This window comes from Micropterus salmoides, unplaced genomic scaffold, assembly GCF_014851395.1.
Source record: "Micropterus salmoides isolate LMB-PRFRI ecotype aquatic unplaced genomic scaffold, ASM1485139v1 Ms_hic_scaffold_14, whole genome shotgun sequence".
Taxonomy (NCBI): domain Eukaryota; kingdom Metazoa; phylum Chordata; class Actinopteri; order Centrarchiformes; family Centrarchidae; genus Micropterus; species Micropterus salmoides.
The window spans coordinates 1,832,813-1,976,991 of record NW_024040485.1 but is presented as its reverse complement, the minus strand read 5'-3'; the positions used below and the strand labels follow the sequence as shown (position 1 = coordinate 1,976,991).

The following is a 144,179-nucleotide window of genomic DNA, read 5'->3' as shown; positions in this document are numbered from 1 at the left end:
ACACACGCACACATACCACAGAGAACAGTGTGTCCTCCACTGGGATATCTAAAAGTAGATACCGTTAGTTGTCTCTCAAGTCCAGACCTGGCCGACTTGAATCACTGACTTGTTTTGATGAAACGAGGTAGGTGTGAAAGGGTCTTTAAATACCAGTATTGAATTGAATTGAACTGAATTTAATTTTGAATTGAATTCTTTAATTCGAACATGCAAGAGAAAGTATATATAAAAATAAAATAAAACAATGTTTAAAAACATAGGAGAAAAAACCAACAGATGAGCAGCGAACAAAGTACCCTTCTTTCCTGTGTCAACATACATATGTGCGAAAAGGAGTAGGAAGAAGTAAAACTTATGTACTCCTACCCCTTCTTTTTTACATTCCTTCAATATTTTTATTAATATTTATATTTATTATTATTATTATATATACTCCTCAAGGTCTTTATGCCCAAATGTTTTGATATGTTTGTTACACATTTTTCATGTAAATCCATTAATTAAATTATTGTTTAACAATAGTGCCTTTTAAAGCCATATCATTTTACTGGGAACAAGTGATTACATTCAAAGTGCACTAGATCAGTTCTGCAACTTTTTGAATGTACCTGGGTTGAATCAAATTCAGGCTTTTATATTATGTATGGGTCAGGCTGCTCCTAAGAGAAAGGACAGCAGAAACATCACAAGTGAAATATTTTTAAAAACTAAAAAGGGAAAAATGGTAATGTATAAATCTGTATTTAAAAAATTTAATTTACAGCTCCATTATTCTTATCATTCTTTTCTAAACGCAAGGCAGAATTTTTTTCCCTCATCACTTTATAAATTGCCTGTTTATGATAGACATAAACATGCACATAGTGTCCTTGATGTCACCCATAGGTTTGTGAAGAGTAGTTAGTCAGATGTGGCACCAAGACAAATATTGGAAATTTACAGTATATCCCAAATCCAAATTAGCAGGAGTGTGTGGACCTGGAGTGTAGTACTAAATAAAGCATTACATGTGTTGCGTTTAGGCATAAATAGAGTATCTTATCCCATTATAAACCTCAGATCTTGTTTTGCTGGATCATAATCAGATTGTAGGCTTATACAGAAAACAAAGACCACTGATCCTCTTTGCATCATTGGCAGGTCTGCATATGGTTTGTATGTACTGTATGGATTTATCTTTAAATTTGAACAGAGGGCACAGAAAAAATCACCGTTACTAGTCTGTGTTACAGTGGGAAGGCGGTGTCTTTGATATTGCATGGCTGAAAAGAGCTAGCTAAAATTGCATGGGTAGAAGAGCTAGCTAGCAAGTGGTGTATTGATCAAATTATTGTGGTGCCTTTTTACCAGAGAAAAGTTTTCTGTTTTTAAGGTAGGGGTAGGTGAGGCGAGTGATGAGAGGTGAACAGCAGCTTCATTAAACTTTATCTGCTGCGTCCTGCAGATAAGAGATCTGTAAATATTAACAAATATATGCTGTTGTTGTGATGTTAGCTATGGCAGTAGGAGAGTTGTGAGTATCGTAGTCTGGAGCTGCTGTGCTAGCTCTGGGACCATCCCGTCCTCTCTGCATGTCAGCATGCTAACCCACAACTTAGCTAATGTTAGTAACATTACTTGTAGTGCTATATTACATTAATAAGGTAGACAATGAAGGGTGAATGTGAGCACTGACCATCACAACCAGCCGTTAATACAACACACTACACAAATAATCACAGGTAACTGCTCTTTATTGTACAGTAATATACAATAGGATTTATTTACTTTAGCGCAGATCAATGATCGACTTCTTCAACCAATAAACCCATATCATCTGTTCTAAGCCCAATAAAACCAAGGCTGTAGGCATGAAGTGAACATTGGGGGGCGTAATAGAACTGATTCCTCCTATGTTTTGCTTCAGACAGATGAAATGGGGCTTTGAGGTTTTATTCATAGTTTTCAGTCATGTGACATGCGTGGTGACCTGGAAGGCAAAACAACAGACCAACACTGCGACTCCCCCTTAGAGACGCCGCAAAATCAGGCAAATTTTATTTGTATCACCTTTCAACTTAAGAAAAAAAAAGATATGAACAAACCAAACTCCGATCCATATAACGTTACAGCATCTGCTGCTAATGCTAAATTCCTGCTGCCGCTTGACTGTGGTAATGTTTACTTTTACCTTCTGGGGAATCCCTCACCTGACACAGCCCGGGTTTGTCTCCTCTACGATTAGTAAATCCGAAAGCACAACAACCATCCAGCAATTTGGCAACGCAAAAGTAACAAACTCAAAGTAACAGCACTTGCATATTGGTTGGCAGGCAGCGGAAAATAACGTCTTTTTTTGCCACCAAGAGAGCGTTTTCCTTGAAATGTGACGTCACGTGAAAACTATGAATACAGCAGAGCCCGGTATCATCAGAGAAGAGTGCCCACTGCAGTGGTGGTCTACCAATGCAGGGGCTCTTCTACAGCTATCAGCCCTGGCTCACAAACATCTGGCCACCCCTGCTGCTGCTGTCTCTTGTGAGAGACTTTTCTCACTTGCAGGCAACATAGTTTGAAAGAAGAGGACTTTGAGAATGTAAAAAGCTAGCTTGTCTCAGCAACTGGCTGAAAGAGAAGTAGGAGATATTGTGAGGCAGATGGGTTTGTAACTCGGGTTTGTAACTGTTAAGTTCCACTCCATGATGATAAATTAAACTGTTATGGCCACTGAGATTTTTGCTTGGTTGGGTTTATTTGTTGTACAAAATATTGAAGAAATAAGAGGAATCGATATCAGTGGGACTGTTTTTATTTTTTATTTTAAGATGGTCTATGTTCACAGTTTTTGGATATATATGGCCAAGAAAAATACTTATTTAGTAGGATGAGTAACGTGTTAACGGTCATAAATAAGTGTGGTAATGTAGGTGATTGGTGCACATGCATAGTCACGAGTGTACATGTGTCACCGGGGTGACGTGTGTGTATGTGCGTGCGCGTGAGAGAGAGAGATTGGAGCTGCGTATGGTCACGCCCCCTCGTTAGTGGTGAATGGCTACCGGTGTGGGAAGTCTGGGGGGCAGGTGCTCCTTTATAAGGAGACGAGAGAAACCCGGAAGAGGGAGAACACGGGAGCAGGGAAGAGTAGAGCCGACTGCAGGACGGCAGCTGCACCCAAGGCGGCAAGCTAGAGAGACGCGCTGGTCACCACGCACGACATGAGGCGGAGAGTCGACGGAGACGAGACCGGGACCGAGGTGGACGTCGGAAGCGAGTCAACCACACTGCCGAGCAACCCTTTGGGTAGACGCAACGACCCGGAGTCAAGACGAGACGCCTCAGAGTAACTGGAGTGAGGAGTGACCTTTGTGGAAGTGCGTGGGGGAAGACGCCATCAGAGACACGAGGAGGGGTCGGAATTTGTTCTGGTTGCGATTATCTACTGTCCCTAGTGAATAAGCTGCCACTTTTTAGTTGGGTTTTATTATTTTTAGCATTTGGAGGAAAAAGCCAGTACGCTGTTGATTCTGGTCCTAATTTTAAAGCCCAATTTTTATGTATACCATGATGTCACGCCACGAAGACCAGTAGTTTTGCTTGGGTGTGTGGTTTGGGGTTTTGATTTATGCTTTGCTTGCATTTTTGAGTTTTAGTTGTTTACTTGCATGCACATTTCTGTTTGAAGTTTTATATATGACTAATTAACCCTAGCGGAATTGTGGGGAACTTTGTGACTGCCAAGCATCCTGTCACCTAGGTTACTGCTGACGAGCAGCAAGAGCAGAGGAAGGGAGTTGGATTTTAAAGACCAACTACTGAGGAAGGGATTTTTGTGCTTTATTGTTTTCAATTTTTTTTTAATAAAGACACTGGCATTGGTTTTATAAACTGTACTGGTCTGAGCCTCGTGTTGTTTCGGTGCAGCCCGTTCCCCAGCAGAACCTTACCCAAATTAAGTTTTAATTGTTTCTTTTAACTAGCCGACCCGCAAGCGAACAGCGGCGCGGCGGCGGTGACACTTGGCGTTGTCGGCAGGATCTGCTTTGGTTGAGCTAGCTGCTACTGTTCAACATGCTTGGTGACCAACCAGTACCGGGACCGGCCGCAGTGACCCAAGTCCCCACAATGCCTTTTGTAATGGGGATGCCATGGCTGCGGTGACACATGCATGGTCACATGACCTGCAGCTAATCAGGAAGTGATAAAAGGCTTGCTAGTCTCAGGGGAGAGTCTTATGAGTGTCCCGTCCTCCATGGAGGGAACTGGAGAAAATTGATGGTAATGCCTGTCAGCATTGCAAGCTGTATGGTTTAGTATTGAATGGCCTCAGCTAATGCTATTCTTCTTTTGTTTTCACTCATGTGACCGCATGTGTGTGGCTGATGCTTGCTATGCTAATAGCATTTTCTTAACCTGTATCTAACAGCACCTGTAGTTTGTCCTCTTTTTGAGCAAAGTATAGTAAGTAGTAAGTAAGTTATTTGTATGTTTCAGACTACAGCTGACGTGGCCACACATCAGCTGCTGTGGATGTAGGGATCCAGAAATACTTGTAAATGACATAAATGTGTCCATCTGTGTATCGTAATGAGTTTTAGCCCTGTGATATTTATGTTTTTTCATCCTTAGCACTGGAATTCTCCCTCTTTCCAGCTGCATTACTGTGCTACTACTTTGTGTAACCCTGCATAGTAGGCTTATGTTTTATTATTCTGTTAATTACGTGCAAGGCAATGTAATTTTGGAATTTGCAACTGATGTCTGTTTGGTTTTTTTGTTTAAATACAGGTTGCTCTCCTCTCTCTGTATATCCACAGCTTGACTCTGTACAAGGCTGGGTCCGTGTCGGCACACCCTTTCTGTGGTGAGACTGCAATAGGTGACATTCTGTAGTGGTGTGTATACTCAACTTTGACACTTCATGGTATATTGTAGTGAATAGTTTAAGATGTTAAGTGGATAGTGCATGTACTACTTGGTGTTGGGTCTGCTGTCTCCCTCTTCGTCGCTGATCGGGGTGGTGTATACGACCTGACCTTCCTACCCTGAGGAGAGTAACACTGTTTTCCCCAACCAATTTAGTATCAGGCTAATTTTACTTCTGCAATTGGTATTTTAATTAGGATTTTAACAATATACTTGGTAATAAAATTTGCTTACTTTTGTACAATGTATGCCTCTTTGTAATTGTTCCCGTTCGGGGTAAATCAAAGTTCACGACACGCAACCTTATATACCAAGAGTTTTAAAGGGTTCCTCCTGCCCTTACCAGGAGGTGGCGTTGTCAGGTCCAAAAAGGTATTCTTTCAACTCTATTAGGCACCACATAAGCAATGTGATTTCATTCACAAAGAACATTGTTTACACTGTAATGGAAACTTGCATTCACATGGAATCAGTTGTTCAATGTCTTAATCAATGTGTAATGTTTTCTCAACTTGTTATAGGCAACTTTTAAAACCGTGACAATATACTGTGTACATAAATCGTGTCATCTTTAAATCATATTTGTGATTGAAAGGAACTGGTCAGTTATGTTTACTGTCACATACTGAGACTGGTTAAAGATACTACTCTGTATCAAAGGCAGTTGTTATAACTACAGAGTAACTGTTCACCAAATAAACATCTTAAAGACTTCATCTGTCTTGACAAGATTTTTGTCAAACCAAATACAAGATTAAAACGTCATCATGAAAAAGGATCGGATGAGCAACTTTTTTTTGCTTCTTGTATTAAAATGTTCTGCGTAGGATGGTACTGGTAAGACCAGTTTTCTAACAAGAACTAACCTAAAACCTTGAAGATAAGTTTAAGAAGCCTAGACCTTTGACTTTTGTCTGTGACTGAAGCCCTAAGGTCAGCTAAAGCTGCAGCTCAGTACTCGGCAGGGCTGGATTGATAATCTGGCATACCGGGCCGACGCACCTTTGGGGCCAGTGTAACTAAATGATTTAACTGTTTGGTTTTTTTGTTTTAATAAAACGGGCCAACGTCGCTGCAAAGTAGTGAGAATAACATGACACACCTGACTGCGATACAGACACCTGTCGCTCTTTGCTGTCTCTGTCCCCCTCACTCAGAGACACTTTGCTCTGTTTGACTGTCTCTTTGCTCCAGGATGCTTAATTCCCTCTGAAGTGGCTGTGAGCTGCACTTTTTTTCAGAGGTACTCAAGTGAACATGTGTGTGGTGATTTCTGTCTGATCGCAAGTGTTTTCAGTTTCGGTTTTCTACCTCTGAAGAGCAGTGAGCTCGTCTCATCCAGTACAGTCCCAGACGGTCTAAAGGGGGTAGCAGCCTACCAGCAGAGCTGAGACAAAGAATGATTTAGTAAATGAAGGAGATTGCATAGCATTGGGGTGAGTGTAGAAAAAGTTTTATAGCTTCCTAAATTAACCACACCAAATATTTGTTTTAAGGACAACATACACTGAGTTTGTGTACTTCAACGAGATGATTAATTCAATTCAATTCAATTTTATTTATATAGCGCCAAATCACAACAACAGTTATCTCACAGCGCTTTTCATAAAAGAGCAGGTCTAGACCGTACTCTGTGATGATATTTACAGAAGCCCAACAGTTCCCACCAAGAGCAAGCACTAGGCGACAGAGGCAAGGAAAAACTTCCTTTTAAGAGGCAGAAACCTCGAGCAGAACCATGGCTCAGGGTGGGCGGCCATCTGCCTCGACCGGTTGGGGTGAGAGAGAGAGAGAGAGAGAGAAGAGAGAGAGAGAGAGAGAGAGAGAGAGAGAGAGAGAGAGAGAGAGAGAGAGAGAGAGAGAGGGATGTAAGGAGAGAGAGAGGGGAGGGAGGCAGCCTACACAATATACACACAGAGGTACAGACAGCGAAGGTAATGTTGCTAAACTAAATGAAAAATGGTACAGATATTTATAATAGTGTTAATGGTAACCATCGTAATGTTAATGATTATAATAACAATAAGACTAGCAACAATAGTCGTTGCAGTAGAGGGTGTCGAGCAGGAACACGGGGGCAGCAGGCGACCCGCAGCCACAGATCCAGACTCCACAGCTCCAGAGCCAGAAAACCTGCAGGAAGTGATAGGAGGAGAGGAGAGGGACGAGAAAGCACAAGACTACCAGAAAGGGGAGAAGTTGTGTTAGTAACATGCAATAATGGGATAAGGTTGCATACAGAGGGAGAGAAAGTAGAGGAGAGAGGAGCTCAGTGCATCATGGGAAATCCCCCGGCAGTCTAGGCCTATAGCAGCATAACTAAGGGATGGTTCAGGACTACCTGAGCCAGCCCTAACTATAAGCTTTATCAAAGAGGAAAGTCTTAAGCCTACTCTTAAATGTGGAGATGGTGTCTGCCTCCTGAACCCAAACTGGAACCTGGTTCCACAGGAGAGGAGCTTGATAGCTGAACGCTCTGGCTCCTAGTCTACTTTTGGAGACTCTAGGAACCACAAGTAACCCTGCATTCTGGGAGCGCAGTGCTCTGGTGGGGTAGTAAGGTACTATGAGCTCTTTAAGATAAGATGGTGCCTGACCATTAAGAGCTTTGTAGGTAAGAAGAATGATTTTAAATTCTATTCTGGATTTTACTGGAAGCCAATGCAAAGAAGCTAAAACAGGAGAAATGTGATCTCTTTTCCTGGTTCCTGTCAGAACACGTGCTGCAGCATTCTGGATCAGCTGAAGAGTCTTAATGGACTTTTTCGAGCAGCCTGATAATAAGGAATTGCAGTAATCCAGCCTAGAAGTAACAAATGCATGGACTAGTTTTTCTGCATCATTTTTAGACAGGATGTTCCTGATTTTCGCAATATTACGTAGGTGAAAAAAGGCGGTCCTTGAAATTTGCTTAATGTGGGACTTAAACGACATGTCCTGATCAAAGATAACTCCAAGATTCCTCACAGTGGTGCTGGAGGCCAAGGCGATGCCATCCAGGGAAACTATATCTTTAGATAATGCGTCACGGAGGTGCTTAGGCCCCAGAACAATAACTTCAGTTTTATCTGAGTTTAACATAAGAAAATTACAGCTCATCCAGGTTTTAACATCCTGAAGGCACATTTGAAGTTTAGCTAACTGATGAGTTTCATCTGGCTTGATCGATAGATATAACTGAGTATCATCTGCATAACAATGAAAGCTTATGGAATGTTTCCTGATAATATTGCCTAAAGGAAGCATATATAAAGTGAAGAGGATTGGTCCAAGGACAGATCCTTGAGGAACTCCATGAGTAACTTTGGCGTGCATGGAGGACTCATCGTTAACATGTACAAACTGAAATCGATCTGATAAATAGGACTTAAACCAGCTTAGAGCGGTTCCTTTAATGCCAATGAAATATTCCAGTCTCTGCAATAGGATCTGATGGTCAATGGTATCAAATGCAGCACTAAGATCTAATAAAACCAGTACAGAGACAAGTCCTTTGTCTGATGCAATAAGGAGGTCATTAGTAATTTTCACCAGTGCTGTCTCTGTGCTATGATGAGCTCTAAATCCTGACTGAAAATCCTCAAATAAACTATTGCTCTGTAGAAAGTCACACAGCTGTTTAGCAACTGCTTTCTCCAGAACCTTAGAGAGAAATGGAAGGTTAGATATAGGTCTATAGTTTGATAAAACATCCGGATCAAGTTTGGGCTTTTTCAGAAGAGGTTTAATTACAGCTACTTTAAAGTACTGTGGTACATAGCCTGTTGATAAAGATAGATTGATCATATCTAGTATAGAGGTGCTGACTAAGGGTAAAACATCTTTAAGCAGCCTAGTCGGGATGGGGTCTAAGAGGCAGGTTGATGGTTTAGATGAAGAAATTATTGAAGTTAGTTGGTAAAGATTGAGGGAAGCAAAACAGTCTAAACATGTATCTGGTTCTACAGCTGTTTCTAAGGTTCCTGAGTTAGAGATAAGTCGGTGCCAGTTGAGGGCAGGTCTTGGTGAATTTTGTCTCTAATAGCTAGAATTTTATCATTAAAGAAGCTCATGAAGTCGTAACTACTGAGAGCTATGGGAATACTTGGCTCAATAGAGCTGTGACTCTCTGTCAGCCTGGCTACAGTGCTGAAAAGAAACCTGGGGTTGTTCCTATTTTCCTCTATTAATGACGAGTAGTACGCTGCTCTGGCATTACGGAGGGCCTTCCTATAAGTTTTAAGACTATCTTGCCAAATTAAACGAGAATTTTCCACTTTGGTGGAACGCCAATTCCTCTCAAGTTTCCGTGATATTTGCTTTAATTTGCGAGTTTCAGTATTATACCATGGAGCTAACCGTCTTTGTTTTAGTATTTTCTTTTTTAGAGGGGCTACAGAGTCGAGTGTCATTCGCAGCGAGCCAGCAGCACTATCAACAAGATGATCGATTTGGGAGGGACTGAAATTAGCATAGGAGTCCTCCGTTACTTTGTGACTAGATAATGTATTTAGAGCTGATGGAATCGCATCCTTAAATTTAGCTATAGCACTATCAGACAGACATCTTGTATAGAAATTTTTGCCCAATGGCGAGTAGTTCAGCAATACAAACTCAAAAGTTATCAAACAGTGGTCGGATAAAGAGGGATTCTGTGGGAACACCACTAAATGTTCAATTTCAATACCATACACCAAAACAAGGTCAAGGGTGTGGTTAAAACAGTGAGTCGGTTCATGAACACTCTGAGAGAAGCCGATGGAATCTAACAAAGAGATAAACGCAGTACTGAAGCTGTCATTCTCAACATCTACATGAATATTAAAATCCCCTACAATAATAACTTTGTCCGTTTTAAGGACTAAAGTTGACAAAAACTCTGCAAATTCAGATAAGAATTCAGAATACGGGCCAGGTGCTCGGTACACTATAACAAAAAGAATTGGTTGCAGTGATTTCCAACTTGGGTGCGAAAGACTAAGAACAAGACTTTCAAATGAGTTATAGTTTAGTTTAGGTTTAGAGCTGATTAATAGGCTAGAGTCGAAGATAGCTGCAACTCCACCTCCTCGGCCTGTGCCTCGAGGAATGTGAGTATTAATATGACTGGGAGGGGTGGATTCATTTAGGCTAACATATTCTCCATCACCCAGCCAGGTTTCAGTAAGACCAAATAAATCAATATCATAATCTGATATTAGTTCATTTACTAGTACACCTTTAGAAGAGAGAGATCTGATGTTTAAGAGTCCACATTTAACTCTCCTATTGTTTGCACTATTGCTCTTGTGGTTTTAATTTTTATAAGGTTTTTATGCACAGCTCCTCTTCTGTTTACCTTTTTAAATAATTTCGATGGTCGGGGGACAGACACCGTCACTATAGGTTTTCACTAAGTAACTCCTGAAATGGAGGAGCAGAGAAGTGTGTTAGACTGCGACTCTGCGTAGGGTTTTGGGTGGGTAACTGCTGAAAAAGAAGGGCAGAGAAGTGTGTTAAACTGCGACTCTGCCTCCTGGTCTCAACTCTGGGTTGTCATGGATTTGGTCCACTAATAAACTTGGCCAGATTTCTAGAAATGAGAGCTGCTCCTTCCCAAGTGGGATGGATGCCGTCTCTCCGGATCAGACCAGGTCTTCCCCAGAAAGTCTGCCAATGATCAACAAAGCCCACATCGTTTGCTGGACACCACCTCGACAACCAGCGGCGGAATGACGACATGCGGCTATACATGTCATCACTGGTCAGATTTGGCAGGGGTCCAGAGAAAACTACGGTGTCCGACATTGTTTTTGCATATGTACACACCGACTCAACATTAATCTTAGTGACCTCCGATTGGCGTAACCGGGAGTCATTACCGCCGACGTGAATAACAATCTTACTGTATTTACGTTTATCCTTAGCCAGCAGTTTCAAATAAGACTCAATGTCGCCCGCTCTGGCCCCAGGGATGCACTTAACTATGGCCGCTGGCTTCGCTAAATTCACGTTTCTCAAAATGGAGCTGCCAATGATCAGAGTTGGTTTCTCAGCGGGTGTGTCGCTGAGTGGGGAAAATCTGTTAGAAACGTGAACAGGTTGATGATGCCCCGTGGACTTTGAATGCTTACTATTCCTCCTTCGGACAGTCACCCAGCCCCCCTTTCCTGGCTGCTCAGGATCCCGGGGACGGCTACCAGAGGCTAACTCAGGCCGTTCCGCACCGACTACCGGGGACTGGCTAGCTACAGTAGCTAAAGACTGATCTACCAGGGTGCGGAGCCGGACTTCTAACTCACTGAGCCTCGCCTCCATGTCTATAAATAAACTACACTTATTACACGTACCATTACCGCTAAAGGAGGCAGAGGAGTAACTAAACATCTGACACACCGAGCAGGAGAAAGTAGGAGAGAGAGAGGGAGAAGGAGAAGCCATCGCTAGCTGCTAAGCTAAAGTCGCTAACGGCTAAGCTAAAGTACTGTAGCGTCAGTTACCAAAACTTTAGAACAACTATGAGATTGAACAGCAGTCACTAAAAGATGGAAAGAACTGTGAGTGCTTAGGCAAAATTACTGTAAAGAATAAGTGTTTAGCGAACAGTTGGCCGCTGTAATCAAACAAATGTAACTGTTATTTAGCGAGAGCAGCACAACACGGTACCAACACACAAGCACCGGAAACGGAAATGAGTCGACACGCTTACCGCAATACGTCAGCACGTCATCAACCCAGCAAGAATTACTTTGATTACTGTTAATGTCCAACGAAGGTTGAGGTCAAGGACAACTGGACTTGGTTGAACCGCCACCACTTATCCCCCACTTATAATGCTGTCCTTTCATCACTTCCCAGGAAACTAAACAAAGATTTCCTCTTGGCCTCAGATCGTTCAGTCTTGGCCCTGGGTGGCTGTAGCAACCATGACGACTGTCGTTACCACAGCCAGGAGCACTAACAAACCAGAGGTATCGACGATCCTAGCTAACGATCCCACAGAGGTTAAATAGCTTAGTTCCCTTTTGAAGGGAACTTGCGATGCGTCATCAACGCTTTGGGAACGCCCCCGGCGTGAATGCGTCTGAAGCATCTATGTCAACTAGTCCAATGGAAAGAATGATCATCACGGGCGGGTGACGTCATGACCAGGAAGAGAAAAGCGCATCCGGTGCAGACCGGCATTAGCTTCTGTTGCCTCAGCAAGCGATCTGTGTCATTGTTTTGGAAAGCGAAACTATGGCGAAACAATTATACAAACCCTGTGCCTCTCCCTGCCCGCGTTATTTAACGGGTGGGGACACACACGAGTTTGTGTAGTTTGTTTGGGAGCGGAGCATGCGATATCAGCCTTCGAGGGGGCTGATTGTCAGCATTGTGAGATGTTGAGCAGGTGTATCCACCCAACAGAGAATCGAGTTTTTACAGCCGTTATTTCATTGTTCCAAAAAAGGATGGATGGTTGCGTCCCATTTTAGATCTTCGTCTGTTGAACAGTTCGGTACAGAAACTCAAGTTCAAGATGCTAACACTCAAAGAGATTGTGACACAAATCAGATCCGAGGACTGGTTTGTCACAATAGATCTGAAAGATGCTTACTTCCATGTCTCCATCCTCCCTCAGCACAGGAGGTTCCTGAGGTTTTGTTTTGGGGGCAAAGAATACCAGTATTGGGTACTTCCTTTCGGTCTAGTTTTATCACCCCGCACATTCATGAAGTGCGTAGATGCAGCCTTGGCCCCACTCAGGCTGCAGGGCATACGCATTCTGAATTAAATAGACGACTGGCTGATTCTAGCGGAGTCAGAACAGTTAACGGTTCGGCATCGAGATGTCGTCCTCGCTCATATGCAAATGTTGGGGTTGAGGCTAAATGCCAAGAAGAGTGTGCTTTCTCCAGTACAGAGAACCACTTTTCTTGGTGTGGTATGGGATTCAGTCATGATGCAAGCCGTCCTGTCGCCCGCTCGTGTAGCTACTATCCTTGCAGCCACAAAAGAGCTAAAGCTAGGCCAGTCACGCACTGTGAAACAGTTCGAGAGACTGTTAGACCACTTGGCAGCAGCATCCAATGTGATACCTGCTGTACATGAGACCTTTGCAGTGTTGGCTCAGGACCAGAGGGTTCTCTGCGAGGGGAAACCCACTCCGTATGATCAAGATCACGCGGCGGTTTCTCCTTGCCTTGGTGATATGGAGGAAACACTGGTTCCTGTCCCAGGGTCCGGTGTTGGGAGCTCTTTGCCATCGAGTTGCTATCTCAACAGATGCTTCCCTCACAGGCTGGGGAGCGGTAACGGAAGGCCGCAGGCTCAGGGTCTGTGGAGGAGTCATCACCTCACTTGGCACATAAATTTCCTGGAGATGATGGCTGTCTTCAATGCGTTGAGACATTTCCTCCCGGACTTGAGAGGCCATCATGTGCTTGTCCGGACAGACAACACGTCGGTGGTCTCTTACCTGAACCATCAGGGAGGTCTGCGTTCGCGTCCACTTTGCAGACTGGCGCACCAGATCCTCCTGTGGTCCTTCGGGAAATCATCATCATCATCTAGTTCCCTCTCTCAGGGAACTATGGTTACAGTCGTAACCTGAGACGTTTCCCTACCAGTCAGTCAGAACTGAAGAAGTCTCTTGGATGAGGGACGAAACGTCTTCTAGTATCTTCAACCAAGTCCAGTTGCCCTTGACCTCAACCTTTGTTGGATAACTATGACCTGAATGACTGAGAACCTTCACAGACATTACTGTTAATGGCATTGTTTTTTAACCAAAGATTTATGAATGTGATTCATCATCACTGCTGCTGCTTTAAATTAAAGAGATGAACTGCCTTTGGATTAAAGGTTTTGTAATTGTTGTAATAATTGTGCAAAGTGAGAGTGTGATTTGAAAATTACATGGTTGAAAATAAGAAGGCAGCCTTCTGGTATAGAGAGAGATATCTAATCCAGTGGAATATAGGCGGAGCTTTTTGCTAAAAAAAAAAAAAAGGATTGGATTTGAGGCTCTGTAGAAACAGGAGCATAATTAAATTACTATCACAGAGCCTGAGTTTGGCAGACAGGAGAGAGATGTGGAAGGCTGAGAGTAATCAAGTGAGGCATAACAAAGAAGGGAATTTGAGGGGAGGCTTTGGCAGATCTGTGGAGACTGGCGGATAGTGACCAGTGAAAAAGGCAAAAAGAGAAGAAAAGCTCAGTGGAGATCTCCACAAAAGCTCACAGCAGAAGTTAAAGTATAGTAAAGTGAGTACACCCTTCACATTTTTGTAAATATTTGATTATATCTTTTCATGTGACAACACTGAAGAAATGATACTTTGCAACAATGTAAAGTATAACAGTGTAAATTTGCTGTCCCCTCAAAATAACACATCACACAGCCATTAATGTCTAAACCGCTGGCAACAAAAATAAGTACACCCCTAAGTAAAAATGTCCTAATTGGGCTCGAAGTGTTAATATATTGTGTGGCCACCATTATTTTCCAGCACTGCCTTAACCCTCTTGTGCATGGAGTTCACCAGAGCTTCACAGGTTGCTGCTGGAGTCCTTTTCCACTCCTCCATGACGACATGAACCAAATAAGTTTATCTTGGTCTCATCAGACCACAGGAGATGGTTCCAGTAATCCATGTCCTTAGTCTGCTTGTCTTCAGCGAACTGTTTGCGGGCTTTCTTGTGCATCATCTTTAGAAGAGGTTTCCTTTTGGGACGACAGCCAATTTGATGTAGTGTGCGGCGTATGGTCTGAGCACTGACAGGCTGACCCCCCACCCCTTCAACCTCTGCAGCAATGCTGGCAGCACTCATACATCTCTTTCCCAAAGACACCCTCTGGATATGACGCTGAGCACGTGCACTCAACTTCTTTGGTCGACCATGGCGAGGGCTGTTCTGAGTGAAACCTGTCCTGTTGAACCGCTGTATGATCTTGGTGACTGTGCTGCAGCTCAGTTTCTGGGTCTTGGCAATCTTCTTATAGCCTAGGCCAGGGGTGCCCAACCTTTTTTAACCCAAGATCTACTTTTCAAGTAGCCAACCTCCCGAGATCTACCAGTCCAGTGTCAACATTGCAAATCCACACACATCGTTTCCAGCCTGCAGTAACTAACCTCACAACTAGGGATGGGGATCGTTAATTTTTATTGATTTTGATACCCTTATTGAGACTGCTTAACGATCCGATTCTTTATCGATACCACTATTGATACTTTACTATTATTTAGTGATGGTTATTTGGTAAGACCAGACCCAACATGCAGGCATGAGGTAGGCCTGCACGGTATGAGGAAAATATTCAATGTGCAATAACGTTATATATTGAGATGACATATTACTTGCGATAAATAAACATTGTTAAAATATTAACTGCCTGGTTGTTTTTAATTTAATATTTTAAATACAGCTAAATGTTGTTTCTAGAGCAGTAACATTCATGTTTACAACAGCAAAGTAACTCAATAACTTTATTATCTGACATCACAAGTAGTGAGTGGCGTTTAGAAAGAATAACATCAGTCTGTATCAGTCCCTCCTCCTCTCTCCTGGCTGCAGGTAATGTTACCAGGTAGAAGGAGGAGCGGCTGGTTTGTCTCAGCCAGCAGTTGAGTTTTTAAGACTACAGACCAGTCTGTTCTCCAGACAGACAGCTTTCTATTTAGCTTGTTTTTAACATTTGGCTAATGCCAAGCTAGCGTTAGTTGTGCTTGTATAAAACAGGATGAGATAGTGAGGACAGAGATGATTTAATTAACCATTTCTACATGTTTAACGTTACCTTACAGATTGATAAAGTATTGTCTTTTTACTTGCGAAGGTTTTATTGCACGTACTTACAGTAACGAGCTTAGCTGTCATCAAGAATCGTTACATTAGTTTGGAGCTAACTTAGCTTAACCATAACCGTATTGCACCGCGACGGTGCAGCCTCTCACTCTGCTGCTGCTATGTGTGTGTGTGTGTGTGTGTGTGTGTGTGTATGTAGGAGCCCACAGAGAGCAGGCAGAGACTGCAGCCTGAGGATTTTCTTATCCATTGCGTTTTAAAATAAATTAGATTTGACGCTCGAGACTTAACGTTACATCATTGGATCCGCAAGTCTCGATAGCAGTATCGATAAGCTCGAACCATATTGATTTTCGGGTTTTGAGAGATTTTGGAACTGGGTCCTTTTGGAACCGGATCTCAATCCCCCATCCCTACTCACAACACTATTTCTTGTTGTCACACAACTACTAGACAACAGATGTTGATCTGGCTTTGATTTCAATGTCATTTTGCAATGTCAGAATCTCATCCTAAAGAGCAGAGCTTTCCAAGTCGAAAATTGATGACTTTGGCGGCAATGTCACCAACATGGATAACTCATATAGCTGGCTACAGGCTTGATGGATGCAAAGTCAGTAAAACGCCTCTCAAACTCTGCTGAGATGCTCTGAACATGCTCCTCATAACGTGCACTGGTGCTGTATCACACCTTTACCTTGACACTGTAGTTCTGCTTGCATGTGAGGGAAGTTGCGCAGGTTACCACGCTTGCATCATGTTGACTACATCTTTATCCTTACCCTGCAGCTCTAAATTCAATTCATTGAGCTCGCCAGTGAGATCAGTGGGTAAAGACAAATCTAAAAGCCACTGGTGGTCCTCTAACTTTGTATGGTAATCCACATGTTTTGAAAGCTTCAGGAAGTCCTTGATTTCAGGCAATAGCTCTGTGAATCTGGCCAAAAATTTACCTCTGCTTAACCACCTGACATCCGTGTGAAGCAGCAGGTCTGTGTGCTCAGCATCATTCTCCTCTAAGTGAGCACGGAAAAGCCTTCTCTGCAAACTCCTGGCCTGAACTGAACACACAATCTTCATCGCAATATCCATCACTTCTTTCATATTTAAAGTTTTTCCACACAACACTTGCTGGTGAATTATACAATGATAATTCAGGATATCCGGGAAAGATTAATTTCTTTGCACAGTGCAATGAACCCACTGGTGCGGCCCATCATAGCAGGCGCCCCATCTGTTGTGATGGAGATCAGCTTGTAGAGCGGCAGTTTTGTCTCGCTAACAAATCCCATGAAAGCATTAAAAATATCCTCACCTCTGGTGTGTCCTTTTAATGGCAAAATTGTGAGTAGCTCTTCCTTGGCGCTCATGTCTCCAAAATCCATCCTGATGAAAACACACACTTGTGCCACATCCACCATATCAGTCAACTCGTCAAATTGGAGGGAAAAGCACTCACATGCGTCAATATCCTCCTTCAGTTGCTCCTCTACATCCACAGCCATTCTCTCAAATCGCGTTGTTGTAGTATTGCGGGAGAGTTGCACTTTTTTAATGGCCTTCATGATCTCTGTTTTATTTTTAAAGTCGTCAAAAAGGCTATCCGCTGCCTCGAGAAAGGCTTCCTTCACCAAATTGGCGTCATTGAATGGCTTCTTGTATTTAGCAAGGACGTGACTGACGCGATAGGAAGCAATAGTTGCAGCCTTACTCTGGGTCTTCGGTTTGGTGAAGATTGACTGCCGCGCTGTAAGCTGTGCTTTCAAATCCCGCACTTTTGTGGCACGTAAAGGCGTTTTTGCAGGGAAATCCCTCTCGGAGCTCCCGTGTACTGTTTTAAAATGCTGCTCCGGATTTCCTTTCTTTGCGCCACCGTTGCATTGCAGATCAAACAAACAGGCTTTGAATGAGAATAAACAAAAAAAATAATCTTTCTCCCATTCAGGGTGAAAATGGTAGGTCTTGGCTTGTTTCCCCTCAGCCATGTTAACGTTTAGGAGCATGTAACTTAGCGCTAGCTTCTAGCTACTGTTGACAGGTGTCAACCTCCTGTCATGCATGTCACGTGCGACCGTAGGTTAAATGTGACCTACTTTTTTCTTTTTCTCTTTTTTAAAATACTTTTTTGTGGACGTGTTGGCAAGGACTCATGATATAGGCTGTAGTGTACATTTAATACAAAATAGTCTAACACACACACACACATTAAAAAACAACTTTTATATGTTTCATTTTTTTCTACACCCCTCGCGGTCGACTTGGAATCAGTCTGACTGGTTGGGCACTCCTGGCCTAGGCCATCTATATGTAGAACAATTCTTTTTTTCAGATCCTCAGAGAGTTCTTTTGCCATGAGTTGCCATGTTGAACTTCCAGTGACCAGTATGAGGGAGTGTGAGAGCGATAACAACAAATTTAACACACCTGCTCCACATTCACACCTGAGACCTTGTAACACTAATGAGTCACATGACACCGGGGAGGGAAAATGGCTAATTGGGCCCAATTTGGACATTTCATTCACTTAGGGGTGAACTCAATTTTGTTGCCAGCGGTTTAGTCGTTAATGGCTGTGTGATGTGTTATTATGAGTGGACAGCAAATTTACAATGTTATAAAAATTGTACACTAACTACTTTGTTGTGTACTTTCTTCAGTTTTGTCACATAAAAAGATATAATCAAATATTTACAAAAATGTGAGGGGTTGTGACGGAAAGGCAAGAGCAGTCACTCCACCCGGATTCGAACCTGGGTTTACAGGATACCAAACATGCAACTTGACCACAACACTCTGGCTCGTTGGTATGGCAATCACAGCGCATACTCAACCGTAGTGAAGGTGGTCCGTCACACTGCCCCTTCGAGAGACGCCCCATTGCGCTTCACGCATACAGGCGTCCGTCACAACTCCCACCAATTGTACCTCTTCCATCTCAGGGTGCCCCCACCCACTAGTGCTTCACCCATCTCTGGGGTCCCTCACACACACAGTGGTCTACCAACCCTGGGGGTCCCTTGTACGCATCACACACTGGGTATGCCTCCGACAACTTCATGGCAAGCCATATGTGGTGGAAAGTCAAGAGCTGTCACCCCACCCGGATTCGAATCCGGGTTTACAGGGTACCAAACATGCAACTTGACCGCAACGCCAAAGAGCCAGGCTCGTTGGTATGGCAGTCACAGCGCATACTCAACCGTAGTAACGGTGGTCCGTCACAGGGGTGTACTCACTTTTTTTGAGATACTGTATATAAATACTAAATACATTTTTAACAGGTAATTAGTAATTGTACCATTTTTATAGTACATTTTTAAAGTAACCCTCCCAACACTGGGGACAGAAAAGGGCTCAGAAAAGAAAGATGGAGAAAATGTATTGAAGATGTTTAAACAAAAGGGAAAAGAGGCAAAAGAGAAAGAACAGGGCAAGAAGCAGGCTCCCCACCTCCATAATTCCTACAACTCCCAGTAATGAAAAAATTATTCATAGCAGGGCCACCCCGCTGAGAGTGCAAGGAGCGGAGACAGTCAACTCGAGCCAAAGTCTCCACGAGGGACCAATAGTGCCTGAAAGCACCCGAGCTCCACAAGAAACACATCAGATAACGTCCCTTCGAGGGAACTCGAACTGCGTCGGTGATGACAGTATGGGTACGAGCATACCCACTATGCCACGCCGAAGCCTCCGCCTGCCCCCCCAGCGTGCAGTAACCCGTAGGCACGACTAAGAGGAGAGCACACGGGTGCCGGGTGCAGAAGGAAGGTCCAGACTGTAAAACCGGATGAAAGTGTGAGGAGTGGGCCAGCCAGCTGCCTCACACAAATCCCGGAGCAAAGCCCCTGCGAGGAGGGCCCTAGAGGCCGCCATGCCTCGAGTAGAGTGCGCCCTTACGGCCATAGGTGAAAGTCACCCACGCACCTGATAGGCCAGGGAAATAGTCTGAATGATCCAGTTGCTGATCGTGTGTTTGGAAGCGGGGAGCCCAGCCTTGGGGGACCCGAAACACACCAGCAACTGGTCTGCTTTCCTCCACCGGGAGGACCTCAGAGTGTAAATACTCAGCGCTCTGACAGGGCAGAGCAGATGAAGTCTCCCGTCCTCTGCCGTCACATGAGGTGGGGGATGAAACGCCTGCAGCACCGTACCAACCTGGACGGAACCTTAGGGACATAGCCCGGACAGGGGTGCAGGATGGCTCTGACCTTCCCTGGGGCAAACTCCAGGCATCGAGGAGAAACTGAAAGTGCCTGGAGATCCCCCACCCTCCTCAGAGAGGTGATAGCGAGGAGAAAGGCCATGTTAAGGGTCAGGTGCTTGGCCTCAGCCGACTGCAGGGGTTCGAAGGGGGCCTCAGCCAGCGCTTCGAGAACCACTGCCAGGTCCCAAGTGGGAACCCTGGAACGAGTCACGGGTCTCATCCTCCGGGCTCCACGGAGGAAGCGCACGACCAGTGGAAGCCTCCCCAGAGGCCCATCCCTCAGAGGGGCGTGGAACGCTGCCATGGCAGCCACATACACCTTGAGTGTGGACGGGGAAAGGCCAGCAGAGAAACGGTCCTGGAGGAACTCCACTACCATAGTCACCGGGCAGGTAACTGGGTCCACCGCCCATTCTCTACACCAGGTGGCAAACACATTCCACTTCAGGCTGTATGTCTTTCTCGTGGACGGGGCTCTGGAGCTGAGCAGTGTCTCGACTGTTCCCGCCATCAGGCCCGCCTCAAGGAACTGGGCCCCCTCAGGGGCCAGACCCACAGTCCCGGCCCGCCGCCATGTACGCCTTGCCCACCAGAGCAGATGTCACGCGACATGGCTTGGTGGGAAGCGCCGGCTCTATAAGGGACGACGCAAGACTGGGCGAGAGAAAGCTGGCCAAAGCATCCTCAACCCGGGGCATCGTCCCATAGCCAAAACCCTTAACCCCTGCGACGTCGCTGTAAACCCGGAGCGGGGGAGTAGTCAATTCAATTCAATTCAGTTTTATTTATATAGCGCCAAATCACAACAACAGTTATCTCACAGCACTTTTCAAAAAAGAGCGGGTCTAGACCGTACTCTATGATGTTATTTACAGAAGCCCAACAGTTCCCACCAAGAGCAAGCACTAGGCGACAGAGGCAAGGAAAAACTTCCTTTTAAGAGGCAGAAACCTCGAGCAGAACCATGGCTCAGGGTGGGCGGCCATCTGCCTCGACCGGAGAGCGAGAGAGAGAGAGAGAGAGAAAGAGAGAGAGAGAGAAGGCAGCCTACATAATATACACACAGAGGTACAGACAGTAAAGGTGATGTAGCTATAGACTAAATGAAAAATGGTACAGATATTTATAGTAGTGTTAACGGTAACAGTCGTAATGTTAATGATTATAATAACAATAGGACTAGAAACAATAGTCGTTGCAGCAGAGGGTGTCGAGCAGGAACACGGGGGCAGCAGGTGACCCGCAGCCACAGATCCAGACTCCACAGCTCCAGAGCCAGAAAACCTGCAGGAAGTGATAGGAGGAGAGAGGGACGAGAAAGCACAAGACTACCGGAAAGGGGAGAAGTTGTGTTAGTAACATGCAATAATGGGATGAGGTTGCATACAGAGGGAGAGAAAGTAGAGGAGAGAGGAGCTCACTGCATCATAGGAAATCCCCCGGCAGTCTAGGCCTATAGCAGCATAACTAAGGCATGGTTCAGGACTCACCTGAGCCAGCCCTAACTATAAGCTTTATCAAAGAGGAAAGTCTTAAGCCTACTCTTAAATGTGGAGATGGTGTCTGCCTCCTGAACCCAAACTGGAACCTGGTTCCACAGGAGAGGAGCTTGATAGCTGAACGCTCTGGCTCCCATTCTACTTTTGGAGACTCTAGGAACCACAAGTAACCCTGCATTCTGGGAGCGCAGTGCTCTGGTGGGGTAGTAAGGTACTATGAGCTCTTTAAGATAAGATGGTGCCTGACCATTAAGAGCTTTGTAGGTAAGAAGAATGATTTTAAATTCTATTCTGGATTTTACTGGAAGCCAATGCAAAGAAGCTAAAACAGGAGAAATGTGATCTCTTTTCCTGGTTCCTGTCAGAACACGTGCTGCAGCATTCTGGATCAGCTGAAGAGTCTTAATGGACTTTTTCGAGCAGCCTGATAATAAGGAATTGCAGTAATCCAGCCTAGAAGTAACAAATGCATGGACTAGTTTTTCTGCATCATTTTTAGACAGGATGTTCCTGATTTTCGCAATATTACGTAGGTGGAAAAAGGCGGTCCTTGAAATTTGCTTAATGTGAGACTTAAACGACATGTCCTGATCAAAGATAACTCCAAGATTCCTCACAGTGGTGCTGGAGGCCAGGGCGATGCCATCCAGGGAAACTATATCTTTAGATAATGCGTCACGGAGGTGCTTAGGCCCCAGAGCAATAACTGAGTTTAACATTATTGATCGATAGATATAACTGAGTATCATCTGCATAACAATGAAAGCTTATGGAATATTTCCTGATAATATTGCCTAAGGGAAGCATATATAAAGTGAAGAGGATTGGTCCGAGGACAGATCCTTGAGGAACTCCATGACTAACTTTGGCATGCATGGAGGACTCATCGTTAACATGTACAAACTGAAATCGATCTGATAAATAGGACTTAAACCAGCTTAGAGCGGTTCCTTTAATGCCAATGAAATGTTCCAGTCTCTGCAATAGGACCAGATGGTCAATGGTATCAAATGCAGCACTAAGATCTAATAAAACCAGTACAGAGACAAGTCCTTTGTCTGATGCAATAAGGAGGTCGTTAGTAATTTTCACCAGTGCTGTCTCTGTGCTATGATGAGCTCTAAATCCTGACTGAAAATCCTCAAATAAATTATTGCTCTGTAGAAAGTCACACAGCTGTTTAGCAACTGCTTTCTCCAGAACCTTAGAGAGAAATGGAAGGTTAGATATAGGTCTATAGTTGGCTAAAACATCCGGATCAAGTTTGGGCTTTTTCAGAAGAGGTTTAATTACAGCTACTTTAAAGTACTGTGGTACATAGCCAGTTGATAAAGATAGATTGATCATATCTAGTATAGAGGTGCTGACTAAGGGTAAAACATCTTTAAGCAACCTAGTCGGGATGGGGTCCAAGAGGCAGGTTGATGGTTTAGATGAAGAAATTATTGAAGTTAGTTGGTAAAGATTGAGTGAAGCAAAACAGTCTAAACATGTATCTGGTTCTACAGCTGTTTCTAAGGTTCCTGAGTTAAGAGATAAGTCGGTGCCAGTTGAGGGCAGGTCTTGGTGAATTTTGTTTCTAATAGCTAGAATTTTATCATTAAAGAAGCTCATGAAGTCGTAACTACTGAGAGCTATGGGAATACTTGGCTCAATAGAGCTGTGACCCTCTGTCAGCCTGGCTACAGTGCTGAAAAGAAACTTGGGGTTGTTCCTATTTTCCTCTATTAATGACGAGTAGTACGCTGCTCTAGCATTACGGAGGGCCTTCCTATAAGTTTTAAGACTATCTTGCTAAATTAAACGAGAATTTTCCACTTTGGTGGAACGCCAATTCCTCTCAAGTTCCGCGATATTTGCTTTAATTTGCGAGTTTCAGTATTATACCATGGAGCTAACCGTCTTTTTTTAGTATTTTCTTTTTTAGAGGGGCTACAGAGTCCAGTGTCATTCGCAGCGAGCCTGCAGCACTATCAACAAGATGATCGATTTGGGAGGGACTGAAATTAGCATAGGAGTCCTCCGTTACTTTGTGACTAGATAATGTATTTAGAGCTGATGGAATCGCATCCTTAAATTTAGCTACAGCACTATCAGACAGACATCTTGTATAGAAATTTTTGCCCAATGGCGTGTAGTTCAGCAATACAAACTCAAAAGTTATCAAACAGTGGTCGGATAAAGAGGGATTCTGTGGGAACACCACTAAATGTTCAATTTCAATACCATACACCAAAACAAGGTCGAGGGTGTGGTTAAAACAGTGAGTCGGTTCATGAACACTCTGAGAGAAGCCAATGGAATCTAACAGAGAGATAAACGCAGTACTAAAGCTGTCATTCTCAACGTCCACATGAATATTAAAATCCCCTACAATAATAACTTTGTCCGTTTTAAGGACTAAAGTTGACAAAAACTCTGCAAATTCAGATAAGAATTCAGAATACGGGCCAGGTGCTCGGTACACTATAACGAAGAGAATTGGTTGCAGTGATTTCCAACTTGGGTGCGAAAGACTAAGAACAAGACTTTCAAATGAGTTATAGTTTGGTTTAGGTTTAGAGCTGATTAATAGGCTAGATAGCTGCAACTCCACCTCCTCGGCCTGTGCCTCAAGGAATGAGGGGTGGATTCATTTAGGCTAACATATTCTCCATCACCCAGCCAGGTTTCAGTAAGACAAAATAAATCAATATCATAATCTGATATTAGTTCATTTACTAGTACACCTTTAGAAGAGAGAGATCTGATGTTTAAGAGCCCACATTTAACTCTCCTATTCGTTTGCACTATTGCTCTTGTGGTTTTAATTTTTATGAGGTTTTCTTCTGTTTACCTTTTTAAATAATTTCAATGGTCGGGGGACAGACACCGTCACTATAGGATTGTCACTAAGTAACTCCTGAAATGGAGGAGCAGAGAAGTGTGTTAGACTGCGACTCTGCGTAGGGTTTTGGGTGGGTAACTGCTGAAAAAGAAGGGCAGAGAAGAGTGTTAAACTGCGACTCTGCCTCCTGGTCTCAACTCTGGGTTGTCATGGATTTGGTCCACTAATAAACTTGGCCAGATTTCTAGAAATGAGAGCTGCTCCTTCCCAAGTGGGATGGATGCCGTCTCTCCGGATCAGACCAGGTCTTCCCCAGAAAGTCTGCCAATACTTACCAATGATCAACAAAGCCTACATCGTTTACTGGACACCACCTCGACAACCAGCGGCGGAATGACGACATGCGGCTATACATGTCATCACTGGTCAGATTTGGCAGGGGTCCAGAGAAAACTACGGTGTCCGACATTGTTTTTGCATATGTACACACCGACTCAACATTAATTTTAGTGACCTCCGATTGGCGTAACCGGGAGTCATTACCGCCGACGTGAATAACAATCTTACTGTATTTACGTTTATCCTTAGCCAGCAGTTTCAAATAAGACCAGTCAGACGTGCTGAGAAGGGCTTGCCCCAGGATTTGCACAACTCGTCATGCAAATCCGGGAAAAAAGGCAGAGACCGGCGTGGAGGCGGCGCGCAAGAAGCACTCATCCAGCTTACTCGCAGCATGTGTGTCTGGCACAGCCTGCGGCCAATCGAGCTGGAGCTTGCCCACTGCCCGTGTCACCACCTCGAAGAGCAAGTCATAGCTGGGCGCTGACTGATGACGTTGCTCCGGCTCCCGGAAGTCTTCCTCTTCCATAATGCTGAGCACATCCAGCTCCTCAGAATCGGACAGCCGTAGCCTCTCCGGGCTCACACCTCGAACGGGAGAAGCTGAGTAGCGGGCTCCCGAACGGGGAAGAGGGGAGTCGGAGCCAGCAGACGAGGAACAAAAGCCTTGGCAGTCCCGATGCCCTCAGAGATGTCGCGCTGGGAGCCCCATGACCACGCCGCCGCGCTGCCTCAGCGACCGCCAGGCCTGAGCCACAGGGAGAGCGCATCCGGCTGTCTTCGGAAAAGAGAGCCGCACGGGACCTCAGCACCCTCAGGGGCAGGGCCTCACAATGGCCGCAAGCAGCCCCCTCAAGAGCTGCCTGGGCACGCGGCATCCCCAGACAAGACACACACAGGGCATGAGTGTCCCCAGCCGTCATGTAGCGCGGGCATGGAAAAATACACTGCCTGAACTGCTCACCAGCCATGTCCTCTGCCAGACTTCCTTCCAGGTAAGAAAACTTCCTCTCGTGGTCTTTGTAGCCTTAAACATGTGCCTGCACCAATAGCTAATGTGTTTGGTGTGCTGGTGTGCTTATATACGCCAATAGGATTGTAGTAGTTTCATTCATGATTTCAGCCCTGCCACGCCCAGAGGCGTTCCCATAGTGTCGTCACCGATGCAGTTCGAGTTCCCTCGAAGGGGAACCAAAGTTCTCAGTGAGACTGAATGCATCCGAGCATGCTTCAGAGTGCCCCACAGGGAAACAGCACTGCTTCTTCCCACAGAGGAACTTCTCCCCTGGTTAACCAAGGTCTGAACCCAAGTTCATGTTTTGATACACTTTGATACATTTGGTTAGTTTTGGTTTCACATTACAATTATGTGAGCGCACTAAAGAACATTACATGACATACTTGCATCATGTCTTCATCATCTATGTGGGCTAAATCTCCCTGTACTTGACATTGATTGATTTGTAAACAGATGTGCATTTGACGTCAGCATGTTGTCAGTTCTGCGGGTAGATGCAAGTCTTTGACACTATATTGTTATTATGGGATTACTATTGCAGCACCAACTTGAGGCTAGTTCAGATTTGCCAAATGATAGTCCTTGTTGTGTGAACATCATATTATCACCACCTGCAGGAAACGAGGAGAAGACTGCAAGCAATCTTTTGAGGCCTGGCACCTCCGTTTGGGGAGAGACCAAAGAGGTGAGCGGCAATTTGCTTCCATAATGGCCATCTGTTTCAAAAGATGAGCTGTGTTATGCGAAAAACCCCTGACTGCAGTGTGCAGTTCGGGGGGGTGCTCAGCGTGGGCAGTGTAAAACTTTTAACCCCGCCCACAATGAGCCCTTGCTCCTTCTGAGTAGCCCCAAAAAGGTGGATGCAATTGACAACAGGAATTTTTAAGTATTTGCCTCTTTTGTGGAGCCATGTGTCAAACCTTGTGTTAATAGTGTTATGTTGTTTTCGTAAAGATGATGTAGAAGTCACCCACGTGATCTCATCTATTTACTGGAGCTGGCATAACCTAATGTAAAAAGCATATTCACCTTGTCTCTCTGTATGGTAGGCTATTGGCTAGGGTCTGTCTCCATTATTATGAGAAAAGTAAAAGCATTATAAATCAGAATGGCTAATAACTATAAATATAACATTTTATAGAAATGAACAATGACCCATATTTCACAAAATAAATGCATTGTAAGACTGCATATGAAACTGGTGAGACTAGGAATTACATTAAACAATAATTTAACTTTATGGAAAATTTACCATCAAGCCTCTTCGAACCTCTTTTTTCAAAATCACTGTCTGGGCTGTTCTGTTAATGTCAGGATTGTGGATGTGGTTGAGAAGGTTGGACCCAAACGCAGGACACAGAGCAGGTTCAGTTCAGAAAGTTTTATTAACAATGGGCGAGCACACTTACTGGCAGAGTGGCTAAAAAACAGAGTCCAAATAAAACAAGGTAATCCAACAGAAATCCAAAATCCACAGAGACAGGGTGACACGATGAGCAAGGCAGGCAAAAACACTACAACACGAGACAGAGCATCTACACGCTACAACAATGACCGGACAGGGAATGAACAGAAACACCAAACATTGATACACAGGGACTAATGAGCAGGTTACCGGGATCAGGGCTAACGAGACAGAGAGACAGCAGGGGAAAGGCAGAGAGGCAGGCACAGACAGTAAAGGGGAACAGAGAGGTAGACAGGCAGAGAGACAGCAGGGGGAAACAGAGAGACAGGCAGGCAGAGTGATAACTTGGGGAACAGACTGAACTGGTAACCACAGAGCAGACATGGGGCAAAAAATAACAACCAACAGAGAAGTACACAGACCAGGAGTAACACTAAGACATGAAACCAAAACCCGGAGAAACCATAATCAAAACACAGTAACTAGACACAAGAGAACAGACAGGACTGAAACCCAAAACACAGACTAAATGACAGATACAGAAAAGACTGAAAGTAACAAAACTGACTGAAACTAACTAAACAGAACAGAGCAGACACGCCCACAGTGTGACAGTTAATCCATCCTCAGCTATTGTTTCAACTCACATCGGGTTTGCAGTTCATTATACACTAACAATGGAGGTTTTTATATTTGACATTAACTCGCACATTCTGGGATTATGTTCAGTTATGTGGCGATCCAGTCATTATTTAAGCAATAGCTCACAGCAGGCCGTGGTAACTGTTAAATGGTTACAACCAGAGGTGTTAGCCTATTACGTCAGGCTGACAGCACCTCCTGGTTGCAAGCTACCTTTCTGGGCGGAAACCGCTAATACACACTGTACATTGTAAAGTCCCAGAAACTGTAATAAATGCAATGAAAAGGAAACAAAGTTGTGAACATTAGCCATAAATCGGGAGACTTAACCGGGGGATGGCAATTAAAAACATGAGTTTCCCGTGAAAATCGTTAATGTTAGCAGTTATGAACTAACTGGAGCTAACGTTGTATTATTTATAGTTTCTTCTTCTGCGCATGCGGGTTTCTTGGACGGGGTCAAACGTTGAGCACCGCCCCGAACTGCACACTGCAGTAAGGGGTACGTCTTATGCAGACCTTCTATCTATTTAGTGAAAATGGTTATGATTCATGTATATTCTCAGATGCTGACAAATACATGAAGACTTAAAGCATTTTTACATGCAATGAGGACAGTTAAAGCTAGGGGTAAGTAATGTTAGAAACCATTCAGACCTCCCTCTGAAACTACTCCCACAAAACAAATTTTCATGCATAGTGAAAAGGCAGAGTGTGAACAGGTAGGTGGGTAGATGGGTCAGTCCTGTGACAGTCACAGAACGTTTTTTTTTTATGCTTGTTTGTAGAAAAAAATACTGTAATAAATTGCCTACCCTAGTTTCAATGGGCAACTACTTACGTGCATTAAGGAGGGCTCGCTTAATAGACATTATGGACAGAAGGAACCATTACAGCAAGCAAAAATTGTTGCAATGTATGAGCACCTGAAAACATGTGAATATTTATACCTGTGTGTCTTTGAACATCTCAGGGAAGCAGCTCTGCACCTTGTTCCATCCATGCCTTGAAGAATGAATGGCCATGCATTTTTGAGGGAATCTGTGTGTGCATTTCTGAACACAGTGTTTGTATATGTGTGGTACTGGGGGTTAGCGAGTGTGACATATTCTCATATCTTTACACCACAGCCCCATCAAAGATTAACAATAAGAAAAATTCTGAAGCACTAATGGAGGTACGCGGTGTACTCATCACATGGTAAAGATATAGCTGTCATCACTAATGTCGAAACTGGGTTACCACACACACGTTCTGAATGTTGGACTGAAATGATTTATGTCCTCTGTGCCCTCTATTGGTCATTTAAATAAAAGATAACATTTTATTTAAGAAATATAAGACTGTAAGCACAATGTCAACTAAAAATAGAAAGTTGCTCTGGCTCAGGAGGAAGAGTAGGTTCCACACTGATCTGAAGATTGGTGGTTTGATCCCCCAGATCTGTTTCTGATGAGCAGTTGGCACCTTAGCCTCTGCTAACAGTGTATGATTATGGGTCAAAGTGACTTAATGTAAAACCTTTAAGTAGTCAGAAGACTAGAAAGACACTATACCGAACATTTACTTTCTTTTCAATGAGAACAAAGGACAGTGCATTCGTTCCCTCCAACCTGCACAATTGAAACACTGCATGGCAAAGACTGCATTGGAACGGGGGTTACGTAATGTAACCCGGATTCGGTGGGTTTACCCCTGCGCGGCAACTGAGAAAAGTTGTCTATGCCAGAGGGCGCACCGCATACTCACAAGGAGAATCACTCAGCCAAAACACAGTACTGAGTGAGTCAGAGAGAGATGGGAGACATCCCGCAGGTAGAAATGGACGAAAGTGCATGGAGATGACCAGGAGGCTGCCGTGCAGATGTCGTCCACTGTCATCCCCCCGTGCAACGCCACTGAGGAGGAGACGCCTCTCGTGGAGGAGACGCCTCTCGTGGAGTGTGCCTTGAAGCTGTCCGGGGGAGACTCACCGGCAGACACGTAAGCCAGGGAAATGGCATCACAAAGCCAGTGAGACAGGCGCTGCGCCAACAGGGGAAGTCCCTTGGACCACTCCCTGTAGTGCACAAACAGACGCTGCGAACTGCGCCAGGCGGCCGTGCGCGCCACATAACAGGACAGCGCTCGCACCGGGCAGAGGAGGTGGGACGTGCCGTCCTCCACCGACCCAAGGGGGGAGGAAAGAAGCCCGAGAGGGTGATGACCCGCGACCGAAAGGAGCTCGTAATGCTTTTAGGCATGAACGCCGGGGTAGGAATCAGCCCTGAGTCCTGAAACACGACGGGGCGACAGAGAGGTCAGCCAGATCGCTGACCCTCTTATCCGATGTCAGAGCCAGGAGCAAGGCGACCTTTACCAAAAGGAACCTCAGGTCCGCCGTCTCCAAAGGCTCAAACGGGTCTTGGGTCAACACACGTAAAACCAGCGCCAAATCCCACTGTGGGTCTACAGGCCGCGTCACTGGCCTGCGCCTCTACACACCCCTAAGGAAACACTTCACCAGGGGATGGGAGAACACAGTCCTGTCCCCAAAGCCCTCATGACAGGACAAGATAGCGACAGCGTAGGTTTGAGCGTGAGCAACTGGAGGGACGAAGGCACCGCTGGGGGCAGACAGGTGACCGGGTCCATCCCCTGGTCCAGACACCAGCGTTGGAAAGCCGACCACTTAGAGGACTAAGAGGACTGAGTGGAGGCGGCTCTCGATCCTTGGATGGTGCGAACCACCTCACGGGAGAGACCCAAGTCCTCCAGCTGTCGCTTCTCGTCGGCCAGACCCAAAGAGGCTGGCCACGGAGCGGGTAATTCCTGATCGCACAGAGCACAGTCTCCACAATCCCGGCGAAGGAGGGAGGGGGGGGGACGCGAACTGCAGCCTGTGATCCCAGCGGATCAGGCTGTCCATCCATCTGTTCATCAAGCAGGAAGCGAGCCACTCCGAGTAGCACTCTGAAAGCGGTCGGACCTGCTGATGAGGCGCCCTGGTGGCCATGAAGGGAAGTTGTCTTAGACCCCATCCCGACTAGGCTGCTTAAAGAAGTTTTACCCTTAGTTAGCACTTCTATACTAGATATGATCAATCTAGCTTTATCAACTGGCTATGTACCACAGTACTTTAAAGTAGCTGTAATTAAACCTCTTCTGAAAAAGCCCAAACTTGATCCGGATGTTTTAGCCAACTATAGACCTATATCTAACCTTCCATTTCTCTCTAAGGTCCTGGAGAAAGCAGTTGCTAAACAGCTGTGTGACTTTCTACAGAGTAATAGTTTATTTGAGGATTTTCAGTCAGGATTTAGAGTTGATCATAGCACAGAGACAGCACTGGTGAAAATTACTAACGACCTCCTTATTGCATCAAACAAAGGACTTGTCTCTGTACTGGTTTTATTAGATCTTAGTGCTGCATTTGATACCATTGACCATCTGGTCCTATTGCAGAGACTGGAACATTTCATTGGCCTTAAAGGAACCGCTCTAAGCTGGTTTAAGTCCTATTTATCAGATCGATTTCAGTTTGTACATGTTAACGATGAGTCCTCCATGCACGCCAAAGTTAGTCATGGAGTTCCTCAAGGATCTGTCCTCGGACCAATAATCCTCTTCACTTTATATATGCTTCCCTTAGGCAATATTATCAGGAAATATTCCATAAACTTTCATTGTTATGCAGATGATACACAGTTATATCTATCGATCGAGCCAGGTGAAACTCATCAGTTAGCTAAACTTCAAATGTGCCTTCAGGATGTTCAGGATCTTTTTTCACGTACGTAATATTGCAAAAATTAGGAATATCCTGTCTAAAAATAATGCAGAAAAACTAGTCCATGCATTTGTTACTTCTAGGCTGGATTACTGCAATTCTTTATTATCAGGCTGGTCGAAAAAACTCCATTAAGACTCTTCAGCTGATCCAGAATGCTGCAGCACATGTTCTGACAGGAACCAGGAAAAGAGATCACATTTCTTCTGTCTTAGATTCTCTGCATTGGCTTCCAGTAAAATCCAGAATAGAATTTAAAATCATTCTTTTTAATGGTCAGGCTCCACCTGTGCTCCCTCACTGACCCCGGCAGAGACCCGTACTCTTCTAGGGAAAGTTAATAATGAAGGTAAAACATAAAGGCTGCAGGCTAACATCATCATGTTTTTCATGTATTTCTTGAATTTAACGATCTCCTTCTAAGACTTGCATTAGGATCCTTTTGTTACATCAAGCCTTCAAATTATGTTATATAATGAGACATTATCTAGCGTTACATCACCTGCAGCCTTTCTACTAACGAGGGTTTTGTCATCAAACACATCAGTAGAATCAATTAATAAGTTCGTCCTGTATACATTTTGTTGATTTTGTAAAAGCAATAAAAGAGCGACAATGTGGATTAAACGATTTAGCAAACACTACCTGATGGAAAAGTAAAAGTTAGGACAGCTTAACAGTTATCCTAAAGTTAGGAGAGTTTATTTAAGATTTTATGAAGTTAGGGTGCTTCTGTAATACACTCTTCATATCTTAAGTTAGGAAAAGAACATTGATTTAGGAACTGTTAATCTGTAATGGCCTTTTTCCTAAATCATTTCCTAACCCTTATTACCATGGTTACCAAGCAGTTAGCAGCAGCAGCGGTTAGGATCTGCTTAGGAACTTTCTGTAATAAGGGGAAAGGAAAATTATTCTCTAATAATGAGCAAATTGACATACATTTTACACCTTAGTAGCATTTTACATGACACTTCTGTGTCTGACTGTAAGTCAGACAGTGTCTCTGCCTCCTTTGTCTTCTTTCTTCCCTCTTCATAACACACTGTAAAACACAGATGCAATGCACATTATTCAGTCTCCTTAGGATCACTCTGCAATACAATAATTTGAATATAATTGAGTAGTTTGTGGTATTTGTCAGCCTCTGCTACATTAAAAGAATATTATACTGTATCTTAGCCAATGGTCATGTATACAATTGTAGCATGTCTACTTATGTTTTTAATAAACGTATGAATATTAATACTTTAATAATTAATACTTTAGAGTTGACTCACCAATAGGCGATAAATTGACCCCTTGAGACACAGCCCCTTCTCATTTGCATAATTAGGCAGAAATGCATAGGGAAATGTGAAAAGAGCAGACCGAAATATATAACCACTGTGGAAATAAACAAGGTAGAAATGCAAAGGAAGAATAAAACAGATGTAACCAGGTGATATAGTCAAACCTTAAATATACAAGAGGTTCAAGTTACAAAACCTCTATTTGCACAATTTTCTGCTGTAGCGAGAGTGCTGCAGGTGTTGATTTTAGACAGCAGAGGGCATAGCGTTGCTGACTCAAACAGCCGCGTGCTTGCCAAGAGGTCAAGGGGCACCGGGAAAATACAGGAAGTAAACTGTCTAGTGGTGTATGATGTATGTATTAAATTCCACATTGTATGCAATTGTTGCGTAAATGATAGCCGATGCTTGTGGAAGAAACCTAACGTGTGGGCCACGAGAGCTCGTTATCCGTGAGTTAGGTATGAAATGGAAGTTAACTAATGAATGTTGTTTTTTTTATTTGTATAATTAATGTATCTATCTGTGTATGGACACATTGTTTCGTGGTTAGCACAACTGATGTGTAATGTTTACTGTGCAGTGTTGTAATTGTTTTTTTTTGACCTCTTATTAGAGGTGCCACTGCCGTATTTTTTTGTAACCGTGCTTATGCCACTTTATGTGCCAACTTTGGGCTGTATTCCTGTTATATATGTAATAGTTGCTGCATCAGTGCCACGTGTATGCAGAAGTAGTATTGAGTTTCTATTTTGACTCAAAGAAGACCATTTTACGGCCACTTTGTTTTTTTGTTTTTGTACACTCCCCAGTTACTCAAGTGGAGCGACTGCATCTTTGCTTCAGTTTACATAAAAGTAGCAGCCCTGAAGGTGGGAAAACAATAAAAAGAAACCCTGCAAATCGTATTTGAAGTTGTGTGTGTAACTTGTCCCGGCTTCACAGACAAAATATTAAAACACACACATAAATAAATACATTTAAAAAAGAAGTACTTAATAAAGTTGAAGATTATAATGGACAATAAATAAATAATAATTATTATTATTATAGATTATTATTTATTTACTTTATTTTTGTGCATTTAATTGGATGCTTATTTATTTATTGAGCATTTATTTATTTCTGTATTTATTTCCCTTTATGTCAGAATTGGTTTATATATTAGACCTTTTAACTCTTTATGAACCTCTGTGTAATTTGAGATCTTCCAGCAGGGGTCTTCTGTCTCTTCCTGTGCTCAGGCTAAAAACTAAAGGGGACAAAGCTTTTGCTGTCAGGGCACGAGACTCTGAAACGACCTACCCGAGGAGGTAAGGCTCTTAGAGTCAGTCATCTCTATTGAAAATGCACTTTTCTCGGAAGGCATATCCTGATTTTGTCTGAGCTGCCTGTTTTATCTTAAGGTTTTTATTTTAGTTGCTATTTATTCCAGTTTTATTTTTATAGTCAATCTATTTTACTTATTTTTGATTTCCATTTTTATTTGTATTTTGAATCTTGTATTGTCCTCGTTATCTTTTGTGAAGCACTTTGCACTTTTGTTTGATAAGTGCTTTATAAATAAAGTTATTATTATTATTATTACACAACATGCTGGAAACTCAGATAAACTCCCAGTGTAGCGTTAGAGTAATATTTTTCTCAGCTTGATGTTGAACTAATCCATGCTCGTTACATGATAGCGTTACAGTCTCAGTAACCAACATTATTTTCAGCAGAGGCTCAGCAATGTGAGCACAGCTAAATGTATTGGATGATAACAAAACAGTTAGTGAGCTAGACTGAATATTATAAATTTGATTGTTGCCACACTTTATAACAGCAGTAAGTAGCATTATTGTATATTTTGTGGGTCAAGTTAGTTACAGCGACTGAGATGGTGGAGAAGCTGTGTACCTGAGTATCGGCAAAACGTCAATAAATCTAAATTGAACGTTACAAAACAAACAGCGGCAGAACCATGCTAATGATAGCGGGCTACTCCTGCCTTGCATCACCACAGGCTAGTATAATAAATCGCTCCACATTAGCTTTGTAGTGTAGTGTAGTGTTTTTTGCAGGCTAAATCAACACTTTGACGTAATACCAGCGGTACACAGGATGTGGATTATGTTAGCTGGTGATGTCATGTAGAAAGCCATTATGTTTCAACAATAGTATTTTGCACAGGATAATGTTAGCAACTGGTCAGCTGATTATTGGCCTGTGTGCTAATAATCAGCCTTTCTGATGTTGACTGAGTTTTCATCCCAATCCGAAACCTTCACATAACAAGCTGAATAGTGGTTGTTCCGAGCAACAGAAAAAAACAGCCATCATCTGAGTGAGGTTACAGCCCATTGACAAAAAGGAAATAAAGAAGGGATTTATTAATAAAGGTTTTCATTGAGGGCAGCACAGCACTGTTACCTCACAGCAAGAAGGTTGTGGGTTCAAACCCCGGTTGCCCTGGCCTTTCTGTGTGGAGTTTGCATGTTCCCCCCCCCGTGTCTGCGTCTCTCGGGGTGCTCTGGCTTCCTCCCACCGTCCAAAGACATGCGGCCTAGGTTGATTGGTGACCCTAAATTGTCCTCAGGTGTGAGCGTGAGTGGTTGTTTGTCTATGTGTGGCCCTGCGATGGACTGGCAACCTGTCCAGGGTGTACCCTGCCTTTTGCCCGATGTCGGCTGAGATTGGCTCCAGCCCCCCGCGACCCTGTACGCAGGATAAGCGTTTGACGATGGATTTCCTAGCCTGTTGTTGGACTGGTCAAGAAACACTAATATGTGTCATTTTGGGAGGCATGGATAAACAACCCATTTTGTCGTTTAGGTCAGAGGACTTGTTGACATGTAAACAGGACAGTCTGGGTCAACATCTTGTGTGAGCAGCACACAATCTGTGTAGTAGGTCAGCTTTTAGTGTCTTTATTCAAGGTCATGGGGTTGGAGCCTGTCCCAGCATGGATTGGGTGAAGACAGGAAGGGGGAAATAATTGAGCTTTGGGCCCCCAACTGATCAATATTAGGTAGGTAGGTACATTTATTGTCACAATAAACAGGTTATATAATGATAAACGGGTTATATAATGGAATTATTATATAATGAAATTGAGCTGTTTAACTCCCTTCTGCTACATAGCAGACAATATACATTAATACAGGTAATTGATGGTAAACAGATATTAACAATATTCAATGATCAATAGAGCAGTGCTGCGGATGAATTTGAGTTTGTGCCTGATTGCTTGGGGGAAAAAACTGCACTGCAGTCTGGTGGTGCCGCAGCTGAAACTTTTGTACTGTATATCTCTCCCCAGAATGCAGCAGGGTGAACAGGTTGTGGCTGGGTGTGGCTGTCTTTTAGTATCCTTTGGGCTCTGCGTAGGCACCTCACCTCACCAATATCACTCATACTCGGGAGATGGGTACCAATAATCTTCTGAGCAGTTTTAATCACCTGCTACAGAGCCTTCCGGTCCTGGGGTCTCTTTTATAAAACTGTGTGTAGAATCCTCACTAAAAGTGTACGTGCGCCCAAAAGCCAAAAATGGCATACGGCATAAAATATTCAGACTTACAAACCGTGCGTACGAACATCTGTAAGCAAGTTCCCTTTATAAATCACAATCAACACTCCACTCACTTAAAAGAAACATGACTTGTTGTAAATGACATAAGATGAAAGATTTACTTAATAAAAGAGTGTTGTATTTTCCATAACGTGTTTTTACAAGCAAGTTTTACAGTTAATGTTACACTGCTTTGAAAGTCTGGGGGGCGCTGACTTACAGTAGTTATCAAGCTGTCATCAATTGCATTGCACATTGCATGGTTGTGTTACAGAATCCCTTATAGCTATGTTTATAGTTTTATAAGCAGCCTGGACTGAATGCAGCAGGTAAAACAACATTCATTATAACCACGAGAGACTTGAGACTTGACTTGGAGTCTAGCTCAAAGACTTGTGAGCATCTCTGGGATCCATATGGTTTGTCATCAAATAAAAAAAAACACCACACTTTCACTGTAAAAGTTTATTTAATAAAACTAAACAACTTGATAATACATCATATACCGACGGTAGACTGCCCACAGCACATTTCCAAAATTACATTAAAAACAGTGAAGCTGGACAGAATTTAAATTTTTCCCCCCTCCAGGAATATCACCATTGTGTCCTATAAATATTTGGTACAAAAAATAATGAATTACAATTATAAAGAAAATGCGTGGACATTATTGTTTTTAGCCTTCAGAGCAGACGACAGTCACAAAACACAACTGGAACAAACTGCTGCTTTAACTGCAATTGCCAAAACACACAAGTCCTGATCCCAAATGAGAATAACAGAGTCTGGATCAGTAAATGATGTTCACCTCATGGGTTCATCCCTCACTTGGATGCTGATGTTGTTTTTAATGTTGCATCGAGGTTGTCTGTTTTGATTCTGACGTTTTGCTTCAGTGCTGTGATATCAAAGCAGGTGATAAATGTTCTGCTTCCAGTGTCGGTCAATTACAACATTTAACAACAAAACCTCTGTCTGTGAATGAGACACAAGGGAGGGCTAATTAAACATAAGCAGATAAACCAGTACATAAAGAAATAATAACAATAATAAAGTAAATGCTGTTTATTAATTCACATATTGAATATATTTTTTCAGCACATGTAGTTTGTAATATGGTGTCAGGTTGTAACTGTTTGTTGCTGTCCACACAGAGTGATCTAGGTTAGTAACATTGTCTTTAAATTGGCTTCCTATCAAGTTTTTTTTTAAGCTTCTTCTTTTCACATGTAGGGCCCCGAATGGCTAACCCTAGCCCCTATGTTGATCTCTGACCTGCTTCACCCTTCTATCTACTAGGCCACTTAGGTTCCTCATGCTCGACTAAAAAAAGTGATCATGTCTTTGAATTGGTCGTTCTTTCTTTAGACATATGTTCTGCGGTCTCTGTTGCCAACTTAAAAAATTGCTGAAGACTCTATTATTCAAACTCGCCTTTGTCTCGCCTCGTGCTATCCAAAATCTGCAATCCTGTATTTTTAAGGTCCGTTATGGTCTGAATATTTACTGTTTTATGATGTTATGTTTTATTGTTTCCTTACTTTTCTGATGGTCATATTTCTACATTTCAGCGTGAACAGCATTGTGGCTGTGTGTTTTGTCTGTTCCATGTTGTTGACTTATTTATTTGTATTTTCTTGTGCTTCTACTACCGATCACGTTTTGTTTCTTTCTCTGCACGGCTTCATATTCCACATAGAGGACTTCAGAATAAGAGCGTTATGCCTGTCTTATTTTGATAACTTATTCAGATGTTGTTCATTTGGTCAGTTATCCTTTATTTTTGTGCTTCTGTCATAGTTAAGTAGGCTATCTAGTCAAATTGTATCTTTTTTTTCTATTTTAAATGTGTTTATTGTTGAAATAAAATCGCAGATGATGGCAATGTAGAGGAGGAAGAGCCACATGTACAATAATGGCTTTTGTGGAGTTTTTTCATTTACCGTGGCTCCGTCTAGCGCAGACCCTTGTATAGGCCACATCTGGCAATTGAGCATTAACGCCTGCACACTCCTCTTCCAAATTCAATGTAGTCATTTGATCCATTGATATTATAGAAATATTATAAGAAATGGCTTGATGTGAAACACTTGTAATTTGGTAAGTTCATTCACACTCCAACAGTATTTGGAATTTTTGAATAAAAAGTGACAGCTCTACTGTGAAGGAAGGGCTTCCCCATTTCCCTCATGTAAATATGAAACATATTATCAACGCTTTATTTATCATTGTTCAACATCATGTGTTATATCTGAAGTTTTGTTATAGAAAAAGAAATGAAATATATATAGAACTTGGTATACTCCCAGTATACCTCAGATCAACCACATTTGTGACACAGTGTACACATAATCTAGAGCTATAAACTGGAAATGATGCCATGAACATTATCCTCTTTTTGTGTGCAGCATAAAAAAAGTTTCAAACCTGCGTAAAACATAAAGAAATCAGTGCATTTACTCATATGACTTGTTTTCTTTTTACTCTGTGTCCCGAAGAAGGCAATATTCAGGCGAGGATCCTTCGGCTCCTCTGGAATGGTCCTTTTGTACAAGACAGCAAAAAAGACAAAAAGCGGTCATGTAGGAGTCATTAGCCCCCTCCAGTGTCAGCCAACCTACAGGCCTCCACAGCTCAGCTTGAAGGGAAGCAGAAGGGCACTTAGTCAAAAAGAGAAAAATACATGTCTTCCCCACACTCTTCACTTCATATGTGCAGAGGTAATTGTTTGTTATCCGGTCCTAAAATAACTACACTGGGGTTTTGTTGACCTGGTTCCCCAACGCTTTCTTCTTCAGTTTGCCTTGAACGGCACATGTAAAGCCACAAGAAACACTCTGCCATGTAATTATTTGGTAACCAAGGAGATATTAAAGCAAAGCCTGAATCATTAAAAGTCAAATTCTCAATACAAAATTCAGTCTGGATTCAAAAGTCCTTTCAGGCCTGAAGTTAGCCTTTAAAGAGGTTCACACTGGCGGAACTGAAGCATTTTGTGCTCTCAAGTCCTGCTGGTTAATTTACATTTCTACATCAATTAGTTGTCATTCCCAAAATCAGATATTTAAGACTTGAGTCCCTTTTGAAAACGCCTTAGTAAGCATTTTTCAATCCATGTACCCCTGTACATGGATTCAGGTCAAAGATCAGGCAGCGTTCTTCTCATTAAACAGAATCTGCCAGCACATCTGTTGGTTCTTCATGTGGGGTGTGTCATCTGTATTTTAAAAGGTTCTCACAAGCTCATCAGTAACAATCTGAGTTTGTGGTTAGATGTTGCTGTCCATTGGTCAAAATCTTTGTTAGGAGAAGTCACTGTCCTCAGCCCCGTACAGGTCTGCTAGTTTCCTGAACCTAGGCCCCCATTCACTCAGGTAGTGGTAGTCCTGCTCAGCCTCAGATGACGCTGAGCCCAGTGAGCTCAGCGACTCGGCCACTGAGCCTGCTCCCTCGTAGGCATAGGTAGCCAGGGAATCGTATGGCGGTGCAGTGGGGTTGCAGTCATTCTCCAGCACTCTCTGATTGATGAACTCGCGTACGTCCCCGTTATTCCGTGATGGTCTGCAGACTGGCGGCATGATGAGGCTGGAGATGGCGGGGGCAGGGCAGCAGCGTTGTGGGTACAGCAGGGTGTCAGTGGGCATGATGTCACGCCTTTGTTTGGCAGAGTCCTCCAAGGCGGCCGCAGCGTCTGGATGTCGCAGTGCTCCGATGTCAAAAGCCTGGGTGTCCTCCTCCCCTCCGCCCTCGTCGTTGTAGCTCACCACATTGTCCCGGACATCCTCCTTGGAGATGATGAGAGGTTCCTGCTTTCTTTGGCGTTTCAACGCTGTGAACAGAACCACGATCACTGCAGGAGACAACAGCAGAAAGATATGGGATTAGACCATTTTAAAGTGAAGAGCATGTTCAGAACATACAGTCAGCGAGGACAGATAATAATTGCTTTTATTGGTGACTGCAACATTGTACTCAAGTGAACTGCTTGGATCTGTGATCATGTTGACATCGCTACAAAGTCATGGTGCATTCCAGGCCACTCAGAAATTTCCAACCTCCAACAAGAAAAGTACAATGGAACACCACTTGAAGTCAGAGTGCATTCTTGTGAACTATAGCTCATATTGATTCAGACTCTAACAACAATATGTGGATGTTATCACAAACAAGTGTGAAAACATGATGGCTGCTTACAGGCAGACAAAAAAGGACAGCAGCCTTTGATTTCAGAGAGGGCTCAGCCATAAGTAATCATGCAGAACATCTGATTGGCCAAGCTCATGGAGGTCCGTTTGAATTTAAATCAAGTTAAGACCACGGTGGCAACAAGAAAGAACAGAAGCAGAGTTCAGGTCAGGCCTGAAATCACTCACGGTAGTGTCTCAAATTACAGCAGGAAATGTCTGCAAAGGAACAGGAGCTGTGGTGTGAAGGGAAACGTAAATGTAGATATAAAAATACAAAAGGAGGAATATTTTTTAAAGATAAAGTAGGCAGTTACTATGCAGTGTGTACAGGGGAGAGAGAGCCAAATTGGTCTGCTGGAAGATATATGAAGAAAAATAAAATACTAATGTGATGGTTATAGTGGCTAGGAATACATTCATATGCATATCAGTGTTACTAAAACATTACAGCTTCAGGCTGTGTTTTGATTAGCATGTTAAATATAATTAGACACTGTGATTTTATTAAGAAAACCATTTGCAAAACCAAAGGCAGTGTTATCAGAGATAATACCTGTGATGTATCTTCTTTGGTGAGAACATTAGTTGAAAAGCTGTATTTTTGTATTTGGTTCAAGTCCACCCTGAACAACAGGACTTAGTAATGAGATCAACTATAGAGGAGGATGATGGGCATGTCATTTGTCTTCTCCGGTGTTCATTCCAGTTGAGAGCACATGAAGAGCTATTGTAGCTGAATATGAGCTGCAGTCTGCACTGGAGTTCACCATCAGTTCATTTTAGAACTGCTGGCTATTATATATCCACATCTATCTTCTTACATGAAAAATTCCATTTTGGGCTGTCTGCGAGAATAATGATGGTATTAATAAACCCCAGTTCTGGGGGACGACCATAGACATGGACACAAGTCTATGTGACGTCACCCACAGGTTTCTAAAGAGCCATTGTGGCCATCCCCTCTTAGCAGTCCCTGACTCTGGCTAATCCTTTTTGGCCTTTTATTTGAGAGACAGGACAGTGGATATCTGTAGAAAACGCGAAGAGAGACGGGGTAACTTGCAGCAAAGGGCAGGACTCGACCCCTGGCCACTGCAGTAAGGACCCAGCCTTGTACATGGGGTGAGCATTCTACTAAGTGAACTAACCATGCTCCCGGCTGAGCATGACATCCACTACAGTGGAGAGATATTTGGAAGCCATTTTGACACATTTAAGTAATAGTATCCAACCACCACATGGCGGACTGGCAAAGTGTGGTCTACAATTCCATTTGATTATTATCCTTACATCTCTGTCATTTTGATATATTGCATGATAAATTCAAAATAGTGGAGGGTACTATTTTTCAACTAAATAAGATGTAAAAAAAACATTCTGCCTATGTGGATTCCGCCTAATTTTGTATGTTTTATTTAAAATTACGACATAATTTACACTTGAATAACTTTGTGTATTCATACCACTTGCTTTTAGTAAATGTTTTAAACATAGTTTTTTTGAGTTCCATTAAATCACTTTTTATGCCGTTGATGCATGGTGTCCACATTTTTTAATAAAATATACTGGGCAATAGCCCTGCGATGGACTGGCGACCTGTCCAGGGTGTACCCCGCCCTTCGCCCGATGTAAGCTGGGATTGGCTCCAGCCCCCCGCGACCCTGTACACAGGATGAGCGGTTGACGATGGATGGATGGATAGATACTGAGCAATAAAGTTCATAGGTATAATTTTTTAATTACTTTGTGATTTAATAATTCATGCATGAAAGGGTTAATGATGCATAACTTTAAGCCTTAATAAAATTTAAGACGGTGAAATATATAACAATGTACCCCTTGTACAGTTCCAATGAAATTATCAATAGCTACAGACCTCCAAACATCGTGTGGCCTTCGGACTAGCTCAAAAACAGTGCCCAGAGAGCTTTAATGGAATGGGTTTCCATGGAAGAGCAGCTGCGTCCAAAGCCTACATCACCAAGTGCAATGCAAAGCGTCGGATGCAGTGAACAGAGAGGGAGAGGGCAGGAGAGGAACAGAGAGAAAAAGAGAGAAAAAGAGAGGGATGGAAGAGAGGGGAGGGAGGCAGCCTACATAATATACACACAGTTGTACAGACAGTAAAGGTGATGTTGCTATAGACTAAATGAAAAATGGTACAGATATTTATAGTAGTGTTAATGATAACAATCATAATAACAATAGGACTAGTAACAATAGTTGTTGTTAGGCTTGGCCCCTTAGTTCCAGTGACCAAGACATTTTGGACAATTTCATGCTCCCAACTGTGTGTAAACAGTGTGGGGATGGCCCCTTCCTGTTCCAATATGACTGCGCACCAGTGCACAAAGCAAGGTCCATAAAGACATGGAGTCCTGACCCCAACCTGATAGAACACCTTTGGGATGAATCAGCGAGCCAAGCCTTCTCATTTTTGGCACTTCGCCCTGGCTCCACTTTTCAGCCCTGGAGGTTGCTGCTTGGGGACGACTTATACTCCATGTAAGCGTAGTGATTCACCTTCATATCACTTATGACCTATCCAAAGGATGAATTATCAAAAACTTTTTGTTGAGACTCACCCTCATTCAACACATTGTAATGGAAATTAACATTTTTACCCATGTGCCTGACAAAGAGACAAACATGTCTTATTAGGGTTGTACATTGTATTTTGTATGATATAGTACCATGTCATGTTGCATCTGGTCATATTGTATGGTATCTCATCATACTATATTGTATACAGTGTCGTAACCAGTTGTGGCGTTACAATATTAGCTTTATTTAAAACATGCTCCTCCTGTGGTATCCTACCCTGTCATGTTGTATCATATCATATTGTAATACATTATCAGTATCAGTATTATATTGCGAGGGTTCTCTCTGGGTGCTCAAGCTTCCTCCCACAGTCCAATGATGTGTGGGTTAATTGGAGACTCTAAATTGCCCTTAGGTGTGAATGTGTGTGTGAGAATGGTTGTCTGTCTGTGTCAGCCCTGTGATTTACTGGCGACTTGTCCATGGCATACCCCGCTTCTCGCCCAATGTCAGCAGGGATAAGTTCCAGCCTCCTCACGACCCTGCGCAGATGAGCGGTTGAAGATGATTATGATGAGTGTTGCGTTGTATCATTGTCATTATCATTGTTGTATCGTTGTATCATTGTATGCTATGTTGTATTTTATCCTACAGTGTTATATCATGTCGTACCGTTGTAACATACTGTATTGTATCGCATTGTATAGTGTCATATCATATAGTTTAGTAGTTTCCTTAGGTATCGTATTGTACTTTGTCATATTGTGTAGTGTTCAGCGTTACGGTACTGCATCAAATGTACATCATGGTTCTCTTATTGTGTCATACTCCCACTGCATCATATGATACTGTCCTGCACCTTATTGCATCTTGCACCATTGAAATGTACTGTGGTGATTAACGTCCTGCATTTGTTTTATCCGTCTGTCCTGCATTTGTTTTATCCATCTGTTTGTGTTTAGCGTTACAAAACAATGGTGCAGTTTAACATTACTTTTTCTTGCTGTCCATTAATACTTTTAAAATGTTAGTGTTCTCGATTGTGCTGGTGTTCAAGTTTGCTGTCTGTAAAATGTTCTACAATTAGTGTATAGTGTTGATAATAACTATTAGATATAAATGATCCTGGCCATTCAACTTGCAAAACAAAACCCATGAATGCTGGGCAGCATTTAGTATGACATTGACATGACTGACTCTGTCTCAGCAGCTCAGCTCTGATTGTCTTACAGCGTCACTGGTGTGTATCCACTAAGTCTGCAATGAGTCCACCTTCAGAGGCATAAATATGTATTCATTTTCCTGGCGGCCCACTGGACTGTGTCCGCTGCATGAATAAGAGGATAAGGGGGGATGTGGTGGCAGATGAGATGCATTCATTTCATGTAGTTTGGTTCTGACGAGCAGCAGCAGACTGCAGCTCTGAACCAATATTGCTTTCCATTACAGCAAATGAGAAAGCACAATGGCTTCACCGGGCAGACAGTGTGTTCGTACATGGGCTACATGTTGTGCAGGCCTACCTATTTATAATTTAATTTCTGTCACATTAGTTTTCATAATTCCAGTAGCATAAGGATGAAAAAAAAAATTTAAATCCCCCTCTCTGGTATGTGTCATCCTCAAGCTCGGGTCCTCTACCAGAGGCCAGGGAGTTTGAGGGTTCTGTGCAGTATCTTAGCTGTTCCTAGGACTGCACTCTTCAGGACAGAGACCTCTGATGTTTTACCTGGAATCGGCTGTAGCCACTTTCCCAGTTTGGGGGTCACAGCCCCCAGTGCTCCGATTACCACTGGCACCACTGTTGCTCTTACTTTCCACATGTTTTCTAGCTCTTCTTTCAGCCCTTGGTATTTCTCAAGCTTCTCGTGTTCCTTCTTCTTGATGTTGCTGTCGCTTGGGATTGCCACATCTATCACTGCAGCCTTCTTCTGCCGTTTGTCGATCAACACGATGTCTGGTTGGTTAGTCATCACCAGTTTCTCAGTCTGGATCTTGAAGTCCCACAGGATCTTAGCTCGGTCATTCTCAACTACCTTAGGAGGTGTCTTCCATTTTGACCTTGGGACTTCCAGCCCATACTCATGGCAGATGTTCCTGTACACTATGACGGCTACCTGGTTATGGCATTCCATGTACGCACTTCTTACCTGCATCTTACACCCTGCTGTTATGTGCTGTACTGTCTCAGGGGCTTCCTTGCACAGTCTGCACCTGGGGTCTTGCCTGGTGTGGTAGACCCCAGCCTCTATTGATCTTGTACTGAGTGCCTGTTCCTGTGCCGCCATGATTAGTGCTTCTGTGCTGTCCTTCAGTCCAGCCTTTTCCAGCCACTGGTAGGATTTCTTGATATCAGCCACTTCTTCTATTTGTCTGTGGTACAAGCCTTGCAGCGGCTTGTCCCTCCATGAAGGTTCTTCCTTGTCCTCACCCTCGGGTTTCTGCTGCCTGAGGTATTCACTAAGCCCTTCATCTTTGGGGGCCATCTTCCTGATGTACTCCTGGATCTTTGTCGTTTCATCCTGGACAGTGGTCTTGACACTCACTTGCCCTTGGCCTCCCTCACTACGCTTGGTGTACAGTCTCAGGGTGCTGGATTTGGGGTGAAACCCTCCATGCATTGTGAGGAGCTTTTTTGTCTTGATGTCAGTGGCCTCAATCTCCTCCTTTGGCCAGTTTATTATAACAGCAGGGTATCTGTTAACTAGCAGAGCGTATGTGTTGATGGCTCAGATCTTGTTTTTCCTGCTGACTTTTCAGGACCTGCCTTACTCTCTGTAGGTATTTGGCTGTGGCGGCCTTCCTTGCAGCCTCTTCGTGGTTTCCGTTAGCCTGCAGCACCCCTAGGTATTTGTAGCTGTCCTGAAAATCTGCAATGTGGCCTTCTGGTAGTTCAATCCCCTCGGTTCTGATAATTTTCCCTCTTTTTGATACCATGCGACCACACTTGTCCAGTCCGAACGGCATTCTGTAGATCCTGGTAGTGTGGATCAGTGAGTTGATGTCTCGCTCATTTCTGCCGTTGTAATGGTTTCTGGATCTTGTTGTGGGAGATTGCTGTGATCTGTTCTTAGATCCACTAGCCACTGAGCATTGGTGTTGTGGGATGCCTCTTTCTCCCATATGTTCTTCCAGTACTGTTAAGTCTCAGGCGGTCCTTGAAATTTGCTTAATGTGAGACTTAAACGACATGTCAGCACAGTGGTGCTGGAGGCCAGGGCGATGCCATCAAGGGAAACTATATCTTTAGATAATGCGTCACGGAGGTGCTTAGGCCCCAGAACAATAACTTCAGTTTTATCGGAGTTTAACATTAGAAAATTACAGGTCATCCAGGTTTTAACATCCTGAAGGCACATTTGAAGTTTAGCTAACTGATGAGTTTCATCTGGCTTGATCGATATAACTGAGTATCATCTGCATAACAATGAAAGTTTATGGAATATTTCCTGATAATATTGCCTAAAGGAAGCATATATAAAGTGAACAGGATTGGTCCGAGGACAGATCCTTGAGGAACTCCATGACTAACTTTGGCGTTCATGGAGGACTCATCGTTAACATGTACAAACTGAAATCGATCTGATAAATAGGACTTAAACCAGCTTAGAGCGGTTCCTTTAATGCCAATGAAATGTTCCAGTCTCTGCAATAGGAGACCTATTAGCAATAGCAACCTAGTTAGAGGGGCTACAGAGTCGAGTGTCATTCGCAGCAAGCCTGCTGCACTATCAACAAGATGATCGATTTGGGAGGCACTGAAATTAGCATAGGAGTCCTCTGTTACTCTGTGACTTGATAATGAATTTAGAGCTGATGGAATCGCATCCTTAAATTTAGCTACAGCACTATCAGACAGACATCTTGTATAGAAATTTTTGCCCAATGGCGTGTAGTTCAGCTATACAAACTCAAAAGTTATCAAACAGTGGTCGGATAAAGAGGGATTCTGTGGGAACACTATTAAATGTTCAATTTCAATACCATACACCAAAACAAGGTCGAGGGTGTGGTTAAAACAGTGAGTCAGTTCATGAACACTCTGAGAGAAGCCAATGGAATCTAAAACAGAGATAAACGCAGTAATAACAATACAATAATAACTTTGTCCATTTTAAGAACTAAAGTTGACAAGAATTCAGATAAGGATTCAGAGTACGGGCCAGGTGCTCGGTACACTATAACAAAAAGAATTGGTTGCAGTGATTTCCAACTTGGGTGCGAAAGACTAAGAACAAGGCTTTCAAATGAGTTATAGTTTAGTTTAGGTTTAGAGTTGATTAATAACCTAGAGTCGAAGTCCACCTCCTCGGCCTGTGCCTCGAGGAATGTGAGTATTAATATGACTGGGAAGGGTGGATTCATTTAGGCTAACATATTCTCCATCACCCAGCCAGGTTTCAGTAAGACAAAATAAATCAATATCATAATCTGATATTAGTTCATTTACTAGTACACCTTTAGAAGAGAGAGATCTGATGTTTAAGAGTCCACATTTAACTCTCCTATTCGTTTGCACTATTGCTCTTGTGGTTTTAATTTTTATGAGGTTTTTATGCACAGCTCCTCTTCTGTTTACCTTTTTAAATAATTTCAATGGTCGGGGGACAGACACCGTCACTATAGGATTTTCACTAAGTAACTCCTGAAATGGAGGAGCAGAGAAGTGTGTTAGACTGCGACTCTGCGTCCTGGTCTCAACTCTGGGTTGTCATGGATTTGGTCCACTAATAAACTTGGCCCGATTTCTAGAAATGAGAGCTTCTCCTTCCCAAGTTGGAAGGGTTCTGTCTTTCCGAATCAGACCAGGTCTTCCCCAGAAAGTCTGCCAATGATCTACAAAGCCCACATCGTTTGCTGGACACCACCTCGATAACCAGCGGCGGAATGACGACATGTGGCTATACATGTCATCACTGGTCAGATGTGGCAGGGGTTCAGAGAAAACAGAGGGAGAGGATATGTACATATCTATACCATTTTTCATTTAGTCTATAGCAACATCACCTTTACTGTCTGTACCTCTGTGTGTGTATATTGTGTAGGCTGCCTCCCTCCCCTCTCTCTCCTTCCATCCTTCCTTCCTTTTTTCTCTCTGTTCCTCTCCTGCTCTCTCTCTCTCTGTTCCTCTCTGTTTCTGCCTCTTAAAAGGAAGTTTTTCCTTGCCTCTGTCGCCTAGTGCTTGCTCTTGGTGGGAATTGTTGGGCTTCTGTAAATAGCATCATAGAGTATGGTCTAGACCTGCTCTTTTATGAAAAGCGCTGTGAGATAACTGTTGTTGTGATTTGGCGCTATATAAATAAAATTGAATTGAATTGAATTAAAAGGAAGTTTTTCCTTGCCTCTGTCGCCTAGTGCTTGCTCTTGGTGGGAACTGTTGGGCTTCTGTAAATAACATCACAGAGTACGGTCTAGACCTGCTCTTTTATGAAAAGCGCTGTGAGATAACTGTTGTTGTGATTTGGCGCTATATAAATAAATTGAATTGAATTAGTATACTCTGAACTGTCAAACAAAGTCCAAAGTCTAAAATGGTATGTATGGCTGTAATAAGGACTGTAATAAGCCCAGACAATCATTTTATTTGGTCTGTGATACACACAAACAAAGACTGTGCATTTTCCCATACTTACTCAGCAGTATGATGGCACACAAGAGGATGGCAATGAGAGCTCCGGTGCTGAGACCAGGAGAGCTGCTCAGAGCCTCTGCATTACACAGTTCCATGTTGCCTTCACGGTCACAGGTGCACACCCTCACAGTGAGGGTGCCTGTGCTGCTCTGCATGGGGTAGTCTCCATCGGTGATCACCACGGGAACCAGGTAGATGCTCTGGTGAAGACGGCTGTAGCTAGATCGACGTGTCAGGATGCCAGCGGTGTTATCTGATTAGGAGAAAGTTCAGTTAGAATATCATCGTAGCACACCTGCAGTGCACAGCGTGTGCGACACTTCGTCATACAGTGGAGGTGTGAATAAAAATCACTTCATTATCAGCTGGGAATGAAAAGTGTGGGTCCACTCGGCAGAAGTGGCTGATTCTATCTCACAAGGAGACAAAGCATGGGGTGTATCTGTTTTGCAACTTTGGGCTGAACTGACAGGGTACATTGCTAGATAACATACAACCCCCCATCCCTACTTTAAACCAGAAGGAAGGCCAGTTCGGTGGCGGGGATGCTGGACAGTGTACAGACAGTGACTGGGAGGAGAATGAGAGAAAGCTGAAAGCCATCATGGTCAACCATCCTGTCTATGCTGAGCTGGGGCAGCACAGTAATTGTATATTGATTGTATATAGGGTATATACAGTGTGTATATTATTTATACATAGAATGTTACTGATTCTACTGTTATTGTATTATGTTCTTTACATTCCTCCTTGCTGCTGTGCCAACATGAATTTGTAAACAAAAAATGTAAAACTGCACTACAATCAAAAAGAAATATTGACTTGATAAACTGTATCAATATCAAATAAATATATATATATATATGCCCCACCTGTATATCAAAGTCAAAATTTCTGGATCATAATCACTAAATTTGAAATATCACAATAACGCTGATTTGACTTTGTGTGAACAGAATGGCTATAGTTCGACTGTGGTCAGCCAGGATTTGTATGTATGTATGATGATAACAGAGACTGTACACAATGCTGCAGCAAATACATTCATGGGTGAGGGATGACTGATTTTTTTGTTCTTTTTTTTTTTTTTACAATGATCACCAATGGGAAAAGCTAAAAATACCCATTCTGAATGTTGCTGAAGCAGTTCACATTGGGTAAATGCCACTGGGTAATGCCTGTGTGAATGTGACACATATTGTTAAGTGCTTTGAGTGGTCAGAAGAATAGACAGGCTCCATATATATGTCAGTAGAGTCCATTTACCATTTAATTTAAGGCACTTTTATCAAATGTCAATAATCAGTAAGTCTGTGCCGGGGGAAGTGTTTCCTACCTCCATTGTCTCGGACTGTGAAGTTGCTGCGGTGGGTCCCCTCAGGAGCCAGGCTAAAGAAAAACTTGTGTCCTGTTGACGGCTCATCAGCATCGACTGCACTCACTGTCTGGATCCGCTGTCAGAGACACCAACAACCATTAACATGAACATCCCGGTGGAGGTAAGTGAATTAAGAGCAGTCAGTGAATGGAAAAAGACTGGCAGGGTTAGGTTCTATTCATAGTGACAGGACACACTGCTGTCCTCACTGTCTGTGCTGTGAAGCTGCCAACAGATCAGCTCGATTATTATCAGGATCACTGGTGTCTGTGCTACATAAGCCATGAAGCTGCTACTACTACTACTACTACTCTTCTATGTAGTGTGTCAGGTTTCTGATATACACGTTATGCATTTACGTTTTCCCTTCATCAAGTTCCTGTGTTGTTGCTTTATAACAATGCTGTTAATCCACACTTTGCTCTTTCTGTCATTACACTTGAAGAGGTCTGTGTGTTGAACGCTCCGTTTTAGCTACAGAGTGAAGCATCTCACTTCTATTTGATCTTTGTTGGGAGTTGCACATGCGCAGTACCTAGTTAAGGACTACTAGCCAATCAGAAGAGTGAGGCGGGTCCTGACAAGCAAGGTAGTGTGTTCCAAAACAAAGTCGCTTCAGCTGGTAACCACAGCTTTGGTTCAGTCAAACATGTTTGAGCCCAAGCCTGATCCCAAAACACAGGCAGAACAACCTGAACCAGCTTTGCAACCTAGACTGGAGCAAGATGTTTCAGAGTGGTAAGTTACTTTGCACTTTCTCTACAGAGTATCTAATGTTAATTTAATTTCATATTTAGGAGTACTTGTAGAAACTGCTCAACAATGACGCATGTTTCATAGTGACACGGATACGTTTCAGAAGTAAAGGCTGGACTACAGTCGAGTTGTTTTCAGGCGGTTCAGGAGCAGTGTTTTCTGTGGGAGAAAGTGGATTTGGGGTTTTTTCACTTTGCAAACCTATTACATGCACAAAAAGATATATAACACAATAAAGCAAAGGGAAAACCCCCAAAAGCAGAATATGATCTCTTTAACATGTTACTGTTTTAGACAATTATCAGCTAGAAATGGTTATGTAACCACGTAGAGCTATTTTCTATTTGACATTGTGACATCATTTCTATGCTATCCTTCAGTATTTCTCATATTTTCTTTTTCTTTTTTTTTACCTTTACAACAAGTGTTTGGATCACACTGATTGGACACTGGATTGACAACGGTAAAGTTGATTATGCTACAGCAGTGGTTTCAGAAGTTTCTCTGGGTGTTTTGTGACCTTTTTCCCCACAGCGTAAATGTGTCACCATTGGGATCCATTGTGTTTCAAGCACAGCTGCTGTTCCCTGTGAAGAAGCTCGCTACAAACATCTTACTGCTATCTTTCAAGTCTACAGAGGGTGCGCACTTTATACTCCAAAGACAAAGATTTATGGTGGGGAATCGCTTTAAACTAACTAAAATTGACAAGACGTCTCAGTGGAATCTCAGTGAGCTTCAGGGTGTTGGGAAACCATGACTTCAGTGTGGAATATGGGCTTCAATAATGAGATTGTAAAAAAGCAACAATAGGGCTTGGTATGTTGATGCAGATACAACCCTTGAGTTTTTGTACCAAGACTACAACAACATGACATTTAGATATCAAATGAAAACAAGTTTTTTATTTAACATAATATGTGACCTACTCCATAAATCAGTGTTAAATAAGGAATATTAGCACAATAAAATACATATGAAAGTTAGAAATACAATAGAAAGAATCTGACCTCGCACTTGATGTCAACTTTAGATACATTTCACCTTAAACTAATTTAATCACCGAATGAAGTAACATAATGGTGGCCTATAGCCCACTGAAAGTATTGTAAAATGTATATATTATTATATAACAGGTTGTTCCAGAAAAAATACTGTATTAAATTAGTACTAAAGCAAACCAACATTTCCACTGCTGCAGCTTCACATTAAAACATTTAACTGGCGAAACACAAGTTGACTTTTATTATGAAGTAGTCACAGGAAATGCAATGTGTTTGTCAGTGAGATTAGCAATGAGCGCTATCCTATCGTTCATCTAAAATGTGTCTACATAACAAGACAACGGTCAATTTCAACACCTATGACTTTTCAGCAAGCTCACCAACTCCATTTACTGTACTTTGACTTTATAAAACAGACCTGACAGAATGATGGAAATGGATGGAATGCCAATTTAAAGCCTTTTACCAACCACTAGAGTTTGCTTCAGAACTTCCTCTTTAACTCTTATGGAAAATGCTAAGACAAGCAAAGCATGGCTTGCAATGCATTATGGGAATTGCACTAATCAATATTTGTATATTGGCAATGGATCAAATGACTGTGTGTACTGTGAAAGAGGTTCCTCCTAGTGCCCAGCACTCAGATATGTGTCACTTAACACACTTCCCCTCAGCTCTATGGAGTCTTTTAGATCATTGTTTTGGTTCCCTGTGTTTCCAGCAGCAGCACGCCGTTTTTATGTCCAGGTGACCAGTGAAAGTGCAGTTTATGGCTCTATCCGCATTAAGTTAGATGGGGCTTGGTCTTCTTAGTCCGAAGTAACCGCTTGAAGGTGTTACCAAGATGGCTGCTGAGTGGCGGGGCTTGCCTATAAAAACTTTGGTTAAACCCACTGTTCACTACCTGCTACTAGCTGCTGAACATAATAGAGTGCTTCGCAGTTAAAGACTTATATATTAGACACAAACACTACATAATGACTTTAGAAGGTGCTGATATGTTGACGTGGTGTTTGGCCAAAAACGAATAATCAATGAATGCAGCTCTGAGGAAGAAAAAAAACCATAGCAATGAACTCCAGAAGCTCTGAGTGACTGAGCTGCATATTCCTGCCATTTCTCCACTGGGGGCTCTACGTGTATCTTTTCTACTTTATAACTACAATCTTATTTAATTGAATGGATTTAACAAATATATGTGCCAGTAACTCATAACCATACACACATACACCGAACAAATCCAGTGCCTGGGGGAAGCATGCAAGGATATCCGACGAAAAAATACTGATGATTAACGCTGATGGACAGATGAAAGGGCAGAGGAATTAAAGGACGGAAAGATGGCAGGATGACAGGCCCGTGAGGACACAAATGGCAGCAAGCCACCATACTGAAGAATGTCAAGATGATTTTGTTTGTGCTTGTCTGTGGTATCAGCATATCGTAGTTGCACCTACTTTTGTTTTGTGTTTTAAATATAAATTTCCTCTGTTACGTGCGTGTGTGTGTGTGTGTGTGTGTGTGTGATTATACATACAGATTTGTGTTCTTATTGTTTTATTTGTTCCTTGATATCAGATGCATGATATATTTGTCTATGTATGTATGTGTGTGTGTGTGTGTGTGTGTGTGTGTGTGTGTGTAAAACCCTATTTACAATACTCCACGTGTGAAAGATCCTGTCAGCGTCCATGACAGATTATCTCGTCAGCCACCTCAAAAGACGAAGCCGAGTGGGGTCCAGTAGCACAGCCAATCAGCTTAACAGCTGCAGGAGTGTGTGTTTCTGTGTGTGTACAGTATGTACGCATCTATAAGCTTGTGTAATTTAATCACATTAGCTCCACCCATACACTATGTGATGAATCAAGTGGTATTACAGCAGAGTACAATCACACTAAGCACTGTTAAAAGCATTTAAATTTAGAGTTTTGACTGAAATATTCAATATTACAGAGGTTGTTTCCCAGACAGTGAAGTCAGTCAGTGAGGAAGCTGGAGGGGAAGCAAATTTAAAATGACCTATGTCAATAATTTCATTAGTACATGGCTAAAAAACAATGTGCTGTGTAACATCCATGATAACAAAATGTTCCTGATTCATGTAGCAGTTTGTTGTTGCTGTGTTTCTACACATTAACAGGGATTTCAATCTCACTTTAGCCTCTTGCACTTGCTATGTCATATAAGTACACCCACTGACCATTTTATTAGGTACACCTGTTCAATTGCTTGTTAACACAAATAGCTAATCAGCCAATCACATGGCAGCAACTCAATGCATTTAGGCCTGTAGACGTGGTCAAGACAACTTGCTGGTTCAAAGTTCAAACTGAGCGTCAGAAAGGGGAAGAAAGGGAATTTAATTGACTTTGAATGTGGCATGGTTGTTGGTGCCAGACGGGCTGGTCTGAGTATTTCAGAAACTGCTGATCTACTGGAATTTTCACGCACAACCATCTCTAGGGTTTACAGAGAATGGTCAGAAAAATAGAAAATATCAAGTGAGCGGCAGTTGTGTGGACAAAAAAGCCTTGTTGATGTCAGACGTCAGTGGAGAATGGGCAGACTGGTTTGAGATGACAGAAAGGCAACAGTAACTCAAATTACCACTCATTACAACCAAGGTATGCAGAATACATGTCAAACCTTGAAGCAGATGGGCTACAGCAGCAGAAGACCACAACAGGGGCCACTCCTGTCAGCTAAGAACAGGAAACTGAGGTTACAATTCACACAGGTTTACCAAAATTGGGACAATAGAAGATTAGAAAAACATTGCCTGGTCTGATGAATCTCGATTTCAGCGGCAACATTCAGATGGTAGGGTCAGAATTGGGCGTAAACAACATGAAAGCATGGATCCATCCTGAATGGATCAACGGTTCAGGCTGGTGGTGGTGGTGTAATGGTGTGGGGGATATTTTCTTGGCCCACTTTTGGCCCCTTAGTGCCAACTGAGCATTGTTTAAATGCGACAGCCTTCCTGTATTGTTGCTGACCATGTCCATCCCCCCAAAAGGGGGTCTGACCTGGTACTAGCAAGGTGTTCCTAATAAAGTGGCCAATGAGTGTATGTCCCATAATGGTATCAATAATAAAATTGCTTTTGGTGCCACTATTTTCAAAAGGTGGTGTTCTCATGCCTTTAGTATTTCTCGACACAGCCCTAAAACTTTGTCCATTGTTTATATTCTGATAACACTGACTAGAGCATTGCTGCGAGATCTATTAACATGGACAATGGATCAACAAACATGAGCAGTCAGACAATCAGACAGGTTTCATACAAATCAACATTTTATCCAGACTATCTTAACCACTTAATTTAGGGGTCAAACTTAATGAGTGTGCCTGATAACTCTTCATCGCCCAGGAAAACTGCGTATGTAAAACTATAGTACGCATAGTAGATCAAAGTTGGACCAGGAAGTTGTGGATGTTTACAACAAACAGTTTGATAAACTGACAGAAAGTTGCAGTTACAAATCAGTCTGCTACTTCAGCACCACGGACAGTGCCAGGCGTCATCAATACAGAGCACAGCTAGGCTGCTGGTATTTCAGAGCCGAGGTCGGGGGCCATAAATGCTAACTTGCACAAACCTCAGTCAGATAAAGGATCAATGAGTCAGGCAGATTAGACTAACACATTCAACTGAACAGCCCCCTGCAATCCTCAGCTGCTAGCTGATGCAGAGTGGGAATGGCAGGTTACCAAAGGGTTCCAGGTAAAATAGTAAAAATTTGCTAAGCTATGAGGGTAACAAATTCACTCTATTAAATATTACCCTGTGGGTAGATTATATCAGCTGTGAACATCTTGACAAAGACCACACCCAAGCCAGTGTTTGCACTCAGCCAACACCACTTTATGTTCATGAGTGTGCTGCACTCATTTTGCCATTCAGCAAAACCAACAAAGTGGTGAGTCTTCTCTGGTGAAACAATCTCATTGATCGCTCCATTCTCAGGAGTCAGTCTTCCAGTTACACGCACGCATATCATATCATGCATTTAAGCTTATCAACTACCTCATGAAAAGTAAGATGTTCTAGTAAGATGTTCTAAAGTGAGTAGGCTCCCAGCTGTTACTTCAGTGTGTCAGATACAAAGCTAATCAACACTTCATATCTTTTGCTCCTCAACTCATTTTGATGTTGTAGCTGGCTATGAACAGTGTTGTATGTATGTTACCTCTCAAAAGAAAGAACTGTATCCAACCTTTTAGCCAACAATATGCACATTTTAAGAGATTAACTTAAGTGGATTTTATAAGGGAATCTATACATGCACACCATATGTGGATTTGATACTGGATTCATAAGATAAAATACTATTGAACCCCATCTCACCTCCTGCCTATATATCCAAAGCGTGAAGTGATAAAGCTGTAGTACCTGACCAGCCTTAGTCTTCTCACAGACAAAGGTTTCATACACAGTGGCAAAGGTGGGAGCGTTGTCGTTGATGTCCAGCAGGTGGATGTAGACCGGAACATGGCTGCTCTGACGGGGATTATCTGGAAGGCAAACACAGAAAAGACTTAAAGACTTCATGTTGGGGAAAACCTAATACCTGGTCCACCTTCACACTCGTCCATACATTCACACTGTAAGCTACCACTGAGCAGTTCATTGCCTTGCTTAAGGGGACCTTGTCATACGCTTTCAACATTTTCCTTCCTGGTCCTAAGTTGTGTCTTTAACCTTTCACCACTGACCTCACACATAAACATAAAGATGATATAATTCAAAAGAAAAGAAAAGTTTTCAAGGTGGAATACAAAACAATTTCCAAGTAGCTTCCTTTTCACACTCCAGAGTGGAATTGTTTAAATAGATGGTACTGATGGAAGGAAGACCTGGACACACCTTCTCTGTCTCATATCTCCCTTTGGAAAGTTCCTGTGGCAAAGAATCCAGTTGTGGTGAGTACCCGCACATGTGGTGGAATAGGGTTAGATAGGTGTGTTTGATGCGGCTCTAAGAAGTTACAGATTTGTAGAAACACAGCCTGTGATAATCTACACCGCAGCAACCACTTATCTGTTAATATCAGCCCCCTGTTTCTGGAAAGTTGCTGTTATGTTTTTAAATGTCATTTTTAGATGGTCTGAGGATCACAAAAGATATTCTAATAAAAATCTTGTGGTGAATATCTCAAAACTTGGACTGAAATTAAATAGCTCAAATTTCATGAAAAAAACACAATTGTCTTTTTGTAATTTGGGATGAAGTGACCTTTCACCGTTTCCCTTTCAGCCAGTCCTGGATACTATATATAGTGGTGTACTCCTGGTCACTGAATGCTCTCCATGATAAGTAACTGTCCATGATATGCTGGTGTACCAGCCATTTTGTCTAGCTCCATAAATTTCTACTCTGTGCCAACACATCACATCATCTCTGCAAATACCCCTGGCCCCTGCTCGACTTACTGAACTCAGTAGCTATGATTGAAATATTATGCCAGGCAGACTCCTCTCTGTCCAGGCTTTTGAGCAGAAACACAGATCCATTCCCTGGATGCACATTGAACAGGCGGTCCATGTCAGTCCGACGGTCGATAGAGTACCTGTAACAAGGGAGACAGCAAGAAGGTGAGAAAAGGGTAAGTTAAGCAAGTGGGCTGGATAACTGATAACTCTCAATCTGATGGAGGAGAGTGGACAGCTATAGGACATGTGCACTGTGGAGTTCCTGTACACATGTTTAGGTCTTTAAAGCTGCTGAAGGTACAATGTGAGCTCACAAACTTTGCATTAGTGTGGGATTGAACTGCTGAGTGAAGCTGTTTTTTTGCTTCCCACAGGATTTTGTTGTGTAAAATGTGCCACGAGCCCTCTGGAAAAAAAACAAAAGCACACTGTTTTAATTGTCCAAGTTAAACTATTTTAGTTACAGAAATGTTTCCATGGAGGCCTGTGAACTTTTTGCCAGTAAAAAAACATGTAAAAAGTGTTTTAATTAACCCATGTTTTCCCTAAAACCAGAATCTTACAGAGATTTTAGAAAATCTAAATTAAAGGATAGTTTAACATTTTCAGAAATGAGCTCATTCACTTTCTATCGCAGATTGAGATAAGAAGCTTGCTACTGTCACCTCCATACTTAAAAAACCTGGACTCGACCTCTTGTACCTTGTACCTTGACAACAAACAATCTTCCTTTTGTCTCCAAAATCCTTGAGCAAGCTTTCACTGCTCCACTCAAATCCCACCTCGACTTCAATAACTTCTTTGAAACATTCCAATCAGGCTTCCACATCAAACAGCACAGAATCTGCCCTACTTAAAATCACCAATGGCATACTTCTATGTGCTGACTCTGGATTCCTCATCGTCTTTGTCCTCCTCAACCTCAGTGCTGCCTTCGACACCATCAACAACTCCATCCTTCTCACATGGCTTCAGTACTCACTCGGCATAACCGGCACTGCCTTCTCCTGGCTCAACTCCTACCTTTCTGACAGACAATCATTACTTCCCCATAAGGGTTCACTGTCCCTCTCACCAGCTGCAGAGCATTATGTTAAACTGTAATGGTCAAATGCACATATGTTATACACCACACACCAATACATCTCCATAAACAACTACAAGTCCTCCGCCGTCATGGCCTCCATTTTCACTGCTATGCCGATGACACTCAACTTTACCTCTCCTCCAAATCCATCACCGACTTAAAGTCTTGGATGCAACAGAACTTCCTCAAACTCAACTGCAATAAATCTGAAATCCTCATCATCGACCCCAACACCATCACCCACTACACCCAGACCTTTTCACTCAACACATCAGCTTCATTGTCACCCACCTTTTCCAGACTGCATTACCCAGTTAACTTCCTTCCCGTCTCTCCTCCTCTTCTTTTTTTTAACCAATTACTTTCATCTTACCTTTGTAAAGCGTCTTTGAGTGCTTAGAAAAGCGCTATATAAATCTAATTTATTAGTAGTAGTTAAACTTTTCTTTATCTAAATCCTTGAGCAAGCTTTCTGATTCTAAACAGTGAATCACTTAACATATCTGAGGTAGAACATTTAAAACAATAATGATAAAACCGTTTTTTAACAAATATGCATGAGGAAAATAAGTAATAAGGAAAATCTTTTTTTTAGTCCCTTTCCTCAACAAAATAAATATCTTAATAGAAAATAAAGTGCTAATTTGTTGGCAATTCAAATTAATTAAATAAAACATTTATTGAACATTTGTTATATTGTTATTGAGGAAAATTATATTTTTTTTATATATATATTATATTATTTGTTTTATTGCCCAGCCCTAATAGTGGTATAAACCTCTATTCAGGGTTTGGTGTCTAAATTTTTAAATTCTCTGATCTGTTCCCCTAGCTGGACTCCCTCATCTAAATGGTCCTATTTACCCACCATCTCAGTCCCTTATGTTTTTTAAATTCAGGGCAGTGTTTGGCCTGAACGCCAGGTTAGGAGTGTGAGCTGTCACACAAATGCACACACAGGCACAACCATACGGTCAAAATGTACATGTACGTTGTTAGCTAGCTACAGCCAACATCTGCACAGTTGGTACATATGCTGTTTATAGTAAATCAACACTAGCTGTGAAATTCTCACAAATTATGTGAGGCCAATATTCTCCCCTTTCATCCTGTCCTTGATATATACTTTTTTTAAACTCGGAAGTGAACTGAATCATATAACTGTGCTCCACTGGAAGCTGCTGCATTCAGTCCTACTGTAGCCTGTTCAAAATATCACAGCTACTTGAAAATCTTTTCCCACTGTCTGTGGACTGCTCACAGAGCATTCTCTATTTTTGAACTAGTTGCTGAATGCAGCTATTCACAGCTTCACAGCACTCCATCGATAATAGAACTGAGATGCTTTTGCTTCTGTCTTTTGGTCTGCCTGTCAAAGTGGAGGCAAATTGCTCTATGAAAAAGAACTGAATGTTCTGTAACATATTCAGTGTCTGGTTTCACTATCCACTCCAAAATATAACATCAAACTAACATCAGCTGGTAATTATGAACCAGTCAATCATAATGATTTCTTTACATAAAGAGATACAGTATATATCATAATTAGAAAACACTTAACAGTAACATAATAACAATGTGAATAGGTGATACAGTCACAGACAAAAGTACAAACACATGATTAAATTGAATTGTGTGCAAGTGTGTGTGTGTGTGTGTGTGTGCCCTCCTGGCATATCATTTTAAGAGAACTCCATGGTTCCATATGTTCCTCATCAGTTCTCCTGCATAGAAATAAAGGCTCAGTTCCAATCTCTATCTCCTGTCATTATTATGTCACCCATCAATCCATACATCAATATGATTTCTTTTTAGCTCATCCTGCAATTTTCTGCATTTATATGGCACACTTTTCTATAATGAATAAATCATACGTTGTGTCCTATTCCTCTTTTTTGGCAGCAGCTCAGTTAGCTTTCCATGATCAGGAAAGTTTCAACATATCTTAATAGTCTTTGGACACCCTGATCAATACCTGCTGCAACAGAGCAAATTACAGAGGACTTTAGGCATTTTACTTTGTGAACATCAGAATATTCCCCGGATGTATTGATGCCGTGGTTAATGGACAATTACTAACGGGAGAGCAACAGAACTCAAACTATCCAAATGCCTAGCATCAATAATGAACAGTATTGCAGTGAGGTTTAAATATACCCTGTAGGTGCAGGTTTCTGTTGTGCATATACAGCAGTTTTCATACACAGCTGTATAGTGAACAGACGCCTTGGTTTCTAATTTTAACAGTGATCACTATACCACCTATATTTTTTTTTAAACATACTTCATTTTTCCCCTCTGTTTCCTCCTTTTCAGACTCTCATCAGAACTCCTCCCAATCCTTTAGAGAGTTGAGGTCCATTTGAAGTCAAACTTCATCCAACTACGATGTAGTTTTGCTGAGATTTCTAAAATAGCAAAACACATGCAAACTTCCAAATGTAACAGCCCTGCACTGCAGAAACAGGATTTCTGTTCAGTCTGATAGGAGGGATGATTGCTTTGTCCAACTGAAATCATAACAAATGAAAAATAATGTCAAAGACATTGATTATATATATATATATAAAATCTCAGATTTTTATAATTGATATAAATCTGAGTGCATTTTCTTAGTGGTTTTAAAAAATAAGAACCATTTAGTATCTAAACTGAGTGATGCAAACACTTGCTTGCAGGCTTTTATGCTGTTTAATGTGCTAGAGTTAACTAGATTAGCTATGGGGATGGGAATCGATACCCGGTTCCAAAATTTCTATAAAACCCAAAAATCAATAAGGTCCAAGTTTATCACTACTGCTATCGAGACTAGTGGGTCCTTTAATGTAGTTATTCTTATCTGGGGAGTCAAGTCATGTCATTTAAATCAAATCGCCACCGCCAAACCAGTCATGCTGGAGGATGCTGCAGGCAGTAGAACGTTCTCCATGGCGTCTCCAGACTCTGTCACGTCTGTCACATGTGCTCAGTGTGAACCTGCTTTCATCTGTGAAGAGCACAGGGCGCCAGTGGCGAATTTGCCAATCTTGGTGTTCTCTGGCAAATGCCAAACGTCCTGCACGGTGTTGGGCTGTAATCATAACCTCCAACTGTAGACGTCAGGCCCTCATACCACCCTCATGGAGTCTGTTTCTGACCGTTTGAGCAGACACATGCACATTTGTAGCCTGCCGGAGGTCATTTTGCAGGGCTCTGGCAGTGCTCCTCCTGCTCCTCCTTGCACAATGGCGGAGGTAGCGGTCCTGCTGCTGGGTTGTTGCCCTCCTACGGCCTCCTCCACGTCTCCTGATGTACTGGCCTGTCTCCTGGTAGCGCCTCCATGCTCTGGGCACTACGCTGACAGACACAGCACACCTTCTTGCCACAGCTCGCATTGATGTGCCATCCTGGATGAGCTGCACTACCTGAGCCACTTGTGTGGGTTGTAGACTCCGTCTCATGCTACCACTAGAGTGAAAGCACCGCCAGCATTCAAAAGTGACCAAAACATCAGCCAGGAAGCATAGGAACTGAGAAGTGGTCTGTGGTCACCACCTGCAGAACCACTCCTTTATTGGGGGTGTCTTACTAATTGCCTATAATTTCCACCTGTTGTCTATTCCATTTGCACAACAGCATGTGTAATAAAACCTTTGCAAGTAAAAAGACAATACTTTATCAATACACCTGTCCAACAAGCAGCATGTACAAAGTTTTATTTTAATCTGCTCTGTCCACAGTTTCTCATCCTATATGTTTTATGTAAGCACAGCTAACGTTAACTTGGCAATTAGCCAAATGTTACAAACAAGCTAAATAGAAAGTGTATGTCAGGAGAATAGACTGATCTGTAGTATTAAAATGTGGCACACTGTTTTAAACTCTCAGCTGCTGGCTCAGACAAAGCAGCCTCTTCTCTCTAAAGGCAGTTAACAGCAGTAGAGGAGGAGGAGGAAGAGGATTCTTTCTAAACCTCAGTCAGTATTGTGATATCTTTGACTTTGCTGTTGTAAACTTGAAAGAGGTAGTATTATGCTTTTTGGCTTTTTCCCTCTCCTTTATTGAGTTATTTCTCTTTTTTGTGCATGTAACAGGTTTGCAAAGTGAAAAAGCCCAAAGTCCAGCCCAAAGGGAGTTCCCATCTCCCACAGAAAGCTCTGCTCTGAACCGCTTGAAAACAGCTCGTTTGTAGTCCACCCCTCCACTTCCTTTACTTGTGACATCACAATGAAAACGCGTCAAGCGGCTAGCGGCACGCCCTCAAACCAAGCTAATCTGAGCAGAGGCCTTTGGCTCGACTCGCCTTTGTTTGGTTTTCCATTGTAGAAATGTTGCACCTGTACCTGCTTCCAGGTACTTTTTTTTGTATCACCTCACCTCAGTTGAGGTTCCAAGCGAGCTGAGGGATACTAAAATGTAACGTGAAAACATGACAGATTGCTGATTGGTCAGAGAGAATAAACACTATTCACCAGACACAGGCCAGCAACAGAAAGTTTTATATTTTACAGTTTTCGTATGGAATTTCATCACTAAATCCACTTCTGAGAAGTTTTGAGGTGAGAAATCAGCTGTGTAGATTTCCAATATTGACAGTTTTACGAGAAGTGATGGCGGAACAAAAATATGTATATATATGAATATTTTTGGAGTTGAGGAGCTCCGCAAAGTGGCTGCGGGGGGAAGCCTGCTGTGACCCGTGGGAGGAGCGTGTGAGGCCGGCCAGCCGCCCGCTCACAGAGCCCTCTGCTCCCGCTGTCACACAGACCGCTGCAGCAACAACGGCAGAGGAAAACACAGCTGGAAGGTTTTCATACCGCTTATCTGTCTTTACATTCTGAGGAAAGTTGAAACTTTTAACTTAAAAAAGAGAAAGCTGTGTGGATCGCTGGTGTGTGTGTTGCATTGAACATTACGTCACGGCAGTTGTATGTGGCATCGCTATGATGACAAGCTACGTACTATCTCTGGGTACTATCTGCAATAGAAAATGGAGCAGGGCCAAGTAGAGTCGAGTCTATCAATTTGCGCTGTAGTAGCATTTTTCGGCAAGGCAGCATAACGTTAGATCGTCAGAACACCGGTAACAGTTCAACGTTTAGTCCTGATGGTGAGATGTGGAACAATGATGTTGTGTGGTTGTAGACTTGTGAGTAACTTATACCGTCTGCTAGCTTACGGTCGCAGTCGGAAGCGGTTTTGATTTGGATCACACTACCTTGTTTCTTACAACCTGCCCTTCTCTGCTTCTCATTGGCTAGTAGTCCTAACCTGGAAACTGCGCATGTGCAACTCCCAACAAAGATTTTGTGCAAGTAAGATGCATCACTCTGTAGCTGAAGAGCGGAGCGTACAACACACAGGGTGAAAAGAGGAGCTGCAGCAATGTGCGAGATTCTGAGTAAGGTTGAGTAAAAAATGGTGTTTTTTGGAAATTAAACCATATAAACCTGTTCTGGTACAACCCCTAATTAAGATTTTGAATGTGAAAATGAGCATAATACCACCTCTTTAATGTTGCTGCTCTAAAACAACATTTAGTTGTATTTCAAATATTAAATTCTAATCCTGTAATGAATTTGAAAACAACCTGGTAGCTAATATGCACACTTCAATATTAGTTTATCGCAAATCAAGTTATGACACATCGCAGATTCTCCTTATACCATGCAGGCCTCACATCCTCTTCGCTTCATTTCTCATTTAGCTGCTTGCTCGGATGGCTGAATGTGCAAAGCGGTCAAAGGACGAAGTGAAATGCCATTTATGTTCCAAGTTATTATTATTTCTAGCTATATTTATTTCTTGTAAGGGGGGGGACGCAACATCAAAGGACGTCAGTTAAAAGGAAAAATTCAGTTCCCTCAATTGTCTTCGAGTTGAACACCACTGAGTCTGCTGCTGTTGGGTCTCATCTTACTAAATAACCGTCACCAAATAATAGAAAATTTATCAATCCCCATCCCTACTTAGCTATTTAGCTTGATGGCACATTTCCCAGTAAATGCTGACTGCATACAGGTTATTTTCCTACATTCTCCATCTGGGATGAACAATGAAATGTATTTTCTGTTCTACTGTAAAGTAGCAAAGAACAGTACTGAAAAATGCACAACTCATCAGGATCACAAAGTGTCTGAACCCCATAAAGTTCACTCCCTGAATTCACCTTATTTGTCCAGATTTCTCTAAAGCCTGATTTCAGTATGACATTGGCGAAAATTTCAACTGTAAAGTTGGTGTCACATGGATTGGAAAATAAATGTAATTAAAATAAACACGCACCATACCCCATCTGGCTACTTTGCTCATGGGTGTGACGAGATCTTGTGCGACGAGATCTTGCGATATTAAAACGTGACGATATTTCTCATTGAGGTCAAAATGTGTCTCATGGTATCAGCATGATGGAGCGTGAGACTGAATGTTTTTTATGGTGGGAAGCACCCAAAGGAAACAACGCGCAAACTCCACACAGAAAGGCCGGGACAACTAGGGTTTGAACCCACAATCTTTTGCTGTGAGGCCACAGCGCTATCCACTGGACCGCCCATGTCAGCGTATTGTGATTTGGCTATGAGACATGAAAGGCATTACTTGGTTTCATTTTCCGTTGGCCAACTTTTGAATTGAAACTTTTTGTGACTTTCAGTTGAATAAAAGAAAAAAAAAATTTAGTCATATATTCCATATGAGCAAAGTGCCTTATTAGTTGATAACATATTTTTAAAATCATAAATTGATACAAATTTGAAAAAGTTTGGCCTTACTTGACCATGCTGCGAGCTCCATCAGGGTCCATAGCGCTGACTGAGCCCACGACTACGCCTACTGCAGCATCTTCCTTCACCTCCATCAGATAACTGGCTTTGTCGAACAGCGGCGGCTCATCCACGTCCTCCACCCCAATCCGGACCGTGGCCATGTCTTTGGAGCCTGCAGACATGAAGCGAGGATCCACCTGGGTGTTTTGGACCTGGATTTCTACTGTGTAAGATGGCTTCCTCTCATAATCCAAAGGCTGCAGAGGCAAAGAGAAAAAAACATGACACAGGGGTAGCCACCAATTATCGTACATATAGCACAGACAGACTGAAGTTCTAGAGGCTGATAAGATCACATATGTACAAGACAAGAATATTTATGAATACACAAATAAGTCATACAAATATTCCATTTGGCAGGTTAGCAAAAAGAGTGTGTGCTGGCCAGTAAATGTTGGCTTTTCAGCAGCTAAATGTCTGCCAGTGAGTGGCTAACTTTGTCTGGCTGCTGTGGCTCAGGATGCAGCCATACAAAGTTAGCCTCTCTGTGGCATTAGGTCGTCCATTCATCACAGGTTTGGCCGTTTGACCCAAAGCTGCACATGTCAAAGTGTCCTTGGGCAAGACACTGAACCCCAAATTGCTCCCAAAATGGCCAGCACCCTGCCGCGGGCCAAATTAATATATAAATAAATAAATACTCTGATAGCGGATGGTGCTGAAATAGATCAGTCAGGTCAGCACCAGTTAATCACATAATCACTTCCTCTTAAGTGATTGTGCCTACAAAATAAAAGTGCGAGCAGCTCATATGCCATACCTGCTGCAGAGCTTCTCTCAGCGCTGTTCTCAACTGTATTTACTAATTCTGAACGTGTTGCGTGTTCAAATTGAACCAAATGCGACACTGCACTCCCTCCCGCCACGTTTGAAGTCGATTGGATGAACGGTTACTGACATAATCAAAATATAAACAGACAAACACACAGTGATTCCTGTCTTTATTAGAGAGATAGCTGCCTTCAATCTAATTTCCAGCTGCTGGAATAAGGTTGATCAGAGCTTGTGGGACAGAAACTAAAACAATGAGCTGAAAGACCCTAAAGGCTAAGGTAAGATTAAATTATTGATCAAAGCAGCTTTAAATATTGGTGATCTATATATTTAGCCAGCCAATACAAATTTTTGATACCTTTTATGCTTGACGAACAGCCATTTTGGCACTGGTTTATGATATGTACAGTGATACCTTACGTGATATGATACGTATTACATACAATGGTCACAATACATCTGAATCACGATATATTGTATGTGATATATATTGTGATACATTGTAATACAATACTCTACACAATTTACAGAATTTTTTAAAATAGAACTGAAAATACAACTTGTCTAATTTGTACATCACATTATTTTGACAACTGTTCAGTGACACAGTGTTGTGCTGCCCTTTCTTGGCATGCAATGTCTCCATCTAGTGGTAGCTGTTTTTAGGCCACTGGAAATTGTGTGAGTATTGACCCTTTGCTTTGGTTGCTATAGCTAATCAGTGTGGCATGCTGAAGCAGCAGAGTAGCAGATCAAGCCAGTGAAGTTAGCATTTTTTTATTTCACACAGAGCACAAAAAAATATGCCTGTAAGTATTTGCACACTATGTCGTTCTGAATGTTTAGCATGTGAAGCAGTTAAGTTAATATTACGTTATCGCAATCGAGATTCTAATGTCTGTTAGCATGTTAATGGCGATTCCCATTATTTGTTAGCACTGAGCTAACAGCCAAAGTGCTATTTTTTATGTTATACATATGATAGGCTGGAAAATAGATATAGTATTGTGGAAAAAAGTACTGCAATATATTACTGCATAATTTTTTTGCACAGCTGTAATTACTGAGAAAGAATTTTTGTAGTATATTACAAAACAAGTTAAATAAGGAATTAGACTGGCCTAAAATCCAGATTGAATTGTTAACATATAATTTTACATTTCATAGAAGCAAGGGGCATATATATTAAAGGAAAAAGACAAAGACTGTGCCGATGAGCCCAACCACAAACCCAAACAGAGTTTTTATACAGCACACAGTCATAGTTACACCATGCATGATATCATACCAGGGTATATACAGGGATCCTGAAGTAAAATTCAATACCTTTTTAAGACTTTTTCAACATATTTTAAGACTGCCGTGCCACTTTGAACTGTAACCAATTAAATCAGTCACACACCTTTAAAAAGGGCAATTTTTGAGTTTTTAAAAGGAATTTAAATATATTTATAACATATTCATTGCCTATATGTCATCAGGTTGTAATGCCACCTAAAAAAAGATGCCTATAACAGCCTGTATGGGCCAACTGTTTTCTACGTGAAGGACTGGTCAGATTTCCTGCGAAAAGCAAGTGTCTTACATAAGCTATGACGTTTATGTACGCAACATTACAGCAAATCATGTGAAACACAGTGTGATTTTGTGTTTTAGTTGGTTTAAGCTAGATAATGTGAGCTTGCCTGCAATGATACATGTGATAACTTTCATCGACCACTTGATCAATACAACAAAATTCAAATAGGCCAGGAGGGAACAAAGATGAAGAGAATAAACTGAGTGATGAATAACGTAAGTAGTGTAGGCGCTGCAGCACAGGTAACTTACAACCTGGAGGAGGAACTAGTCTAAATGACTGTATTAGTGTAATAATATAACATTAAAAGCATATTGTTAATGTAATAGTAAACTGTAAGCTTGATATTAATATATTCATTATGTTACTATATTCAATATAATTTCATATAATAGTATATAACTTCCACTAGTATAATATTAGTTCAAATTACAACTGTTTCAGTTTGGGGTTGTTTTTTATTCATTAACTTTGTGCAAGAAAAATGCTCTAGGCTACGTCTCCAACCTTGATGGTGGGCAGGCTACTAACTCGTCAGTAATCATAACCATTTATGCAGAACATTGAGTTCAACATTTATAAAGTTTGTTGCAGCACATCAAACTTTTTAAAAAATCCCGCTCCATCCAGGCTGTGATTGATCTGTGCACAAAAAGTGACACTGACGAGAGCATCGGCTTAATGAAAAGCTGAATGCGTTTCAATAAAAGGCAGATATTTTGCTAAATAGCCAGCTAACGTTCGCCAAACCCACACGCTCCTTGAATTTTCCCTGTTGTCTTCTGTTTTACCGATTCCGCTGCTGGCAGCACATTCCGCTCTTGTTTTCCAAGAACGGGGCTGTTCAAGTAGCCACAGAGCGACCGGCCAACCGGGTTAATCCCGTTACTCCTGATCGCCACTCCGACTATGTTTTGAACAATTAACAATAAATCCAGCGGGGTGGGAAATTACGGTCGGTTTTACTCTGGAATCATTTACGGATCTATTTTTTTTAAGCATTTAAGAGTGAAATAGGCGCCTAACGTTGCAGAAATGAATCACAGTCGCTACTCACTGCCTGTCTAGTGTTTTTGGCTATGCATTATAAATAAATACGTTCACCTACACTTTTAGCAAACAAACTTTTGGACAAACAGGATTTTTACATTGAAAAAAATATCTTCATAATTGAATACCTTGTTAAATGGCGATTAAGACTTTTTAATGGCCTTAATTTTCGCAAAATTGATTTATTACCTTTTAAGACTTTTTAAGACCCCGCAGACACCCTGCATACAGAACACTACATGTAATCTAGCAAGGAAGTGATTTTAATTAACATATAATTTAACTTGATAAGTGAGAAGCATCAAAGACATGATTTATGGAATTTAAGAACACATCTCTTTTCTTGTATAATGACAGTCCGAATGACAAGAATGAAAAAAACAGCATCTGGTGTTACAGAGGAAAATCTAACATTAATAAAATGTGATGTAAAGCAGACAGATTCAATCTGATGACAGATGATAATAGTTTTTTTTTAAAGTGCATCAGCTGTGACAACTATGCATGGTTGTTTTTTCACCCAAGAACAAAGCTTCAGATTTACTTGAACAGCTCTACATGCGCTGCCTTTGCCTCCTTGAAGGAATCCTGGGTATTGTCCTCATCTCGTATCCTGCTGACAGAATATCATTACTTCTTTGTTGAAGCTTGCAGACTTTCTTAGGTTGTGTCAGCAAGAGGAACAAAAGAATTTCTAAATATCAATTGTGATTGTGCATCAGTAAACATACAATCTGTGAGGACGCTGTGATTCATTTGTAAAATCCAGCAGCATAAAAAGTTCCAGGCCTGTGTATTAGTGCCTGCTGCAAAGGCTAGGGCTGGGGGTTGTGAAGGTAAAGATGAATCATTTTAATTTGGTTTCTTTCATCTGTCAAGCATGCCAGGCTTTGCATATTTAACAGTACGTGTAAAACAGACTACGTGGGCAGGGTCCTTATGAGTCGAAAGTGTGGGATCTGCTGAATCACCGCTTTAGAATTAATTTGATTTAACCAAAGCCGTGAGAAAAATATCAAGATAATTCAAACTGGAACACGGGCATTAGAAAAACAACAGATTTCACATTATTTACAATAGATGCAGTTTGACTTCTGCATTTTATTCTGTCATTCATTGTACAACTAGTGGAATTTAAATACTGCTATTTATTTACTTGATTTTATATTACATTATTCCTTATATAATGCATATTTAACCCTTTTTAGAAGATGTTTTTATTGTGCTTCCTCTTAATTATTCTTGCCCTAAAGCCAAGCCTGGCTTTAGGACTTCACAAATATTTTTATGAATGTGATTAGCACTCTGAGCCCACAGTTTAGTCCTCCCCACTCTCACCTTGCTGACGGTGATGACTCCCTCCTGGGTGTCTTTGTCAGTGGAGATGTCAAAGATGTCTAAGCCATCTCCACTGACAATGGTGAAATACATCTCAGCATTCTTCCCAATGTCTCTGTCAGTGGCTTTAATTCTCCCAACTGGAGTGCCGGATTGGGACGACTCAGGAACTCTGAACTGGTAAATACCTGAAAACACAGAATAGAGATTGAAAGGCAGCTGCATTATGTAACACTAGTGCTGCTTTTATGCAAGTAATGCTGGGATCACTGTTGCCACTATGAACCACTGTGTAGAATTGCAAATTTTTGACTTCAATATCAAAGTCGTATCAAAAGAGAAACAGTGCTCGGCTGCATTGCATACCAACTAATCGCCCTAATTTGGTTGGGAAACCATCTGGACCAGGTCAACTCCCAGACCATGCTACTTTGATGGCCTGTGAGGGGTGGTTATGTTAATTCTTTTTAATATAACTTCACAAAAAAAAAAAATGCAGCCCTCATTCATTTAAATAGAGCCAGTTTGTCGGTGCAGTGGGGGTGCTGTTGTTGAGGGCAGATTTTCCCCGCCCAAAACACACTGAGGTCAACACATTTCCTTCTTCATAAAAAATGTGCTAATTATAAAAAATAAATAACTAGCTTGCTTCCCTGCCTTTCTTGCCACGTTACTGCCACCTGAAGACAGGAAGAATAGTGTGAATTCAATGGCAAGAAAGTGTATATCTTCAAACAAACAAAACAGGGACCCACTAAAAAAAACATTGCTCCACAACGTTACTGGTGGTCAAAAACTTCACATGGTACCTTTAAAAGTAGAGTTGGGCATCAAGAACAGGTTCCAAATAGGAGTTTGGAAAATTTGGTTTCAAATCCAATCATCAGTTCCAAATTTAACATGCATAAGTTTTGGTTTCCGTTGTGGCCTCTATACTTTCAGGCACTTGTTCTGTTGCAGCCATGGAGCACAGTAAGCGGCGCTCAACATTTTCACATTGAAAAAGCCTGGGTCGGCACTGTGTAACACCTGTGAAACACTTATTTCAGGAGGATACACAAGAAAATGGGTAAACACATACATCTACACCTCGTTTCACTCTCACATTAAGCAAATTTCAAGGGCCGCCTTTTTTCACCTATCGTAATATTGCAAAAATCAGGAATATTCTGTCTGAAAATGATGCAGAAAAACTAGTCCGTGCATTTGTTACTTCTAGGCTGGATTACTGCAATTCTTTATTATCAGGCTGCTCAAAAAAGTCCATTAAGACTCTTCAGCTGATTCAGAATGCTGCAGCACGTGTTCTGACAGGAACCAGGAAAAGAGATCACATTTCTGCTGTCTTAGCTTCTCTGCATTGGCTTCCAGTAAAATCCAGAATAGAATTTAAAATCATTCTTCTTACCTACAAAGCTCTTAATGGTCAGGCACCATCTTATCTTAAAGAGCTCATAGTACCTTACTACCCCACCAGAGCACTGCGCTCCCAGAACGCAGGGTTACTTGTGGTTCCTAGAGTCTCCAAAAGTAGAATGGGAGCCAGAGCGTTCAGCTATCAAGCTCCTCTCCTGTGGAACCAGGTTCCAGTTTGGGTTCAGGAGGCAGACACCATCTCCACATTTAAGAGTAGGTTTAAGACTTTCCTCTTTGATAAAGCTTATAGTTAGGGCTGGCTCAGGTGAGTCCTGAACCATCCCTTAGTTATGCTGCTATAGGCCTAGACTGCCGGGGGATTTCCCATGATGCACTGAGCTCCTCTCTCCTCTACTTTCTCTCCCTCTGTATGCAACCTCATCCCATTATTGCATGTTACTAACACAACTTCTCCCCTTTCTGGTAGTCTTGTGCTTTCTCGTCCCTCTCTCCTCCTATCACTTCCTGCAGGTGTTTCTGGCTCTGGAGCTGTGGAGTCTGGATCTGTGGTTGCGGGTCACCTGCTGCCCCTGTGTTCCTGCTCGACAGCCTCTGCTACAATTATTGTTACTAGGCCGATTGTTGTTATTATCATTAACATTATAATTATTATCATTAACACTACTATATATACCTTTACTGTCTGTACCTCTGTGTGTATATTGTGTAGGCTGCCTCCCTCCCCTCTCTCTCTCTCTCCCCTTCACCCCCAACCGGTGGAGGCAGATGGCCGCCCACCCTGAGCCATGGTTCTGCTCGAGGTTTCTGCCTCTTAAAAGGAAGTTTTTCCTTGCCTCTGTCGCCTAGTGCTTACTCTTTGTGTGAATTGTTGGGTTTCTGTAAATAACATCACAGAGTCCAGTCTAGACCCACTCTTTTATGAAAAGCACTATGAGATAACTGTTGTTGTGATTTGCTATATAAATAAAATTGAATTGAATTGAACCTACAAATCAACAAGGAGTGTACTATGTTCAACGTGCTGTGCTGGTCTCCCTGTCCTGCCTCATCCTCATCTGACAACCCCGTGCTGACTAGTACGTTGTTGCAATATGATAAATGAACAAGTTCTTTGACCAAATTGTTAAAATTGTGGTGAACAGCAATGTTACTTTAATGTATTGTTTTGGCATAGATAAATACACGCAAATTGCTAACGCTAGTAGACTGACTGCTGTTAATGTTAAGCAGCAAAGCAGGGAAAAATGCAGAATAAAAAAGGCATACAAAAAAAATCGGAATTGATTGTATGAATCTGAAAATGATTCAGGTGGGATTAGTAATTACACAATCAGCAAGGAATTGCATGACTGTTGACCACAGTGTCTGTCTTGATTCTATCAAATAGTGCTAAAGTGAAGACTTCAAATTCAAATTCTACACAGAGTGGCTGTAATGATTCCCCTAAAACTCTGGAGTCTGTGCTGATAAAAAAAAGGTTTATCCCCTTGGGGAGGGTGGGTGGGATTGTCTCATGTAATCCATTTTAAGGTAGGTGGAAGGATTTTTTCCACACGTTGTTCACTTTGACAGGTGTAGTGTTTCCTGTCTAATGTGGCCCTGTGAGGCACAAATAAATGTGATTTACCATAAAAGTAACAACACAGCCACCTGAGTCAGTAAGTAGAGACTGGTTGACTGGTACTGATCAAGAGCCCTATTAATCAACCCTTTCATAGGGTTGGAGTCAGGGATAGAGCTGTCTCACTTTGTTAATGGGAACAATACCAGTCATAGAAAATAGATATACCACGTAAACTCAAACAAAGACAGAAAGTTTGTCTCTCCCTGAAAGAAATCATTTGACAGCATAAATGCTGAACGAAGAAACATCTTGTGATTGTCTTAGCACTTGGAATGTTGGACAGGTAGACAGCAAGAACAAAGAAGCATTCTCAGTGCAAAAAAAGTAGCGTAAATGCTGACGGAAGCCAGGCGCTGGAACAATGTATCTCTGCCAGACTGCTGACTATGATTAAAAAAAGCATTTCAATGTATTTTTTTGTGAGTGTGATCCTTCTGTTCTCTGGAAGTGCTAACACTGTGTGTTAGTTTGTTGCAGAGACGAGATGGCCGTTTTCCTCTTCACTGTGAAACAAACTGAAGTCCAAGTACACAAACACAAACTAAATGAATGAAATGAGAGGTTGCTCTGCTATCTGACTGAGGCACTTTCCTATCAGGACACTTTCCTTTACTCAGAATGTGTGTGCATGCATGCATGTGTGTGTGTACATATGCTCCATCTCAGAGATCTAGTGGTGTGTAGAAACCACAGTAACTATATGCTGCTGTAACACAGCAGGTGTCATACACCCTGATTGCTAGACAGAACTTCACCTGCAACTGTTTATGTGTTTGTGTGTGTCACACAGGAAGAGTGAGATGGAGCCAAACTAACAGATCAACCTGAGCAAGTCAAACCAAACCCGGTCAAACTAAACAAAACAATAAAAACATATAGAAACACACCAACAAAAAAAAAGGACACAAAATGAGTTCAAACAAAATATGTCTATACTGATAACATTTTATTTAAATTATATTTAATAATAATAATATTTTAATAATATTTATTTAATTCATTCAAAGTAATACATAACTAACACTAACTTGGCAAAATAATGTAAATGGTAAACAAATAAATAAATGGGATAAAGTGTTACAATATCTATAGTCATACTCCAGTCTACTGTGTAAGACTGTTGGTCCCTTCTGAATGGAATGCTTTCCAGGGTGAATTTATAAGGTCAAGTATGTCAAAGTTGAGATGCTAGAGTGGTGTAACAGGCAGTCAACCAGAAGCATATGTGATGCTTTGATTTGATTGGTCTGATACTAAGCAGATAGTATTTTACCGATACAAGTGGGAGCATGGTGAAACCCTGAACAGCCCAGAGGTAAAGAGAGGAGAAGCAGATTTCATCTCCACTCAATTTTCTTTATGGTCGGTTGGAGATTGTGTTGTCTATTGGCTTTGACACTGACAGTACTGATTGGAGTCTTGGTGTGAAATGAACTGACATGTGTGGACCACTGTGCGTTCTCCTTTTAGGAAAACCAGTTTCTGACCTTCAGAGTGGGGACAGTGTTTGGGGGTAAAAAAAATCAGAGCATGTGTGAGTGTTAAGTGTGGTGACTTAAACAGAAAGATAATGCCACGTGCAATCTGTTCAGCAGAACCTTGGATGATCTCACTGTACACCCTGCACCGGAGAAGTGAAATAGTGAGTGAATGGGTGCTAATGCTGGGTGGAGAGGAGAAGGGAGAAACTGACACTTTGATAAAGTGACTGTGATTGAACGTGGCAGAGATAGAGAGGGAAAGGAAAAACAATTAGAAGATGAAGAGATGGATGCAGAAAGTCATAGAGCTGGAGAACGAAGGGGACGAATTCTGCCTTCACGTCAGTTCATGAGGATTAGATGAGAGGATGACTGATGTGATCAAGGCCAACAGAGCAGCAATTTACTCAATTCTTTTACACTGCTACGGTCCTGAATTACTGCTGATGGACACACACACACACACACGCAAATTCTACCATGTGTCAATACAGCCTCTTGATGAAAAGCGGCTAAATTTGCACCAGCTGTTGCTAGAGTTCAAACTTCAGCTGTTATAATGCATCTACTAAAGTCAGATTAGCACTGACAAACTACTTCTGACAGATGTAACTGCTGTGCTGCTGAGTCACAGTAATACCATATGAATTGCTGCTGTCTTGACAACTAAGAACAACGCCAATGCAGCATATATTGTGTGAACAATTTTCTTTTTTCTGAGCATTTTAAAGCCATCTCGTCCATGTTGGATTACAAAACTGAGGTTCAAAGTTCATTTTGATCTGGGAAATGGCGGTTGAGAAAATAATCTCACCACAGTGTCCAATTACTTGGTGTTATTACCATACCACCTACAATTCTGAACCTCAGCTTAGTTGAAATGCAAGATTTATTTGTGGTAAATATTTTTTAAATTTTGATATTTCATGCTGCTTTGTCCTGATCCTGTCTTGGCTCACAACACAAAAGAGTGACATTTAAACAATTCAACAGCAACATCTTTTCCCAGAGACAGTGCTCTTGTTACTCTGCATAATCCAAAGAACATGCTGTCATGTTTCATAGGGACCATTTCTTCAGCTGAAAAGTGTTACTGTAAAGGCTGGATTATTCAGATTTACCAAAACAATCTGCATGGCTATAAACCCCATAGGCACAGTAAGTAAAATAGATGTTTTTTCTCACATTAAAGCACTGCTATATCCCAGGCTGAATAATTGACCCAAAATTTACAAAGTTTCAATCATGTCAATCTAAAATCAATCTAAAATTTCACTGGATCACTAGATGTTTTTATTTATGTATTACAGCTGACCACAGTGGATCTGCCCTCTGGTCTGACACCTGAGAGTGAGAGTAATTCAAATCCAAATACTGCATTCCTACTGGCCTGGTGAGTCCCTCACAGGAGCACAGGAGCCCCTATGGCATGGCCGTGGTGTCACTCAACCCATAAAAGGAGAACGCCCCAGTCTCTCCTCGCCTTCCACTGATATGCAGACTCCTACAGGAGGTAACCCATATTCAGCGCTTAACTTTATTTCAAGGTGAAGGTGAAGTTCTAGAACCTTTTGGATCCCAAAGGAGACCATTATACACAACATCAACAACAATCTCAGATCTGTGGAAGTAAGATACGGATTCCACCGTTTGCTTTAGGGATTAGGGGATAACCTTGCTCTCTCCACAAAAAGTCGACTCCTGTGTTTTCTCCGCTGCTGGGAAGGATCAGCGCGCTGTTGAACCCACGGCAGCGTGGTGTACTGGCTATCAACAGAACCCAAGCTGAGAAGGCCAGATTACCTAAACCGACTGCTGCATACATTGTTATCAAGAGCAATTTCAATTAAGAGGCTTGTGTCTGGACAGAAATTTATAACTGTGTTATTGTAACCTAAGCTTCACTTGGTGATTTTTGTGAGAAATAACGGACCGTCTTGTTTATTGTTTTCATGCCTAGCACGAAAAAAATAACTGTTTCACTCCCATGCTGCTGGGCCTTTACCCTGTTGTTCCTGACACTGTGTATGAAGCAAATAGCACTTTATCAAGACCAAAGTTCAGCAACATGGCTGCTGAATGCAAGTTTACTGCCAGTTCCTGTGATGAAGTGGCAGTTAATGTGTTTTACCACGGTAATTAAGATTTTATGCATCTTTGCTTGTTTTAGTTCTGCGTGCAGAGCCAATAACTACTCTTTTACTGAGACCAGGACCACAGCCGCTGAATGCGAGAAACTGGGATCTTATATACCTTGCTCTGTGTGCCTTTTTCTCTTTCTCTCGTCCTAACCTACACACACACACCTTACGTGCTTGCACACACAAACACATGTTTAACTCACAGGTAGCATGTGGCCTAATCTCCAGCTAAGCTCCACGCCATCTCACTGAGGACTGGTATAGTGTGTCCTCCATTTTGGTTCCTAACCCCTTGCTTAAGCTACACGGGAGCCCGCCATTTTGGAATATTGTGCGACGAGCCACCAATGTGGTCACAATCATGGCAAATATGACCATGTAGGTGGCATCTTTCGAGCTCTTCCACTTTCGGCTGTAAATGGGAAGGTTGGCGGTTCAATCCCCAGCTCCAGGTTGTGTGTTGAAGTGTCCTTGGGCAAGATACTGAACCCTGAACTGCTCCTGGTGGCTGTTCCAGTGTATTAATGTGTGTGAATGTTAGTTTCTGTTTGAGCACTTAGGCTCAGTGTGTGAATGGTGGATGCGAGGTAGTATAAAAGCGCTTTGAGTGGTCGAAGACTAGAAATGCGCTATACAAGCACGGAATATTTACATTTACAATCCTCCCATGCTATATACACTGTTTTGCTTAAAGCAGTTGATGGTAGTGGTTTATTGGTTGAAGATGTTGATTGATCTGTGCTTAAGTGAATAAATCATGTATTTTTTAAAGAGCAGCTGCCTGTGATTACTATATTGTGCTAAGCAGGCAAAAACCTTTTTATTTGATAAAGATTTGGCATTTAAACAGACAGACTATTCCTGACTATTCAAGTTGCATTATGGAAAATGAGGGATCCAGTGTGTTTGGAGTTACATCTTTAGAAGGGATTAAAAATCAGGATACCGTGGCCTCTGTTGTCTTGATTTTGACCATTTAAAAAAAAATTATCTCCCCAACTTTATGGAAATGCAATAGGTGCTTGGACAACCCCTGCAGGAGCACAGCATTCAGGATTGGAGGTGGCCATGTTGGTTCATTGGGTCTTGAGTTACCAAGCTTGAGTTTGCACTTAGGGCTGCAACAGTGTGAGATTTTCATGGTAGGATAACACAAAACATCACAATGAATCCTGTATACCACTGCAATCCTACTTTAAGTTACCAGAATGTTTACTATTCATATTATGTGGTCAAATGATTAGTCCATAAATTTTTTTGGTCATTATTAACAATTTTGTTAATTTATGGTTTAAGTCATTTATCCATCAAAAATGCCAACAACTGGCTGGCTCCAGCTTCTCAAATGTGACTATGTGCTACTTTTCTCTGTTTAATATCATTGTATCTTGTATATATTTGGATTTGGACTGATGGTGAGACAAAACAAGCAATTTGATGATGTCACCTTAGGTTTCTCTTGCTATGGCACTTGTACAAGCAGCAGTTGGCAGCGCCTTCAAACTTCGCTACACTTTTGTTTTTTATCTGTTTTTTTCTGGCTTTGTTGCCAAAACAAGTGTTCCCTCTGACATAAGTACAGTCATTGGAAGTTCAAGATGGTGTTTTGGATTAAAGAGCAGCAGACCACGATCTACCTGGCCCAAACAACCGGACCAGGCACCATGGCGGGTGCGGTGATCGCACAGAAGAGAGGAAAGAGAGTCAGGAGAGGAGCCATGCTGGCCCAGCTTGGACTTAATTCTGCTCCTAAATAGCCGGTCTGGACAAAATGGGACTCATGTTGACCAAGCAACGGAATTCAGAGATTGCTGTGCCCACATCGTTACAGAGACTTGCCCCATCAACAGCGGCAGGTGGTCCATGTTCTGAGCTGCCAGCGCAAGACTCTGGCAAGATGAGAGGACGTGGACTCTGTGTTTTACGTCGATGATGCTTGGTGTACAAACACAGTCAACATGGACTCTGTTTCCCAAATGTCAGAAATTTTCATACTATCATCTGGTTGCTGCTGTTTACATTCCCCCCATGCAAATTCAAAAAATGCACTGTGGAATGTTCAGGGTTATACTAAGTTATACTTGTCTGTATATATGTATTTAAATAGCTGTATTGTTTAATTTTATTTTATATGTTACCATATTTTAATATAGGCCTACACTTAATTATATGTTGTGTGTGTCGCATGAAGGAACTACAAATTTCATTTCTTTTTGCAGCCTTGTCCTGTATAATGACAAATAAACAACCTTGTACCTTGTTGTGGGGAATATTGAATGTCACTTCCTGACATGTTATAGATGATCAACTGATTAATCAGAAAATAATAGAAAAATTAATCAAAAACAACCAAAAACCATAGATGGCAGCCCTAAACCAGTGCCGGTCCAAACTAAAATATGAAGCCAAATGTGGAGAATGTATGATTAGAAGCAATGCTGCTGTGCAATCCACAGCTCAGCTAATACACTGCAGCAAGGGTCTTGAGAGAGTTTGTGCTTCTAAGTCCAAAGCCCACATGTTTAGACTGTTCCTGTGATTAAGGATTAATTAAGTTTAATTAATTAAGAAGGCTTTCAGGAAGAATTAATGTTACTTGTCACTGACTAATTCCCCTGGAAGGACACACACAGCTGGTAAATCATTTTCCAGAGAAGAAGAATCAACATGCTGGCAGTGAATGGTGCTCCTGCTGTGATGGACAGGACAAGTTATAGAGTATAGTTCAGGAACACAAATGGCAGTAAAATTTTTCCTCAGTGTGGTTTCTATGGTTGCCACGGTCACAAGCAGTAACACCGGGTGGCTCTGGCTCAGGCGGTAAAGTGGGTTGGTTGTTAATAGGAAGGGCAGCGGTTCAATCCCCGGCTCCCCCAGGCTGCATGTCGAAGTGAACCCTGAAGTGCCCCAGTGAATGAATGTGTGTGTTGAGCACTTAGGCTCAGAGTATGAATGTGTTTGACTGGTGAATGTAGATGTGCTATATGAATACGGAGCATTTACATAACGCCAAGTTGATCCATCTTCCACTTTGATTGGCCATGGAAAATATCTGTGCTGGTGACTGTGTGGTAGCAGCATCCGCTCACTGTCTGCTACACCTTAACCCTGCTTCCTGCAGATCTATGTCAAGCCAACACACTTCCATTACATAACTTTAGTTATCAATAACTGGAGTGCTTTAACTGTAGCCCATCATTTCTCCAGGTGAGAGGGTCATTTAATACCAAATTTTCTGCCTGAACTTCTGAAGGACTGTTTTTCTGTTTCTGTTTTGGGTAGTTGGAAATGACAGCAAAGCAGCTAATCCATTTAAATTTGAACTAACATGGCTTAAAACACTCTGTCAGAATCTGAAAAGTTCTTAATCAGTGAAATCAGCAAAGACAAATTCCCTCATTATCTTAGCAATGCTTGCTCCAGTTACAAAAGTAGTTAGTGACACATGCCCTTCATGTAATTAAAACCAGCTGTCACTCCTCACTCAGGATTTCCATTATTGTATGCACATTGTGCTGCCCTTCTAAAGTCATCTTTTTCTCATTAAATGGTGAAACATCAAATGTTTGTGGATTGCCTCTAATTTTTATTATAATGGGAACATTTCCGTCATTCTGTGACTTCTTCCACATTCTGTCAGTTTTTTTTGCAGCCATGGAAGTTAACAGTAGTTGTTAACTGAACTTTACCACACATGATGACAAGCATTTGATTCTTTGATTCTGGAGTAAACTGATCATATTTAACAAGGTATGGGAAAACACACCAGTTATCAAGCCCTTTTCTGCTTCTGAACGCTGTAAAAAATGCATGTATGTGACTCATTTAAATGCAGTCTGCTTCAGAGGCGTTGTCTTACTCTGAATGAAGCGGGGAGGGTTGTCATTGACATCAGTGAGGGTGATATTGACCACAGTGGTTCCAGTGAGCCCTCCTCTTTGTCCAGCCATATCTTTAGCTTCGATTACCACCTGGTAGTGCTCCCTCTGCTCGCGGTCCATGTCACCAGGACCCAAGGCTGTCCGGATCACACCTGAATAAAAATAACACATGCTTTTTTGTTTAAAATCTGCCCCCCCCCTCATTGTGTATCATTTGGTGCAAAAACTACGTGAAAGTGAGGGACACAGCAGAATGGAAACTGGTCTTGTGGATTTTACAGAGCTTGAGTCAGAACATTTAGGCCCCGTGTCCACCAAAGCGTTTTTTGCCAGCTGAAAACGCCACCTGCTCTTCTGAAAAGGGTGCGTTTTGGAGGCGCAGTGGGGGTTTTTTCGAGACGCTGTGGTTGCTATGATACATAGTTTCCGTGGAGGCGATGTGCTGCAAATAGGGTGGCCTACTTACTTTTACTGAATGTAAAAATGTCACCACAAAGTACGTAGGCCTACTTGCTTGAGATTTTGTGGGCGAGGAAACACCTCGGCGAGTAGGCACATCGTTTCGTTCAAGATCGGATGTGCTCGGTGTGGTGTTTGTCCCGCCCCTCCTGCACTGTGATTGGACGGCTGGGTAAAAAGTGACAGTGACGAGCACAGCATTTTTCCCAAAGTTGAACATTTTTCAACTCTCGGCGACCGGAAAAAAAACTTGGCGCGGAAAAGACGCTCAGCGCCTCGTCACACTCCTCCTACCAGCTTGGAAAAACACGGTGCTTCCATTGGAATGAACTGAAAAAAGACGCTGGCGTCACAAAAAAAACCTTGGTGGACACAGGCCCTTAGCCTATCTTAGCCTAAATTCTGGAAACATGAGGAACATGGCTCCTTCCAAAGTAAAAAAAACTATCAACACCTCTAAAGAGCACTGATTTACCCACTGCATTACCGTAAGAGTTACGTGATGGAGCTATTTCTTGGTAAATATCAGCACACTTATTACTACTCCTAGTTTATTTGATTGGGTGGGTAAAATAGTTTTGGGCAAATTTGGGTGATTTCGCCAATAAAAAGCTTACAAACAACAGGGCTGGGTGAGATGCCCAAAAAATGTTATTATGAAAAAATCATTATTCGATATCAATAATTACCAGGATACTGTAAATGTCAATTCATTATTTCTTTCAAGTTAAGCGAACTTTTGCTCCTGAGTAACCAGGTGGTTAATTGTGGATAATTAAATTTTTCTTTATATTCAGAACAAACACTTGCTGCAAAACAGTGGATCACTTCACAAATCTGAGGTATGATTAAAAAAAAAATGAGTAAAATTAAGTAATATCTTTTTTTTGTCCCCTTTCCTCAGCAAAATAAATATCTTAATAAAAAAAAAAATTATTTGCTTTTATTGCCCAACAATATAACAGCTTAATGCTTACAATATAGCATTAAGGTATACTGCAATGAATTCATTCCTCCTCTCCTCAGAGAAGTGAGACTGACAGGAAATTCAGTTTTTTTTCTAATTTGAATGATCATTTAGCATACATCCATACTTTAAGATTTCATCCTTAATGTTTTCATGAAATCAAACTCCATTTTTGAAACTTTTTATAGTTTGTATTTAATAAAAAAAGCATTTACAGTAATGCCCGACCATTCCCATCTTGGATTCAGATGGTCTTCACAAAGGGCACTGACAGGAAACAATGCAGCATGTATGTATATCTAATATATATTGTTTACTGTTAGCTCTATGTACATCTGTGCTACGTTACTGCTAATGCCAACATCCTACTGCTGCTGTTGCACATTTAAAGCATTCAATTTTAAAAGCAATTTTAACACACAAAGATGAGATTAGTATTGGTCTTCCCATCTGAAGAAAGCAAAACAAGTGTATTTCTTTTTATATTCATTAATGTTCCTTTAATTTTCATTAGCTCATGGGCTATAAGTTTTCCATTTGCTTCAATATTCTTGTTGTTCTTCACATTCCACTTCCTGACAGCATCCGGAGAACATGGGCTACCATTACTGCTTAATCCACACAAGCTGGCCACAGCCCTGATTCCTCTATTTGTTAGAAACAAACAGATGAGCAAAGAGAGGGTGATTACTGCCTGATAATCTAAATGGATGGGTAACTTTTTTATTTACAGAGAAAGTACATGATCAGGAGAGGGTTGACCTGGGCTGTGTTTTTATGAGATGAGATGAGCATATTTTCTCTGTCTTTTTTTCAGTATAGCAGGAACAAAAAATTTTTTCCAAGCTTTTTACAAAGAAAACACATATTTTGGCTTAAAATGAGATATGGACCTGCAACAAAGAAGAGTATCATATTCTCATTGTTGATTCACGCTGTTTACCCAAATTCAATTCTGGTGCTGGTAAAGACACTACTGGAAGATTTCTATCACAGAATGATCTGATAAATTGAATCTGATAAAGTGAATATGTAGTAGTGAGATCCAAAAGTGGCATTAAGTGTAAGTTAAAGTCAGCAATCCAACAGTAAATTAGATTTCCCAGCCACGTTATACAATGCATGGCCATGTTACCTTTATGCATAGGAATTTCTACATTTCTACAACAAAGTTCTACATTTGAGAAAATGTAGGTCCAAAGAAAATGGCGCTCTGATGGCAAGGTAAAGTTCCATTTTTTAGGTGGCTAAATTGTGCTTTCCCGCTAACCCTGTCCACAGCAGTACATTGCTTAGCTTCCCTGCCGATAAAACTCTCTATTTGTCCAAATTGGGCACCGGCCGAAGCTGCAATTTCATGATGATGATAATCTGTGATAATACAGCATAATAATGAAGTACCTTAGTACTGCAGAGATGGCTGGCTTACAAATTTTTTTCTGCAGATGTAAGAAAACATGTTTGTTTGGTACAGCCCCAACAAATGTTAAATCATCATGATTTTAATAGTATTTAATATCCAAATCGTAATTAATCTGTTAAAATAATCACAATATGTTTTTTTTACCATATCGTTCAGGCCCTGGTCTGAATGCCTTTTATTTTCTCACTGTTCTTACCGGAAAGTCATAACCATTACTTACAATACAGGGACTGGGATTTAAAGGATGATTCTGTCAAACATACCTGTGTTTGGGTCCACAGAGAAATAAGGGTGTCCCTGGCTGATGCTGTAGACTAGTTTGGCACTGTTCCCATACATACTGTCATCAGCATCTGTAGCTGTCAACTGGATGACTGACGTACCTGAGAGACACACATTGACATGCCTATCACTGATAAATATCACATGATCTGGGGTATACCTATGATGCTTTAATTGTTTTAAAAAAGAATGAACATTATTAAAATTGGAAAGAGCAATCAAAGCAACCCTAGCTCTCTTCCTGCAATGAGTCCAGTAAGAGTTGTCCTTACCAATGTCAGACCTCTCAGGTACACTCCCGGTGTACACTTCTTTGCTGAAATGAGGCTCGTTATCATTGATATCATGGAGTTTGACAGTGAACTCAGTCTCTGGCTCCAGCTTTTGACCTGTCCGTTTGTTGACCACGGTGGCTCTGAGGATGTAAAAAGCCTTCTCCTCACGATCCAGGCGGCGAGTGGCGTGCAGGTCGCCATTATTCTCATCTATGACAAAGATGGTGCCGGCCCCCTCACCGGACAGAACATACTTTACTAAGCCATTGCCGTGGTCCTGGTCCGACTGGAGCTGCAGATGGACACACACACAAGTGCTTAATTATCATCCTTTGAATGACAGTTACATGACTGACTTCAGTAAGTCAGAGTTTCAGCATACAATAAAATTCTAATTTTAAGAGACAAAATTCACCAAGACCTGCCCTTAACTGGTACAGATTTAGCTTCACACTCAGGAACTTTAGAAACAGCTATAAAACCTATATATATTTAGACTGTTTTGCTCCCATTGTTCTTCACCAACTTCAATGATTTCTTCATCTAAACCATCAACCTGCCTCTTAGACCCCATCCCAAACTGTCTTTATTAACAGGCTATGTGCCACAGTCCTTTAAAGTAGCTGTAATTAAACCTCTTCTTAAAAAGCCCACCCTTGATCCAGGGATTTTAGCTATATATCTATATCTATTTATCTAACATTAATTTCTCTCTAAGATCCTTGAGAAAGCAGTCGCTAAACAGTTGTGTGACTTTCTATACAGTTTAGATTTTGATTTTCAGTAAGGACTGGTGACCTACTACTACTAATGACCTTCTAATTGCTTCAGAAAAAGGACTCTGTTCTGGACTGTTTTGAATCTAACTCTGGTGAGATCTTAGTGCTGCATTCGACACCATTGACCATCATATCCTATTACAGAGACTGGAACATTTAATTGGCATTAAAGGAACTGCTCTAAGCTGGTTTAAGTCCCGTTTATCAGATGAATCTCAGTTTGTACATTAACAATGCACACCAAAGTTAGTCACCGACTTCCACAAGAATCTGTACTTGGACAGATCCTATTAATCTTATATATGCTTCCTTTGGGCAATATTATCAGGAAACACTCTATAAACTTTCATTGTTATCCAGATGATACTCAGTTATATCTACTGATCGAGCCAGACTAATCAGTTAGCTTAACTTCAAGCATACCTTCAGGATGTAAAAACCTGGATGACCTGTTCTGATGTAATTATACTTGGCCTCAAACATCTCCGAGACACATTATCTAAAGATGGTAAATGGTCTGTACCTAAATAGTGCCTTTCTAGTCTTCTGACCACTCAAAGCACGTTACACTACATGTCTCATTCACCCCATTTACACACATTAATTCACTGATGGCAGAGGCTGTAAGTTGCAAAGATAACGTGTATGTAATGTATATAATGTGAGGAATCTTGGAGTTATCTTTGATCAGGACATGTCCTTTAACTCTTAACTCTCTTTAACTCTCCTTTTTTCACCTACGTAATATTGCAAAATTCAGGAACATCCTGTCTAAAAATGAGGCAGAAAAACAAATCCACGCATTTTTTTCCTTCTAGGCTGGATTACTCTAATTCCTTATTTTCAGGCTGCTCGAATAAGTTCATTAAGAGTCTTCTGCTGATCCAGAATGCTGCAGCACGTGTTCTGACAGGAACCAGGAAAAGAGATAATTTTTCTCCTGTCTTAGCTTCTCTGCACTGGCTTGCTGTAAAATCCAGAAGAGAATTTAAAATCCTTCTGCTCACCTACAAAGCTCTTAATGGTCAGGCACCATCTTATCTTAAAGAGCTCATGGTACCTTATTACACCACTAGAACACTGCACTCCCTGAATGCCACTGCTATAGTGCTAGACTGGCAGGAGACTTCCCGTGATGCACTGAGCGCCTCTCTCCTCCTGTCCCTCCCCATCTGTATCAATTCTTATCCCATCTTATCTGGATCTATGACTGCAAGCCACCAACATGCAGGGACACTGTTTTCACTAGGGAGGAGGACGAGGTGGATGTGTTTGGTTTCTTAGTTCTAGTGATATTCTATATTTCTAATATTGTAAATAAATCCCATGTGCAGAGCCAAATACAATGAATTTAGGGGTGACCCCGAATTGTCAAAGATTAGAGGATTCAATAGGCTGAGCCTGATTCGACTCCCAATCTCATGGTCAAATCTTTCATAGTCGTTAAGAATCGAGGATCATGCCATTTTGGCTATATGGAGATGCTCAACGTCTCATTTTACATAGAACTACCATTTTCTCCCAATAAGTTAATATGCAGACTATTATGATATAAATATCAAAATATAATGCTGTAAATAAACATCTGAAAGGAAATAAGTTTTTAATCAATCTTTTTAAAGTGTGTGAATAAATCCAAAATTGTAACATTCAAATCAATTCAAATTTATTGGCATGAATGTGTAACAACAATATTGCCAAAGCATCATACAAACTACAGATTCTGTAACCCTAATCCTTAAGGTCATTGTGGCGTAGTGTGTGTGTTGTAAAAGAGGAAGAGAGACAGAGGACCATCAGCACCTGTGATGTGCAGAGTTTTGCATGAACTTTGCACGTTTGAATCATTTATCACCATTGATTAACCACACGAAGAATATTAGATCTTTTAACAGTAGGGTACTTGGAATAGACCCGTGAAGTAACTTAACATGCATGCAATTCTCTGTTAGAATGCCAGTCGAATATGCACCGAACAAATGCACTATTTCCTCCTGATGGAGTAACATTTGATAGAAACTTACAAATAAAGTGGGCAGCTGTTTTATAAGAGTACCGAGGCTTTAAAGAGGTGGTATTATGCTTTTAGGCTTTTTCCCTCTCCTTTATTGAGTTATATATTTTTTTTGTGCATGTAACAGGTTTGCAAAGTGAAAAAGTCCAAAGTCCAGCCCAAAGGGAGTTCCCATCTCCCACAGAAAGCTCTGCTCTGAACCGCTTGAAAACAGCTCGTTTGTAGTCCAGTCCTTCACTTCCTTTACTTGTGACGTCACTATGAAAACGCGTCATAAAGCTTGCCAAGCAGCTAGTGGGGTCAGGCACGCCCTCAAAGCTAGTCAGAGCGGAGGCCCTTTGGCTCTCTGCATCATCATTGCGTGTGCCAGACAGAGGCCAACAACAGAAAGTTTTATATTTTACAGTTTTCGTATGTAATTTCATCACTAAATCCACTTCTGAGAAGTTTTGAGGTGAGAAATCAGCTCTGTAGATTTTGAATATTGACAGTTTTACGAGAAGTGGTGGAACAAAAATGAGTTAAGGAGCTCCGCAAGTGGCTGTGGGGGAAGCCTGTGCCAAACAGCGGGAGGAGCGTGAGGCCGGCCAGCCGCCCGCTCACAGAGCCCTCTGCTCCAGCCGTCACACAGGCCGCTGCAGCAACAACAAGTTGAAATATGGTGATTTTTGTAGTGGTTTACTTTTTTTTGTAGTGGTTTACCACTGTTTTAAGATGTGGAACAATGATGTTGTGTGGTTGTGGACTTCTGAGTAACTTATACCATCTGCTAGGTTACAGTTGCAGTCTGAAGCGGCTTTGATTTGGATGCACAGCAATGTGCAGTATGAGAAAAATATGGTGTTTTTTGAAAATTAAACCATGTAAACCTGTTCTGGTATAACCCCTAAATAAGATTTTGAACCTGAAAATGAGCATAATACCTACATAATACATAATTTAAAACTACACATATGTGTTTTAAAAAAATCTTAAATAGGAACCGATGGGCTTGGACTTGGAAGTCACAGGCTAGGTAGGGAAGTGAGAAACAGCATTACAAATTGCTGTATTTTCACTGTATATATGAGAAAAACACATGGAATATTAACAGCTTTCTCCTCTTGGTGTTTTAGTCTTTGACATTCCCTTCAGTTTGAATGAATTTAAACGATATAGTTTCATTCTTTCTATGTATGGAAAGAGCTTACTGATGGTACATGGATGGAGGGAAAAGAGGATGGACAGGCCAGTGGATGATGGTGACAAGTTCATATAAGTCTGGAGCAAAAAAAAAACATAGAAAGAAACACAAATCAAAGGCAGAGAGTCAGCTCAAGCCTGAGAAACAAAACAAGAGTCTTCTGAAGGTAAAGGCAGAGGGAAAATGAAGAGAGAACAGCAGAAAGCCAGAGTTTGTGCTGTGCCTGAAGGAGTAAACATCTATGTGATCTGCTGTGAGAGCTGCTGCTTTTACTCTGGTACCTGCAGTGGTAACCCGGCTTGCTCTCTCTCGCCTCTTGTCTTTGTCTGTATCTCTCGACCTCAAGTGGCTCACTGTTCACCTTTCATCCCTTTATCCCTGCTTTATTCCTTCAGGTCAGGAGTTAGGGTGAGTCCTTTGATTATACGTGTGTGTGTGTGTGTGTGTGTGTGTGTGTGTGTGTGTGCATGTGTGTGGGTGAGCCACTGCTACATTTTGCACTACCTGTGGAAGGTGAACTTATAAAGTTATATAGATTTATATAAAGGCTTAATATTTTTATATTATAAAACATCTGATCCAAACCTGATTCATACAGTGTGTTCTACCTGTTATATGATGGATATGATATGACGACATATGTACTAAGTCACTTTTCCTACGGGATGCCCTTAACCTGAACTGATTAAAAATATCCTTTTGAGTAAATTCCACGCAAGTAGCACCGGCCCTTCTGTTGGAATCTCTGACTGCATCACACAAAGATAGATTACCAGTGTTACGGCTCCCGCACGAGAGAACTGTAACAGATGGCACAGATAGAGAGAGAGAGAGAGGTTGACCATCTCAACAGGACTTAATTTCACTGGCAGAGTAATCAGGAGGATAAAATCGTCAGGTCATTTAAAGGCAGCAGTATTACAGAATTGCCCCAGACATTATACATGAATGGAAAGATCAAAAATGTCCCCTGCTCTCATGCAGCATTCTGTCAACAAGTGGAGAGGCACCGCCATCAATAAACAGCAGGCGTCATGCATTTATGCAAAATAATTATCAAAATGTAGGCCTACTGAATTAAAATCTATTTTAATTTAGTTGTACTTAAGCAAATACAATTAATCCAATATTTCCATGAACCATTCAGGTTATTAGTGCAAGAATGATCAATTTCTTTTAAATTTTGAATTATACGACCACTGTTGATTGTTGCTGGATGGGCTGTATTATTTTTCTCCTAAAATGCCTGTAGTTAAGCATTGTATCAACCTAATTTTTCATTGCCAGCTTAGACTTTGTGCCTTAAGGATGATGCTGACATGTCTAAATTGGATCTGATGGCATAATCAATTGAATGAATGTTTACTACAAATGTGTTTTGTGTATTAATGTCATATAAGGATTATGCCCACTTTAAAGTTTGCAGGAATGTTCTTGCCTCACTGTGGTAGTACAGTGTCAAATGGTTACTAGTTTCATATAGTTATATATATATATATATATATGGTTAAACTATATAAATAGTTTATAGTTTTGTTTCATAGTTCTCTTCACGTGGGAGAGGTTTGCCTTCTGGGCTTTCTGCCTTTCATTTTTCCTAACCCTAACCAAGTAGTAAGGCTTTCTGGCAGAAAGCCCTGAGAGCAACTTCTCCCATACGCTAGCTCTCAGCTCCAGGCAAAGTAAGGAGGGCCCCCAGAGAATCCTTTGCATTGGGCCCCCTCTTGTCTAGAGCTGGGCCTGCACACAAGTATACTGTATGTTTTAGGGCCCTGTTTTTGTAAATCACGACACAGATGCAGGCTGTTGTACAAGCCAGCATCCCTTGGTCACCAACAGATTCTTGATGGGATTTTTGAGACCCAGAGGTGTGAGTGCGAGGCACAGTATACTGTGAAACTATTAAAATATGATGCTGTTCTTTGGTGGACATAAGAGCAAAAACAATTCATCAAGGAATTCGATAAACTCTATAATGTGATATATGATCGCGTTAACGCATTAATTAATTAACTCCGACAATTATTTTATCTCACGTTAACGCAGTTTTTAAAAAGTTATTATTGCTCACTGGCTCTGAATACACATACAGTCAAACCATGGGTCACATGAGGGGTGGGATGTTGATCAGCTTGCAAATCACCCACCTAAACAAGCAGTGGAGGGAGGCTTTGGCAGACTACACTGCAGCGTGTGGGAGAAGTAAGACAGCGCTACGTGAGTAAACAGCAGGCGCTCTATTGAGAGTAACCGTGGGATTGGATTTTGTGCCCTACACAGCTGTAGCCTTTTTAACTTAAATTAAAATTATAGGCTACATAACTTTACCTTCTGTGCCTACATCTAGTTTTGCGGGGATGCTCTGCCATGCAATTTCCCTCCTGTTAATGTCCTGATAACTATTTAGTAAACAGTAACAGATTCAAGAAACTCACATACAGCAAGGATCAGTTTCTCTTCCAGTGATTTGTGCTGCTCGTTGCGTACAAAAAGTTCAAGACAATTTAACTTTGGTGTGCGTGCGTGAAGCGAGCACCACCGCAACAGTTTCACAGGAACGCACCCGCTTGTCGCTACACCTTGTGCTCGACCAATGTTTGTGCTGATACCTGTTCGGAAAAAAAAACATGAAAACTGGACTCTGATGGTAACTTGTTTTAACAAGCTAGATAAAAGGTAATGCCCTGGCAGTGGCAAATAGCTTAGGTTTAATATTTGAAATCTGGAATGCATCAAAGATATGAAAACAGAGCTATAAAAAGATAGAAACAGACAAAAGCCAGACAATGATCTATTGACAAATGATGAAAAATCAGCTAGCCTCCCCTCCATTACTAAACAGCAGCACATTATGTGTTATCCACCTCAGCTCTGACAAGAGCTACTATAGCTGCTTGGTTAGGCTAATCACCGTTTCACATAATAATAAATAATTATAGAAATGACAAAATAGCGGGTGTGAAGTATTTCTGGTGTCAACTTTAGTAATATATATAAAAAAAAACAGAATGAGTCTACAGCCATACTAACTGCTCTGTGATTTCACAATAATAAAACATTTGACCTGATGATAGATTACAAGGAATCATGGATATCTGTACAAAATAGAAAAATAAGACAACCCATGCTATTTCCTAGGGGTGTGGAAAATAATTGATTTTTAGATGCATGAATCAATTCACAAATGTCAATAATCGACTGTCTGTGTGGAGCACACAATGGAGACGTGTGATTCTCCCTGTTCGGCAGACACTCTGTTGATTGAATGACTGCTGCTACTAAAATTTGACATCATCAATAAATCAATGCGTACTTACGTTAATGATTTTCACCTGCACGCGGTGCAGCACGGTAGCGCTTAGCTAGCGTCCTCTCCTTATTCTTCAATGGACAGCTACGTGACATGCGGCAATAGTTGCCAAAAAAAGGAACACATTTATTAAAGGTTAAGTGTGTAAGTTTTAGTGAAATCTAGGGGTGAGGGTTGTGAATTGCACCCCTGCTCCCCTATCCAAGCGAGTAGTATAGCTACGGTGCCTGAGACAGGACAAAGATGTCATCTATGAGATAGCAGAGAGTCAAGAAATCAGGTTTCTTTAGATAGATATATTAAGAAATTATATTTACTTAATTCAGTAAAACCATATGTTTTTAAAAAAAAATATTATTATTACTTGTTCATTAATAAACAGCAGCCACATCAAGAAATGAAGTGCTACATGATGTCTCATACTCCTGTAATACAGTATTTTACAACTTGGGAGGGTTGGCTCATCTGGACTACCATACCAAAGTAAATGAAGAACATCTCAAAAACTATTATTACATCTAGTGCTTCAAGTATGGCCGCTGACAGATAACTGGACAATGTAAGCTCATTGTTTCTGCACCACAGTCCATAATAAACCATGTAATACATGAAGTTTACAAAGGTATTGGCTGGTGAGGATCAAGGCTCACTTTGCTTAATTAGATAAGCAATCTGCAAATCTTGCCAAAATGTCTTTTTTATTTTTTTAAAATACAATAGAAACACAAAGTAGTACTGACAGCCATAATTTCAGCTTGTAGTAAAATGGTGCAATGTTTTTAGTGGGCATTTAGCATGTGAAAGTACAAATTACACGTGTGCGCACAGTGGTGAAGCAATATCTAATAATAATATAATGCAAATTCTGAAAGTATTCATTATTGGTCACTTGATAGGCACACAGTCTTGTTATATATCACCATTAGCAGTAAAAAGAAATACATGTTTTCCACCAGGGCAGTAAAATGTGAAGTTTAGCTGCTGATCTGAGCTTCCCTGCTGTTACTGTTTTATTGCTAATAATATTCATCAGCTGTTTGACTCACCAAGGTAATGGCACATTTCTGTCCACGTAGCAAACCCAAAACAGAGCGCTGGAGAGAGAGAGTAACTACATGAAACTAATTCAACAATATATTTTTTTATACCAGCGAAGGAGCAGGTTCTAGTGCTGGCAGCATCATTTCAACATCAGTTATGTTTTTACTTTTTTTTAATGTCTGTACTAGGGCTGGGCAATAAGACAATATTTTTGCTATATAATTTTCCTCAATATAAATATAACAAATGTTAAAAAATATTTATATATATAATTTTACTCATGTATATTTTTATGGTGGAAGAAATAATTATCTTTTATTGATCATTATAATAGTTCTGAATGTTTTGTGAAGTGATCCACTGTTTGGTTTCTTTCACTCAGAAATAATCATTTGACATCTATCATGATAATTTCCGATATCAATATCTGTACCACAACCACGGTTTCTGTTGATAAGCTTTCCTGTGTTAATTTTGTGTTGGTGGGAACTATTGGCTCTCTGGTCATATCATTATAAAGAGTATGGTGTAGAAAAGTGCAATGAATTGGCCCTAAATAAATAAAATCGAATTGAATGATTTTAGATTGTACTCTTAACGAGAGTAGCACAGAACAGATGAGGAAGGGTGGAGAACAGAGTCTAGCATTTCTCGGAATTAAGGGGTTAACTGATTGTACTGGGCTGTCCCCGACTAAGGAGTTACATAGTTGATTCAGAATCATCAAGTCCTGCCTATAGTCGCCTGATAGTCGAAACATGTGTGTTTTTGTGTGGCGATTGCGAGCTGGGGGGTGTTACACACGGTAGCTCTGCTTTAATCATCATTTCATTCATTCAACTTACACTGTAATTTACAGCTAAACTGAGGCTTTTTGAAGACCCTTTTTTCTCTCTCTCGCCTGTCATTTACCGGCCTTGTGCAGTTTTACGTCCATTCCGTGCTGCCGACAACTGCATGCACGTTGCAGTTCCTCGCAGGTCTATTTCAAGTAGCTGGCTATTTAAAAATGATATAATAGTCTTTGTGTGGTTCATCGAGGGTGATAAATGATCCAAAGGTCCCGCAAGGTGTGGACAACTCCAGTGAGGCTGGGCCTCTGCTCGTCTCTTGAGCAAGTGTTCGTCTTTTGCTACTGCACACATCCACAATACACTTACACATGTGCACTGACGACCCAGGGTTAGGGTTACAATTTTGGATTTATTTACGCACATTTATTGAAAGTTTTTTTCTTTTTACATGTTTATTTACAGCATTAAACGTTGAAATGTGTATTTTAATAGGCTGTATATTAACCTATTGGGAGAAAACTGGTAGTCCTATGTAAAATCCGACGTTGAGCAGCCCCATATCGCCAAAATGGCATGATCCTTGTTTTGCTGCAAAGCTTCGACTGTGAGATTGGGCATTTTATGTGCCTTGCAGTGGCCACTGTCTTAACTTTGTAGTTAACAATGCGGCCTTGTGAGGTCTGCAGGCAGTTGACTTCTTTACAACAATCTAGGAGATTTATAACTTTTTCTTTGCCTACACCTCTCGCTGGGATGTCTTAAAACAGAACAGAGTGTGGCCTTTAAATGACACAAGATGTGAAAGTCGGTAAATGAGCTCAAACGTCAGTCCGTCTGTCAGTGGCAAAAACAAACACTTTAGTGGATATACTTTGCCTGCAAAAATGACATTGCAGCACTCCCTCACTGCTGACGACTGCAGCAGGCTTACTCAATACTGAAACAATTTCAAAAAATGTTGTCCCCATTACTCACTTTGGGATTTTATACAAAAACATGGCAAAATAAGGTCCAGGTTGAAAAATACTGAAGTTACCCTTTAACAACAGTGGCTACAACACCTATGTGAATGGAATGCTATAATTGCATGTATGAAACACATACTGGGATGCTGCACTAAACTGGATTAAAATGATTCCTCTAGTGGAGAATAATGATTTTAGTAAAATTTTAGTCTGGATATGCTGTTGATTGATGCTTCTGGGAACAACTAAACCACTCGAAACAGTGTTTTGCACAACTCCAATGAGACTAAGGAAAATTAAACTCTTCCACACTTGCACCACTTTTCAAATGCAGCAAAAAGATATTTTTACCCCCCGGAGGGTCTTCCTGGCTCACTGCTGATAACCCTCCACTTAACTACAGACACACACACACACACAAATACAACATCAACAGTAGGGAGACATGGGTTACACTTCATCTGCCTGGTTCTGGTGTATGAACAGGATGACTTGTGTCACTGAGGCCACACAGCAACAAAAACAGATGCTGCTACTGTGTGGTCTGCCTGAGTCACTGAGTCCAACATACAGATAATCTTTTGTGTCTTCAAGAGCCAGTGATGTGCTGTGAAAACATTATGAGCGGCAATATGTTTCACATAGTCCATTTTTCCCAGCCACCTTTGAGAAGCATTATTTCTTCCTGAGCCCATGAGCTTCAGGAATAGGTAGCAAATTCAGTTTCCTGCAACCAGGTTATGTTTACAAGGGCAACACAACTGAGATGCTCCAAAAACATCTTACACTAGACTGCACAAGGCATTCCTAAAACTATGTCTCCTCATTGTCAAAGAGGTGATTTATGTGGATTACCCAGAGTACCAGGGCATAGTTTTTGGAAAGAGATGTTTTTTATTAATGTCAATGCTGCGAACACCACATCTGATTCACATCCATTGTACGAGGACCCCGTAGAAAACAAAACATCAGCACATTAAAATAAAACTGTCTGAATGTCCACTATACAGTGGAGACATACCAATTTCAATATTTTTTATGATAAGCATCAAAGTTTATTCTTGACCTTGAAAATATGCAAGTAAGGTTAAATCAAGGGCAACTGGACTGGAAGATACTGGAAGACATTTTGCCTCTCATCCAAGAGGCTTAGAAGTGAAGAAGCCTCTCAGTGAGGAAACTGTACTAAATATTTCTGTTTCTACTTCGCTGTGAAACTCAGCTTATGTCTGTCCTTCTTTTCCCCTTATGTCTTTCTTATAGCCTAGAGCTGGGCGGTATATTGGTATTATGAGGTATACCGATATCATTTCAAAAGAGATATATAATTAGACAAGTTGGAGAGTGAAGTATTAAAAAGGTAAAACAAGAAACAAGCTACTACAAATAGCCCAGCCCTATTATAGCTGACTTCTTGTTCTCTTATTTCTATTCTGTTCTTTTGTTCTACCTGTCCTCTTAAGATTTCATATAACAACACCTTTTTAGTGCACATTTTTCACATTTCAAAACCTACATTTCCTTTGCTTCCCCTGCTTCCCTCCCTCCCCCCTCGCTCTCTGCCCTTCTGTACCTTCCTCCCTCCCTCTTTCCTTTTGATCCTTACTGACTTTTCTCTCCAGCAGTGTTCAGACTGATTTGATCTGTCAGTCTGCAGGGCTGCAACACCTTCATTCTTTCACCTAACACGAGCTAGTGAAGCTTGCAGACATCTCAGCACAACACATTTCCAGAGCAGAGTCTATTTTCTGGAGTCCTTATGTGTCCCAGATCACTGTCTTAACTACCATTTATCTCCACCATACTGCTGTCTCTTACAGTTTTTCACAATCACCTTCATGCTGACAGTGGTACTACATTTATTAGGTACCACAAGAAGACCTTTTTTGCTCAGTGCTATTTCTAATGTTTAGTGAAAAAACCCTGCAGCAGTGGGCATTACCGTGGTGGTGAGATTCAGAGATGTGGGGTTACACTGACTTGGATTCTGTATTGTTATTTGTGTAATCTTTTTGTAACTTTTGTTGCCATGGTGGATAGTATTCTTTTTATGGATTGGGCAATAACCAACTGTACTATATGCAATGTATATGTAATTTTATACTGTATGTTAAGGTAACAAATACAGAAGACACAGTATTGTCTTATGTTCTTTATCGCTATTATCACCATAGCTTACAATAAACACAAGGGGAGCCCTCCTTTGCAACAAACTAGTGGAATTAACACAGAAAAATAAACAGACATAAATCATGAATTTCACACACATCAAATGGATCTAAACATCCCAAAAAAGTAGCATGGATGAATTTCGGACTGTCTGAGGGCTGTAGGAGGTGCACTTGACTTTTAGGATGATATACAAGAAAGTGATGTAGCACGTTATCCCAGGGCTAATAAAACAAATCACAGTGGGAAGCGATGGTAAGTTCTGAAGTTTGAGCTCTAGAGACACAATACCAGGCATGAATGTAATCTTAGTGTTTGATTGGTGGTTCCACAAATAACAGTGGTGTTTGAGCTGACTGGGGGGGTTATTCACAAAATGCAATGCACATGTGTTGATGAAAAGCACCAATCTCAAAACAACATTGGTGTGTCTTAGGATAGTGGCCCCATTCGACCATAATTGCTTATGGTTTGTTTTCCACTTGCTTTTTTACGAAATAGCATGTGACTGCAATCCATTTTTGCAGCCAGAAATTAAAGGATTATTTCAGTTTATTTCTACATCTTCTTTTCTGTTAGTTATGATAACACCATCCTCACAAATGATCTACTGATATCCGGGAACCAAAGTCCGACGATCAGACAGATCACCTGTCATGGTGTTGAGTTTGAGTTTAGTTATTTCCTGTTTTGTTTTGTAGAGTTCTTTCTCATGTGTCTTGTGTTACTTTACTTCCTGCCTTTGTGTGTTTCCCACCTGTTTGAGAGTTATCCTCTCCTCATCTTAAGTCTGTGTGTTCCCCTTTTCTATTGCCAACCTTTCTGCAGTGATTCCCTGTGTTTGTTATTTGTGCCTGATTTACTATGCTTCTTTTGGATTTTCAGATTTCAGGTTATTACCTGTCCCCTTCTGGATTTGCTTGCTTTTGTATATGAACTGCTCTTCTGGTTTAGAGCTTTGCCTGTCTCACCGTTAAAACCTTTTATCTGAACCTGTCCTGCTTCGATGTCTGCATCTACGTCTACTCCTTTGTGTTCCTGTGTTCTACGCTAGGTCTAATTTTGACACCATCAGTTTATCTAGATGATCTAAATGGATTTGGAGGTCAAAATGAAAACTGGGAATTTGTTTCCAACCCATCTTATCATCTAACTGCTCTTGTTTTTGACCCTTTTGACTTCTTTCTAGTTGCTGTGTTCCCAGATCCCAGTAATTAGGAATGATAGACAAAACCACGAAATGAGACCAAAAGTTATAATAATAGACCAGAATTATCTTTTGTTTTAGATGACCTTAGAGGGTGAATTTTCAGTCCTGTCCCATCTTAATCCCAGAAGGACGACTGCCATCCTATCCCATTCCCGAAAAAAATAACTTTTATTCATATTAGAATTGCATTTTTATATCAGGGCTGTCAATCAATTAAAATATTTAATTGCTTGATTGTCCATACTCAGCTTGCAATTAATTGCAAATGTACCTTCAAGGAATATATTTTTTTTTATTTTACTACTCATATCAACATGATGTAGGATATGTCTATTTTTCTGCTTGTTAAGTCGCCAGCAGCTGGTTTTAGAACAGAGAGGATGTCAGAATGGACTGGCAGGTTTAAGAACATTGCAGACCGGCACGCTTCTTGATTTCCCAAACTACGGGGTAGGCCAAGCGTAATAATTACAGAACGCAGGTGTGTTAATCATGTGTCAAAAACATTTGTGGCGTTAAAAGGAGTTTGTGTTGACTCACTATTATCAAGTTAACTTTGACCTGATTTCCAGGTGCTGGTCATATAATTAGAATATCATCAAAAAGTTGATTTATTTCAGTAATTCCATTCAAAAAGTGAAACTTGGATATTATATTCATTCATTACACACAGACTGATATATTTCAAATGTTTATTTCATTTAATTGTGATGATTAAAACTGACAACTGATTAAAATCCCAAATTCAGTATCTCCAAAAATTAGAATATTACTTAAGACCAATACAAAAAAAGGATTTTTAGAAATGTTGGCCAACTGAAAAGTATGAACATGAAAAGTATGAGCATGTACAGCACTCAGTACTTAGTTGGGGCTCCTTTTGCCCAGGTTGCTCTGATAGTGGCCTTCAGCTCTTCTGCATTGTTGGGTCTGGTGTATCGCATCTTCCTCTTCACAATACCCCATAGGTTTTCTATAGGGTTAAGGTCAGGCCAGTTTGCTGGCCAATTAAGAACAGGGATACCATGGTCCTTAAACCAGGTACTGGTAGCTTTGGCACTGTGTGCAGGTGCCAAGTCCTGTTGGAAAATGAAATCTGCATCTCCATAAAGTTGGTCAGCAGCAGGAAGCATGACGTGCTCTAAAACTTCCTGGTCCTTGGACCTCAGAAAACACAGTGGACCAACACCAGCAGATGACATGGCACCCCAAACCATCACTGACTGTGGAAACTTTACACTGGACTTCAAGCAACGTGGATTCTGTGCCTCTCCTCTCTTCCTCCAGACTCTGGGACCTTGATTTCCAAAGGAAATGCAAAATTTACTTTCATCAGAGAACATAACTTTGGACCACTCAGCAGCAGTCCAGTCCTTTTTGTCTTTAGCCCAGGCGAGATGCTTCTGACGCTGTGTCTTGTTCAAGAGTGGCATGACACAAGGAATGCGACAGCTGAAACCCATGTCTTGCATACGTCTGTGCATGGTGGTTCTTGAAGCACTGACTCCAGCTGCGGTCCACTCTTTGTGAATCTCCCCCACATTTTTGAATGGCTTTTGTTTCACAATCCTCTCGAGGGTGCGGTTATCCTTATTGCTTGTACACTTTTTTCTACCACATCTTTTCCTTCCCTTTGCCTCTCTATTAATGTGCTTGGACACAGAGCTCTGTGAACAGCCAGCCTCTTTAGCAATGACCTTTTGTGTCTTGCCCTCCTTGTGCAAGGTGTCAATGGTCGTCTTTTGGACAGCTGTCAAGTCAGCGGTCTTCCCCATGATTGTGTAGCCTACAGAACTAGACTGAGAGACCATTTAAAGGCCTTTGCAGGTGTCTTCAATATTGAACCTTTTCACAATATTCTAATTTTCTGAGATACTGATTTTGGGGTTTTCATTAGTTGTCAGTTATAATCATCAAAATTAAAAGGAATGAACACTTGAAATATATCAGTCTGTGTGGAATGAATGTATACATTATACAAGTTTCACTTTTTGAATGGAATTACTGAAATAAATCAACTTTTTGATGATATTCTAATTATATGACCAGCACCTGTATAAACAACTGACCTATGATTCCTGTCCCACCTACTCAGTCACTTTTACAGTCCTTGCCAAAGGATGATGTCAAGCAGAGTGCATCTGAAGGCAATGCTGTGCAGCAGTACAACTGAATATTGAAAATTGGATCAGTACTAGATCAATATTGTGTATTAGATGATTCTTAAATCTCTGCACTCCATGGTATCAGGAGTAAACACGTGGTATTAATGTTTGCCTAACCATATTGTTGCCACTGCTAAACACATCCTGTCTCTACTAATCTGTCTCTAAACCATATTGTTGTCTCTAAAGCATGTGACGCACCCAAGACCCCCTGCAGCGAAGCCATCACCCCAGCAGGGAGGAAAAGTCTGCTGACTCTGTCTTCCTTCTCTCTGTGTTTACATCAATCATGCCAAACTCTTGTTTGTTTCAAAGCTTGCTTTATTTTGTGCTGTCAGACGGCAGGCTTCATACAGAGCAGCACAATATACCTCCCAGCATCTGGCTACTGATCAAACAGCTCCAACTATCATCAAGCTGTGCTTTCGTAACTATTAGGCCTACGAGTGAGAAACTCTTGTTAAACAGAGCAGCCAGTTAGATTGAAAATCCTTACATAACCTTAATATCTCTGCACAAGGTCAATAAACTCATCATCGTATTATGCTTTCAATACATCAGCAGACAGCATGTTTCGTGTACCAACACGTCCTCACTCCCATCTCATGAAATACTGCCACCTGGTCAGTGGCCTTCTGCTCAAAATATGCGCTGCGTGTCATTTCTAGACACGCAGGGCTCTGCAGTCAAGTTAGCAACAATAAATAACCTAACTTTCTTAGGTTTAGGTACAAAAAACAACAAACAATTCCTTAGTCTTGGACACAAAAAACGCTTCCTTCGGCTGACGCACAAAAAACACTTGCTTATGCTTAGACACAAAAACACTTCCTTAGGCTTAGACACAAAACACTTCCTTAGGTTTAGGTACAAAAAACACTTCCTTTGGCTTAGACACAAAAGCACTTCCTTAGACTTAGACGCAAAGCCACTTCCTCAGGCTTAGACGCAAAAAACACTTCCTTAGGCTTAGACACAAAAGCACCTCCTTAGGCTTAGACGCAAAACCACTACCTTAGGCTTAGACACAAAAGCTTACTAGCTCTGTGATTGGTCAGCGTCAACAACAGCGTCTTTGTGATTGATAGCATCAACTCGACGTGTAGTTACATTTTTGAGGAGGTGCACGTCAGGCTACGCAGTAGGTGACGTCGTAGGGAAGGGGCCGTCGATTTGACGTAGAAGTATAAATTGCAAAAACCCTAAACTAGGGCCTTTGCACCACTCTGACCCCTAAAAACTGGAGTATCACAATGCAATGAAGTGTAGCAAACTGAAAAACAACAGTGTTATATGACATGTTGAATGCTGTCTTTGGCCACCTTGTCTTGCAGTGCCCTGTTTCCATGTTGGCGTACAGACTTCTTACGTTCACGTAAACCTGGCGCCTAAACGGCACACCTCACTCGCCCATCAAACAATATAAAAATTACATTTGTGCCTTTTTAAGGGCAAAACATTCTTAATTAATAATTCAGTGCAAACACAAGCAAGAAGGTATTACCAAAAATGTACAAGGTCCCTGAAGGTTCAGACGTGTTGTTCAGTTCCTGAAGTGAAAAAAGCCAGCCTATTTGTGTGAACACTAAAGATGTCACCAGGGCTTCAACTGACATGAGGATGTGTTTCTGGCTTTCAGAGGGTGTATGAACGCAGCAGTAGCACAAATAGCAATGGAACATACTGAGGCAGAAACAATATGAAAAGTGGTTATTATGAAAAAGGTCGGAAAGTATTGAAATATGTAACAATTCAGGTTTTAATATGCATATGCAGCATATAACATACTGTTTACAGCAATGTCAAGATTAAGAGAGAGCTTAAGTAAGAGATATTAACAGGATGGTGCTGACAATAACACTTTCCACCACAGGAGCCATTACATACCGATCACCTCTTTGCGAGTGAGGTGAGAAAACTCTACATCTTCCTGATATATTCACTCCACATTCCACATTCTGTCTTTGTGCCTATCCTGCCATTTCCTTTTGGTCAGCCTCTCTGCCTCTCTGTCCTGAATGTGTACTGCGCAGAGCAGTCGCTGGGCCACAAATAATCAACACAGGTCTTTACAGTCTGAAAGAGCAAAAACATCACACTGTAACACTGGACATGTGAGACATTCCATTACTGTGACAGTCTGAGGAAACAGAGCTGCTGCAGCGGAGCTTTCACTGCTCAACAGCAACTACGGAACTCTTATGCATCAAGTTGCATATAATACATGTCCTACAGTGTTGTTGTTGTTGTATGTGTTCAGTCTACTCTGTGCTGCTGTATGCTAAAGTTAACTTTTATGTGATTAGAACATATTGTAAATTACTTTGGTAAGTTATTGTTTTTAGAAGATTAGTTGCAGGCCTTGCAGAGCTTTTTTTGAATACACTGGGAGCTGAATCTTGAAATTCAACTCATTTGTTTTACACATTTAAAGCTGTATTTATCATTTACGGTCGGTGCTTGCATAGAACCTTTCTAGTCTTCTGACCACTCAAAGCTCTTTTACACTATGTTACATTTAGCCATTCACACACTGTTGGCAGAGGCTGAGGTGCCAACTGCTCATTAGAGACAGAAATTAACATTCATACACATTCAAACACAGACGGCACAGCGATCAGGAGCAATCTGGGGTTCAGTATCTTGCCCAAGGTCACTTCAACATGCAGATTGGATCTTCCGATTTGCCGGCTACCTCTACCTCCTGGGCCATAGCCACAGTGTAATCTTACACATGTTTGACCTATGTGGTAGTACAGCTAACGTGTTAACAAACAGCCTATTTATACATCCAGCACAGACGGAGCAACAATAGTATTCAATTGTAGTGGTGTTTCTGGTCACCCAATGAATGTTTCACTCTGTAAAATAGTTGGCTCTTTAGCTACTAAATGCTCCACTATGTTCATCAACTAATGTCAACTTTGTCTATGAAGATTCTCAGTCATCCAGGTCATAGTTATCCAACGAAGGTTAAAATGAAGGGCAACTGGACTTGGTTGAAGCTACTGGAAGACGTTTCGTCCCTTATCCAAAGGACTTCTTCAGTTCTGACTGACTGGCAGGGAAACTCAGCTATTTAAGCTCAGTGGGATCGTTATCCCGGGTCATCGATACCGCTGGTTCGTTAGTGTTCCTTGTTGCTGTGACGACAGTCGTTACAGTCGTTAAGACTACCTGTGGCCGTTCAGTCTTGGCCACAGGTAGTCTTAACGACTGTAACGACTTTGTGTTCTGCTGTTTGGTGTGGGCAGCTCATGAACCACGGGTATGTCGGGACTTCCTTGCTGAGAACAGCTGCCTGCTGCTGTTGAAAACAGGGTGTATAACAGCGGTGAAAATCAACTGAACAGTAAAGTTGTGGGTAATGAAACAGCAGGAGCAGAAGGAAACTCTTCAAAACAAGCCTATGGACTGTTTGCTGAACAGCAGCCACTGAGGTGATAAATACAGCATAATGCTAATGCCAATGCTCCAGCATATATAAAATTTTAAATGATCCCGCAATTTCGAACAAACTTGTATAGCAATGATCATCAGTGGTAATTCATTATGCTTGCAGGCACAGAAGTCATGAGCAAAATGTGTGTGAGTGATTAACTTTAGCATAAATTCATATTAATAAAGCCTGCAATTTAGGAAAGAAGAATAAACATGACTGATGGGTGACTAGGGACGGTTGTTGAATATTAGCATCTGCTATTAACACTGTGATACTTGCATCAGATGTTCTTAGTTTGTCTATGTACACTGTATCTGTCTCTATCTAATAAACCATAAATAAATAAGTTTCTCTCCACCTAATCAATGTTATTTGTTATAATGGACCGTGTCAGCATTCATTGTAACCAAAAATTGGGAAGCAGTGGCACAGCTCTTACCTTGCCAATGTACTGGTGCTCACTGCCTGTGTACTCCTCCTGCAGGAAAAACTGGTTCCACATCCAGCCTCGTCTCACTCGTTTGAGCAGCTTCTCATCTCTGGTCACTGCTTCCATTCCCTCCCCATCTCCTGCTTCTGTCCTCCGTCCATTCAGAGATAAAGCAACCAGAGACAGGCCAAGAAAGAGCCACACAACGCCCAGTAAGATAGTCCTCATTTTTCTGGAGGAGGAGGTGTAGGTTGTACAGGTTACAAATGTTTTTTCTTCCCAGCTGAATCACCTTGACTTGGGAGATGAGTCCATCAGGCGTAGTCTCTCAGGTTTTTACTGACCGGGAAAAAGAGCTGTGGAAGAAGCAGAGGAACAGAAATGAGCACATGGCTGGGCCAAACAGCGCAACACTGAAGTATGTATGCAAATCAATCAAATGTGCCAACACTTGACATAGAAACATCAATTTGTCACGGTCAGTCATGTTTTTTGTTTTCGTTAACGCTTTGAGTTTGGAAGTCCGAAATTTCCACTGGAAAATTCCGACCTCCGCCTGTGACTGAAACACAGCATTAGGGCAGTTTCAATAGTGTACCAGGGACTGTGGGCTGCTTAACCTTAAACAGATCATCAAATTGTTATGTTTATTGCAATTTCAGACAGACCGGAGCAGCTTCAGTGTCTCTTCTACTCTGCAGGAGTGTTAAGTTACCATCAATGAATCTCAACACGCCTTGCACTGAAATACTGCTTTCAAATGCTAATGCACCAAAAGCAACCCAGGAACACGGGAGTCATGGCCTTCAAGTAACATCCTTAAAATCCTTCTGAACGTGAAATACCTGAGTAGGAAGTTTCCAGTTTCAGTGAAAGGAGAACTAGAAATAATAACAGTATTTCTTTTGAGAGGTAAGTATGACATGACTATGTTGATGTACTTATGGAATTAGTGTTGTTGAAATGTATGTTATAATGAATTTATAAAGACAACATGGAGGAAGGTTTGAGATTGCACCAACAGCATTTTAAAGAGTGTCGGTTCTTTTTTGGTCTGACCGTGTCCCCCAATCATCAAAAACACATAAAAAAGGAATCAATAAACTGTCATCTTAATACAATGATTTTTATTGTGCATGTAAAAAATGATACGTGAATATATGGAAGTTCAAACAATGATTACAAAATATGAATAGTAAAATGACAAAATCAGAATAAAGATGAATAGAGATAAACAATTCCCACAAGAGGAATCAGATCAGGAAACAGGGAGGCTCAGTACTGTAATATGATAATAAGTATTTGTAAAACAGGTGAAATTAAAAAGAAAGAGCTCTGTCTCTAATATTGGTCTGTTAAAATAAATAATAAAAAGTAAAAAACCTGCTTCTTGTATCAGAAGGTAAGATCATAATAGAGGACATGGACTATAGACAATGGACTAGCATTTCAGTGCTGTTTCCATCAGTCAGCCATCACTCCATGGATCATTTTATTATTTTATTCATGGATCGTCTTATTTTGGTGAGAACACATGATCACAACATGAAATTACATATGTCATGAGCAGCACTATTTGGACAGCTTTGCATTCGCATGTGGTTGGACAGCATATTCGCAAAACACTATGATTTGATCATTTCACTGATATAGTTCCCGCTGATGACATTAGACAATTCTAAGGTAAATTATATAGTATGCTTCACGCAGTTCCCCAATAGCAAGTACTTTGATGAGCCATCCTATAAAAGTCAAACACACACACAGTTCTGGAGAGTTCTCTAAATCTCCTAAACGGCCACAACAAGCACCCAACAATTTTTACACGCACACAACTGAGCTGAATCTCCTCTTTTATTCCCTGATAACGCTGAATATTCCCATTCACCACAGTTAATTCTCCACAAAGATTTATTTTTGCCTCGCATACTTAAACGCACTCCCACCGCCCAGTCATTAGTACCACACAGAGGAAGATCTTTAACAAAAGTGATGTAGTCAGACCATCATTAACACAACAAAGGCAGGTTTCCACAGAAAAGACCATGAAGAGGCTGTGGCAGCAGCAGACAGAGCATTACTGGAACCTGAGTGAAGATACTGACGAGGTTAAGAAACGAAAGATAAGTGACATGTAATCTTCACAATCTACAGCTACTGAAGGCTACGGCTTTAAAAGGCCTTTTATCAAGATGTGTGTTTACACAATGAAAGGAGTGAATGATTCACGGATGAATGTGCTTTCACTGCTGTAACGTGTAATGATGGAGGTGATATTAAATACCTCCTTTCTGCACAATCTCTTAAAAGCTTATTCTTTACACTTCTGCTGTCCTTCACATCCATCTCTACTTATAAGCTGAGTTTTAAGCCCACTTTCTTTAACCTGCACTACATGATATTTTCCTTATCAGAATCAATAAAGTAATTCTGATTCTGATTCTGATAAGGAAAATATCAACTAGTGCAACTAGTCTTATTGTGTATTGACAATGAATCGCATGACTGTGTGTAATGTGACTGGAGTCGTTTACAGTGATGAAATCACAGAGAAATATCAACAACTTCACCCCTTCATCTCTATGAGTTACATCATAGAGAAAAAAAGAGGTGGGCATGGCCACAATGACTAATGTTTTGGACATATACAGTAGGGGTGTGGAAAATAACTGATTTTTAGATGCATCGCAATGCAAACTTGGACAATTCTGAATCGATTCACAAATGTCAATAACTATTGACAATTGATAATGTAACATTGAAAGAACGAAAAAGGCGGAACTCGGAAATGCATAAGTGCAGCTCCAACAGAAACATGTTCTCCCTGTTCAGCAGAGACAGGCAGCTGTTGAATGAATGATTCCTGCTACTAAACTTTCACATGATCAAAAAAATCAATGCGCAACTCACGTTAATGAGTTTCACCCGCACACGGTGCAGCACAGTAAAGCTTAGATACCGTTCTCTCCTCCATTCTTCAAAGCAGAGCTAACGTTACTTGACAGACAGCAGTAGGTGACGGTGAAAGAGAGCGGAGCGGAGGAAAATATGAGCGCTATGTTTCAGTCTGGCAGTAATTGTACAGTGTAATGTGTGCGTTAATTAAAGTCTAGGGTTAGGGTTAGGGTTAGGCATCTCGTGGTCGGCTTGGAGGGACTAGTTTGCGTCCTTTTTTCCATGTGTAAACCTCATTCACTTACTGGTAAGGTTAGCTAGTTAGTCTGTGTGTTTGAGATCAGTAATTCACTTGAAATATATTTAATTAGTTAAACGGTTTAATTAAGGTTCGGTTTAAATCGTGACTAGTCAACCAGTCGAATTAATAATCAACAGATTAGTCGACTACGAAAATAATCATAAGTTGCTGCCCTAATAGACCCACACACACACACACCCTCACATACAGACATTTAGGTTGTCCCTGGTTGTCACAGGTGGAATTATTCTTTATGCTTTTCATTAAGTTACTTATTTAATTAAGTTTATTATTATTATTCCAGCACTCATGGCTGTGCTGTGTTGTTTATTTATTTTGCTTGACTGTTTCTCCTTTTTATTTCTCCATCAGTTGTTTCTTATATCAGCTGTTTATTGCTGCTGTTCAGCTGGTTGTCTCTTTGTTTTTTGTTTTTGTTTGTTTTTTCTCTGCCCCAAGCCCCCCTCCACGTTCTCTTGCAGGTTTTGTTACTTTCTGCAATTGCTGTTTTCTCTCTGCTATTCCCTGTTGTCCCCACCCCCCATCCCCGTTCTCACGCAGGTGTTGTCCTTTCTCTGTGGTGTCTGTGCGGTGTTTGTGCCCCACATCACAATTTCTGCCTCCCTGTCTGGCCCGGTGACAAATCAATACATATTTAAATAAATAATAAAATAGACAAAGGAGTATATTAATACTTTCTTGTTAAAGTAAAATCTGTGTGGCACAACATGGTATCCAGCTCTATACCAGGCTGCTGGGCAGGACAGGTTTAAAAAAGGAAAAAGGAATAAACAATACTGTTAGGTTTAGGTGTAAGATGAGCATATATATTTAACATTAGCTTTCCTGAGAAGACAATTTCTAGAGATTATTGCTGAGGAGGCCTCAGCAATTAGCAATTCCGATAATTATTGCTGAGGAGGCCTCTGCAATAATTATCAGAATTTTGTCTTGACTGTGGCTTGTAAAAGTGGTTCAGAAAACTGCTTTGAGTGGACAAATACTGAATGATTCAATTAAATACATATTTTGTGATCGCAAGATTACAAATTCCTGAGGAGACTGATTAATGCTTGGTGGTTAAAATAAGTACTGGATCATGTAAATCTATTGATGCATTTGCAGGTTTAAATGTCTAATCATCTAGTCTAACATTTAAATCTTGATTTTCACTGACTTGCTTCTTATTAGGTCAACCTGAAGTTTAAGCCCCATTTATGGAAGATCTCATTCTTTCTCTTTCATCTCATGATAAAGCATTTAAATCTTCAAATGTAGGCTTGTCCTGTTTTTCTTTCCCACCTTTCCTTCATGACTGAGGAGTTTTCAACAGAGGGTGCCCGTACAGATTTACAATCTGTTGGCAGGAAGAGATGGTCATCTCAGTGCTGTTGTGAACTGGTTGCCTGTAGTCTGAAGTTGTGAGGATTATAGCAGCCTTACACCAGTGATTAAGGTACAGTATATACAAATTTTCAACAACACTAGTCCTTCACTACACACAGAGTGGGCAAATCTCATTCCTCTTCATGCATGATTTCATAGAGACAAATTGTCTTGGCTTTAAATAAATATTTCCCTCCAAAAATAAGACTGACCACTCAGTGGTTGTAGCCTTTAAAAAAAAACACTTCCCCAAAACTGCCATTGTGCACTTAAAAACTGAGCTGGATCAATAAATCCATACACATTCACGCTGACGGATCTGGATGGAACGCTAACACAGCAATTACGATGCTGAAAGGAAATGTGCTTTTATCTTCCCGCACAGAGCTCCGTCAGTGTCCTGCTGCAACGAGCACAAGCAATGTTCTTTTTTATCTTAACTACTTTCCATGCAAATGTAACCCATTTGGTTCTGTTTACACGGCATGGCAACACTTTGTTCACACCGGATCAATGGCACATTTTTAGGGTTCAGAGATACTTTTTGGACAATAACAAAAAACTATTTGGGGCTGCTCATCAGGGGAAAAAAGACATGATCATGAACCAACTGATTAAAATGACTTAGGAACTAATCAAGTAATTAGGCTCATTGGCTTACAGAGATTGATGTGAAGGATAATACACCTTATCAGTTCACATTATCAGCACTAGGGTGCAGCCCTGTTATGCAACAGTGGATTTCAGCCATCAGCAGTCACAACATGACTGTGGTGAAGGCTTACCAGCTGGTTGAAGCAGAGAAATTCCTGTATCACAACCATATGAACTAACATACACAAGAAAATTATTCTTTTATTGTGTGTTGTAAAGACGTTAAATCTTGACATGACCGGATAGACCAAAAACATGTTGAAGCCCTGAACTCATAAAGCTTTCTCACTCGTCTCTTGCCCTTCCTTGTCTCCATCTTGCTCTGGCTAATGTTTTCTCCCCCTCTCTCTCTGCCTGAACTGCATTAGTTCCATTAAATTACTGCTTTATGAAAAGGCTTTAACTGAATCAGGTGAAGAACACACAGGAGACTGATTGATTCTGGCTGGACACCTTCACTTGGTTTTTAACGAGCCTCACCACTCCGTTATTGTGCAGTGAAAGAGGCCAGAACCTTCAAGTTTTCCAGTTCAAAGGGATTTCCCCCATCGCCTAGTTATTCTAGTGTGTATCTGAGTGTGTGTGAAGTCACCAAAATGCTCTTAATGCACTGTTGTGCTGGCCTAAATCCAAGCCCTCAAGAAGCCAGCACCAAATTTACAGCAGATTAAATCTCACATCTGCTGATAATTCATTTTCAATTGAGTGCTATTTGTTAACCAGCCTAACTCAGTGAGGTAAAAAAATAGCCCCCATGAGATTTTTTTCTGTCCAGTATCTCCACTATGGGGTGTATGGGGTGTAAATTTTCAGTAACCATACAACAGACAATAAACAGTCCATTTTTCACAGCATACAAAATGTTTTAGAATTCTGAATGTATGTATGTCTCCCCAGAGGTATCAAACAATTTCAGAATGGTATGAAAATCAACTTAAAAGGACTTTTTAGTAGTAAGGAGCCTGTCCTCCACAGACAAACAACCATATAGGAAGTTTTAGCCACACAAAATTATGACTCATGTTTTACATTTGTTGTGGCAGTGCCCTCTAGTGTGTGTACAGCGCAAACACATGACAAAGATGGCCATGTAATATAAATATCCGTAAAGTTGTACTCTGATGGTGGAGGGTTAGCCACCTTTCACCTGGGAGACCAACATTCCATTTCATGTGAAACAAGATTAGTTTGTTTTTTTAATAAAGTTAAAGTATAGCTTTAGCTATGTTAGCTTTGTAGCGTTAGCTAGCTAGCTTACTTGTTAGTCTTAAAGGTGTTGACAGCCCCTCGTTGCCCCTAACCCCTTGTTGGTAGTAAAAGTTAGAAATCCATCACATTGTAATTGCTTTTTCTTTTTACAGTATTATTATACAGTTTTATGTAGAATGAATAAGCCTGATCTCAACCTTTCAAAAAGCACAAATGCTTAGGCTACAAATTCAAATTCAAATTAGCTTTATTGGCATGAATGTATAGCAACAATATTGCCAATGGCTACATAAACAGTGAAAGTATTAAATTCTAACAATAGGTTAATGCACCAAAGTGTCAGGAGCAAAAATCTGCCTTTAAATTTGAAAGAAATAAAAATTTAACATTTATCATGATAATTATCTATATATTTCGAATGGTATGAATTACACAATATAGGAATAACATTTTTATCACATCGCCCAGCCCTAATTATGCGTGTAATTCCTCTTTTATCCAGAGATGCTTTTAATCATGTTGACAGGTATTGCTGTACAAATATCAATGGACCTCTTGACAGTCGGTCTTGAGCACCATCTGTCCAGGTGCCCATTGCTATTAACAAGTCGCTTTTTAGATAACTACATAGTGAAGTGATTCGTTTTATTTAGACTAAGAACCCCCCCGTAGAATCAGAAAGGACTTTTTACAACAACCAAAACAAATACGAGGCATGGGACTGCCAAATTTTCATTATTATTCCTGGGCCTGTCATGCATAAGCTTTCTCTTACTGTGGTCAGGTCTTTGAATCAAATTATCAACCTGCCTGGTTGCAAATTGAGCAGGGTCATGTCATCCTACCTCTCCCAGTGCACTGTTATTCTCTTCCTACGCATTAGGAATTTGCTGACACTAATCCTGTTTTAAAACAGTCCCTATCTGGACTGAAATAAGACATTTTGGATGGCATGTGAATTCTCTTCTGCCCCTCTGTTGGCAAACCAGCATTTCCATCCCTCTCTATTAGAAAGCTCCTATCAATTATGGACTTAATGACATTATTACAATGAAAGATTTCATCTTTTGAATTACTGCGCAATAAATGAAATCTTTAAATTTCTACAAATTTGTAACCATAATCAATTCAATTCAATTTTATTTATATAGCACCTAACATCCTGCTTCTGACCAGACAGATAGGCAATGCGCTGGTGGGGACAGAATGGTTTATAATATTCAGATATAGGAATTTAACATGCATGCCGTGCTGCCGACAACTGCACGTCGTGGTTCCTCGTGGGTCTATTCACTACAGCACTACACCAGTGAAGCTGGGGCTCCGTCTCTTCAGCAAGTGTTCCTCTTCTGCCACATACACGCTACTCCTACACATGTGCACTGACGACCCAGGGTTAGGGTTACAATTTTGGATTTATTTATGCACTTTAAAAACATTTATTTAAAGTTTTATTCCTTTTACATGTTTATGTACAGCATTAAACGTTGAAATGTATATTGTAATAGGCTGTATATTAACTTATTGGGAGAAAACTGTTGTTCTATGTAAAATCAGACATTGAGCACCCTCATATCGCCAAAATGGCATGATCCTTGTTCCACCGTGAAGCTTCGACTGTGAGATTGACAGTCGAATCAGGCTCCGCCCATCGAAGCATTTCCTAGCGTTTCCCCTATGCATTCAGGAGCGGTCTATCAATTTGTCTATTAATATACACACACACACACGTTTACTGTTTTATTTATTTATTTTATTTTTAATACATTTTTATTTTTTTAACATACACACATCTCCTCATTCTTCAAAGGACGTGACAGGTGATTCATAGGATATAAGAGCAACGTAACTCTGAATCGGGAGGTGCATAGCGAGTGTTTGATTGTCCAAGTGGCAGAAAATGACGGTGAACATGAGCGGAAGAAAATATTCTAGCAGTAAATGTACGGTGTCGGTTACGGTGTTTCAGCTTCTCAAGACCAAAAAAAGTCTGTCTGTTGTTTCCCCAACTGCTGGAAAAGTGAAGCCACTTTGCGCTAAGTTAGCTAACATCTACCCTCCCCCCTTAACATTAGCTCAATTTACAGAGAGTAACTGGTAGCTGTATTTTATTACTACCTACTTGTCCAATGTTGCGAACATCAGGTACAAACTAAACTGGTGTAGCCTACAGCTCTGTCCTGTACAGACTGGTTCATCCTAAATTATTTTTCAGGTTTCAGGTGAGTCTGAAAAATTGGTTGTTAGAAAAAGAAAGGACGTTGGTGACTGGAGGAGCTGAGGTTAGTAAATAAAATTAGTGATGCAAACTAGTCCTTTTAAGCTAATGAGGATAAGTTTCTTTTTGGATTTTAATATGCAAATAAAATGCACCTCAGAAGGGAAGTGGGACTTATGGGAAAACACTGACATTTTAACTATTCTAATGTGCATTGCATGTTCATGGACACAAGAGCAATACTGCTGAGACATTTTGTGTTGGGGTTTTCTATTTAGACATACTACGCACTACACGCACAAAATAAAAATTCGCTTCACCTCCACTGCTACAACTCTATCCTAGGGGAAACACTGATCGAATCTTCGACTATTCAGGGTCAGCCCTAATGCAGAGTATTAATTTTTATTACATTGTGAGGTAAAAAGTAGAAATACGAAATTAATTTACAAAATAATCTACCAGGGTTTTGCACGAGTACGACAAATGACGCTGTGTTGTCTTGTGACAAACATCAGCCACATTGACGTATTTCGCAATGACCCTGCATTGTTTTGCCGGAGCTCTCTGCCTTGGCACCCCGCTGCTTCACCTGACTTGTCTCATTCAAAAGGAATCAGAGCTGTGTCTTTTACGCAGCACAGATATAAACTACTAAGTCAATTATGTTATGTTATGTTAGAAGAAACAGCTGCAAGAAAGCTCCACATGTCGCACACAAGGCTCTGTAGGCTGCAGCCAACACAGAACAGCTAGGACTCCGAGGCAACTAACTATAACTAGTTTTGCCCCAAATAGTAGTTATTTGCAGTCCTGCCCAATTCAGAACGGCAGCACAGGCTGGTTGGATATTTCCTCTCCAGTCTCCCCTTTTTTGTCTTTACAAACACTGATAAATGTTCATGACCTTCAGGTGACAATCACAGCGCCTCTCCTCCTCTGTTGCCTTCATCCCCTACTTCTCCTGATGCATGGCTGTGTGTGTGTGTGTGTGTGTGTGTGTGTGTGTGTGTGTGTGTGTATGTGTGTATGTGTATGTATGTGTTGCCACCTTGCAGACAGCCACTGAGACCTCTGACAACTCCCAGAGGACCAATTAAAGGTGAAAAAGGAAAATGTCAACCACCTAGCAGCTTGTGTGTGTGCCGCGTGTGTGTGTCTGTGTGTGTGCGCGCGCCTGCATGTGCTTGTGTGTGTGAGAGACAAGCACAAACCCAGCCACCTCTTTCCATCAAAATAGACTAGCCATCTGAAGGCAGCCAACAGCATCCACACCGCCTGTCCAGTTTTAACTCACACACTCACACTGTCTCTTCCTCACACACACACAGAGCCGTCAGATAGTCCAGTCCCTGGTCCTTGGGAGTGTGAAGTCTCATTATGAATAAACCATAAACGAGCTAAAGCTGCACCTTGACTTCAGACACTTGACTACAAGTTTTAAAGCGTGAACTTTTTCAGCAACTTTTTTTGTGATCCGCATGACATGGCCATGAATCATTCTCTTTACTGTGGACCAGACATTACTCAGACAGTCAAGCAGTCAATACATGTAGGCTATGTCTTCCTAATCCACTTACCAGTCGGCCCGTCTGTCAGTCAGTCAGTCATCTTGTCACATATTCAGTCTGACGGAAAATGCAGAGTCAGTAACCCAGTTTTTGGCTCTGTATATGTAAACATCATAACTGGGTTATGATTATGAGAAACCCAGATAACCTTCATTTCAAATAAGTCACATTGGCATGGAAAAATCTTTCTGATACACTCTCTTCTCATTAACTCTAGTCTTAACAAGACAACAAGCTTTACTTTAACATGGGTCAGCTCAGTTAACCTAAAGAAACTGTTTGCATATAGCTAAGCAGGTGATGTTAATTTACCACATATAGCCATTAATGCTGATGTAAAACATGTTTTGTGTTAATAGGAAGCAGACAATCTAGTAGTTAGCAGACAATCTGTGTAAAGCTTGCTACCATGGTTCCATTATATAAACACAAAATCAATCAGTAATGGCGCAGTCACTGTTTAGGTAATCACTTCCAGTAAAAAACAGGACATTTAACTTTGGTTGTTTGGTCGAGACACAAAGTCAAATGTTGAAATGTCATCAGCTGGTGACATTAATCCTTGCACATGAACCATTGACCTCCAATATAGCTGCCAAAGGGCACATTTTATCACATCAAAGCCCTATTAGAAGTAAGCCAGTACTGCCAAAAGGTCTTTCATATAAATACTTGGGTGCTGTAACTGATTAATTTACAGTATTACTAGAAAACAACCCATTTCTGCCCATGTACAAACGGTAGTCGGCTTTCATCTTGAGAAGCTGCAGAGCTACAGCCTCTACTCATAAGCCACTGTAACTTACACTGTACATTTCCAGCTAAACTGAGGCTTATTGTTGAACATTTTCTCTCTGATCTGCTCACCTGCTATTTACCAGCCGTGTGCAGAGTTGTGCATGCCGACTCACCTATAATGGTTGCATGCACGTCGTGGTTCCTCACGGGTCTGTTCCAAATACTGTATAAATGATAAAATATTCTTTGTGTGGTTCATCAATGGTGATAAATAATTACAACATCCCGCAAAGTTCACAAACAACACCAGCACTGATGGTGCTCTGTCTCTCTCCCTCCTCTACCACACACACACACACGCTACACCACACATGCACACTGACCTTAAGGGTTAGGGTTAAAATTTTTGATAGATTCACGCACTAAAAGCTTCTTTCTATTCATATGTTTATTTACAGCTTAATATGTTATACGTTATATGTAACAGACTGCATAATAACTTATTGGGAGAAACCCGGTAGTTCTACGTAAAATCAGAAGATTCATCTGTGAGCGATATCATATAATCGAATCTTTGACTATTTAAGGTCACCCCTATGAATTAGCACTTATATTTTATATTAAGATATTTATTTTGTTAAGGAAAAACCATTGAAAAAATATTGCTTCTTAATTTTACTCATGCATAGTTGCTGAACAGCGATTTTCTTGTAATTGCTTTGAATGTTTTAGATTTGTGAAGTGATCCACTGTTTGGCATCAAGTGTTTGTTCTGATTAACCAATTGGTTTCTTCAACTTTCACTCAGGAGCAAAAATCAGCCTTTAAACTTAAAAGAAATAATAATTTGACATTTACTATGGTAATTATCGATATTGACTGATCTAAAATGTTTTACCGCATTAACATTTTTGGTGATATCGTCTACCCCTTGGGTGAAGTCAGCCTTACAATCCTCAGCAAGACAGTCTTTTAGGCATTCATGCAAAAACTGATTTTTGAAGAAAAAATCTGTAAATGCTGATCCTGATAAATATGGATAAAGGTATATACTGGGCCTCGCCACAATGTCACTGTTTTCTTAGCACTACACCAGCTATGTCAGCTATTCAGCATTCACTGTGTCCAGCTCGTCATCCAACCACACAGACTTTACAGCCCTTACAGAGAGGACATCAATAATATCAACACATCAATATACAGACATATTACACACATGGCTACACACACAGGAGCAGTGATCTTTGTGTATGAATGGGCAGCTAGCGTGCAGACAGTGTATGCAGTGTGTGGTCGGCAGGCCATCACACAGCATTCTGACTCTGTTCTCAATACTCCTGCTGTGATCGAGTCTCTTATTATAATCACACAGCTCTCTGACGCTTCAAAAAATAACAAAGAATACAAAATCAGCACATCAGTTCTTTTCTTGAAACATTAACCAGGCTTTTGTATCATTAAAACATCAAAGTACACACAGAGCCAGAGACAATCTTGATAAATGGCATACTGGTTTTATGATATGGCCAGAGATACTACACGTCCTTTTTTTGCTGTCACCAATCCTTCACTGCAATGTTTATTTGATGAAATGGATTTATCCAAATAGAGATACTGCAACTCATTTGAATCCTGTGTCTGTGCTAAAATCAAGGATGGAAATTCTGGCATGTGGAAGGCTAGAAAATGTTAAAATGGCACATTCCTGTTTTCATGGGAAGCTCTTTATGTAGCACCTTGACTTCTAAAGTGCATTATTACTGAATGCTGGTACTAACAAGCACTTCATTTTATGTACATTTTACTTTGGAGTGGACTGCTCCATTCTAAAGCAACATTTACAGTAAAATCATCTTTTGTAAAGCCCTAACAGCCTCTCATGAACTGCCCACGCATCTATATGCCTTAACATCTTCCAAACAAAACCTTTTAAAAACAAACTAATTTAAAAACAGACATGCATTGCGCTATATCCATTATACTGCAATTATTTTGTGTGACAGGTACGCAACCAAAATTGTGTGAACAACATAATTAATTTTAATGTTTTGGTTGTGTTACTGTTGGACAAATGGTAATCATGGTACTTAAAAGCCTTTACAGACTAACACTGTCATGGTTGGCTAACATTTTTTTCTAATTGAATATATTTCAACATTGACCGGTTATTCAGGCTGTCTGATTAAATAATGATTACTTTTAAAAAGAATGGCTGTGAGTAGGAGAGGTAGACTGGTCCGATGCATCGTGGAGATTTTTTCTGAATCAGTACAACATCTGGGTATTTTTGGTATTGCTACTGTAGTAGGCGGCTTCCAAAACAGCCTGTGTTTGTGTGTTGGCGTGGGCGTGGGCTCCTGGATCTCTGATCACCTGCACACCTGCCTTCTGCACAATGACCTCATCAACTATCTGTAGTGCAGTGGAAAAAATAAGTGCTAGTACTCTCCTAATTTACATGCTGGCATATTCTGACTTTCTACAGTGAATAAAACATACTAGGAGATATGACTGATGTTCACAACATACCAGTACCATGTAACCAGAGGGACAACCATTTTAAATATTAGAGTATGGAATATTACTATGATTGTAAACAGTTTGCTCCATCTGTCGGTCTGAGTGTATGTAGAACTCTACAGAACAGAATGACGTAAAATATTTATTGAATAGGATAAGTGAGTGAGTCAACTGAGCCTGTGCTTGTACTGGATGATGATCGCGCCTCTTCTAACAAACTTAAGCAAAGTAAATTATTTTTTTTTTTTGTTGTTTTTTTTATATTTTATATTTTATATTACAGGTGCTTAAGTTTTTCTAGCAAACTTAAGCACCTGTAAATTATAGAAAACAAATGGACTGTGAAAAATAACTAGTAACTAAGGCTGTCAGACAAATGTAGTGGAGTAAAACTTGACTATAAGAGAAGTGCACGTAACCACTGTGACGTCACCTGTTTCGAAGTCTAGAGTGTGGCATTTTGGCCATCGCCATGTTGTTATTTTGAAACCAGAAGTGATCATATTTGGATGAGAGTGTGGAGCAAGCTAGAGCTGGCAGCAAGGTTTAGAACAACCGTGGTAGCGACACACACCATGTAGCCCGCCCTAAAGCATACCCTGCTTTACTGGGACCATAATTTACTAAATGAACATCATGCTGTGTTGAAGAAGACTTTAAACTAGTGACTGAAACCATAAACTCATTAGGAAAGTGTTTACTGAGTAGGCTCATTTTGTTATTAAGTCTAAAGCAATCGGACTTCTTTGTGCAACCAGAAGAGTTGCTCCGCTCCTGGCTAAAAGAATCCAGGATTAAGGCACCTCTGCGTTGGCTTCACTTTTCAGACCTGGAGGTTCGCACTTGAGTGAAACATACCATTCCCTGTGAAATGTAGCAGAGGATTACTCTCACAGTCATTCAAACACAACTTAAATATTTTGTAGCTTTGATGGCTTTAATAAACATCTTGTCCATTTAGCTCATGATAGATAAAATCACTGTTCATCCAACAAAACCACATCACCATGAAGAGTGGTGGACAGGTTTTGAGGTCACTCTGTTTTAAAATATCAATGATCTTGCTGATGGGGGTTGGACTGGAATCAGTCAACTGGCACTGATACCTTGTTTCAAGGCAGTTAGGATGGCCATTAGGATGTATTTGGATCTGATTTTATGGAGTATAGAAGTACTGTTTGTAGTGTCTCTACTCAAAGTATGACATTATTACCATCATCTTAAAAACCTGCAGATCCACAACTGTGCATGTAACCATAAAACAACCTGCATATTTGGTATTTAGTGTAGTAGTTTAGACAATGCAGAGCGAACAGACATTAAAATCTTTACTGCATGTTAACTAAATGACATCCAGGCTTTCGTGTGAATGGGACATAAAAATCTGATCTAAGGCTCTGAGCTCTTCAGCATGATACTGAGGACATTTACAGACAGGCTTTTAATGGAATCTAACGGTCCACAGGAACTGACAAAGCACACTGTACACCATGGGTCATGTAATCCCTGCACCCTATGCTTGACCACAACACACACACACACACACACACACACACACACACACACTCATTGGGTGACCCATTCCCAGCAATTACAACGGCCTAATCCCCGATACAACCTGAGCTGCTTTAATCTCAACAAAGGGAAGATAATAGATTGAAAGAGTTGAAAGTTGAAATGTGTGTGTGTGTGTGTGTGTGTGTGTGTGTGTGTGTGTGTGTGTGTGTGTGTGTGTGTGTTTGGTTTTGCTATCTGAGATCTAACTTTACACCTTGGCAGAGTTTAAAGGGTGCTCATTTTGTCTCAGTCTGTATTTTTGGGGTTAGCCATGTAAGCACAAAGGGACTCATAAGGATAGATTTCAGTGTGTGTCTGTGTGTTTGTGAGAGCTCTGATGATGTTGCCATGTGCATCAACAACAATTAGTGATGGATAGTGTGATACCAGATGGTACTTTAGGATTTACAATATTATGTAACCAGAGAGGGATTTTGGGGGGGGTGGGGGTCAGCAGCACTGAGGAAGTTGAGAGACCTGACATCACGAGCAGCTTTTTATCACACACCAACAGCCCCAACACACAGCAGGAGACAGTTTGGAAAATCATTAACCTGAAATCATGCAAGGTGTCACACTGTCTTCCTTTGGTGGTGTGTGTGTGTGTGTGTGTGTGTGTGTGTGTGGGGGGGGGGGGGGGGCACTTTCTCGGGACAAGGAAGCACATTTGGATTTCACCATAATTAAAATATGTGTGTACAGAGTAAATTGTACATATTTGCAAATTGCACTGTGTTTTTGTGGATATGATTTTACACATATTTGTAGTTAGATAGATAGAAGTCCAATAAAATCTTCCATAAATATCAACACTGTCCCTCATGAATGATATGGATTTATGTGATTTAAATAAAGGGGTTCAGCTAACCCCTGGTTATCATATTTTCTATGTGCAATTTATATAGTCTTTTCCAGCTCTGCTGCTTGTGTTTACATAATGTTTATATAATCCCTATTCTTATTTTTGTCTTACTTTTTACTTTACACAGTAGAAGCAATAGCTGCTGCAACAAGCTCTTGCAGGGATCATTAAAGAAACTTCTTCTACCCAAAATAAATAACATTTCCTTCCAGCTCGCTGCTTAAGCTCCAAAACCTAAAGGGCCCTATTATTATGCTTTCCCTTATTTTCATCATAATGTTACAGTGTCAGATGTTCATACTACATGTGGCCAAAGTTTCAATTGAGGTAAATGTACGTAAAAGTATTCCCTATGATTAAAAAGCTTAGGCTGCTCTGAATGTTCTTTTTTACACTGTTAAAAAAAAAGTGAAAAAACGGAAATATACATAACAGTAAATAACCAACTCGTAAAAGAACAGAAATATTCTGGCAGCTGGGGCGCCGGAAAAATACTGTATAATAACAGTAAATAACCCACTCGTAAAAATACGGAAATATTCCGGCAGCAGGGCACCAGAAAAATACTGTTACATAACAGTAAATAACCAACTCGTAAAAGAACAGAAATATTCTGGCAGCTGGGGCGCCGGAAAAATACTGTTACATAACAGTAAATAACCAACATGTAAAAGAACAGAAATATTCTGGCAGCTGGGCCGCCGGAAAAATACTGTTACATAACAGTAAATAACCAACTCGTAAAAGAACAGAAATATTCTGGCAGCTGGGGCGCCGGAAAAATACTGTAAAATAACAGTAAATAACCCACTCGTAAAAATACGGAAATATTCCGGCAGCTGGGGCACCAGATAAATACTGTAAAATAACAGTAAATAACCCACTCATAATAATGTTCCATAATGACAAGTCTGTAACTTTAATTTTACATAAAATCTTGTACAATTTTTGGGGCTTTTATTTTATTATTAAGAACATATACACCTGTAAAAACAATTAAATTACCTTTAAATATAGTTGAACACTGCTATAATACAAATAATCAGGCTTAAAATTTATAGTAGAGTGTTGCTGAGTTTTATTATATAATTTCACATAAAAATCTTGTTGTAATGTAATCAATATATATTGTAAAAAAGAATGATACAACACCCGCTAATACTAGGTTTTCCTTTAATAAAAATGTCAAAATACTCTTCTAAAACTAGTAATCAGCTGTGTGTGTGTGTTCATTGGAATTTTGGACCATTTTTCTAGAAGAGCAATTGTGAGGTCAGGGACAGATGTTGGATGAGAAGGCCTGGCTCGCAGTCTCCGCTCTAATTCACCCAAAGGTGTTCTGTCGGGTTGGGGTCAGGACTGTGCAGACCGGTCAACTTCTCCACACCAAACTCCAACTTATCCATGTCTTTATGGACCTTGCTTTGTGCACTGGTGCGCAGTCATGTTGGAACAGGAAGGGGCCATTCCCAAACTGTTTCCACAAAGCTGGGAGCATGAAATTGTCCAAAATGTTTTGGTATGCTGAAGCATTAACAGTTTCTTTCACTGGAACTATGGGGCCAAGCCCAACCCCTGAAAAACACCCCCACACCAAACTTTACACACTTGGCACAATGCAGTCAGGCCAGTACCATTCTCTTGGCAACCGCCAATCCCAGACTTATCCATCAGATTGCCAGACAGAGAAGCGTGATTCGTCACTCCAGAGAACACGTCTCCACTGCACTAGTGTTTAGTGGCGGCGTGCTTTTCACCATGTATCCAACGCTTTGCATTGCACTTGGTGATGATGGAAACCCATTCCATGAAGCTCTCTACGCCCTGTTCTAGAGCTATCTGAAGGCCACACGACATTTGGAGGTCTGTAGCTCTTGACTCTGCAGAAAGTTGTCAGCTTCTGCAAATGCGCCGACCCCGCTCTATGATTTTATGTGGCTTACCCATTCAAGGCTGAGTTTCTGTTGTTCCAAATCGCTTCCACTTAGTTATAATACCACTAACAGTTGAAATTTCACAAATGGACTTATTGCACAGGTACCAAGCTTGAATTCACTGAGCTCCTGAGAGCGACCCATTCTTTCACAAATGTTTGTAGAAGCAGTCCACATGCTAGGTGCTTGATTTTATACACTTGTGGCCATGGAAGTGACTGGAACATTTGAATTCAATGATTCGGAGGGTGTGTCCCAATACTTTTGGCAATATAGTGTATACCGTCAGATCACACAGTCCTACTTATAAATGCAGTTATATTGTAATCAAATGCTGTCAAGCTTTTTGGATGTAAGGAACAGCAAGTTAGTGTAGATAATCTGCCTTTTGCTTATTACTCACACTTAATGGAAGAGCTGGTTGTGGAGGGGGAGTGGTTATCTGATCTGTCATTTTTGCAGCCATGTAGCCACCAGACTTGAATTCTTCCCCAATTCTGTGGAGAGGGCTATGGACTAAAACATTTCCAGAATTTGGACACCATACCAATTATTAAGGGTATGTCTTGCTGACCTTGGATAGCTATACTGTTGATTTTGTTTGCCGTTGTTTATGTTTTCCAATTGAGCTAAGAACCCAAGTGGTTTCTTTAGGTCATCCAGAGGTGTGTGCAAAGTCAGTCGAATCTGAAAATGTACTTTTGGCTTGCATACCAAAAACTTGCAAACAATTCATTTGGACTGCCAAGAAAAACTTCACATTCGCACTTGTCTTTCTACTTGCATATATTTGCATCTTTTTTGTATACCAACTTCATTTAGAAATTTTGGACTTCCCCAACTCCCGTGCACACAGTTGTGCACTGCCTTGCAAGGCCAGGTGGACCTAATTCAGCAATCAGCTGTAGTACTCCTGTGGCAGAACTAGAGGACAGAAAAGAAACAAGGATGCACAGCACAGAGAAACACATACAGCCATAACAACATTTACTAGATACAAAAACTGGCTTTAGAAAGTCATAAAATATCATATTGAAACCAGGGAAGAAGTCTTTGGATTGTGCATTAAGTTCACTGTATGTAAAACCACCATTTCCCCCTCTCCTTTGCCTTTCATGTCTGTACAGTCCTACCAAACAAAATGCCAGTATTTTAAGAAAGTTCAATCCCCCACTATGACCCATCCACGTGCGACCTTTAGATAAAAGCGTCAACTAAATGAATAAATATCTGAGTTAGCTCAATTTAAGGAATTCTGAAACTTTCATAAATAACCCTAGTACAAGATTACTCAAAATGGGTTTCTGGTCTCTATTATAGGATAAATGATGTAAAATAATGTAATAATGTGAACATGTGGTCATTTTTAATTATGAAAAAACAGGATTTAAATATGTTTACTTTAGGTTTTGATAATACACCTATAGCTAAGACTCTTCAATCAAGTATCTGTAAAATGGCATTAAAATAAATATTTCATCACAAACCCGTAATTTTACAGGAAGTTTTCTTTTTTAACCCCATTAAAAGGTGTGAACGCCTGTCATTTAACAATAAATTAAATATTAACTTTCTGTAATTTTACCACTTTGGGGCAATTATATACTATGTTAATCTAACTTGTAATCTAAGAATTATAATAAAAGTCAAAAGCTGTGAAATTACAGTAATTATGGCTGTTTTCAATGATCAAAACTGTGATTCGACAGTTTAACAATACTTGTAGACACTATATACTGATTAAAATAACATTTATTCAATGTTTTTATTTTCCAAATATCCATAATTAAAGGAGATATTTGTCAGTTAACAAGAAAATCTATGTCAAGTTAGAAAACAAATGTTTTTTGTTACGGTTAACTGTTACTAATTGTACCAAGTTTAAGAAATGTTTTTACAGTATTAAACTTATTTTTAACAATTTTTTCTTTTAAATAATAAAAATAAAATTTGTAAAAATACGGGAAATTTCTGAATGTATTGTAACAGTTTGTTTACGTCAAAAACCCAATATTTTCTTTAAAATAACAGAAATGTTATAGTTAATCACAGCTACAGGTTTTTCATGTTATTTTACATTAGACATGTTTAATTTAGCAATTTTTTTATATTTTCATGTATTTCAGAAATACAGGGAAAAAAACTGTGTAATAAAAAGGAATAAAACTTTAAAATTACAGATTTTTTTTACAGTGTACTTTCCTGCCTAGCTGATGTCAGCTATACGGTCATCCCAGGGATGAAAATTAACACCCACCTCCCGCCAAATGCGGGTGAATGTTCCGTTTGGCGGCCAAATGTTGGAAGGCTACCCGCCACATTGGCGGGTAAATATATTTGGCATATAATTTCTATTTGACGATAATTAGCTGCAGACCGGCTTTCTTGTTGTGTGTGTCGCACTTAAATTGGTCCCTGATGTACCAAAGTGTCTAAAATTGTGTAACACACGGAACAGAGGCGTTCATTGTTCACTTGTTCTTTATGTTCTTTTCATGTTACTTTTGTTTGATTGGCGTAGATTTGTAAGGGGTGGGCATTAGGGGACAGGCGACAGGAGTTGGGAGGGGAGAGTGAGAGTGTATCCGCTTTCATACGGAGATCAGCACGGAAAGAACATCCGCATTTATGTCGCATTCGCTTATTCATACTGAACAAAAGTTTGCAGCTTTATCACATGTGAAAAGGCCTTTATCCCGCAATCATGTGTGCTTTCACATAGCGATCCGGCTTTACCAGAACCAGTGGCATGCCATGCTCCACTCCTTTCATAAAGTGCCATAAGCTGGCAGGCTGGTACAATACCCCCATGAAATAAGGCAGGGTGAGCTAATTACAAAAGTTGTTAGGAGTGTTTTTAGCTTTAGGCTGGGTAACGTTAGTTGGTGGTTCATTGTTAGATCTTCTGTTGGTCCTGCTGTCCTCCCCAGAGATCAAGGAGAATGATCCATAGGCTGTGAAAAAAATGTTGATCCCACAAAACCTGTGATGCTGTGGCACCAGGACTCTGTCAGAACCAGGAGGCCAGAAGAGGGTGATAGCAGAATGTCAGCAGTCTGATGAGGACGTTTAAGTTGAACGATAAAGCATGACTATAGTGAGCAGTGATAAAATTTAAGTTGAATAGCATCTTGTAAATTTTTAAAACAATTTACTGTTTTGTTTAAAGTACATTTAATAGCAATAATATAATTTTGCTTCAAATTTCACCCTGGCCTCTTATTTAAGTTTGTATTTGACATAATACCTTATTAGCTCGATAAAAAGTACGGAAACAAATTAGGCCTATATGTGCAAAAAAGGCAATTTATTATTTTGGCCGGTAAAAAATCTGTTTGGCCGGTGGATTTTTTCATCTACCAGCCACCTTGGCAGGTGAGCCAAAATGTTCATTTCCACCCTTGGGTCATCTGCTAGCGATCTGCTCCAGGACCAGCACTCACACCACGTACAGGGATGCATTCCACCTGTTCAGTCTGTCTCAGCATTCCACCACTCTGCTCAGAACACTTTCACTGCCACTCTTCAACTTTTGGACGTTGTTCAGTACATCTCACAGAAATTGCTTGGTCGGTTGTGAAGGAAGTTAGTTTCTTGATGTACAGATGACTTTACCTGTTGTGAAAGTAACCGCTAAATGCTGCTAATACTAGCTGCTGTTAGCTAGTAAGCTCTGTTAGCTGTGCAGCTAGCGATCCCATTAGCTAGCAGACTCTGACCGGCCTGGGAACTCAGCAGTTGTGCTAGTGGTGTAAACACTAACGCTCCCCCAGTGCTTGAGCTCCCAGTCCAGGAAGATCAAGCTAAGCTAATAGGGCTGCTGGCTACACGGCTAAGTAGCAAACATCAGCTAATATTACAGTTAGCAGCAGTTAGTAGTTCTGTTCATCTAGAAACTCCATTATCCAGTTTCACCAAAACCAGTGAATAAAGTTATCAAAGTTGGTAGGTCCCAAGCGGATCTGGTATCTACACTGTCCCCTAGAAACAAACATGCTCTGGTGGTGTCTACCGCCTTACTAACCTAATTCTTGTCTCATTTCTGGTCTGACAAACAGTGAACTCATCAAATTCAGTGCCTCATAACACTATTTATATCATTATATCATATCACTATACTTAAGCTGATGATACACAGAGCAACTTTTAGAGCAATCATGCAGGGCAACGTTGCCGTCAATGGTAATGAGTAAAGATTACTACTGTAATCCCCTTCCCCCACCACTCCGCCGCCCACCCCACACCGCCGCTATCCGTTCAAAACATAGTCGGACTTGCCACTAGCAAGATTGCCCAGCAACATTGCTCAAAAAGTTTAAGGCTCGCTCAGCAACTGGAAATCAGAGACTGCTGTGTCCTCATCTTCACAGAGACCTGAGGCGGGAGGAGTTTATTGCACGCTGACAGGACACTAGAGTCTGGTAAGACAAGGGGAGGGGGACTGTGTATCTCTAAACAATCCTTGGTGCTCAAATGCAGCCAAAGTGGATGGAAAATGTTTATCAGATGTGGAACTTTTAATGTTGACATGTCGGCCATACTATCTGTTCAGAGAATTCTCCAGTGTTTTTTTTGTTGCAGTTCCTATCACAGGCTACAAAAGCAGGAGCCCCATTGTGTGTGAGGCCACATTACCAGATGAGCTAAACACCTTTTATGCTTGCTTTGATCTCCTCAACAGGGAGTCAGCTGTAAAGTCTACTCCATCTCCAGAGGACCGGCCACTGTCAGTATCCACAGCAGATGTGAGAACAGTCCTGCTGAGAGAGAATATGAGTAAAGCTGCTGGGACTAATAACATTCCTGGCCGTGTACTAAAAACCTGAGCCAATCAGCTAGTTGATGTTATTACTGACATTTTCAACATCTCACTGTCTCAGGAGAGGATTTTACCTAAAAAGTCTGCAGTGTCTAGTCTAAACGACTACCGCCCTGTGGCACTCACCCCCATTCTGATGAAGTGCTTTGAAAAACTGGTACTTCAGCACATAAAGAACAACATCCCAGCCAGCCTCGACCCTCACCAGATCCACAGAGGATGTCATCTCCACTGCCCTCCACTCAGCCCTCACACTCCTTGAGAAAAACAACACCTACCTCAGAATGTTGTTTGTGGATTTCAGCTCAGCATTCAACACAGTCTCCCCATGAAACTGATCGGCACACTCAGGGTTTAAATACAACACTCTACAACTGGATATTGGACTTATTCACAAACAGACCCCAGACAGTTCAGATCGGCGGACACACCACCTTCAATCTTTTTATATCATTCAATATCGATAATTATCTCAATAAATGTCACATCATTATTTCTTTAATGTTTAAAGGTTGATTTTTACTCCTGCACTTGATACAAACAGTGGATCAATTTACTTATCTGAGGTAGAACATTCAAAACAATTAGGCTATGAAAAAAATCTTTTTTCAACATATATGCATGAGTAAATTAAATCAAACTTTTATAACATTTGTTATATCGTTATTGAGGAAAATTTCATTGCAATAATTATCATTATTTTATTATTCTTATTCCTACATAAAGGGCTAGTAAAAGATAAATGAACTGTGAATCATGCAGAGCTACTCCAGTGGAGTAGCAAATAAAAGTACAGAGCTGTAAATTAGCATAATAGGTCCCCTTTTCCTCTGGACTGCAGATGTAGGGTACTGTTGGACACTACAACAAACACTTTAAAGTGCATTATACTAAAATTAGCATAAGGAACAAAGTTTTTTGAAGAAAGCAAATGTACTGCTGACTTCTGACTTTGTCTGCTGGTAGAAGAAGTGTGTTTTAAAGGAAAATGTTTTCTTATTGTGTGACTGTTTACGAAGGTCTGTAGAGACGCTCTGTTTTCAGCCCTTTCATACACAAGGACATTTTATCATGAGAACTCCTGTTTTATGGCTACCACAGAGCCGAGAAACAGCAGAACCACATATACGCAGAGACAATGCTTTTGTCAACCTCCCCTGGAATGTAGCAGACCTTTACTATGCAAATAAGCAAACATCTACTTTTGTAAACTACTGTATGTGTTTACATGAGTGTGTAAGGAGTAGGATAGTTAAAAGAGTATAAAAACACACAGACAGGACAAGGCTTGGTTTAACAAAAGCCTTTAGCCTCCAGTCGAGATGAACATCCAGTCCAGTAATCCACTTTAATTTCCTTACTTCAGCAAGAACATGCAGCTGTCTCATCCCAGGCTTTTTCTACCCATTACACCCTGCGTCTCGCTGTGGGGATCAGTGTAGTTTCCTCTTATTTTAATAAAATATCTTAATATCTTCTACAAGAGATGAATTCAATGTGGAAGCAGTTTCAGAGTCTAGTGAGACAAATCAGCTTATTCCAGAAACCACAATCAAATATTCATGTTTGGCCAGCTCCAGCTTCCAGGCCACTCGTTTTTGTGTTACATCCACAAGTGACCAATACCCAGCACTCTGGTGGCCTTTCAGCCTCAAGACTAGCTGATGAAGATGGAGAATGATTTAGTCTCTATTCACAAACTAACCTTTAAATACTGAGCGCAGACATATAAAACCAACATCACAATAACATTTCATAGCGAGTGAGCAGCTCACAGTCTTGGTAAAGGGTGTTGGCAAAAACAGAACTGAACTGTACAGTACATTATCTAATAGTATTATCTATGTTTAGTATCTAATATAATTGTAAATATTCTGTACAAGGCAATGATGAGCGGAGAGCGCTTTATGTGGTCATCTATTGTCCTCGGGGATTAAAGCCTTGTTATTAACTCAGCCTGACTCACAGGCTTCACAAAACAACCAAACACATTCTTTTCAGTCAGGTTAAAGTTCCCACAACACCAAACATGACCACTGTTATTAAGAATATCTGTCTTCATTCAAACAAGAGGTCATTTATATATTACAGACATATTTAGGACTTATTGTTCAGTTTCTTCCCTTGCTAGCAAATTTTATATTGTTTTCTATTTAAAGAGGAGAGGAAAACAGCGTAGATAGAAACTGGGCAAGAAAACACGTAAAAACCAGCTGGACCAGGGTCATAAAGGGTCTATTTGAAATACACTCATTTTTATGATACTGTTTTATTAGAGCACAGCAGAACCATATTCAAAAAAAGAATAAAATTTAACAACTTAACCATTGTCGCTGTGCTGTTACACCATCCAACTGTTCTCCACGGCTCCTGAAGACCAAGACGGGGGATATAATTAACAACAGCTGTGGTTAGTTTCTATGAACTATGCTGTAGTAGTATTTTAACTATTTAGGCTTAGTATTTGTAGTAGAATATAACTCTTCCCTTTCAAACTACCTTTAGCCAACAAATACACTTAGGCCCCATCCATACTACTCCGTTTTAGTTTACAAATGGAGAATTAAAACAAATACGATCTCCGTCCACACCAGCGTTTCCGCTGCATTTTGGAATTGATCTCCGTCTACATTAAAATGACTGAAAACGCACAGCTAGGACCAGTTCAGGTGCCCTGGGCATGCGTGTGCCAGTGTAACCATGAAGCAGATGGTCTATTCTGTAGTTATAGAAGAGTTGGTGAAAGAATAAATAAATACAGACTAAGCATCAGACCAGTTTTTTTGTTGTTGCATGGATCAATAACGAGCTGGGACTGTTACTGAATGTAACACAGGAGTGTGGCGTCAGAAAACAGACTGGGAGTTGTTGCAAAGTAAACGGCGACATGCACAGTACAAGTGCAGATGAGTGTTATTTGCACGGTACAGAATATTTTAATAAAAATATGATATTAAAAACCCAGTCAGCAGCATCGTGTTTCTGCTTTGCAAGGCCCAATCAGAGAGCTGAGCATGAGCGGCTGTGTTATCGTTTCTAAAGTCCTCCGTTTTGGAAACAAGGTGTAGGTAAATATGTGGATCAAGAGGATAAAACGTGCTTCCTATTCAGAGATCTCCTACATGCAATGTGGCATCACTGTGAGTGCCAGGCCTGGCTTTGCAGGCTTCATAGAGTCTACAAGTTACCTCACATCTCCAGGTTTACTGACTTCCAGCACCTGAAAACCCTTTTCTTTCTGCATGTGTGCTATTTCTGGTAAACCCACATCCTGATCTCCCACTCTACTTTCAATCATTGTCCACGTTAAAATGCAGATCATCCTTCAGATAGAAAGAATAGATTTTCTTTAAAGTCACTTAATTCTATACGTCATTGCCAGCTGACAATCAGTTGGTGGACTGTTTTTTCCATCAGCGCAATGCATAATGGTATATAGGGCTTGGACACATTGAGTGGACTATATAGGGTATAGGGTATAATAGGGCTGGACAATATAACAATAACAATAATAATCACAATATAATTTTCTTGAGTAACAATAAAACAAATCAGAGAATTCTGACTTTATTCTCAAAATTTTGATTTTAAACTCAGCTCCTCAATTCCATTGTGTGCCCTCGCTGTGTACCAGTATTCAACCCTTCCACTACTTGATGTCTATGAAGATTCTCAGTCATCCAGGTCATAGTTATCCAACGAAGGTTAAAATCAAGGGCAACTGGACTTGGTTGAAGATACTGGAAGACGTTTCATCCCTCATCCAAAGGACTTCTTCAGTTCTGAAGTATTCCACTACTTATTTCCTCTGGTCGACTCTTACTTTTTAACAAAGTTCTTTGTTACCTCGGTTTAGTTATTACACACTAATTAGATCGCTTGCAAGATGCTGTAGGATTCAAAAAAAGTCTCTCATCTGATTTCAGCTACAGCGGTAAAAGTCTGGAGGATTTTGACATGCTGCCACGTCTTCCCATTCTTTCTGACCTGGCTTTGATGAACAGCGATCTGCTGTATTTGCAAACACAACACACTGGGCCAAGAGAGCTGTAATTGGAGGAGTTGTCAACCCAGAATAAGGGGAAGGCTGCAGTAGTCTTCAAACAACAATTTAGCGACTCCCTTCCAGAAGGATGCAGCTGAACACCTGTCAGAGGAAAACCGTTCATCTGATGTGAATGTTTTCTGTAGTGTGTTAAAAGCTGCTGCTATTCACATGCATGCCAATTTGGTTCCTGGTGTTGTCTAGAGTTAAGAACAGGGAAGTGATAGCTAACTGTTATGGTCGTCTTATATCACAACAATGAACACGCCGTATTAAAACATTCCTTTGGTCTGTGCTTTCCATGTGATGATACGTGGATGTGGCAACAGAGGTCTACAGGTTAGAAAAAGACACCTGGGACACAGAAAATGTAGACAGGAAATGATCAAAAGACACACACACACACACACACACCTCTCTACTATAGCCATACCTCTGCTTAATTCACTTAATGTACCTGATGGAAATCAGTGTTATCACCCTCTATACACACACACCTCCCTCACACACATGCATACAGAGCACAAAGACAACTGTAAGGGCAGATGTCAGACACCAATGTAAATTAGCACACAGAGCAGTTCCAGGGCTTCATTAGCATCCAGAGCTTCTATAAATAAATGCATGTGAGTGGCTACTCTGTCAGACGACATCATGTACTGACTGTTTTTAATACACGTCACTTTAATGAATCAATTACAACTAATATCTGATAGCAGCATTTCTGGGAGACACAGTAACTCAGTTACTCTGTCTGGTGAATCCCCGAATGACTCTGCGTACACTAAATAAGCATCGACAACTGCCAGAATCCCAGTAAACCTACACCTTCCCACTGCCTTGTGGGTAGAAGCTCTCATAGTCAAAGGCTGAATGTTTTGTCTGTTCCATCAACACTCTGAACAAATTTGACAGATTCACTAGTCATTTAAAATTGGTTCTGAGCTGTCAATAATTCTTAATTTGTATTTATGCTCAATATGAATGAATTAAGCTGTTCACTGGTCCTGGGCAGAAATGTGCCTTTGGGTACCTATGCCGAAATATTACTACCAGGCTTTCTGTGTTTTTTTATTGTATTAATGTGTTTCAGTGTATTAAACAAAACATTACTATTTTATTTGTCTGAAATGTTTTAGTTCTGGTTCAACCATGTAAAGTATTTTGTGACTATATGCTGTACAAATAAAGCTTATCATAATTATCACTCTGCAACGTGCACAATATGACCTAAAATCCTAAAGGTCAATGCAGGGCACCTCTACAAAACATGGCTACTGTACAGTTTAGAAGCTGAAGTGATAAATATGCCGACAGCTACAGCAGTGCAGTTTATGTTGTATTTTCAGTGTGTCCCTGTGGATTCATTCCAGTGGTCGTGCTGAAGCGTGGCGGTTTTATTTTATATACATTTATATCTTTATACACAGCTGTAGTTGCGAATAATGTTTAATAAAATATTTCTAGACCAAATAGAGCATAGGGCACACACACCAGCCCGAATATAGCCTACACTGTTATTGAACAGTGCGATACTTCAAAAAAAAAAAGCTTATCTAAAGTTCAATATTCAGAGCCAGTCTATTTTTGACAGAACCCGAGTCAAGCAGCACAGAGCAGATAAACCGGGCAGGAAGTCAGACACAGAACGGCAGAGAGAATCCCGTTGATCTTCAAAATAAAACACCCTGTGCAGACTCCCAATCATATATCAACAATAAACACAGTTGAAACACACAAAAGGAAACAATTTAACAACGTAGCCTACTTAATCATAGTAGAAGCACAAAAAGTAAGGACAACTGAACAAATATGAACAAGTCAGCAAAATCTGGCTCTTATTCTGAAATGCTCCATGTGGGGTATGTAGCCTGCACAGAGCAGAACAAAACGGGCTCACAGAGAGCTGTTATCCATAGTTGGAGCACACAGAATGACAAATTAACAACACGTCAACAGCGTAGTGCAGGCAAAACGCTTCACTGCTGAAACACTTCAGTGTGAGTTGATGCCGGACACAGTGGGGAGAGAGCTGTAGCTCCATGTTTACTTCTGTATTAGCCTACAGCGTGCTGCATGTGATGTTATTTTATTCTTCTGCACATGTCGGTCATTTGCAGGCTGTGGAGAGTTCACACTTGAGTCTCATATGGGCCACATTTAAACAATAATGTAAACTGTCAATCAAAAAAATTGGAACTGGGAAAAAAAATCTGAATTTAGCCTGCAGGCCTGCAGTGTGAATGTAGCCTTAAATGGCGAACTGATGTAAGGTCGTGTGCGTGAGTTGGCACAGTGAGGAATTTCAAAGAGAAGTGGTCTACCTTTGAGCTGTGCTTTTGAACGACTAATAACTAACAACAGATTGCTAAGTGGTGGTAATATTTGGGGGTGTTCAATTTATTAATCTCGCTGCAACTCTGGCTGCTTGTACAGATTGAGACACTGACTTTGATGGTAAAAATTCCCTAATGATGTGCAATTAATCAAATTACCAAAACCACTCACATACATGAAACTGGGGCATTTACTGGCCCTTGTGGGTCTGGGGCCTCGGCACTGTTGCCTGCTTTGCCCAGTTGGTAATTCAACCCATACCATCAGTAATATATGTATCAATTAGGGCTGCAACAAACAATTTCTGAAAGGCAAAGAAAGGCCAAACCCATAGTATTTTATTATTATTATTGTTGTTATTATTATTATTGTTGTTGTTGTTGTAAGTGAATACTGTCCTGCCTCCACTTGCCCATTTTTTGTGAAAAAAGGGCATGAAAATGATGTTCATCTGCACATCATGCCTTGTTTTGTTCAAACAAAAGTCCCAACAGCCAAAAATATTATAAATAGGTGCATATTATTCTTCTGTTTAACAACTAATCAGTTACTTGACTAATTATCCCAGCTCTAGTAATAATATATTAGACTCTAGTTATTTAAAAAAGTACAACCTGTCATAAAAGGAGTCCACATACAGTACAAGACCAAAACCAAGGGGGTGTAGGGGTTACACACATAGAACGTGTAGCCATATTTTACCAACATCTTCTGCCACACTATCTCAATAAGTAATACACAAATAGCATTAGTAGTACATCCTCTTTAAGGATGAAAACACAGCGTTTGAGAGATGAAAGAGAGCTAAAAGCACAAAGCTTCTGGCAATCACCAGCTAATGAAAGACATATTTTGATCTCACATTTAAAAGACTGAAGATTGAAGCCCTAAATATGTCTCTGAACTCTTCTGAACAAGCCAAAATAATCCCAGGTTTTGATTTAGTACTTATCAATCACACTGGGAAAACCTCTTCACCAAGAGCCTCTGTCTTCTGGAAGGCTGACTGCTGACAAAATGAAGGTAATCAAGCCATTTGACGTTGTTTTATCTTGTCATCGTGTGATCATTTGTGCCAGTGCAGGCTGATCTTCCACCACACCGGACTGTCTTTCAGCTCTTTTTACGTCATCCCAGAGAATTTCTCCTCTTAGGTCTGCCATTGTTCAGCCTCTTACACAGTATACAAATCTGATACTTGGGATCAAGGGCTCCGTCTTGGGATGGGTGCAGCACTTAACCCAGTAACTTGCGGCATCATTGGGCCTATTGATAGATTAACCACCATCACTCCATTCTCACTCCCAGAGCGTCAGATAGCTACTCTTTGTCACATCTTTCGGCGTCTGGTACACATGGCAAGTTTAGCGGCATTGTTCAACGCTAAAAGTACTACTCCAAATAACAGAAAAGTCTGAATAAGGAGATGGGTGGGGCAAAAAAACATCTTTCGCCAGGAGACCGTTGTTTGTTTCCTGTGTGAAACAAAAAGTCAAAATTCATTTATTTTAGTGATGTTACGTAACTGACATGACTTACATAAATAGCGTAACTTATGTAGTTATTTGAACCCAAACCATGATCTTTTCCAAAACCTCACCAAGTAGTTTTGGTCCCTAAACCTATCCAAAGTGCGACGTTTGACAAGGTTAACCGCAGGTTTTACTTTGAAAGTCTAATTGGACATTGCATACTTATTGTAGCTAACTTGACCGTGGAGCACTACACATACAAAAAGAACGCCAAAGGGGTACCCAGGGAGTTAATAAACTACGCCAAGAGATCTTGACAAAGCGACAATATGAACAGTTTGCAGCAACTTACTGTGTACTTGTTTTTAGAGACTAACAGGACACCTCGCCTATCCTCTACCTTATTTTTAAGATGTTTTGGTATGTTAGAGCAATTTGAATAATGAAAGCAACAACAGCTCAACTGTTGGGCACTGGGGAACTGTAGAGACACGTGAAAATAAATATATACAACCAATAAACAAATGAAGAAATCTAGCTGTGAAAAAGAGTTTATAGCTTTCTAAAATTGTGATGTTAAAATGACGTTTAAAAATCAAGGTGAGAAGCAAGAAGCACTATACAGCTTCCTCCTGTGGCCTCTTTATGATTTTGTTTGCCAGTGATCCTGCCTGTCAAGCCAATTGAGCTGAACTAATCATCGTCTCTGCATTAACCGAAAAAAATGAAGGCAAAATATCAATGTTTCCCACCAAAGTGAGGTATCCTACAGACAGCTCAATAAACACATTAGGCCTGTTTCCAGGCCCTAATTTGGAATGAAACACTAAAATACTCATTCATTCAGGCTTTTCCAGTCATCTCATGAGCACTGCTATACTTAGATCCGTCCTGAGTTTCAGTGATCCAGAGGATTACATGCTTTCATCTCCATTTGCCTTAAAGTACTGCAGTGACCTGTTTGTTTGCCTTAACCAAAAAGAGAAGGCCTCCAGTGTGGTCAGAGTGCTGGAGCAAGGCTTTTACCTAAAACACAGAGAAGGGCCCTCTCCTCTCTGATGGCTGATGTTTGCAGTGATTATGTGCAAATGTTTTCCAGGCCAAGCTCCAGGTTATCTCACTGACGGTTTGACTGCTTCACAGACTACACACTGACTGTGACTGTGTCCAAGCTAAAGACTAAAGGTGACTAAGCTTTTGCCATCATGGCTCTCTGGCATTGGGGAGACCAGCCTGAATAACTGAGACTGGCATTGTCTGTATCTTCTTCCATAAATATCTTCCCGGCGTTTATGTTTCCATCATTTTCTTGCTTCCTAGAATAGTGCTTTAGAATCTACTTGTATTTACACACTAATGTGTGCTTAATTATTTTATGTCCCGTGTTTTAACAAAAATATGTTTTTTGGTTTGCTGCTGTTCTTATTGTGCTCTAACATTACTGTTTGGCATCTTGTTTAAGTGATTAAGTGTTAATCAAAGGCCACAACCAGAGAAAGTCCTCGGGGACTTTGGTGGAGCAGATTATTCCTTTTTCCACCTTAAAGTAGCCTGGGGTCAGCACACAAAAGCTCCATCAGCTGTCAGAGTTTACAACAGCATTTCTGTTGCCAGGTACCTCGAATAGTGTCCACTACTGAAATATTATGATTAACTTTACATTTTTAGGGTCAGGGCCACCCTGGGATTTGAATCCAGCCTGAAAAGTGGTGTAGCCTTAGAAGCTAAGCTCATGTAAACAAAGTCCCCAATTTGGGGACCAAATTTCGATTTGGAGAGTTGACCCTAGTGGTCACAAACAATATATCTGGGTACATGCAGGCAGTGTTGGACAGGCTCAGTGTCAGTGTCACCCAGTTTACAGTCCACCAACACAGAGTAGATGTCCAGGCAATTAGCATGAAACAAATCGATTAATATTCCTGCTTTTTTGCAAGAACATCTAAAAGAACTAGACTTTAAGACTTTTTACAAATTGGCAGAGTCTTCTGGTAAATGTAGAACATTTACTGCCCACCAAAAAACTGTTGTTAAAATTAAATTTTAATTTATATAACAAACTTACACTGGTCACTGCTGCCTGGCGAGGTGTACTGGGGGACGAGGACTATGAGTAGCACACAAACCAATTCTTACAGTTGGAAGAAAAAAAATACTCAGAGCTCTAATTAATTCATTACGTGCCAGCCAGCCAGCAGGCTACTTCAGGCTCTTGGTCTTTTTAAAACATACGTGATGGGCTGTTTGGGTGCACCAAGGTCACATCTGAGACAATAAGGGCTTTTTGTGAGAAGGCACTCAGGTCAGGTAATAGGGATGATGGATGCCAGTGGTAAGTACATTTCTAAGGCACTTCAATGAATGCTGGTGTAACAGGAACTCCTTTGTGTTGTGTTATGAACAGGCACCACAGGCTAGTATTCCCAGTTGAGTCATTTTATTCTGATAATAGACAAATAGTACGGTTACTGGACTGTTCTTGAACATTCATCCTCAGCCATGATTACACTGGATAAATAAAAACACTTGTAAAAAACACACACAGCTTAGTAGTTGGCTAATTTAGCTAGCATCATAGCCTAAATGCTGCTCTTAGAACAGATATGAATATAGAAATCGTCAACTGCACTTTGTCTTTGTCCATATTTAACCTCTTCCAGGTACATATACATCAATATAAAGAACAAAAAATAACAATCTCTTAATAAAATCTGTAAAGTGTTATAAAGATGACTTACCGCTTACACGGGTAAGTTAAACTCGGAAGAACGTAACATGCGTCATTGTCTTAAGGACGACCGCACAGCTATTTTAAAGTGACAGAACACAAAACCAAAGTACACAAATATACACTTCAAACTAATGGTAATTGACAAGTGCAAGCATTATTAACCATGTTACACTGGCAAACTCCGGAATCATACAAAATATAAATCAGTAGATCTCAACAAGGGGTCTAAATCAGGGCCACAGCTTTTAATTCTTTCCACAGCTGAAGTTGTACAGGTGAATAGTTCGGTTTCACTACAGTGCTTCTCGTTATTGTTCTATAAACTTATAAAAGCGACTCCTTTAAGTAAATCTTAACAACTAAAGGTTTGTGGATATACTGGGCCAATTTCTGTGTTTTGTTGTCAGTCATAAAATATATTAGTGCTGTTTGGACTGGGCACTTTCAGAGGCATCAGTCTGTAAAGTTAGCGCCCAAACCTGTTCTCAAACTCATCACAACGATTTCATTATTTTTTTTTTCAGACTAAATGCTGCTTTTAGAGGCTTTTACACATACAAAAAGTAAAATGATGTGGTACATTAAAAATTCATGAATAGGCCTACATATTTTGCTATAAAAATGGTCATCAAACAACAAACATACAGACAAGTATGAACCTCCAAAAAATTTACGCCCTATTTGTCCTTTTATTCTTTTTTTTTTTTAAATTTTTTTACAAAACATGTCACAAAGCCTTGCTGTGGAAAAGGAAAGACTTTTGAATATTTCCCTGTGATTAACATTATAATCAACACTGTTGCTACACAACTGTCCAGATGTTGCCCTGGCACTTCAAGCTGGTAAAATCCAACACTGATTTGCTGTCCAGTCTGAACACACATATTCAGCAGCTGGGTCTAACCCATTCTGACTCTAATTACCATCTACTAAATAGCAGCAAAGCCAGCAACCTAAATGAATATAGCCCAGACACAAGACAAAGCAATGAAGCCATGGTTGCTTTTCTATTTGATTGTAACATGCAGTTTAAAAATGGGGTTGATATTATGTCTTACTGATACTTTATGAGATGTGAAGACGTGTGAAATTGAACTCTACATCCTCGGATAAGATACTGATTTTAGGTTGGGGAAGGAACAAAATGTAGTCAGAAAAAGAGAGAGTTACGAAAATCAGTCAGAACGGATCAGCATCACCACATTATGCTCCGGTCCCTTTGCCTCTCTCTCCCACTCTCTGTACCAAAACCGCAATTACTGAAATAGAAAATTAAATCCCATTAATGTTTCAAGCATTTTTCTAAAGTATTACAGGCCAACTCACTGAGCCACAGGATTTTCTTCAGTCACAACGCATGTTTACCATACCAGACAGCCTGCTGTTATATTACCACTAAAAATCACCAGACCTGACAAGAAAACTTAGCCAACACACATACATTTTAAAGGTAACGTTGTCTTTACACTCTAGGTTACTAAAGCCGTCCAGCAACTATAGACTAACAAATAGGCAATTTCATCACGACGTAAGGTAAAAAGTAGCCCTACATGTACCTAATTCATTCAAAAAAAAATCACTGTTTTTACTGGATAACTTACAAATAAGTTACCGGTTTGCACTCTGCTGCCGATGTTAAGACAACAGGAACGGTGGTCTGGCTCTCGAACTTCCTGATAGGTTACTATTAAGTAAGTTACTGGAATAAAATCCAAAAAGAGACAACGCGAACAATGAGTAGGCCTACAGGTTAGTGTTTCCAACAACTGCACCGAAAAGCGGCTGAAGAAAGCCTAATATGAAGTTAATTTGCAAACTAACGTTAGCTCAGTGACAGAATTTGTTCTCGCAGTTTAAACATGAAACAGCCTAACTTACCTCAGTACCCGGGAGCCTACCCCGATGCCACTGTGCCAGTGTCAGGCTCCAAATTACTAAATTCAATTACGCATCTCCTACAAGAAGAGCTTATAAACTACCGAGACTCCCACCACTGTAGCAACAACACAAACGTGAAAATGTAAAGCCGAATATGAGCAGTTTTTTATGTTAAATGTGAAATGTGGGGACAGCAAAACAACGCAGGGCCGGTGCAACTTACCGCTTTGTGCCGAGGATGGAGATTTGACATGAACAACCACCGGAGAGGGACTGCTGCTCTCTCTGTCTTCCCCCTCTCTCCCGTCCTCAGTCCGTCCGCTTCTGCCTCCCTCTCTCTCTCCCTCTCTCTCTCTCTCGTGCAGCCCCTCTCTCCGCCAGCCCTCCGCTCAGTAGCTGAAACGGCTGCTGATTGGTCATTACAGTTCCGTCAGTGATTAAAGGAGCACACGCACGCTTACGCGCACAGGAAAACGCACTATGGGCTCGATCTTAACCCCAGCACCAACCAACAGGCTCGTATCGATTACTTGTTATTTTCATAAGCCAAATGACTGCTCTTTAAAGGAGAACTCGGTTATCTGAAGACCTTTCAGCCATAACAACATCTGAAATGATTTCTGATGGACTTTATAACAAGAAACTGGCAGACTACAGCCAATATCAGCTTGCTCAAAACAACAACAATAGGCCTACAGCTTAGTCCCCACATTATATGTATTAAGTGTTTTACAGTAAAAATTAAAGCTGCAAGCAGCATTGGGCGGGCCCTCGCACGTGTAGCGCGTCGAGGTGTGAGGCGGCCGCACTGCAGATTCTGCAGCTCTGCTCGTGCAGCTGTGAATTTTCTACGCGCTTCGGACACTGCACAAAGGTGTCCTCTTTGTGGCGCTGCAGAGCACTTTGGCACTACAACTTCAGGTGGATATTGGCGTGTAGATGTGGATATTGGCGTGTAGATGTGTCCGGGGCGGTAAAGTAATGAAGCACGCAAAGTTTGGTACAGATTTGAGCATGTACAGTTAAGTTACAACGACTGCCTGTTTCACGGCAAAGCATGGAACTCTGCCACCCCGCCAAGGATACACCGTTCAAGGAAAACTAACAGGCCTTACAACATGACATCATCAATGTGTTAAAAGTTTTCTGAGATAGTTCTAAAGTACCTATAGCCAACTTGGAAGAAGTGGTTCATCACAGCATAAACATAGTCCTTCCTTCCTTCCTTGCCAGCAGGTGGCGCTGTGACTACGGGTGAATTTTGGCTTGTAGATGTGTTCAGGGCAGGACTCTTATTAAACATGTAAAGTTTGGTGCAGATGTGAGAATGCAGACTGAAGTTACAACAACTTCCTGTTTCATGGTGAATCATCGATTTTGGACGCCACTCCACGGGCCCGCCCTTCCACAAAAACTCACCATTTGTACAACTTTTAATCGTCAATGGGTTTAGAGTAGACATCAAAAATCTGAAGTCGGTCGGACTAATTCTCTAGGAGGAGTTTGTCAAAGTGCGGAGCCCTCTAAATCATCCAAAAATGACCATACTATTCAAAATGGCTGACTTCCTGTTGGGATTAGGGCATCGCTCCAAGAGGCTTTTTGGTATATCTGGACATGATACACGTGCCACAGAAATTTCGTATATGTAGATGAAACGTGCCACGGGGGCTGCTTTGTTCACTTCCTGTTCCCAGCAGGTGGTGCTATGGCTTTGAGTGAATGTTGGCATGTAGGTGTGTTCTTATTAAACGTGTAGAATTTGGTACAGATCTGATCATGTACAGTGAAGTTACAACAACTCCCTGTGTCATGGCGAAGCATGTAACTTCGCTGCCATGCCGTTAACCAAAAACTCACAAGTTTTACCACATGGCATCATTATTGTGCTAGGGTTTTCTGGGACAGTTTTAAAGTTGACATGGCCCATCTGCAAGGAGTAGTCCATCATAATGTAAAACGTGTCATTTCCTGTTGCCGGGAGGTGGCGCTATGCTTTTGAGTGAATGTTTGCATATGGATGTGTTCAGGTTGGGACTGTTATTATCCATGTCAAATTTGGTACAAGTTATAACAAATTCCTGTTTTGTGGCAAATCATCGATTTTCAACAACACGCCATGGACCATCCACAAAAACTCACCGTTTGTACAAGAATTAAAATAGAAAACCATATGGCTGGTTAAAAGCTTGTCTAAAAAGATGTGTCTTAGGTGTTTTCTTAAAGTTTCCACAGAATCCACTGTGGAATCCACTGGAGCCACTACACAGAAGGCATGATCACCTCCACATGTATTGTCCAAAAACCCAACTTAAGCTTAAAAAAACATCCTATGATTGTAAAATGATCCAAAAAACATGCATGTGCCGATCAGTAACTTCCACAATAAATTCTTAACAAAGTTACTTCTTGTCCAAGTTTTCCGTTATCTTCCTGTGAACATGACAGCCATGCTGTTGAGTTTGTGACATCTTGTTTCTCCAATGTTAAAAGTATACAGCATTGACACAAATAGGCAGTTTAACTTAAAGGAGACCTATTATTCTGCTTTTCCAGTCTCACCTCTATGGCTTTTCACGATTCAAAGTTCAAAAAAAGTTCAAAAAAATCATTTTCTATGTTATACTGGCCCTTAATGTTGGCCTTCATTTCAGTCTCTCTCTGAAACAAGCTATAGATGCTCCTTTCTCTTTAAGGCCCCCTCTCAAAGCCAGCTGTCTTCTGATTGGCCAAGACCGAAAGCATGTTTCCAGTGGCGAATTCAATCTTAAAGGTATGTTTTCTCCTGTTTGGTGGGTGTGTCACAGGTGTGACACTATCAGCTGCGACAAGTTTGTAAACAGAACCTTGGTAAAAAGGCAGGAAAAGTGTGCTTCTGTGAATTATGAAATGAGGATCATTCTATTTTGGCTACATGGGCATGCTCAATCTCTGATTTTACATAGAACTACCGGATTTCTCCCAATAAGTTAATATACAGCATATTATGAAACAAATATCAACAAATAATGCTGTAAATAAACGTAATCGTTTTAAAGTGTGTGAACAAATCTAAAATTGTAACCCTAACTCTTAAGGAAGGGGGGATAAGTGTGCATATGTGTGAGTGAGATAAATTCAAAACAATTTTAAGTTTAGTTAGTAAGTAAGGTTTTAAGTAATGTTGCTTGTGGTTCACCCCCTCAAAAAACTTTTCATATGATGAACACAAGAAAAGAAACAACAAATGTAAACATTTGCACATTTTTTATTCCTTAGTGTACTATACAGTACAACACACCAAACAACAAAATATTCTGGTCTGGGACAGGCCAGAGATTCTCCTCCTCCACCTCCACCTTCCTCATCCTCTTCCTCTGCCTCCTGTTCTTCTTCCTCTCCCTACTCCTCCTCCGCTTCCTCCTCTTCCTCCTCCTCCACCTCCTGCTCTTCTTCCTCTCCCTACTCCCTCTCCACCTCCTCCTCCTCCCTCTTCCTCCTCTCCTTCCTCCTCCTCCACCTCTTCCTCCACCTTCACCCCCTCCTCCTCCTCTCTAGTGTCCTCTACTTCTTCCTTCACTCTGGATCCATTGTTCCAAAACTGAATGAACTGACTACCCTATTATCTATCTATTGAAGGTTCTGATTGGTGGGTTATCAATTATGACTCTTTGTTTCCACCTGGGTACTTGTGTGCTAATTGAGCTCAAGCTTTGCTGACTTGAGTGAAAAATATTGAATAGTTTTCTAAATGACCACATGGTACAGGCAATGAGAAATGAAAGGATTTGTGCGTAGAGTTTATGGAAATTGGTGTGCTTTTTGAAAAATGGAGTTATGGTTTTGAAAAACTGTAATAAATCCCTCAGGTTGGATGACCTTCCCACCGATTTTTACAGAACCTTTGAAGGTATTGTGAGTCCTTTATTGCATGAGGTATACAGTTCTCCTTTTGACAATGAACTCTGCGATTATATCTTTCATTCACAAAAAAACAAAAACGTGGTTTGGCTTAAAATAACAATGTAATATGACTTAACTTTCGGAAGTTATGTAACATTACTTGCGTTACTTGCATAACTTATGCAACTTAGATTATCTAAGTCACAAATAAAAACAGTTGACTTTTTGTTTTACACGGGAAACAAACACTGATTTCCTGCATGCAAGTCCAGTTTCTGTTCCACTTGTCCACCCAACCACCTCCTTACTCTATCTTTTCTGTTAAATATCCTATACTTACTTTACAAATACAATGCTACAGGGGTTCCCCTATTGCATTGAACTATGACAGTAAGGGGCTCCCCAGCGCGTTGCAAAGTGGCTCATGGGCTCTTGACCATGCCTCCAAATTTTTGACGACTTGGGAGTGAGAACTGGTTGTCCTAGCAAAGGTTCTTGCAAACTGTCATTGGAAGTACAATCCACATGGACCAGTCTGGCTTTATTACAAATTGTTATAGTTCTTATAACATTAGACGACTGACATCCAACAGTTGCTTTGCTGTTAGATGCTGCCAAAGCCTTTGTTTGTGTAACCAGATCCAAGTACATACTGCATGGTCCTGACTCGAACCGGCGTCCTCGGGTATGGGAGTGGGACACGCTCACAAGGAGGCTTAAAACCCACAGGCACTAGCATCAGTCGCCAGTGTGTACCTTAAGGCAGGGGCAGACTGGGACAAAAATTCGGCCCTGGCACTGTAGCCACGCCAGCCCACCTTACCACGCATCCCTACTACTATATTTTAACTCCAGTAGGTAATATTATATTATTTGTCAAAAAAAGGTTTTGTAGAATTTGAGCATGGACGTTCTTTGATGACCTTTAGGAATAGTATACTGCATGCAGCAAAATGATCTAAGAACAAAGGTCCACTTACTAGCTTTTAGAGCTTTCAACTACATAGCGCAATCGTCATTCAGCTTTCTCTCACAATGTTCAGTTGCAGAATGCTCCAATCCAATTATAAACAACCTGTCATATTACATTTTCACTATCTGAAATGATGATGCCAAAGGTCAGAAGGTATGTATGTAGCTGCTCTCATGAGGACCACTATGTGCCTGTAATGACACATCTTGAAAAACTGACTCTGGCAACAAGCTTCTTGTAAACTGTCTGACGCTTAGTGATTATGTTACACTGATTAACAAACTAACAAATCACAGAAAAAAACAATACTGTGGCTCAATTCATTTATATGTGTCGTCTATGTTTTGATTAGAGTTCTATTTCTGCCATCCAAGCTTGCTAGTTGGCTCATTTGCACTATGAATAAGTGCTTCGATTCAACCACTGACATTACTTCTGCTTCATGAGCAGCTGGGTCTCTGAGAAATACTCAAAACACTAAAACAACACAGGTTCAAAGCAGTGCCTTTAGCAGTTTTTGGATTATTTTTGCTGGTATGGCAGCCAAGAATGCTCGACTTTTGTGGTGGATTCAGTAAAACATCTAATTCAATGCGTTTTTCAGATGTTCCGTTAAAGGCTTTGGTTAAAAACAAGTCAAGGAAAAAATGGTATCCAAACAATGTCAATGCATTCAGCCTCTTCTGAAAGTTCCGACATGAATGTTTCTCTCTATCCATCACATATAACATGACTGCAGCATTAACCTCAACAGAACTATTTACAGTGACCAAGGTGTTCCATTGAGAGCAGAGTGTGAGCAGACCAAACAGACATGGTGAGTCAATCTAAGAGCTCTGATACACTTTAAGGGCGCACTCATACTAGGCCCAGTTGCCTTGTAATGTGTCGAGCACGATTGCCACCCCCACCAACTCCCCCGCTGGCCTGCGCACACACTGCGCCTAACTATTAGGGGCAAGTGTACGTCATTACTCCAGTGTTTTCCATACATTGATTTATTTGT

The 144,179-nt window shown here is 41.0% G+C and overlaps 1 protein-coding gene across 1 annotated transcript; it reads right to left on the bottom strand.

The window, feature by feature from the left end:
- Positions 1 to 39,083: 39,083 nt before the first annotated feature.
- cdh6 (cadherin 6) lies at positions 39,084 to 138,664 on the bottom strand. The gene is made up of 12 exons (XM_038717186.1): positions 138,542 to 138,664; positions 103,201 to 103,547; positions 83,687 to 83,981; positions 83,396 to 83,515; positions 80,262 to 80,435; positions 69,780 to 69,967; positions 64,985 to 65,235; positions 57,149 to 57,285; positions 56,109 to 56,230; positions 49,908 to 50,025; positions 48,573 to 48,824; positions 39,084 to 40,058 (listed from the first exon to the last, which is right to left on the bottom strand). Exons 2-12 carry the CDS (start codon positions 103,417 to 103,419, stop codon positions 39,511 to 39,513), a joined length of 2,424 nt encoding a protein of 807 aa, XP_038573114.1. The 5' UTR covers positions 103,420 to 103,547; positions 138,542 to 138,664; the 3' UTR covers positions 39,084 to 39,510.
- Positions 138,665 to 144,179: the final 5,515 nt, after the last annotated feature.

What these genes read in the sequence shown, in the direction of transcription:
- cdh6 (XM_038717186.1), bottom strand. Translation starts at nt 103,419, where the DNA reads ATGAGGACTATCTTACTGGGCGTTGTGTGGCTCTTTCTTGGCCTGTCT. An exon ending in AGCACCAGTACATTGGCAAG is followed by an intron (nt 83,982 to 103,200) that starts GTAAGAGCTGTG and finishes GTCCATCTGCAG; the next exon opens with CTCCAGTCGGACCAGGACCA. An exon ending in AATCATAGCTACTGAGTTCA is followed by an intron (nt 56,231 to 57,148) that starts GTAAGTCGAGCA and finishes TTTGCCTTCCAG; the next exon opens with ATAATCCCCGTCAGAGCAGC.